At 38.7% G+C, this 144,179-nt stretch overlaps 1 protein-coding gene across 10 annotated transcripts; it reads left to right on the forward strand.

The window, feature by feature from the left end:
• Positions 1-22,082: 22,082 nt before the first annotated feature.
• SGMS2 (sphingomyelin synthase 2) lies at positions 22,083-117,758 on the forward strand. 10 transcript variants are annotated; one of them, XM_037830419.1, is made up of 8 exons: positions 22,631-23,000; positions 57,383-57,500; positions 94,135-94,393; positions 96,572-97,266; positions 100,736-100,853; positions 106,076-106,229; positions 111,688-111,854; positions 113,183-117,758. In XM_037830419.1, the coding sequence occupies exons 4-8, from the start codon at positions 96,812-96,814 to the stop codon at positions 113,384-113,386; spliced, it is 1,098 nt and encodes a 365-aa protein (XP_037686347.1). In that variant the 5' UTR covers positions 22,631-23,000; positions 57,383-57,500; positions 94,135-94,393; positions 96,572-96,811; the 3' UTR covers positions 113,387-117,758. The 10 variants fall into 10 exon arrangements, with proteins under 10 accessions (XP_037686345.1, XP_037686347.1, XP_037686342.1 ...); XM_037830414.1 differs by lacking the exon at positions 94,135-94,393 and adding an exon at positions 58,553-58,752 and having other exon boundaries at positions 57,383-57,496; XM_037830417.1 differs by lacking the exons at positions 22,631-23,000; positions 94,135-94,393 and adding an exon at positions 22,083-22,529 and having other exon boundaries at positions 57,383-57,496.
• Positions 117,759-144,179: the final 26,421 nt, after the last annotated feature.

Below are 144,179 nucleotides of genomic sequence, written 5' to 3' on the forward strand. Positions count from 1 at the left end.
ATGCACATGGCTTTTCCTAAATCCAGTTCCTATAACATATGTGGCTTCCCGAGAGTCCATCTCCTGCCATGCAAACTGTGTCTCCAGAATCAGGCTTCTATAGCACTTACAACTTCTCCACTGACTGTCTGTTACAGTGAACAGTGACCAGCAGCACTCAGGAGCCAGCAGCCTTCCCTGGCACCTTGGGAGATTTTGTACTGCAGTTCCTCCAGTAAGACAGCTCCCTATAAACAGCTATCCCTGGCATCCTGCAGGTCAGTCAGATTTCCAGCAAGTTCCAGAGGGCAGATTTCCAGGAAGTTCTGCCCACTTGGTATCACAGTGACTTTTCTGCCATTGACCATACTCTCTCCAACAAGGTTTGGATTCAACAACCCTCAGCCTGGGATTGGGAAGGGGGTTTTCCTTAGGTACGCTATCTTAGGCCTAGGAGTACTGGCTGCTCCTTATCTCTGCTGCTCCTATATTCTTTAGCATTCCCTTTGCTTCGTACTAGCCAATACTTTTTTATTCCAATCCCTGTTAGAACTAATTCTTTATATTAAACTGTCCTTGTTTAAATCATTGTGTGGTTTCTCTCTCTTGATTGGACTCAAACTAATACATGGTTCTCCCCCACAGATGGTTAGAGAAACATTGGTGTAGGCCATGGTAAGCATGGCAGAGATTTGATAATTTCCCCATTACCTATTCCTCTCCTATTCCACAGAATTGAATTTTATTCATAGCTGCCTAAAAGAAAAACGACCTTTCCCAGACTTTTTAAAAGATAGCTGCAATCATGGACTAAGTTATGGCCAATGGGATGTAAGAAGGAGTGTCCTCCAGCAGCTTCTAAGGACCTTCCTTAAGAGAGAATTGGTTATAATACATTGGCCTGCCCAAGTCAAGGTGGCAGAGTGACATGCTTCAGGGCTCCATCCCCCTACAGAAGCTTTCAAGAACCAGCAAGAATTGGTAGAAACATCTTTCTCAAAGTGCCAGGAAACAATTAAAAGATTGCAATATCAGGGCAAGAGCTGAATCAAGAGAAAGGCAACTTGAAAATGGTCAGATCTCTGGGCACCCTTGCTGGCCCCTCCCATATCCCTCACTGGCATGGCGCGAGCCAGCCTGCGGTCCCAGCCTGGTCCCTGATCCCAGTTCTGGAGGGAGCAGGGTGTTTCAGTTTGCTAATGCTGCCGTTATGCGAAATACCAGAAATGATTGGCTTTTATAAAGGGGGTTTATTTGATTACAAAGTTACTGTCTTAAGGCCATAAAGTGTCCAAGGTAAGGCATCAACAAAGGTTACCTTCACTGGAGGATGGCCGATGGCATCTGGAAAATCTCTGTTAGCTGGGAAGGCACGTAGCTGGCGTCTGCTTGCTCCCAGGTTGCATTTCAAAATGGCATTTTCCCAAAGTGTTGCTCTTGGGGCATTTTGTCCTCTCTTAGCTGCAGTTGCTCTGTGTCTGGGCCTGTGTGGCTCTTTTTAAGGTACTCCAGTGATCCAATAAAAACCCACCCTCAATGGGTGGGGCAATACCTCCATGGAAATAAACCAATGAAAGGTCTCGCCCACAGTTGATTGAGTCATCTCCATGGAAACACTGAACCAATAGGTTCCAACCTAATCAACACTAATACATCTGCCCCCAGAAGACTGCATCCAAGAATATGTCTTTTTCTAGGGGACATAATATATACAAACCAGCACATAGAGTAAGCCTCATGTGCATAGTGGCAGCATGTATGCTTGGCCCAATATGTCTGGTGATGGCCTGAAGGATGAAAACAGGACACTCACCAAAGGGCTGCCATTCCAGACTTACTCTGTGTGTCAAGGGCAGCTCACTAAGCTCTTCTATAGAACACTGTAGGAAAATAGTCAAATTGCAGCTGCCCCTGGCATGGTTTGCTGGCTGCGGGACATAGAGTGCAGTGCCTGGAACTGCAGGGAAATCTGTTTCCAAGGGAAGAGGGAACATTTGGATCTATGTAAATGGGGAAAAGCTGCTATAAACATTCATGTACAGGTTTCTGAATGAACATAAGGCTTCATTTCTGTGGGATAAATGCCCAGGCATACAATTGCTGAATCAACTGGAAGTTACATGTGTAGTTTTTAAACACACTGCCAAAATGTTTTCCAGCATTTCTGTACTGTTTCACATCCCCACCAACAAAGTATGCAGTTTCTCTCCCTCTTTGCTGGAATTTGGTGTTGTCACTACTTTTTACTTTAGCTATTCTGATAGGTGTAATGATAACTTGCTGTGGCTTTGATTTTCATTTCCCTTATGCCAAATGATGTTGAGCATCTTTTCATGTGCCTCTTTGGTGGAATGTCTCTTCATGCTTTTTTGCCCATTTTCTAATTAGATTTTTTATGCTGAGTTTTGAGAGTTGCTCATATATTCTAGATATCAGTTCTTTGCTGAATGTGTGGTTAGCAAATATTTTCTTCCAGCCTGTAGCTTGTTTTATTTTCCTATTAACAGGGTCCTTCATAGAATATAAGCTTTTAATAAGTCAAATTATAACTTTGTCCTTTGTGCCAGTTTGAATGTATTATGTCCCCCAGGAAAAGCCATATTCTTTGATACAATCCTGTGAGGCAGACATTTTAGTGCTGATTAGATTGGAATGCTTTGAGTGTTTCCATGGAGATGTGCCCCACCCAAGTGTAGGTGATAACTCTAATGAGATATTTCCATGGAGGCATGGCCCCACCCATTCAGGGTGGGCCTTGATCAGTGGAGCCATATAAATAAGCTGACAAACAGAAGAAACTCAGTGCAGCTGAGAGTGCATTTTGAAGAGGAGCCACAGCCAAGAGGGACTCTTTGAAGAATGCACAGGAGCTGCAGATGAGAGACAGTTTGAGGACAGCTGTTGAAAGCAGACTTTTGCTCCAGAGAAGCTAAGAGAGGAAAAACACTCCAAGAGCAACTAAGAGTGACATTTTTGAGGAACTGCAGTCTAGAGAGAAACATCTGGGAGAAAGCCATTTTGAAACCAGAACTTTGGAGCAGACGCCAGCCAAGTGCCTTCCCAGCTAACAGAGATTTTCCAGACACCATTGGTCATCCTCCAGTGAAGGTACCTGATTGCTGATGTGTTACCTTGGACACTTTATGGCCTTAAGACTGTAACTGTGTAACCAAATAAACCCCCTTTTATAAAAGCCAATCCATCTCTGGTGTTTTGCATTCCGGCAGCATTAGCAAACTAGAACATCATATCATGCATTGTGCTTTCAATATCAAGTCCAAGAATTTTTACCTAGCTCTAGATACTAAAAATGTTCTTCTATGTCATTTCTGAAAGTTGTATAGTTTTATATTTTACATTTATATCTGAGATTTCATGCATATATATGTATTTTCTAATTTCCCATGTGATTTCTCCGTTGACTTTGTTGTTTATGTTTTTAGTTTCTACTTATTTGCAAATTTTCCCATTTTCCTTCTGTTATTGATTTATAACTTCATTCTACTGTAGTAAGAGAAGACACTTTGTGTGATTTCAATATTTCATACTTATGGAGACTTTTTTTGTTAGGTATTCATTATATTTTCTATTGCTTTGATGAAATTTTCTACCTTTCATTTAAGTGTGTTTGTAATTGCTTGTTAAAGCAGTTGTGTGGTGGAAGCAACCCAAGTGTCCATCAATTGATGGATGAATAAACAAAAAAATGTGGTATTTACATGTGATAGACTACTATTCAGCCATAAATAGGAATGCAGTCCTGATACATGTGACAACATGGATGAACCTTGAAGACATCATGTTGAGTGAAATAAGCCAGACACAAAAGTACAGATCTTGTATGATCTCACTGATAAGAAATAATTTGTATAAGTCAACTCATAGAGTTAGAATCTAGAATGTTAGTTACCAGAGGCTGGGTAGAGAATGGGGAGTTAATGCTTAATTGGTACAAAATTTCTATTTAGGTTGCTTGCAAAGTTTTGGAAATGGGTGGTGGTGATGGTTGCACATAATTGTGAGTGTAATTAACAGCACTGCATTATATATGTGTATGTGGTTAAAATAGGAAATTCTAGGTTGTGGATATGTTGTTAGAATAAAAATTAAAAGATAAAACATAGGACTGTATAACACAGTAAACACTATTTTAAACCATGGACTTTAGTTAATAGTATAAGTATAGAAATGTTCCTACATGAATTATAACAAATGTAACACACTAATACAAAATGTTAATAGTAAGGTATTATAAGGGGAAAAATACACCTAATGTAAACTATGGAATATATAGTTAGTAGTTCAATTTTAATAATCTTTCATTTATTGTAACAATAGGGGATTAATGGAAATGCTGTAATATTTACATGATTTTTCTGTGAAATGACTTCTCTACTTACAAAAAATTAAATTAAAAAATCTGTTATGGGTGTGGTCTGCCCTGGGGCACAATTCCCTGCCATCTGTAGTCCTGTAAAACCTAGAGAACAAGTTATTTGCTTCCGATACACAATGGAGGGACAGGCATAGGATAACCATTCCCATTCCCATATGGAAAAATTGGAAGGAAAACAGGGGTCATGGAACCCAAACAGTTCCAAAACCTAGGAAGACATACTCTTTTTTTTTTTTTACTGCAATTTTATTGAGTTATAGTCACATATCATACAATCATCCAAAGTCTACAGTTATTCACTGTATCATCATGTAGTTGTGCGTTTATCACCACAATCAACTTTTGAACATTTTCATTACTACAAAAAAATAAAAATAAAAATAAAGAATAAAAATTAAAATAAAAGTAAAAAAGAACACCCAAAACATCCCATATCCCTCATTCTGCCCCTCCCCCATTATCATTTAATTTTTGCCCCCATTTCTACAGTCCATACACTGGATAAAGTGAGTGTGAGCCACAAGGTTTTCACAGTCACATGGGCACACCTATAAGCTATATAATTATACAATCATCTTCAAGAATCAAGGATACTGGATTGCAGTTCAACATTCTCAGGTTTTTCCTTCTAGCTATTCCAATACACTAAAAAACTAAAAAGAGATCTCTACATAATGCATAAGAATAACCTCCAGAATGATCTCACAACTCCATTTAAGCTCTCTCAGCCACTGAAACTTTATTTTGTTTAATTTCTCTTACCACTTTTGGTCAAGAAGACTTTCTCAATCCCATAGAGCTGGGTTCAGACTCTTCCCTGGGAGTCATGTCTCATGTAGGAGGAAGTGCAGTGAGTCCACCTGTCAAGTTGGCTTGGAGAGAGAGACCACATCTGAACAACAAAAGAGGTTCTCTGGTGGTGACTCTTAGGCACAATTATAAGTAGGCTTAGCCTCTCCTTTGTAGTAATGAACTTCATAAGGGCAAGCCCCAAGATCAAGGACTCAACTTTCTAAATTGGTAGTCCCCAATGCTTGCGAGAATATCAGGAATTCCCCAGGTGGGTAAGTTTAATATTTCCACATTTTTTCCCCAGTCCCTCAAGGGGGCTTTGCAAATACTTTTCTTATTTTCTTTTCTATGCTCTTCCCAAAGTACTCAGGGAAGGACGTGCTTTATTAGATTTCAATGTCTGAGAGACATTTATGGAATAACATTTTTGTCCTCTGGGACAATGGAGGGATTTTCCAAGTGTCTGCACATGCTCTCCCCAAACACTGGGGTGGAAGCTCCATCCTCTCCAAACATTGGGATGGTGGCCAGGCTCTCTGCAAGTGCCCGGGCACAGACACCATCCACTCAAGAGTGTTGAAGTGGAAGCCAGATTCTCCACAATCCCCGGGGCATGGGCTCCACACTCTCAGAGCACTGGAATGACAGCACTTTTCCTGAACAACAGGGTAGAAAGCTAGTCCTCTCTAAGGGCTGGGGCAGACTCATGCTTTCCATAATCGTGGGTCAGCCCACTCTCTTAGCCTGAGAAGATATCTCTGGTCCAGACCTCAGTATCTGTCGTTCTGCCTTTGAAGTAATTTTTCCTTTAATTTATCCCTCTCTATCCCTTTTAGTCCAGGCTGGTAGTGGTTTCATTCACACAAATTATGCAAAAACCTTGTCAGTTTTGTACGTAATACAAAGGGGTCCAAAACATCAGACCAAAGAAGGATCTTTCCATAGATCCTTCTTGGATAACTGCATTTCCAATCCTGACTTCCATGGAAATGGCTAACTGGTTCCATATTCAGTAAAACCCTCACTAGGAGCACTATTCTCTGGGGACTTGCTTTCCTGAATCTCAAAACTTTCCAATCAATTTCTGGTTTCTTAGTGCCCAGGAGTTCAGTTCTCAGCTTATTCCTTTCATCTCACATTTTACTAGAAACTGCAAGGAAAAGTCAGGCCACACTTTCCACATTTAGTTTGGAAATCTCCTCAGTTAAATATCCAAGCTGGTGACTTTCAAATTCTGTCTTCCATCTGACATCAGTACTCAATTTTGCCAAGTTCTCTGCCACTTTAAAACAATTGCCTTTCCTCCAGTTTGCAATGACACATTCATCTTTTCTGTCTCAGGCCTCATCAGAAGAACCTTTAGCATCTGTAATTCTACCAAAAGTCTCTTCAAAGCAAATTAGGTCTTTCCTATCCAGCACGTCACAATTCTTCTAGCCTCTACCCATTACCCAATTCCAAAGCTCTTTCCACATTTTTGGTATTTGTAATAGCAGAACCCCTCTCCTGTTCCCAAAATCTGGTTTAGTTTCCTAGGCTGCTCAAGCAAATACCATGAAATGGGCCAGCTTAAACAATGGAAATTTATTTTTCATGGCTTTGAGGCTGGGAAAATATTCAAATCAAGGTATCACCAACACAATGTTTTCTCCCCAATGACTGTGGAGTTCTGTGCTGGTTGCCGTGATCCTTGGTTCTTCTGTCACATGGCAAGGCACATGGCAGTGTCTCCAGGTCTCTCCCTTCTCTTTCCAGCTCCATTTCAGCTTCTTGCTCCCTGTGGCTTTTCCTTCTCTGTGTCTGAATTTCATTCTCTTACAAAAGACTTCCATAATAGGATTAAGTCCTGTCGTAGCCCATGAGGGTTTTGCCAGTCCAGAGGCTAAAGAAGACACTGGGCATTTTCTGATACATGAAACTTTATTCAGGGCTTACTTACAGGGGGTGTGGTGTAGAGATCATAAACGGCTCTCTCTTGCCGGGTGGGTGCAGCATTCAGCAGCCAGGCAAACTGCACAGTTAAAGAGGCTGACTGAGCCAGTTATAAGGGTTTGAGACAATGACATCCCTAAGGGTATAAGCATGGGAACAGGGTCTTGTGGCATGGTGGTGGGGGTGGTGGTGATCGGCTATGTTGTGCAGGAAGGAAAGGAGGATTATAGGGTGTGGGGTGTATCACAAGAGTGATAACATTTTAGGGAGTTCAGGAAGGAAGTAAACTATAGATTAACACTTGACACCAGGGGGTCTGGCTTCTATAGGTACAGAGCCCAATGACACATTCATGCTCTACTGGTTTACGAAGATGATAGATTAAACATTAGCTGCCCAGGTCACACAGACTGCTGTGTGCCAAGGTCCACAGACCTGTTTTGCTCAGGCCAGGAGCTCCTACAAGACCCTTCCTGATTGAGGCAGATCACAGCTTAACTTAAGTAACCTCATCAAATGGTCCTACTTAGAATGGGTTCACACCTACAGGAATGGGTTCAATTCAAGAACGTGTTTTTCTGGGGTACATACAGCTCCAAACCAACACAGTGTCCCCCAGTTTCCTTGGGCTCTGTTCACTTTTCTTTATTTTTTCTTCTTTCTGCTCCTCAGATGGGATCATTTCAATTGTCTTATCTTCAAATTCCTTGATTCTTTCTTCTGCCAGCTCCAATTCTTCTAGAGAGCTTTTTATTTCTTTTACTGTGGTCTTCGGCCCTCTTTTGTTCTTTTTCATAATTTCCATCTCTCTATTGATATTCATTTTGTGTTCACTTATTATTTTCCTGATTTCCTTTGGTGCTTTGTCTGTGTTTTCCTTGTGCTCTTTGAGCATATATAAGACCATTTTTTAAAAATCTTTGACTGTTATGTCCCCAGTCTGGTCCTCCTCATTGATGATTTCTGATGCTGTAAACTTCTCCTTTGCCTGAACCATCACTATTTCTTTGTATGTTTTTAATTCTTTTGTTAATACCTGGACATTTTGATATTTTAGTGTGTTATTGCTGGAAATTATACTCTGAGGCTTCTGTTCCTTAAGTTGTTATCCAGCTAGTGTTACGATAGCTTTTCTTGAATGCCTGGAACTAACAAAAAAAATGAAAGAAGGAAAAAAAGAAAACCTTTTCCAGTCTTTGCAGACTGACCTGTGCAAGGGCTCTCCTTCAGGGTAGATCCATACAATGAGTTTGGAAAATAGCTCCAGGCCAAAGTGTGAGGGCCTCCCTGATCCTTTCAGTGTATGCATCTTGTCTTGGGCACGCACAGTGTGGCGCTAGGTACTACCCTATTTACATGGACAGGAACTTTTCCTCATGGTCCCAGGCACTGCATTGTATGTCCTACAGCCAGCATTCCCTTGACCTGGACAGCACAACTTGCTGTAGGAGTACACAACCTTCTACATGCAGGGCAAGTTATGGTAAAGCAATCCCTCAGGCTACCACCAGACAGATTGGGCGAGACATAGATTTTCCCAGAATGTGCATGAGGGTTACTCTGCTTCTTCCAGAACGTAGACCAAGGACCTGCACTTGGAACATGGGCAGGTTTGGCACCAATCTAGTGAGGGACAGGGAGAGGGGCCAGCCTGGGTGCCACAATGTCCCACCATTTTTAAGAGGCCTTTTTCTTCATTTTGCTCTCATCCCATTACTGAAATCTTTTAAACTGCTTTCTGGAGCTTTTAGAAAGATGTTTCTCCCAGTTCTTGCAGGTTTTCCAAGCTTCTGTGAGGGTACAAAGCCCTGAAGCATCTTAGTTCTCCATTTTGTTTGGGGCAGACCACAGTACTCTCTTGAAAGCAAGAAAGTGAATTAACTAATTCACAATAAAACTTCAGTGTATGTATCTTAGTGGAAGTTGGATGCAGTCCCAGGGAAAAGGTGATCTCAGACTCAGAGAGCCAGAAGAATTTGCTGAAACTTTTGGATTTAGGGTCATGCAGATACCAGGAGGAAGTGTACATGAGAACTGCTTCAGCAGAGATCAATATCTGGTCTGAGAACCATGAATAGCAAGTCTTCCTCCTCTCTTCCCCTCTGCCTATCCCCTGTAAAACTTGTAACTTCTGTGTCGGTTTGGCTATATTATGTCCCCCAGAAAAAGCCATGTTCTTTGATGCAGTCTTGCAAGGGCAGATGTATTAGTGTTGATTAGGTTGGAAACTTTGGATTAGGTTGTTTCCATGGAGATGTGACCCACCCAACTGTGAGTGATACCTTTTGGTTAGGGTGTGACCTCTGATTGAATGTTCCATGGAGGTGTGGCCCCACCCATTCAGCATGGGCCTTGATTAGTTCACTAGAGCCCTATGAAAGCTCAGATAGAAGGAGCTCATAGCTAGCTGCAGCTGAGAGACACATTTTGAAGATGGCCCTTGAAAGCTGATGCTTTGGAGAACACCATTTTGAAATACAACCTGGGAGCAAGTAGATGCCAGCCACGTGCCTTCCCAGCTAACAGAGGTTTTCTGGATACCAATGGCCTTTCTCCAGTGAAGGTACCCTATTGTTGATGCCTTACCTTGGACACTTACTGGCCTTAAGACTGTAACTTTGCAAACAAATAAATCCCCTTTATAAAAGCCAATCCATTTCTGGTATTTTGCAAAACAACAGCATTAGCAAACCAGAACAACTTCACAAGCCTTCCAACACCCTAACATCAAACCTTTATCTGCCACTATTATAGCAAGCTTCACACCTTTACTACTTAGGCAAAAAAATTAAAAAAAAGATCCTGCGGCCAGAACAAGGTTAAATTATATCATCACTTGGAACTGTGCCCACTGCAAAATAACTTATAAATTCCTTTCTCTGACCACAACATCCTTAAATGTGACTTCAAGTTCATGGAACTTCAATCTTTACACCTTTTCCCAACTTCAGCTCTTCCTAGATTCAGGGCTCTCCAATCTAACCTGAATTCCATCCCTTAATCCCCGAACTAAATTTATTAAGTTTCTACTGTATGCTAATAAGTTCTAGACCAGTTGTTATCAAGAACTGGCTGAAAACTGGAAACACTCAGGGAGCTTTTAAAAATACTGTGCCTGGGATTCATCCAGATATTCCAATTTAATTGGTTCATGGTTCAGCCTGGGCATCAGAGTTTTTAAAGTTCTCCAGGTTATTCTAATCCACAGCCAAGGTTGTTGACCATTGTAGGTACTGGAGTTACAGCAATGAACAAGACAAATAAAGCAGAGCTATTTTCTAACAAGCTCAAATTATATCCCTCTTCTTATTTACTTAAAAGCTTTCTCAATTCTCTTGCCAGTTTGCCCTTCTACTATACTTGCTTTTCCAGGTCCTGGTCCTAGATGAAACCACCTAACCATTGTTGCTACTCAAGCATCCAGGTGTCCTGGCACGGCTAAGTTAAGGATACAAAACTACTGATTAGCTCCATTACAAATTTATGAGTCCCATTCTCAGTTTGACTCTCAACTTTGGCAAATGTTTACTGATCCCTTGCCAGTTTCCTTTCTTATTTCTGATAGCAGGTATTTCAAATCTTTATATCTTTCTTAAGCCCTCTATCAAGATCCCTCTTACACTCAGCTGATGACCTAAACTCTAATTTCAAAAAGAAAATAATGGTCATCGTAGCAAATTCCCTCAGTGCTCCTCCTTTCCATGTTAACATTATATACCATCTCTCTCCCTTGTGGCTCTAACATCTATGGCCAGATCCTTTCCTACTCTCCACAATTGTGTTCAAGTGTCTGTTCATCAAATCTGCCTAGAAACAGCCTATTACCTGTCTTTCCTTTCTTTCACTGACGTATATCTTTTTTTTTCCATTTTTTATTGCAATATATTCACATATCATACAATAATCCAAAGTGTACAATCAATTGTTCATGTCATCATATAGTTGTGCATTCATCACCACAATCAATGTTTGAACATTTTCATTGCTCCAAATAAAATTAAAATAAGAATAAAAATTAAAGTAAAAAAGAACACCCAAATATCCCATCCCACATACCCCTCCATTATCATTTGTCCCCATTTTTCTATTCATCTGCCCATACACTGAATAAAGGGAGTATGAGCCACAAGGTTTTCACAATCATATGGGCACACCATGTGAGCTATATAATTATACAATCTTCTTCAAGAATCAAGGCTACTGGGTTGCAGTTCAACAGTTTCAGGTATTTCCTTCTAACTACTCCAATACACTAAACACTTAAAAGGGATCTGTATATACCACATAAGAATAACCTCCAGAATGACCTCTTGACTCCATTTGAAATCTATCAGCCACTGAAACTTTATTTGTTTTATTTCTCTTCCTCCCTTTTGTCAATAAGGCTTTCTTAATCCCATGATGCTATGTCCAGACTCTTCCCTGGGAGTCATGTCCCATGTAGGGGGAAGAAAAGTGAGTTTACCTGCCGAGTTGGCTTCAGAAAGAGACCACATCTGAGCAACAAAAGAGGCTCTCTGGGAGTGACTCTTAGGCACAATTTTAAGTAGGCTTAGCCTCTTCCTTGTAGTAACAAGCTTCATAATGGCAAGCCCCAAGATTGAGGGCTCGGCCTTTTAAATTGGTAGTTCCTGATGCTTGTGAGAATATCAGGAATTCCCCAGGTGGGGAGGTTTTTATTTCCACATTTTCCCCCAGATAGACATATATCTTAAAAGAATTCTCTATACTTGAATCATCCACTGCTCCATTCATTCCTCCATAATTGCAATGTGACTTCCACCACTATTACTCTACTGTAGTGCTTCCCAAACTTTTCCATGTTATTACACCAGAGAAAACTATACTATTTATTTGGCATCTTGAGGATATCTTGAGGTCACTCTAGCCACTTCTGGGTACACCAGGAAGAGAATGGGCTTTTTCTTCAGCTTACCTGCAATCATTCGAGGCTCCCCAGCTTGTGTTTGCCCACCAGCTAGGAAGCTCTGCTCCACTAAATCTGCTTTGGCAAAGAATACCAGTAACCACATTGACAAATGCAATGTCTGCTTCTCTGTCCTCATCTGTTCTATAGCAGAAGATATTGATCATAAATATTTGTTATTTTAAAGACTATAATTTAGTCAAGATAACATGGAATTGGAGGCCAGGAAAATGCAAAGATAACAAGAGCAGCTTATTCTCTTTTCACTGTCTCCTTGATTACAGACCAGTTGTTTTAGATAACTTTCCCACCAGCAGAGTATGACTGGGAATCCATGATCACATTTTGTGGCCAGAGAAGGTCCTTTGCTATAGTCTTAATTGGCTATGCTACTGGAAAAGAGTGAAGCTCAAAAATCACTTTGTATATTAATTTACCAATAGAAATGATTTCACAAATTAATTCTAAGCAGTTAAAATTCTGAGCACAGATTATGTGTATAGTTATGCAAGCCATTCAGGGAGTTTTTACATTACCAATCTTCAGATGATTTTTGTTGTGTGTGATTTAAATTGGGATTGTCTAGGGCAAACATGGCTTCTTTTTCAACTGATTGACCTTTATCTTAAAGGTTTGATCTGCCAATAGAACATTTCTCCTCAAAATAAGAGGAGATGAAATGTTAACAACTTGATTATATTTAAGCTATACAGTAGTTGGTGTGGTGGGAGAGGGCTCGGACGAGCGATTAGCTAACTTAAATTCTGAGGTCATTGGTCTACTCAGTTTGTATTATCCCAATTCTCAACTTTGCTGGAATTGTTGCTCAGGAAATGTAAGAAAGAGCACATCTCACTAGGGGTGTGGTAGTTTGGAACTGCATATACCCCAGAAAAACATGTTCTTAAACTTAATACATTCTTGTGGTTGTGATCCCATTGTAAGTAGAAACTTCTGATGATGTTACTTCAGTTAAACTGTAGCCCAGCTCAATCAGGATGGGACTTAATCCTATTACTGGCACCCTTTGTAAGTGAAATAAAATTCAGACAGACAGAGAGAAAGCCACAGGAAGCAAGAAGCTGAAATTCAATGGGATCCAGAAGAGAAGGGAGTGGCTTCCATGTGCATTGCCATTTGACGGAGAGGTCCAGGACCAAGGATCACCAGCAGCCAGCCCCAGAACACCAGTCTTTTGGGAAGAAAGCATTGCTTTGATGACACCTTGATTTTGACTTTATCTTAGCCTCAAAACCATGAACTGATACATTTCTATTCTCTAAGCCAACCCATTGCATGATATTTGCTTGAGCAGCCAAGGAATGAAAACAAGGGGAAAGGATAGCATTCTTTCCTAGCATCAGGTACTGCTTTTTCAGTTCACACCAGGGACAAAATGTAAACCATGATGGCAAATTTGTGTCCTTCAAATTCAGTGCCTCAGAAACACTTTATCATAAACCCATTTATTATGGGCCCCCAAAATTCTATAAGGAGTTGTGCTGGTTATTCTTCATTGGCCCTTCCAGAGCCATTCTCCACCCTTCTTGGCCTTGTTCTGTCCTCTTGGAGACTAAGCCTCTACCAATTGCACCATCTTGGCTTCCTAGCCCTTCTGCTTCTGGTTAGGTTCAGTCAGCGGGAGGTACCAGCAGGAAATCTGAGGATATGAGGAGTGAGAGATCAGAATATTTGTCCTATCACGTTGCTGCTCTGAGTGGCTATGTTCCTCCATCTGAGGCCACGACTCCCACCTGGCAGTGCCTTTCCCACAGTTCCAGCTCTCACCTTGCTCTGGAAACATCTTTCCCTCCTCTTGCCCTGACAAGCAAGAGGCCTGCCCATTGAGTTCCCACTGTCCCTGGGTGCTTCACCCTATCTTTTTGTTTTTCACTTTTTTAAAAACCAGCTGTATTGAGATATAATTCACATACCATATGTGCCAGTTTGAATGTATTGTGTCCCCAAATGCCATTATCTTTGATGTAGTCTTGTGGGGCAGACGTTTTGGTGCTGATTAGATTTGCTTGGAATGTGCCCCACCCAGCTGTGGGTGATGACTCTAATTGGATAATTTCCATGGAGGCATGGCTCCACCCATTCAGGGTGGGACTTGATCAGTGGAGCCATATAAATGAACTGACTCAAAGAGAAGGAACACAGTGCAGCTGTGAGTGATGTTTTGAAGAGGAGCTACAGCCAAGAGAGACACTTGAAGAAAGCACAGGAGCTGCAGATGAGAGACATTTTGCAGATGGCCATTGAAAGCAGACTCTTGCTCCAGAGAAGCTGAGAGAGGACAAATATCCCAAGTGCAACTAAGAGTGACATTTTTGAGGAACTGCAGCCTAGAGAGGAACGTCCTGGGAGAAAGCCATTTTGAAACTAGAACACCATATATTCACTCCTTTCAAGTTTACAGCTTAGTGGGTTTTAGTGTGTTCAGACTTGTGCAACAATCACCACAGTCAATTTTAGAACACTTTCATCACACCCAAAAAGAAATCCTGTTCCTATTAGCAGTCACTTCCCATTTCCCCTAACCACCTCCCCAACCCTAGGCAACCGCTAATCTACTTTTAGTTTTTATAGATTTCCTATGCTGGACATTTCACACAAATGGAATCATACAATATACAGTCTTTTGTGATTGGCTTCTTTCACTTAAGTATAATGTTTCCAAAGTTCATCCATATCATAGCTTATATCAGTACTTCATTCCTTTTTTTTGGCATTTAAAAATATTTTAATTGTATGTTTTTTTATTAAACAGCTTTATTGAAACATAATTCACATACCATGCAATTCAACCATTTAAAGTGCATAATTTTGGTATATTCACAGATAAGTGCAGCCATCATCACAGCCAATTTTACAACATTTGTATCATCTCAAAAAAAAAAAAAAAAAAAAAAAGCCCTGTATCCTTTGGCTATCACCCCTTTGTATACTATTTCCTCTCCCCACCTCCTCTCCCAGTAGGAAGCAATCACTAATCTATTTTCTGTGTATAGATTTCCCTATACTGGACTTTCATATGAATTAAATGTTCACTATTTCTTGTCATATCTTTGTACTGGCTTCTTTCAACTATACCTTTTTAAACAGTCCCTTTATTAAACTCTTTCAAGTTAAACCTCTTGAATATGCCATTTTTTTCTATCAGACTACACGTGCATCCATAGGTATATGCCTATGGTTCAACATTTCAGTGGATATAATCACTATTATTCTATTTTTTTTCTTTTCTATTTATTTAGTTATCTACAATTTAAATTATCTAGCATATTTCAAAGGGTGATCTCCTTGAGATGGAGGGGCAGTGGGAAGCTAGAAACTAGCCTGTTAGCACCGTTAGACACAGTTAAAGAGGTCCTAACTAGATGGCTATGTCATCTAAGCATTGGCTTGAAAATCTCTGAAACAAATAATTAAGTTTTAATTTACTTCTGGGTGAAATATGATCACATTATGATAAATGATGTCATGCAATTCTCTTGTGCTTATCTTATTTTCCCAAATATCAAGAGCTCTTTGAAATCAGGGACATACACTATGCCTTTATCTCCCGTATGTAGCTCAAAACAATGCTTTGTACACTAGGTATCTGATAAATGTTTATGGGATAGATGAATTTAACATGGGTGAAGAGAAAAGTACAATTAATCAAATGTATTTATTGAGTGGCAACAGATTGCTAAGTGGAGAAACCTAGAACACATACTCTAAAAATAAGGTAAATTCTTCCCTTCAAATTTAATCAAAAGAAAAGTAAATGTAATGAATGAAACCAGACCAGAGGGAAAAGAAGGGTTAAAAGAAGGACCAGATTAATTTATGAGAACCAGCCTGAAAAAGGCAAGGATAGGAAAGAATTAAGAATATCTGGTTCGGATCACGGAGGAATATAATATGAAGAGATTAAATTGGAAACATTGAATTTTAAAGCACAAAAGGAAGTAAGAACTGCTTTACAAATAGTTATAGGCAATTACTTTCTTCTGAATCTTTAAATATTTGATAGTAGATTCTGAATGCAGACTAAGGAGTCATCAAAACTTAACTTCAGAGGGTGTTGTAAGAACGTAACAAATGGATTGTATATCATGGATGATTGTATGGTGTGTGAATGTATTTCAATAAAACTGAATTTAATAAAAAAAAGAATGTAACAAATGAATTAATGGCATATGAAAAGTACTCTGGATTCTTTTCAGTAACAACATTAATATAAATGCAAGGTGTTATTTCATGTTAAATATAGAGATTGTATGTATGACATATACTTTGATGACTACTGTCTGAAAATCCATACCTAAGATTAAGAGAGTTGAAGAAGCTGAGAAATCAAAGGTTTTAGTTTGTTATCACTCATCTTTGAAGTCTCTTTATATACGATAACATCCTAACCATATTTAAGCAGTAGGATGTGGTAAAGATAATTGAGATTATACTCATAATTGAGTATACTCATAATACTAATTATACTCTTATAATAATTATACTCATAATACTCATAATATCCTTGATTGGATAGTTTCATATAGAAAGCACAGTAGTGTACAATTATTACCTCCACTTAATTATAGAAAAGGGTTAGAAAAACAGGTAGACTTTGTACCTTTCTCAGTAGACATTTCAGTTTGAGCTAAGAGCTGAAAAGTCAGGTCTATAAAGTTAGCAACTCTGCCAACAACATCATCCTCCTTCACATTTTAAATTAGAAAAAAAATGTCTTTTAATTTGCAATTCACGTTCCACTCCCTTTTAAGAAAGACAAGTTGGAGTAAGGTGATATAATCCTATACAGTGCCCTAATAAACTGTGTGTAGGAGGGTGTATGTGTGCATTCTAACTGGACTAGAACCATGTAATTGCAAGCAGAGAGGGAGCCAGTGAAGTAAATGAGGGTCGCCTGTGAGGCTAGAGGCAGCCCAGATATTCCCCACTTCTCCATATTCTTGTTCTCCCTCAGGCTTTCATTTGCTAGTTTCCAAACCAGATAACTTCTTGAAGTGTATATTCAAGGATTTAAAAATTAGACAGTAAACAGCACCATTCAGTTTCAGAATTTCAGTACACTACAATTGCACACATATTGAAACATAGTCATCAGAGATAGGTCTGTTCTTAAGAAGAGTGAGAAGCATTATAAAATTTTCATTTAGGAGTTCTACCTACTCTGGTGGGAAAGGGATGCAATTATATATATATATATATATGTATGTGTATATATATATATATATATAAAACAGCTTTTTTATATTTAATATAACAAGTTTATTGAGCTATAACTCAAAAGCCATCCAATTTACCTGTTTAAAAGTGTACAGTTGAATGATTTCTAGTATATTCACAGACTAGTGCAACTATCATCATAATCAATTTTGGAACATGTTCATCACCCAAAAAGAAATGCTATACCCAATAGCACTCACTCATTTCCATCCAGTCCAAATTGTATTTTATAAATTTATTCCATTAGTGCTTTAGCACCCCTTATGATACTCCAGAAAACCAACTCACTTGGCCCACTGCTGAACCCAGCTCTGCCTCAGCCCACTCCAACAGGATTCTGTCCCACCATGCTACCCAATTCCTTCTGGCTAATGTCAACAAAGACCTCTGTGTCACCAAACCCAATGGACATTTTTCAGCCTTCATTGTCCTTGCTCTCTCAGAAGCATTTGACATAGATGGACACCCCATCTTTCTCAAAGAGTCTTTTTCTTAGTTTTCATGTGTTTTAGATTTCCTGGCTGTTGAAGAAAATATCATGCAATGGGTAGGGTTAAACAATAGCAATTTATTGGTTCATGGTTTTGAGGCTAGGAGAAGTCCAAATGAAGGCATCATCAAGGTGATGCTTTCTTCCCAAAGACTGGCATTCTGGAAATGGCTGCTGTTGATCCTTGGTTCTGGGCTTCTGTCACATGGTAATGCCCATGGCAGCCTCTCCTGGCCTCTCCCTTCTCTTCCAAGTTCTGATGATGTTCAGCTTCTGGCTGCTGCCTCTGGCTTTCTCTCTTTGTGTCTGAATTTCATTCTGCTTATGAAGGGTTCCAGTAACAGGATTAAAACCCATCCTGGTTGAGTTGAACCACACTTTAAATGAAGTAACCTCATCAGAAGGTCCTACTTAGAATGGGTTCACACCCACAGGAACAGATTACGTTTAAGAACATGTTTTTCTGGGGTACATAGTTCCAAACCACCACACCATGAACCATGTTCTCATGGTTTTCTTACTCCCTCTCTAGTGATATATTCTCAACCTCATCTGCAGTTATCAACTCCTTCATCTAACTATAATGTTGCACTCCCTCTTGGACTTCTCTTTTCATTCTATACTCTCTTTCCAGGCCATCTCATCTTTTCCTATGACTTCCATTATTATCCATATGCTCAGTATTCTCAAATTTCTAGTCCTTGCCTCTTTTCTGACTTCCATACCAACATATCTGATGTCTGAGCCATTAATACATCTCACATCTGAAACTCATCATGTTTAAAGCACAACTCAACATCTTCCTCCACAAATCTTCTCTTATCACAGCATTCCCTGTTGTGGTAAAGGGTACCACTACCCACCCAATGGCTGAAGAAAAAAAAAATGCAGATGTCACCTTTTGCTCCATCCCTACATCCAACGAATCTGTGCATTCTGTCCATCACACTTTGAATCTGTTCCACTTCCTCCATTCCCATCACCACTCTCCTAACTCCAATCACTGCCAATCTTCACTTGATCTGCCCCATCCTCAAGTCCAGAAGTAACAGAGACAATAATGTTAATAAAATGTGGCACATAGTAGCCTTTGCTTGCTTTTCTAATACCCAGAACACTTTTATGTAATATAGAACATTTGTATATGTAGTATACTAGATACCAATCATAAAGAAGATAGGCTAGTGGTTTTAATTAATAGAAAAATATTATACTAAACTGCTCCCAAATTAAGAATTAGACTACAAGATATCAAAGAGACTAAGTTCTATATCCACACATGCACACACACACACACATTTTTTGGCACACCATGGAGCCACTATTATGATTTTGAGGAAAGAGCACATGATATAGTGCTAAATAAAAAAAAATCAGATTAAGAATTATATGTATGGTATTGTTAAAATGATCTCTAATAGACACCTAAGGAAATCACATACTAAAATGTTAATCGTGTTTATATGTTTTCTCCATTTTCTGATTATTCTTTAATATGACTATATTACTTTATCACATTTTTAATAAACATTAAAATGAAAATGTTTCAAAAACCAAAAATGAAGGAATATTGCCAAATCAGAAGAGTTATATCAAGAAAGTGCAATTGAAGACATGGTGGTCAAAAGCATAAACTTCGGGGTGAGAAGAGTTTTTTATGTGCCTAACTATGCCCCTTACTTGAACATGATCTTAGGTAAACAACTTAAACAACTTAAAATCTCCTATCTGTAGTTTCCTCAGATACTGAGGACATTGAGAGGTTGATGGAAGTAGTAAATTAAATAATATAGCTACAACAATTTGCATAGTCCTTTGTATATACTATGTACTCAACAAGTGGTCAATATTTGCTCTTTGGATGGGCCTGGTACACAGAATATCTGAAAACCAAAATTCAGAGGTTGAGCTCTGCAGACTTAGTCTCTAAGTTGTTATTGTCTTTCCAACTAGACAGTAAGCTCCCTGGTAGTATCACAGTCTTCTAAGTTCAAGTATTGCTTTTGTTGTTTTTAATTACAAAAGTATTGAGACTCATTGGAATATAGTCCAAGAATACAATGATAGGGAGAAAACAGTCTCTCCCTCACACTTTGTTCCTATAACTCATTGCTAAGAGGTAATACATAACTTGGTTATGGATTTTGGGGAGAGTGGTATTTGTTTCACAAAAATGGTATTATTATATATACTTCTTTTAAAAAAAAATTGCTGCTTCTATTTTTCACTAAACCTGGGCATTTTTCTAAGTCAGAGCCTATGGATTTATTTTATTCTTTTTTTATTTGCCACATAGTATCCCATAACATCAAGTAACTTCATAATTGGTTTGTTTTTTAAGGTTGTTCATCTGTTCATTCATTTATTTTTTCACTCACTCAATAATTACATGACAGGCACTAAGCCATGTGGTCCAGCCACTATGCTGGATCTTGGATAAATTAAAGCAGCAATAAAAATCCTCATGCAAAATTAAAAAAAAAATAAACAGAAAACTTTTGCTAAGACTTTAGAAGGTGTACATGGTGATTCTTAGATAAACTACTGTGGCACATGGTGGGAACTCAATAAACAATTGTTGGTTGAGTGAATGACTTAGGTAAATTCAGAGCAGGAGTTATTATAAGAAGAGATAAGTACTGTAGATACATACTGTTTGCCTACATTAATCAGTATGTTTTATCAACCAAAAGAAATATCTGTAGAACATGATTTATAGAATGTACTGGTTTAGGAACAAATCTTTTGAAATGAACTTACCTGTCAGCCCTTTCTCTTAGCATCATTATTTTTGGAAGGTGATGAATCATGGACTTAGTAAACTTTGATACATTATAAGAAAAAAAGGTACAATCAAAAAGAAAGAAATCACCTCCTTCTGTGAGATGGGTAAGTTGCTATTTTTCAAAGCAGAAATTAAGACGAATAATTTGTTTTCTCATGTTGACAATTTACTTTAGAATGGGAAAACTTCATGCAATTCAGTCATACTTATACTATTATATTTACTTGGGGGATATTTAAGTGTTGTAATAAAGTGACCTAATTATTTATTTCACAATATTTAAAGAGGCACAATAGTAACCACAAATTCAAAACTACCCATTTAAAAGCCTCCTCTAAAGGCAGAGGCTTCCTTATGATAGAAGGACTTGCATCATGCAACAATGCAGAAAGGACTGCAGGCCATGTTTTGAGTCTTTTTTAATTTTATCCGTGTACATAGGCCAAAAAAGCCTGCATCATCATATTTTGAGTAGTGTAGAAAATTTTATATATACATACTGCCATAAGGTCCAAATATTTGGGTCATGAAGCAGGGAGTAGCCTGTGGCTACACATTTGAATCTAGTCCCTCTGTTTTACCAATGGACACCCCTGCTTCAGCATTAGATCTGCAGTTGTCCATAAAACCTGCTGGTTTGAATTTCCATTTGCTTTGACTGCATCCTAGCAAACCAATCCATTTGCTATTGCCGTCTGGGCAAAATGCCTGGGCTTTGTAAAACTGAAAACCAGCTACTTACTGAAAAGGAAAAAATAAACCCAACAAAAATAAATTTCAATTGTTGGCATTCTCCTCTGGGTTCTTATCTTTCTATAGCTTTAAATGAGTGTATTTTTCACAACAATGTTGTTGAGTCTTGGCTTAATTTCAGGAGCATTTTCATTTGAGGGAAGCTTCTGTATTGTGACAACATCCTACAGTTGTCTGTTCCGGCTGTCTTGTATGTTTTTTTAACAGCGTGTTTAATAAAAATTGTTTACCAACATTATATCCATACCAAGCACCTAAGAAATCCCTCTGATTATTTTGTTGATTAGTATGTAAGCACCCCTAAACCAGTGCAAATTCTAAGCATAATTACCTTGTCAGGAAGCAAAAATTAACATAGAACATTTTTTTGTCAATGAAATTCAATAAGTACTTGGCCAAATCTCCTCTGATTGGTCATCCTAGTTAGAATCTCTGAGGCCACCACCATCATTTACTTTGAAAAACTGCCGAGCAGGTGTATATGAATAGCAACTCCAACAAAATGTAGAGCTCTGACCAATTTTAAGACGGCAACACTCCTTCTAAAAACATTAACTACGGCCGCCTTGTGCCTCAAAGGCTGCGGAAAAGCGCAGTGTTCAGCTGAGCAGGGAACCACTCTTTCACTGTTTATTTTGGTTACGGTTTCTTTTCCTAAATGAGAAGCAAATCAATTAACAGGACAAATGACACAGTGGTAAGTCACCGAAGGGAAAGTATTATTAGCTTCATTAGCTTGGAGCTCCCTCCCAGCTCACACTTTTACAGTTGCCACCGAGCGGACTGATGACTAAGCCTGCCAGGCAACGGTGTCAGGTTTGGAACCCACTTCTTTGGCGAAGGCCCGGGCAACACCCTTTAAATAAACACCGGTGCCCCCAAACCCACTCATTTCAGTCAGGAAGCAGTTCCTGAATCAGGCGTGGTGCGGAGGTGGCGGAATCCCTTTCCGGCCCTACCCTTGAAACTTGCGGGGAGTGCACCCCAAGAACTTTCCCAGATTGATCAGTGTCGCCGCTCCGGGAGGTCCGCTGCGGGGCCTTTCCGCTCGGAGCCACTCCGTCCTGCCTGCCAAGCCCCTCCTTCCCTGCACCTTGAAAGGCTGGGAAAGGGGAGGGTCGGCTGGGGATTTCTTCTTAAGCAGTCGCACCGGTTTTTCTAGCTCCGCTCTGTGCCGGGAGAGCCACGGCAGAAGGAGAGGTCGCTGCCACCACTTCGGCGCCGTCACCCGGCCGGGGTGAGTCACTGTTTGGAAATGGAGTGGGCGGGCGAGAGTGTGAGAGAATGAATGATGTCAGAAGCGCGCGAGGCGCAGGCCGCGCGCGGCGGGCGGGGAAAGCGGGCTGCGGGGCCGCGGTAAACACCCAGCGCCGCGCCGCGGACCGAGCGGGGCGGGAAGACCCCGCCCTCGGCGCGCACGGAGCCGCCCTCGGCCGCCGCAAGCCCGGCGGGTGCAGCGGCGCCGCCGAGTGCGGCCTCGGGGGTGGCGGCCGCGGGAGGGACCCGGAGAGGTGCTTCGCCTCGCGGGGCCGCGGCGCGAGCGGGCGTAGACCACGAGCAAACTTTCTGGCGGCTGCGGCCCGAAGGTGCCGGCGGCTGGAGCTGGCCGCGGCGGCTGCGGCAGCGGGCTCCGTCGTCCCTCAGTAGATCCCCTGCCCGGGAGCAAGTGCCTTCAGCGGGGAGTGTCTGGAGCCACAGCTGAGAGCGGGTAAGGTGCTCCCGGAGAGGCTGGAGGAGGATGGGCTATGGAGCGGGGCGTGCTGAGAAGCGAGAGGAGGGGAAGAAGGTGGATTAAGAAACGGGGACGTGGCTCTAATGCTGCCTCCACCCCCCACCCCTAGGGCATCCTTCCTTGGATTTTGTTTGATAGAGGAGGGATGTGTGGCTTACTATCATTGCCCTGAGCATTCCACTCGTTTATTTGCAACCGTTTCGGGTAACTTGGTCCTGGTGTTGAAGGGATATGGGTTAACCTTAGCTTGTCCAAAGCCACTCAGGAGGTCAGGGCTGAAGTTCAGGTGGTGGAGGAGGGACTGTCGTTTTCTTTCTTGAGAGGCACTTATTGATGATGTGTGAACAGAAATAGCACAGTTTGGGGCTGCCCACCACGAAACCTTTCAACATTTGGCGCTCCAGAGCAGCTCCCCTTAAGGAACTTGGTTTTCTTAGCGCAAAAATGTGAGAATGAGTGGACCTCGGTCAGGATCCGCGGAATATGGATAATCGTTAATAACCTGCGGTTACATCTTGAAAGAACTCAAATACCATGTCCTGTAAACTTTTTTTAAGTTTGTTAATCTTAGCCATATTTCCGTTTCAAGTCTTGCATGCTCAAATGTGACCTTAAAATTCTTTTGATGTGTATACTAAATTTTGAAGAGATTCAACTGTTCAGTGTCTGTGGGTTGAGCGTGGATTTTGAATCTATACTTAACTTTTCAAATCCTTGGTTTTTCTCCTAGTTTCATCTATAATCTGTAGATCCTCAGACACATTATTTAAACACTGAACAAGTAAAATGGGGATTATCACTACTTCAGCAGGGCACAAAGGAGACCTCAACAAATTGTTGCAGTTTATATGTAAATAATCTTAAATTATCAACTGGTTTAGAAAATATTCAACTATATCAATAAATTTCCTACTTTTAAACCTGGCAGGCTGGGTTTAGCATGGAAAGTTCATATTCGGGATATCTTTTGCAAATTCTGTGCTAAGTGATATCTTCAGGAAGTTAAACATTTCAGGATGGATACCTGAAAGGTTTTTGTGTCCCACCTTGTTTGGGGACTGCTACAGGGAATTGGAACTTGCCATTTACTGTTTAAACATCATAACAGTGGTTGAAAGTGGAAAAACTGGTATTTGGAGGAAGGATGAAGTGTGGAAGCCTCTCTAACCTTACCTTTACCTTTTTTTTAAGAAGCAGTGTTAAATTCTCCTTGGTGTGCTAATATTCTTACTTCACAATAATCCTCTGGTTGAAGTGTTTTTTTACTAGTTAATGTTTAATTGGGGTTCTTTGGTTTCATTTTTAAGTAAAGCTGGATGACTTGTGAACCTGGAGGGAAAACACTTTAGACACCTTTGATTTGCTGCTCTCTTTTTCTCAGTTTCTATTCTCATGGAACCTCACAAAAGCCATGAGAAATATTTGGAAGGATCTTAAGCATTTTCTCAAGAGTTATTGAAAACGTTTGGTCCTACCATATCTATAACAACAGTTTTTAGGGTCAAAGTCATAGGAGATGTTTTTTTCCCCCACAGTGTGGTGTAGAGAGATCATGGACATCATATCAGAATCAGGAAGACCTGAGGCTAATTAGGCTCGGTAACTTATTAGCTGTGTTACTTGGGAAGCAAATTACTTAAATTCTATTGGATTTTTCTGGAACCTTAAATAGAATATTTTAAAGCACCTGGACCATAGTATAGAAGAAAAATAGTAATATCTTATGTCTATTAAAACAGATAATGGGATAAAATGAGAACTTTTTTTTTTTTAAGAAATGATACTTCAAGGTGAGATGTTTGTTCCTCTTTTTCCTTTTTATTTTTTAAGGAACAATTACTGAAAATTCTAAATGGTTTCAGACTTGATTAGCCTACTTATCTTTATCTAATTATCTTATGAGAGAATTTGAACCCTCTATCCCGAAATACTATCAGAAATTTGTTCATTCGTTTGGTGAACATTTAGTGAGCAACTGCTATATACCAGCCACTGTATTAGCTCCAGCAATGCTAAGATGAAGATGACAGTGGCACTATTCTTGAGGCTTAACAGTCTGGTAGAGGGAGACCCAAGACTTTGATTATGGTGAAGGAAAAAAAAAGGGGGGGTGGGTGCTGTGCAAGGAGCAAGAATCCCAGAAGTGAGCAAGGGGTGGGGAGTTGGAAGGAAACAAGAAGTGGTTAGGCTGCCAAAGGCTGCATCCCACTGATAATGGCTAAACATTCCAGAATAAACTTGTTTAATCAAAATCCGAAGGATCAATTTAGCTCAACCAAGATTTAGTTACTGTGATCACTAACTACTATGGTAGATTTTCTAAAAGAAATATTGTGTGTGAATATTCCAATTTATTTTCCCCCATATTATGAGTAGTGTGTTGCTTTAGAAATTTTTTAAAGTACAGGTAAAACCATCAGCCATAATCCCATGCAGAAAACCACTATTGTATCCCATTCTTTTTCACCCCATGCATGTATAATACAAAGAGCTGACATGTGTTAAGTTTACAATGTGCCATTTGCTCTATCCACGGAATCTATAGTAATTACTCCAACTTGTGAGGTAGGTACTGTTATTATCCACTTTTTACTGAGGAGGAAACTGATTTAGAGAAATTAAGTAACTTTCCTAAAATTGCGGAGCTAGAAAGTTACTCTTTACAAAACTATGTTCATTCGCTATTTACTACTTTGTAACTTACTTTTTTCACCCAGCTGTGTATATGATGGACATCTCCCCATGTCACTAAAATACTCATACAGCTTTTTTAGTTCTATCATATGGATGTATCTTGACTTAAGGAATTCCCTATTGCTAGACACTTTGTTTCCAGTTTTCACTATTTTAAACAACTCTGCATTAAATATCCTTTTAGCTATATCTGTGTTCACATCCATGATTATCTCAGTAATTTTACATTTTAAGTGAAATATAATGTTTAATTTAGCTGCCTTTCATTTTTTTTTTTACCATATTTCAGAATTAGAAAACTTTCTCCTTTCTCTTTAATTAAAAACCTAAGAGTTTTAATTTCTATGTACCTGTAGTGTTTGTCTAAGATTTCAGCAACTGTATCAACCTTTTGTGTGAGCTGCACAGTGTGTCAGTAGCTTCTTGTGCAGAGGTTTTATCAGATGAAATGAAACCTACAGGCTTTCTTAAATACTGTTTGTTTTTGTGTTATTGTTACTACTAGCCAAAAACATTAACTTCTTTCTTGGGGAGCTATAGCAGAATGGACAGTGCTAATTTTGCCTGGCAGCAATCTGAAATAAATTCTACTTCTACAGTTTGCTTCCTTAGTACCCAGTCAGATAAATAAGTTAAATATTTTCAAGTGTTGCATTTAGTAGAATTATCACCAGATTAAGAATAAACTTCATTGCTTTTAAAGAGGTCACCTGTTTTAAACCTTAAAAATTTGTTGTTTGATCTCATGAAAAGTTTGGTCTCTTGAAAAATACCATTTTTAGAAATAAGACATTGTGGGGTTCATTTAATGTAAATGCAAGAAATTTCCATTAGCTAATTTTTATTTTAATTATAAAACATCTCTTCATTTACACTTTCTTATGTCTTACTATAATATCACAACTTCTGTGCTACTCTGAGTCAATTTGAATTTCCATTTTCAATGCTTGTTAATTTATTCTTATGTTTTTTGATACAGGTATTGGAATGTGAGTGGTGGTAAATTCAGCCTCTTCATGTGCAGAAACCTAAATCAGTTCAATTAATTTCTATAATGACTTGTAACTCAAAATAGAATTTAAAGAAACAGCTGATAGAATTAAAGTGTAAATAGGATAATGAGTTATTTGCTAATTGGTTTTTCCTACTACCAAACTCTTATCATTTGATTTGATTACAATTTAATATACAATCTTACAGTTTTGTGTCTTAGGTTGATCGTGTTACTCAACTTTCAGATCAAACTTATGGAAAATCTTAGCATTTTTTTTTTAAAGTGGAAGCATTAGCTGAATTAGTGTTTTATATGTAGACTTGTTTTCTTTTAAAATACCCTTTTGTACAGTGAAAAAGAGAAGTAAAAGCCATGTACTAAAATCGCTAAAGAGGAGTGGATGAGAGGAGAAGAAAGGTAATAAATTCAAGGTCAGAGAGGCAGAAAAGGCTAAAAAAATCAGAGCAAGTGAAAGACTCTGGGAGAGCTCTTCAGGTAAGAGCCACTTGTCCGCCTGGTTGTGCCTGCACTGTGACTCATTTGTAATGACAAATTTTGACTGTGGAAAGGCAAAGAACCCAGATGTCAGGGCCAGCATCAGGCAAAATTGAGAAGAAGCTGAAATATTCGCCCAACACATCTCCATCTCCAAGTTTACCTGGCAATACTTGTTTATCTGAGTAAATACAAATTGTTATTTAATTGAAAACCCTATAACCAGCACCATATATTTATGGCAAATTGGAGGATGAGTGCCTATCACCAAGATTTAATCCCCTCCATTCATTAAAATGATTAGGAATGCAAAATACATGATCAGAATTAAGCTTTAACATATTTTCCACAAACTGAAGAGGTGGGAGGGATAGTCCTGGAGGTGGAGAAACAACTTCAGAAAGAAAGATGGAAATGTGCCATTGGTAAATTCTGTGTCCCTGGGAGGGTTGTCCCTAATGCCTTTATTCCGGAGACCTGCTGGTAACTGGCTCCTCTTGTTGGATCTGGGATTGAGATCCTGCTTGTGTGATCCTGGAGGGCCTGGCCTGGCTGGGGAAAGACGTGTGCAAGGGCCTCTCTGGTCTGCTCTGCTAATGAGAGTCATCCGGGAAAGCTGCCTTTTAACACCCATACACATGTCGCCTGGAAGGGTTAAGGATACTTTTCATTGAAACCTTACCTGAGAATTTAATTAGAAAGACTGACCTAACACCTAGAGAAAATGTGTAGGAATGAGCTTTTATTTGGAGGGAGGGAAGAGAGTTGAAGAAAGTATAAGTGGCTTTGGATTACCGGCCATGCAAGAGGGACAAAACTATTTGGAGTACCACAGAGGTATACCTTTAGAAGGTAGCCCAAAGGGAAGGGGGCCTTTCTAGGAAAAGGCCCACGTCAGTAGCTGAATGTGAGGCAAGCCTTTGAAACAGGGACCAAATGATTGAGTTGGTTCTCCAAGCTTCACCACTCACAGCAGCTGGAGTCTGTTTAGTTATATAGAGATGGTTAAATAATGGCAGATACTATGAGACAGGTACTAGTGACATTGAAATGGAATGATATCTTCATCTTCAGACAGTCCTGCTAAATAGAAATAATGTTATCTCCACTATGGAAGTGTGGAAACAGTTCCCAAAGGTGAATGTATCTAAGGCCATAGAGTTGGTGGGAAGTAGAGTGGGGATTTGAAATCAGGACCAGTTGATTCTAGTGCCCATGCACCTGCTGATGTCCTGCATCGCTTTCTTTAACCTCTACTAGCTTCTGAGATGTGTCAGATTTTTTGGGTATACTTTGATGCGGGATTGTATGTCTACCACCCATCGCATGGAATGTTTCTCAGTGCTGCCTTAAGGTCATGAAATGATTCGGCGGCAAACCCCAGGGGATTTAGTCAGGCTGGCCTGGATTTGAGTCCTAGCACCACCTGTCACCACTCAGCTTACTCGGATGCATCTCCATTTCTTGGCTGTAAAATGGGAAGGAAATAGCATATACTTGAGAAGGTTACCATTTAGATTACATGACTTTATGTTTGTAAAACATTGAGAGTAATGTCTGGCTCATAATAAACACACAGTGGCTCGGTTAACATTTTTCTTTTTCCATATAAATTGCCTCTCTAACTTCTGAAACAAAAGTTTCTATCCTGTTACCTCACACATCAAATCCTTATTTCTCATTTAAGGCAGTGTGTTTCTTTTGTGATAGGATATTCATTTGTCACATCTTGACTATGCCAGCAGGGGTCTGGATCCTATCCCCAGACCCCCACCCCCCACCTCATCTTTCTTCTGGGGTTAAAAGAAAATGATTGGAGATGGTTGTACACTGCTGTTGCATTCAAGAACTTTCATAAGAAGTATATCATATCAGCTGTGAAGGCTGAAAAGCTTTTGAAGCTGCAATGCCAATATGCCTGCACTCCCAGCAGACACTGGTGGCGTTGGTCTAGCACAATTGGTACTGTCCCTTACAGAGTTCAGCCTTCTGGGGAGTATTGTACCATGAACACCACTGTCCCAGAAAATGCTGGAGGACATTAAGACTCACAAACCCTACTGTCCCCACCAAGACTATGCGTCCTTCTTTAGGAGGCCCCGAGATGGTTTATTTAACATAATTGCTACTGTCTTCTGAGATTTGCATTTGTTCAGGGATTTGTTTAACCATCCAATTATTACTACCCCGTTAGTTCCTACCAAACTTTAATAGTAACAAAGGGCATTGTTATCAAAAAATTAATGCTATGTGCTACTTCTGGAAGAGTGTCATTGAATATATATATTTCTATGTAAATAAAACGTTTGTTTCTCTAATGAGTTAATGTTGAGAAGTGTGCTGCCTTGGACTATAGTGTGATTGGCAAGTTACAAACAACAAGAACATTTAAAATTTTATTTAACAAATATTTAAACATGCTCAATATTGTACCGGGATTTGTTCTAGGCACTTAGAAATATTATTCTTTTATTCCTCCTAAAACATGGGTTCAGTCACTTGCCCAAGGTCACATGTTAGTAAATGGCAGAATTAGGTTTTGAAAGCAGGCAGTCTGGCTGCAGAGTTTAACCATTGTACTGTTGATTGTGGAATCTAGCCTTTAGCTCAGTGTTGGTCCCTATTTGTGTCCTTGCACATGTAATTTTGTCAAAGGAAAACTTGCACTTGTGCAAACATCCTATCAGCTTCTTATGGTTTGCCATGTGGAGGATTACACTTAGGTCATATATTTTCAATACCAGTACTGAAAATGCGGTATTATTGGTACCACACTAATGCAAGATGTTAATAATAGGGAAAATTTGGGGGTGGGGGGGGCAAAGGGGAACACTATACTTGCTGCATGATTTTTCTGTAAACCTACAATTGCTTGAATAATAAATAAATAACCAGCCCACTCCAGGCAGAAGTCCACACTGACAGCCACAGGCCACCGCGACGGTTCATGGAGCACTGCGTGGCCACAGTGACTTGGGACCGGACTGCCTCCCCTTATCACAACATCGTGGACTTCTGTGGTTGTCTTGTGGATGGTCTCTCTGATGCCTCTTCTTCATTAAGAAGCCCCTAGCCCCTGGCAGATACTCTCCAGTTCACAGCAGATGTGTTTCCCTTTGCCAATGACTCCAGAAACACGGTTTTTATCCCTTGCTATCTGAAGGTCACTCCTGCTGACCAAGCCCCAGACCAACAAAACAAAGCCTGTTCCTTCATTAAGTCCTCCAACAGCTGGTCCCCAGTAGAAGGCACTGTTGGCATCTGGGAATGCTGCAGCAAGGGTAACTGTGGGACTCTAGGTTGTTCCAGGAGGCTGCCCTCCATTTCTGTAAGCCAGAGGCAGAAATCTGCTTCCCACAATCCCAGGCACGTGACAGAAGACGTCACCCAGGGTCCTGGGCAAGGCTGCTGACCACGGCCTGTGGGTGGACTTTTGATAAACCTCTGTGGCCTTGGGTTTAGGCTGGCTGTGCTGGTAGCCCTGACCTTGGCTGCTTGGTCCTGGGTCTGGCCGTGATGCGACATGCTACCCCCTGTGTTTGCTTCCCAATGAAAGAAGAAAGTAAAGGGGGAAAAAAAAGCTGCTGAGTGTGAACCAATATTATTATTAATTTTACTAACTATAGTCCACGGTTACATTAGGGTTAACTCTTTATGTTATACAGTTCTATGTATATTTTTATTATGGTAATGTATATACAGCCTAAAACTCTCCCCCACCCCACCCACCTTTTTTTGCAATTTTATTGAGATATACAATAACAAATGATCCAGAGTATCACACACAGTATCATCACTTAGTTGTGCATACATTAAAATTTCATTTTAACCCCTTTCAAGTATACATTCGAGGGGGTTAATTACGTTTACAGCATTATCATAACCAACACCCATGACAAACTTTTCCATCACCCTAAACAGAAACTCTACCAATTAAGCATCAAGTCCCATTCCCAACCCCTACCTACCCCTGCTTCTGGTCAGCCTTGATTTTGAGTCAGAATGCAGGAGCTGTATGTTTCCCCATTCCCTGACCAGTGCACTCAACTCAGCAAGAAAAGCAGTGTTTTTATGCCTGCTACTCTAACAGTATTTATTTTTTTAGCTTTAATTGTAAATTAAAATAGTTAAAGATCCTTATTTTAGGAGAGTAGCAAGTACAGTTGAGGTTTCTTTGACTGTTTTCCAGTTACTGTTGGAGACCACGTTAGGGGGAATAGCAGTCCCCTAAAGATATCTCCGTCCTAATCCCCAGGACCTGTGAATATGTTTTGTTACATGACAAAGAGAAATACAATTGCAGATGGCATTAAGGTAGCTCAGCAAATGAAGTAAAAATGTGGAGATGACCCTCAGTTATCCTGGAGGGCCCAGTGTAATCACAAGCGTCCTTATAAGTGGTAAAGGGAGGCAGAAGAGTCAGAACCTGCAAGTAGAAATCCACTGCTAGCTATGAAGCTGGAAAAAGTGAGAATGGATTCCATGCTACAGCCTCCAGAAAGGAACACAGCCCTGCTGAGGCCACCGTAATTTCAGCTCAGCGAGACCCATTTTGGACTTGTTACCTTGAGGACTGCAAGATAACAAATTTGTGTTGTTTTTAAGCCACTGGGATTGTGCTAGTTTGTTACAGCAACAAGGAGAACCTAATAACGAGAGTTACTAGTACCGTCTATGTTTTGATTTGTTCCTAATACCGGTTCTGGGAAAGATGTGGCCAATCTCATAATTTACTATTATGCACACATCAGGTTGTAGCAGGTGTTTACATTTTTAGGGCTATTTTATTTTACATGTAAATTAACCACTCTGGGAGAGTGAGAGTTAACTTTTGATGATTCTCTCTATATATTTTTATACCTAGCAAATGTTTAAAATGACAGTTAGTAGCAAGGTTTCAGCAAAAAAGAAATCTTACTGATTCTGGAGGAAGTAGAGCCACCGTGGACCTTTTTGGTCAGTTGCCTAACAGACGAAATGTGGCTCGATGCCCACGTCAAGGTCCCTTGTTAAACCTTTGGCATTTGTTTGGGGTAAGATGATAGTCCCAACGTGGTGGTGGTTATGGTGGGGAGATTATCACTTGACTTGGGACACAAATTCCTTTTGATTTCTCTTAATCTGTTACCCGTTCTGCCTGCCTAGCCATGTTACTATGAATCCTCTGAAAGCAAGAGCATGTCTATACCAGGGTTTCTTAAATTGTAATGTATTAAACAAATATACAGTGATTTCATTTATCAGATAAGGGGAACCTGCTCTGATTTACATTTGTAATATCCCTCCGGCTGCTGGACAGAGTGGAGTAGAAGAGGGCAAGAGTCAAAACTAGAAGATCAGTTAGGAAACTCTTGGCCTCTTTGTGAGAAGTGATGTGGTCTGGACTAGTCTGGTGGTCTTGGAAATGGAGGGCTGGATGGATTTGAAAGTTTGGGAGGTAGACTCAAGAAGACTTGTTGATAGGTTTGGATGTGTGATGTGAGTAGGAGAAATCAAGCATGACTCCTCATGATTTTTGAAGGGTGAGGGGGTTATTGGGAACAGAGTTCTGATTTGGCCATGGAGTAGTTTGAATTGCCTGGTAATCATCCTAATGGAAGTAGATGTCACATAGCTGGTTCTGATGGAGAGACCTGTGTTCAGGGTTGAGATCAGGGCCAGAGTTATGCCAGAAAAGAAGGGATATGTAATGTCAGGGGAATGGAAATCTAGAATCATCTAGGGAGATTTTGTAGGCAGAGAAGAGAAACTGGGGTCAGGCCCTGAAAAATAACAATGTTTATGGGTCAAATAGGAAATCGAGAGTAACCAATGAGGTAGGAGGACCAGAAGAGCGGTGTCCCGGATGCCAAAAGAATTGAGTGTTTAAAACAGGATAGAGTAATCCATTCTGTTTAAGTTCTTGTGGAGTTGAGCAAGATGAGGATACAGTGTTCACTGGGTTTAACAATGTGGAAGACACCGGTGATCTTGCTGAGCATTTTTAGAGGAGTGATATAACACACAAATGAATTAATCTCTAGTATCTCCCCCTGGAAACTTTCCTCACTCTCCCCATTCTCCACTCCACCTCCATTGGCTAGGTGCTCCCTAGCTTTCTGACACCTAAACTTTTCCCTGACATTGGACTACCATATTGTAATATGATTTTCTGTTGATACTGTATTCCTTCCTGACTCTCAGCTCCTTGAGAGTGGGATTTATACATTTTTCATATTTCTTAGCATCATGCAGACACTCAGTACACATCTGCCAAATTAATGCATTGAGTGTTCTGGAATACTGATATTTTGCTTGTGTTGCCTACCACTGTGTTCTGTCAGGCAGAGCAAGTAAAGAGCTTGGGTTTCCTGATTCCCAGTCTGCCACGCTCTTCCCACACCATCAGCCTTCTGTAGCCACTGCCTTGCTTGAACTAAAGATGCCCTTTGCCCAGCATTTGTCACCTTCTCCTTCTCCTTCCAGCCAGTTGCCAGCAGTTGATTCTGAAGGCTTGCTTGGCTTGAGTTTTCTCTTCTTGGAAGTTTCCCTTGTAACCCAGATCCTTTCAGGGAGACCATATGTGAAAACCTGTGAAATCACTTCTCACCTGTTTCAGAAACTTTCCCTCTTTCCTATCTCGAGTTTTGTAGACAGTCATCTGCAGTGACTGTATACAGTAAACTATTTCTGAAACTTGTATTTGCTTCATTGCACGCTTGAGGGTCTTAAAGCCCTGGAAAGTTTGGGCTTCACTGGCCAAGCAGCAACTAAATAGTAACTCGAAAGGGAACAGTTCTTTTTAGCAAGTTTTCCCTGTTTTGATAATTATTCTCCCACCAAGGCTGAGTGGAAATGATTTCTTTTTCTTCTACACTACTTCTATAACTTTGTTTTCCACTTAATTATCCTCCTGTTGCAACACTCCAGTTATACTAGTTGCTGTGGAGATATGAAGTGTATTGCTAATGGAGGATTATTCCTTTAGGTGGAAGGATAGAAGCAAGAAGAAAATATAAATCTAGTCTTTGTGCAAATGTTTCCTAAGAACAAATAACTAAAAGGTACCATAGACCATGGTACAGAAATGTGTATATGGGGTTTGCCTATATTTTAGAAGGGATTGGCTTCCTTAAAATATTAATTTTAGATTCTGGTCATATTAAAATAAATTCTTTATATTAAAGTTCATTCTTTAACTTATATCCTTTGTTTAATAGGATGTTGCTCCCAGGTGGATGTCATCTTTTAAAATACATTTCTTAAAACCTTTTTTTTTTAAAAATAACTTTTTTATTTCATGAAATCTTGCAGTTTTCCATGGACTTCATTATAGGGTAAGGTGATCATATGTCTGGTTTGCCAAGGACATTCTGGGTGTATTCCTATTATCCTGGTGTAATTCTTAATTAATAAGGTGCTTTCGTTCTCAAAACGGGCCTGATTTGAATGTTCAATTATATGGTAATTCTAATTATATGGCACACTTAATAGAAAACTGGGGGAATGAAGTATATATACATACACACACACAGACACACACACACACAATAATAGTGTACACACACACATATAGACACACAATTTTTTTTTCTTTTGCCTTTTCCATCTAAACTTATGGTATAGAATGTTGCCAAATACCTTGACGCTGCTGTAGAAAGATGCATCATTTTGTTGCTGTTGTAACCAAGTCGAAAGAATTTCATTTCTTAAGGACCCTGATTTCTTTTGTTATATTTTTACTGAGACTCATTTCCCTATAATAATAACTGACCTGGTTCCTCCTGCATGGGCAGGAGCTATTTTCAGCAGGCAATATTGTGAAACCTTAGCTGTTCTGATTTAAAATGGCTTTCCATATCTCTTAAGATTGCCTTTGCCTTCCCCGTTACGTGCACTCATCTCTTATTCACATTAGATTTTTTATCCCCTAGGAGGTGTGGAATGGGTTTATACCCCAAACTGTTCCATTGCCTCATCTCTATTAGCAGCTCCATTATCTATATGCACGATGGCACAACAGCCACGGGAATAGGAAAGGAAAAAGCTTTTAAAATCTTGGGGCACCTTTGGGGATTAAAAAAAGTGCTATTTTGATACCCAAGCTTGTATTTTAAAAATGTGCACATTCCTTCCCTGCACCATCCACTTAAATATCAAATTTATTATTGTAAAAATGCTGAATCATAATTAACATTTTAATAATTTGATTAAAGGTCCTTGGGAAAATTTCTGACGGCTGTGCTCTGGGGCCTAGTGAGCCTTGAAGTGGTTTTAGAAGACTTAATGGATTGCTGGTATTGAAGACTATCTCTTGGAGTTCATCTCCAGAAAAGAGTTCTGGTATTAGCATATCTTCGTTATGTTGGAGAAATCCAAGTTGGGGAAGGACTTGGCAAGAACTGAGTATTTGTGCCAGGCTGTGTGTATTCTTATAAACAAAACTGACATGGTCCCCTCCCCTCAGGAAGTGCACCACCTGGTGTGGAAGACTTCACTTAAAATGAGCAACAGCTATGTAATGACAAGTTGTGGAATTCTGAGTAAGAGGATCCTTTATGCAGAGAAAGAATAAAGAGAGATCTACTTTACATAGTGCTTAGGGAAGGACACCTTTCAGGAAGGAACATTTGAGAAGGTGCTGGCCATTTATGATTGTTTGTCCAAACAAAAAAGCCTGTGAAGTTGGTGGAATATCAAGTTGAGAATAAGATTAAGCAGTTTGTTGAAAGCAATTTAGCTAATTACTAGCAAATATGAGGTCATGTCTGGGTTCTTCTATCACTGTATGTCTCAAACTCTTTTATTTCTTTTTTCATTATTGCCGTCCCAAGAAGCTTTTGAGACCTACTATCTTCTCCTCTTTCCCCAAGAAGTGATTTTTTTTTTTTTTGCTGCAAGAGATTTTTTTATTAATGCAATTTTATTGAGTTTTATTGACACACCATACAGTCACCTAAAGTGTACAGTCAGTTGTTCACATTATCATCATACAATTGTGCATTCATGAGTACAATCACTTTTTTGAGCATTTTCATAAAACTGAGAAATAAAAATGAAAATAAGAATAAAAATAAAAATAAAACTACGAAAGAACACCCAAAACATCTCATACTTCCGGCCATCCCCATTATTCATTTACTTTATGTACTCATTTTTTCTACTCATCTGTGCGCACACTGGATAAATGGAGTGTGAGCCTCGATGTTTTCACAGACACACACTCATACCTTATAAGCTATATAGTTATATAGTCGTCTTCAATAATCAAGGCTACTGGATTGCAGGTCAATAGTTTTGGGTATTTCCTTCTAGCTATTCTAATTGTTCCAGTTTGTTATTGCTGCCCTTTTACAAAATACCAGAAATGGATTGGCTTTTATGAAGGTGGTTTATTTGGTTACAAAGTTACAGTCCTAAGGCCATAAAGTGTCCAAGGTAAGGCATCAGCAACAAGGTACCTTCACTGAAGAAATGCCAATGGCATCTTGAAAACCTCTGTTAGCTGGGAAGGCACGTGGCTGGCATCTGCTTGCTCCCAGGTTGTGTTTCAAAATGGTATTCTCCAAAGTGTTGCTCTTGGTGCATTTTGTCCTCTCTTAGCTCCAGCTGCTCTATGTCTGGGCCTGTGTTGCTCCTTTTAAAGTACTCCAGTGATCCAGTAAAGACCCACCCTGAATGGGTGGGGCAGTACCTCCATGGAAATAACCAATGAAAGGTCTAATACACTAAAACTAAAAAGAGATATCTGTGAAATGCATAATAATAACCTCCAGAATGACTTCTCAACTCCATTTGAAATCTTTCAGCCACTGAAACTATTTTATTTCATTTCTCTTCCCCTTTTTGGTCAAGAAGTCTTTCTCAATCCCACAATGCCAGGTCCGGGCTCATCACCAGGAGTCATGTCTCAAGTTGCCAGGGAAATTTACACCCCTAGGAGTCATGTTCCACATAGAGGGGAGGGCAGTGAGTTTACCTGCAGAGTTGGCTTAGAGAGAGAGGCCACATGTGAGCGACGAAAGAGGTTCTCTAGGGTGACTCTTAGGCACAATTATAAGTAGGCTTAGCCTCTCCTTTGCAATAAGTCTTCCTGAGGGCAAGCCCCAAGATTGAGGGCTCAGTCTACTACAATGGCAGTCCCCAATGTTTGCAAGAATATCAGGAATTCCCCAGGTGGGGAAGTTTAATATTTCCAATTTTCTCCCAGTCCCTCAAGGGGGGGTTGCAAATACATTTTTTATTCTCTGTCCAAATTACTCGGGATGTATCCCAGGTAGTGTTCCAGCTCCTCTTTCGGCCCTTGTTCTTGGTTCTTTCTCCCAGGTTGTTTCTCTCTAAGTTCTTGAGGGTCCTGTCTTAGCACATCCCAGGGAAAACTCGGGGCTTCATCTCTTAGCTAAACGTGCTTCTGTTTCCATCTCCAAGCATGTCTAAGCATCTGCGTCAGCAAGCATGTGGCTCTTTTTAAAGGACTCCAGTAAACTAATCAAGTTCCATGCTAAATGGGTGGTGCCACACTCCATGAAAATAATATAATCAAAATTATCACCTACGGTTGGGTGAATCACATCTCCATGGAAACAAGCTAATCCAAAAATCCCACAAGATTGGATTAAAACATGTCTTTTTGAGGGACATAATGTATCCAAACCAGCACAGGGAGCTTTACTTACAGTTCTTATGCTGTGATCTCAGCCGTTCCACCCCTTCCAGACTGGTGTACTATGTGTGTTCGGTCACAGATGTCCCCCCACAGTTGTTCCAGATTATTTACTAGTTGTTCCTGGCTATATGCTAGTTGTTTCAGAGGACTAACTAAATTCCACACCTCCCTATGCTGCCGTCTTGCCCCACTCCCTCCCCCCATGAAGTTTTAAATACCTTTTAAAAGAGCACAAACCAGTATAACAGCTAAGATTTTTTTCACCCCCCAAGAACTAATTTATTACCTGAAATTGTTGAACTGTAATGCAGTAGCCTTGATTCTTGATGATAACTGTATAAGTATACAGCTTTTATTGTGTGACCATGTGATTGTGGAAACCTTGGAACCAGGATCCAGTGTGTGGGAAGATCAGTAATACAATTAATGACATAAAAAACAACAACAACAACAATTTGTACCTCAGTTGAAGATGTATGCTCTGTCCATTAGTGTCTCTGGGGCTCATTTTGGGGCAGAGATGGACTTTTATTGGTGTTAAGTTATGTACCTTGAGGTTGGAAAGGGTGAAATAAAAATGTTGGAATTAAATTTGGAATTAGATTACTGGGAAGGCTGGGATTAATTAGTCTCCTTAATCCAATTTGGTGACATTTCCAGGATATACTTAGTAAAAACCAGATTTAGGAAGATAGTTTTATTCTATAGCCTGAAGATAGGGATGTGCATTGAGTTGCAATTTTAGGAAGATTAATTTGGCAGACTGGTTCAGTGCTTTTGTGGAACGTGGTGTTGAAGGTTATGACAAGGGTACTACCAATAGGGATAAAAAGGAAGAATATGACTAATACTGTATTTCAGAGGCAGTACGACATTTGTCTACCAGAATTGAGAACAAATTGAACTATAAGACTTGGGTTACTGGTAACTCTTTTAAAAGAGGGAAATTAAGGGGTGTGTGTGTTTTAGTTTCCAGGCAACTGTACAAATACCACACAACAGTTTGGCTTAACAACAGGAATTTATTAGTTCATGGTTCCAGAAGCTAGAAGGTTTGTTTCCTCCTGGGCTGGGTATCACTCTGACTGGCTGGCAATCCTTCAGGTTCCTTCGCTTTTTCATCACATGACGATGAGGTTCCATTGACTTCTGACTTTTGGCTCCTCCACTGTGCCTTTCTCTTCATAAAGCCTTCAGCAATAGGATTAAGGCTTACTCTCAGTCAACTGGACCACATATGACTAAAAAGTTCCTGTTTTCAGGGGATTTACAACCCCAGGAATGGATTAAGATTAAGACCATGTCTTTTTCTGGGATACATAATTCAAGCTACCACAGGGGTTACAATTGTTCTTTTATCACTGTGGTTCTTCTCAATGGTGAAGGTGCTAAGAGATTATAATATGTCTCAAGGACATGGCTTTATCAAGGATAATTCACATATTTTAGGTTGGGAGGATTGTAGAGATATATATATTCAAAATAGGTGAAGGAAGTTGTCTGGCTTTCTTTTTCTATATCTAATTCTGTGTGTGTATGTGTGTATGAGAGAAATTTAGACCAAGTTAGTTCTAAATATCTGGCAAACAGTCATGAACAGAAGTAAGGTGTACCAATCTTAATGGACTGTCTTTTGATATAATTTCCATTGTGCCTTAATGAATTGTGGAGGTAGGCTTAGTCTAACTTTCAGATACAACTCTGAATTTTGTAGTGATTGCTTGCTTGTATTGTTCCTTCATCAGACACCAGTCACAAGTAGATCTCAATTTGTTTTCAAGACTCTTTTATCCATCAGAATAATCTAAGCCTTCGTTTTGTTTTCCTTCTTGACAAGTAAATTGCATTTAGAAGGTGAACAAAGAGCAAGAAAATTATGAAGCTACAAAGAGGGGCGTAATTTACAAGACTTCTTTCCAAATGGTTTAGTAGACAAGACAAAATAAAGGTAATATGTGGTGTTAGTCCATACATTTCATTTGTTCTCTGCCCCATTTGCACAGACAGTTGAGAGCCTAACATGCTCTGCTACAATCAATAAAGCAAATGAGGCTAGACTTTTAAAATAGTGTCCTTGACCCTTGCATCTATTAAAATGTTATCTGTAAAACAATCTTAGAGTTGGACACATACTCACCCTTTTTAAATAGAAGTAATTAGCTGTTTTTGAATTCTGAGAATCCTTTGATTCCCTTCAACATGAAACTTAAGAAAATATTAATAAAAGGCTTTTTTGAATCATTTATTCTCAAAAACATAATATTTATTCATTTCAATGAAATTTGATTTTATTCTAAGGACATTTGGGATTGATTCTTTAAACATAACCAGAATTTGACAAGTATAGCTGTCGATGAGCTAGTTTTATTATTAAATATTTCTTTATAAACCACAGGAAGTGTTACTAATAGTTTCTTAATACTGTGTTTGGAAGCAGAAGTAGTGGAAGTAGTGTGGTGTCAGCTGTGAATTGTCATGGATGTTGTTGTCAAGAGAAATAAAGGAAGATTGTGTTGGCAAGGGGAAATTGGAGGTGGTGCTCTGAGGACCAGAGTCCTTAGGTTAGCTTCTATCCTAAGGGTGCTTCCAGGGGAAAAAGCTCAAAGACCTCACATCCATTGGTCCAGGACTGAAGAGTAAATTCACTGTGCAATGGAGTACTACTTTTTAGAAGGCATTCAGGGTGGTCAGCTGGATTCCATGTGCAATTCTCAATTGTAGCTGTAAAGTAACCCATTCAAAAAGGATGAGTATGTATCCAACCCTAAGACTGTTTTACAAATTAACATGTTATAGAAGCATAGAGGAAAGCCCAAGGTAAGAGCATGCAGCTGTCTTAGTAACTCGATTAGGTATCAGCGTCCCATTTTGTGACACAGCCCATTACAGCCCAGGAGCAGGACATCTGCTTTACATTCCTAGCCTTGGTCACCCCTTCCTCCCCCCACTGGATAGACCTTCATCATCCTAGGCCTCTGAGTGCTTTGCTTCATCTTCCTCTATCTTGCTCAAGATTCCATTGCAAAAACTTTTACTAGTTTGCCTCTCCTCGTTTTACTTCCTTCTTTCTTCTTCCCTTTTTCCAGTTTGCTCCTGGTGCTTTGTATCTTTCATTTGGGCGCCAAATAACTGTTTGGAGTCCCGAGAGCAAAATTAAGCCTGATCTCTTTGATTCCTACTTTGTTGTCTCTACACATCATCCTTCAATTCTTAAAAGAAGACCTTGCAAGACTTTGCTTGGGTAAGATAGGGGCTTAATCAAATGTATGTAAATATGCTAATATGTATTTGCTTTGAAATTGCTTGGAAGAATTGTTGGAGGTGGAGATCTAGGAAAGATCAAGGACACACTAGATAAATGAGGTAAATGCTATAAATAAGCTAAGATAATATAAATTCATTTTTTTAAAAATGTTTCTCACAAGAGAAACAAAGTACTGATAACTAGTGAGGGGGCTAGAAAGTAAACAACCTCTTAGAAATCTTAAGAGCAAGGATAACAGATTAGGAGAGAGAAAATAATAGCTAGAGGAAATGGATTATAGAATCTACAGACTTGAAAGGCTGGGGATCCAGAGCAGATTTCCTAAGGAAGAGATAGATAGCACAAGTGTACTGCTGGTTAAATTACTACTCAGGTATAGCTATTCGGTTCATTCCATTATCCTACTCAGGCATATATACTAAAGGATCCTTGGTTGTCTGATTAGCAGTAACAGGCACATGTATCCTGAGCCATGACTCTGCTTCTGGACAGACGTCCTCTCTTCCTTAGTAGAGACGAACACTATGTGGCAGCTGCCTGTCCTTATATATCTGTGCTTCTAATAGCCCCCCAAATTTGTCTTTCTCTTAATTCATATTTATCCATATCTAGTTTCCTTTGTACTTCTAGTTTTATTTTTATTTTCAAAGACAGCATTTCATTTGCGTAAGAGTAGTAATCATAGTAACTATGTACATTTTGCTCTAATTTTATAAACTATATAATTATACTATATTTAACCGGAGAGGCTGACCTCTTTGCTGCTTGGTGGTACATCACCACAAATGGCATTTTGCTAAAAAAAAAAAAATTAATAAATAACCTTTTAAAAGTTTCCAGGAGTGAGTATTTTTATTAGCTTATTCCTCACACAGTGACCTAAGTAAAAAAAAAAAAAAAAGAAGCAGCTTACTATTTTTATTCTTAGTACATAATGATATTAAACAGACTATGTGCTTGTCATAATAAACTTATTTTAGAGACTGTTAATGTGGTAGCTGATATTTGGAAGTTTGTCTTGGGAGTTTTAGTCTCATCTCTTTAACTTTTTAAAGTAACCTTAAAAATAAGCATAACCTATGTTTATTTTAGAAAATTTTAAACTTGGATAAACAAAAGTAAAATTTGTTATCTATAAACTATCACCTAGAGATAATCACAGTTAACATTTTGCATTATCTCTTGAGTCACATGTATGTTTTCATAAGTAACTTTAAAAATGTAGGATAAATAGTCATACACAGTATCATTGTTTTGTTCCTATCAATATATCATGAACCTTTTTTCTTGTTACACTCCACTATATTATTCCATTGAGTTGATTCACCACAATTAATTTCAGAATCCCCTGTTGAACACATGAGTAGTTTCCGATATTAAACTGTTATACTAACAGTGTCATGATTAACATCCTCAGGGCTAAATCTTTATTCACATTCTTAAAGATTAGAAGGTTTGTAAAATATAAGAAATACATTTTACCATAATCCTGTACAGCACCTTGATTTTATGTTTCTATTAATAGGTTGTAAAAGAGCCTATTTTAAAAAAAAAAGCCTATTTAGTATGTGAAAAAATGTCATCTCACATTCTGATTTGTGTTTCTTTGCTCACCAGTAAGGTTAAACACTCACAAATTTATGGGGATGTATCTTATAATTTCCCTGATCATATTCTTTGGTCTTTTTAAAATTGGTATGTTTGACTTTTCGTTAAGTTTTTATTTGGACACATGTCTGCTAAGTTCTTAATGTACTAAAAATATTAACCATTTGTCATAAGGCAAGGCTCCCCAATTTAAGGTATGCCTTGTATATTTTTTAAATATACATAAATTTTATATATATATTTCTTAAATATATGTAAATCTTTTTCTGAAAAAGAGTTCTCAGTTTCAAAATTTTTCTGTATGTTTTCTGCCCTTGGTTTCAGCCTTACTAAATTCTTCTGTGTAGCATGAATATGTAAGGTGTCTTACAGTTCTGCTTTTATTATTATTATTATTATTTTTATTATTAAACACTTAAATCTTTCATCATCTGGAATTTAATTTGGTGTGAGATCTGAAGTATCTAGCTTTATTTTTCCAAAAGTTAGCCAGTTGTCAGCATTCCTTAAATCTACTTGTGTGAAATAGCTGCTATTATTATTTGGTTTGGAGTACATTGTGCTTCTTGGATATGGATATCTATATCTTTAATGAGAGTTGGGAAATTTTTGGCCATATCTATTCCTTCTGCTCCTTTTCTCTTCTCCTTCTGGGACACCAATGATGCAAATATTCCTGAACTTCAAGTTGTCAATCAGTTCCCTGAGACCTTGCTCAATTTTTCCCATTCTTTTCTCTCTTCTTTTGTCTGGTCAAATTCAGATGCTCTGTCTTCTAGTTTGCTGATCCTTTCTTCTCCTCTTCAGATCTGCTGTTGTGTGCCTCTAGTGTATTTTTAATTTCATCTATTGTGTCTTTCATTCCCAAAAGGTCTGTTATTTTTCTTTGCATGCTTTCACATTCTTCTATATGCTCACGCATCATCTCTTTAGCCATTTCCTTGAATTGGTTTAGAAGATTTGTTTGAATATCTTTGATTAGTTGTTCCAAATTCTGTATCTCTTCTGACTTTTTGATTTGCCCTTTGACTGGGCCATATCTTCCTGAATCTTGGTATGGCTTGTAATTTTTTGCTGATGTCTGGGGATCAGATTATTTTCGCGAGTTTACTCTGAAGGTTGGAGTCTCCCTCTTGTCAAAGATTTTGCAGTTGGTTGGGTTGGTGTTAATGCTGTTCTTTGATGCTTGTTTCATTGGTATTACTCAACCAGGGGTGGGCCAAGGACCCACCAAAGGCACACACCAGTTCCATGGGGCCACGGAGACAGGACCAGGTACAGATGCCAAAAGTGGGTTTTTGCTTCTTGCCTGTTTTCTTGTAACCAGTCACCCTAGTGAACCTCAATGATTTTCAGTTGATTGCTGAACTTACTCATTTTATCCATAAATGCATCTTTCTTTTGAACATTGATGTATTTTCTTTCCCTTGTCTTATTTTGTTTGCACACTTTGAACTGTGCAGTGAGTAAATAGTGATGAGACATCGTCCCAGCTTTCTCTTTTGTACACAAATTCTGCAATTTTGTGCTTTGGCTTGAGATAGTTCAACATAATAAAAATTAAGTTATTGCATATCGCATACCTGACAAAAGCCTCATATTCAGAATCTATTTATCTGTCTATCCCCACTCAACAGAAAGAAAACAAACAGCATGTTGTTAAAATTTTTCAAAAGATTTTGATAAGCACATGAAAAATTCAACATCATTAGGCGTTAGAGAAATGCACATTAAAACTGCAATGAGATGACACTGCACATCTGTTAAAATGGCTAAAGTTAAAAAGACCCATGTTACCAAGTGCTGATGAGGATGGGGAGCAACTAGAACTCTCATATATTGATGGAGGGTATCCACAATATTACAGCCACTGTGGAAAACAGCTTGGCAGTTTCTTATGATGTTAAACACACATCTACCATGGGTCCCAATTCCTGGGTATTTATCCTAGAATAATGAATACTTACATTCACATAGAAATCTGTACATAGATGTTTATAGCAGCTCTATTCATAATCATCCAAAAACTGGAAACAGCTCAGTGTTCTTCAGTGGGTAAATGGATCAGCAAACTGGGTATATCCATAACAAACTCTTTATACATACAACTACTTTGATGCAGTTCGGAGTTTCTGTGCTAAGTGGAAGAAGCCAGTCTCGAGGCTAATATTAAATGATTCCTTATGACAGTCTCAGAAAAAACAAAACTAGTGATGGGGAAAAGGTCAATGGTTGCCAGGGTTTAGGAGTAGGGCAGTATGATTATAAAGGCTTAGCATGAGGACGGTTTTTCAGATGATGGAACTGTTCTGTATTCTGGTTGTGGTACGGCTACATGAATCTATACATTCATTCATAAAAATTCAATAGAACACATCAAAAAAGCCAATTTTACTGTATGATAATTTTTAAAATAAACACCAATTGATTATGGCATATTATTATTTTAGTAAATTCTGAAAATGATTTGATAGGGATTATTTAGGGGTAATACGTCAATTCATATCTAAGATTTCCCTTCTTTGTAGACTTTGTAGGATTTTTCCTTCAATTTTAAAGAATTAAGGTTTTTCTTTTTCTTTCTTTTTCTTTTTTTTTTTTTTTTTTTGCAAAGTTTTGAACACATTTCTTTAAATAATTAATCTTTACTGTGTGATACTATGTGACCTTCTTGCCTTTTCTTCTGATTTTTACTCCGAGTAGTTTAGGAGTTCAGATGTAGCAATAACAACTCTGTGTCCTAAAAGAAAGAACTAGATGAGCAATTATCTGGGCCGTGGAAGACCTAACAGAAAAACTGCATAAGGCAAAGGTTGCAAGACACAAGACTTTTAAATCTGTTGTTCAGCCTTCTCACTGGGCTCTTTTTTTTTTTTTTTTAATGATTCCTATTTCTGGATGTTTTGAATGCAATCTGTATTAGGCAGAGAGAGGTACAGAGTGGCTTTTTGAGCTATTTTAAATTTAAGAGTCTGTATTTAGAAAACACTATTTGAGTTCTTGTAATAAAGCTTTACTCTTAAAGCACCCATCTAAATTAGCAGGCCATTCCTCCTCCTCCCTTCCTCTTTCATACCTGTCATATGCTCATCTATGGACTCTGTCCTCAGAAAATATCAAGGTGTTAAACTTGTGGGTCACTGTTTTATAATATAGAAAATTCTTTCCTTTTTTCCTCCCTTTGTGGGATTACTTTAGTGACTTCCTTATTTTATCTGCATTTACATTTGACTCTTTAGGAACACAGCTGTCTTATAAAAGGGGAGCTAGTCCATGAACAAATATTTATGACCATCTACTCTGCCAGGCTTTGTGCCAGGAAGACAGCAGAAAACTTGACAGGCATGTTCCCTTCTCTTGTGGAGCTCACAGTCAGACAGAAAAGAGAAAATTAAATTTTTACAAATAATTGTGTAAATAATTACAAGTAACGAACTGTTATGAGTCATGTGGGAGCAAGTGAAGGACAGCTGAGTTCTATCTGGAAGAATCAGGAAAGGCTTCCCTAAGGAGGCATAGGAGTTCATTATAAAGGCTATCTCTTGCTCTTCCCCCTTGCAGAATGCTATATCTAGTGCCTATGGTCTGTGGGGAATTAATCTATTTCAGCTCTCTTTTGGAGGCTTTATCAAAACCTCAGAAGTATTAAAATGAAAATATCTTGCTATAGTTGATTAACCAAGTTGAAGATTAACACCATCTCATCTGAATAAAAATTCTTAAATAATTAGTTTAAGAACAACATAGTTTGCCTGATGGATACATCACTAGGACATCAACTCATTTACAAGACCTGTGGAATAACCTCAGAAGTTCATCAGCATCATGTCTTCTGTGTCAGCATGGGAATGTCAGAGGGAACACAGGCCCTTTTTCAGCTAAGGTTTGCTTTCTAATAGCTAGTCTTCTTAAACATTCATCTGTTTTCTAACTTAGAATAAAATGAACCTTAATCACAATAGCTTTTGTGATTTGGGAAAGTTCTAAGTCTAATTGTTAGGTAGGGCCTGGGCAGACTATGACAGATAGGAATATTCTTCCAAGTTGTTTAATCCCCTGAGATGATTATGGCTGTTCTTTTTCCAGATGATAGCTCTCAAGTCCATTAGACTTAAAAACAGATGCTTCTGGGGAAAGTCAGTTTTCAATGCATCAGGTTACTTAGTATTTTTATGTGTCTGTATTGTGGCCATCTTCTGATGTCAGAGAATTTGTTCCACAAATCTGGCACTTATCCTCAACTCTTATCACAAGCATGGCTGAAGGAAATGGAAATAAAGGCTGGGGACTGAATTTTTTTGGTAAGGTTGTGTCCCTGAAATAAGTCAGTCCATCAGAGCTGCGTATTTTGATTCATACTAAAGAAATTCTAGAGCTATGCTTTGGAATTTATTGAGGGACACAGTGAAAAGCTTAAACTTAGGGTAATCTCTCTGGTCAGCACAAATGCTTGTTGCCTCCTGTGTACAGACATGTCCCGGCCCGCAGGACGATCAACCGAGGCTCCAGCTCCTGCGAGGGAAGAATGGTATGGGACAAGAGACACGAAGAACGACAGCAAGACAGGTTTCTGATCAAGCTGCAAAACTTTATTGAAGAGGCAGGGTATATATACTCTAAGGTAGAGGGAGTGGCTAGTACGAACGGGTGGCGGCCTAGGATTGGTGGCTGCAAAGGCGGGTGGCGGTTTAGGATTGGCTGCTGCTGTGCTAGGGCGGATGGCAGATGTAAGGCTAGCACAGGATTGGTGGCTACTGTTGCTGGGGTAGAAGGCAGGGTAGTAAAGCTAGCACTCTAGGCGCGAATCTTAGGCGCGAACGGCTATCACTTCCGTTAGAAGGCTGAGGGCAACTTAAGCCGCTATTGCATCAGGCCCTAGCGGTCATGTTTGCATATCTCCGGCATCGCTGAGGGTGGATTTTATACATGCTACCTTAATCGTCCCCAACATCTCCTCCCTTTGTTTTTCAAAGGATGGAGGAAGAATGCTGATCCGAGCACTCTTTTGCATTAACCTGCTGGGGAAATAGAGGCCTCATTCCCCAAGTTGTTTGTGGCTCTGTTTTTCTGGGAGGGGAGTTTTTGGCAGAGCCAAACCCCTATGCAAAATGAGGCAATTTCTCAAGGGCTCGAAAATGGCCTTTAGTTGCTTTGGCCTTCCTTTGCAGTGCTTTGCCTCGCACCCAGCGGTACCAATCATAGCATATCGCTAGAAGCATACTTTCGAGTTATATGCTGCTCCCGTAGGAGGGGTTTCTTACCCGTAAGGGTGGGGTAGCAGTCAGATGATCCTGGATCCAAACCCTGGTCAGCGAGTGAAGCCGGTGATAATGCACTTGAATAGCTTGCTTAGGGCAGAGTCAAGTTGATCCTTAACTAGCTGTATTATTCTTTTATGGCCCAAGGACAACAAAAGATATTATTAAGGATTATGGTTATTAAGGGGCCTAATATAGGGAGGAGGTAAGGGAGGATTCCATTAAGCCCCCAGGAGATACCCCCTAGGGTTTCTCGCTCACGTTTGCGATTTTCAATTCCTTCCCTAAGTTTGGTCATGGAATCCTTAACTATGCCAGAATGGTCAGCGTAAAAGCAACATTCCTCACCTAGCGCAGCACAAAGCCCTCCTTGCTTAAGGAAAAGCAGATCTAAGCCTCTCCTGTTTTGGAGAACAACCTCCGATAGAGACGTAAGGGATTTTTCAAGATGGGTAATGGAGGTTTCAATGCGGGCTAAATCTTCGTCTATAGCAGCTCTTAGGTGGGAGAAGCCTTGGTTTTGGAGAACAATAGAGGCAATTCCGGTGCCTAGGCCAGTAATACCTAGAAGAGGAGCAATAGTAACAACCGTAACAAGTTCTCTTTTCTTTCTCAGCGTGGCTGGAGATTGCGCGACCAAGTGGTGATAAAGGTCTTCCTCTGTATGGAAGAGGACATGGGATAACACAGCCACTAAGAGGCACATTTCCCCTGTTTCAGTTAGGGCTTTTGCTGATACGCAAGGAGTAAGCCCTGTAGAAGAGCACAGCCATTTTGCCCCTGTTGGGGGGATATAGAATTTACCAGGCGATGGAAAGGACGACTGTACACAGACTGTTTTTAAGGAGGCAGAAATATTACCAATACAATGCCCAGAGTGAAGAACGAATTGCACAGTGAGACCGATTTTTCTTGCATTCCAAGGGCATTGGGAAGGATTGTCTTCATTAGAAGTATTAAATGTAACATTAAGAGCTATAGCATCATAATAAGGAGGCTTGGCAGAGAAGCACAGCCAACAACTACGAGTAAAATTAGGCTGGGAGGAGTTTAGAGAGAGAAAGGTGCTTGGAGTAGTGGCCAAAGCGGGCTAATCAAACGATATGAACGGGCTTGAGGACGACAATATTGGAATGTTAGTGAAAGGGGGGGGTAGTGGGGGTGAATTTTGGAAAGATTTGTACTGGGCGTGCTCGGGACAGGAAGGGTAGCTGGAGGCGCGAGCACTATATTGGTCCAATGGCAGAAGGTTTTTTGCTTGCACTGCTTCCTTTTTTATTACGATAAGAGTTCCTGGGTCGGTTGATGAAAATAAGTAGATTCTAAAGCCTCATGTCCGACCATTTAACCAAGAGTTATCAGTGGGGAGTTGTACGGTGAGATTTAGTTTTTCACAGTTTGAGTCACCAAATGTAGATAAGGTGGTGCATTTACCGAGTGTGCAGCCAAGGGGGGACCATTTTAAAGTTAGGTAGTGATCAGGGGCGGAAGGTTTCCAATTGGTAGCTAATGTTTCACACCCCCAGTATGCACAATAGTACTGGTTGGGAGTATTGCAATATTGTTTTCTGGGGTTGGAGGCCGGGCACATGTAATATTGGGCTTTGTTAAGGCATGGTGCGCCGTCTGAACATTTAATTAGATCACTGGCATAAACAAGGAAGGAGGGGCGTCCTGCTGTAATTTAGGTTTGCACAACTGTGGAATCTTCCCATCGTGCCAAGGTCCATTTCCAAGGCTGGTGGGGATTGGGATCAAAGATAGCGATACTTGGCTCACTAAGCATACTTTGCAAGAGAAAATGTAAGGTGGCAACTTTAAATAGCAGTAGGCTTAACAAAGCCATACTAATAGAGGCTGTTGGCTCTTCTTGTTAAGGGAGACAAGCTAGCAAAGTAATACACCCTACGACGCACAAATATGCTATAGCAAGCAGGAATCTTTCTAACGGATTCCAATCTTTTGGGGCAACGGTTGCTAATCCGGCTGCAAACAGCAAAGCCAGAAGACCAATTAATAAAAGCCAATAGTAATTCAAGTGGTAATTCATGTGATTAGTGATGGAATAAACCTGTAAGCAGGACTTCTTTCCACTTCCAGTTGTGTGCGGGCTGGTCGTCTCCGGATGGGTTATAGCAGGAGTTATTGATGCGCTGGTAGAGAGAAGAAAGATATTTTTCTCAGGGAGAGGCTTCTACTCTGGAAAGGTTATCATTAAGAGGAGGGGAGGGAAGTGTCTCAGGGGTTTGTTTTGGCAATGAGGAATTAATATGTTTTATCAGCCGTTCTGGAAGCCAACGAGGACCTTCCCTTTTTTGATCGTATATGCAAGCAGAGCCTCGTCTCCAAATAATCATGGGGTCAGGCCCATTCCATTCTGACGTTAAGGGGTCACGCCACATAACAGTGGCTTGTTGCGTTTGTGTTCTGGGATGCCAATGTCTGTCAGCTGCAGATTGTCCTTCATCATCCAGAGTTAGGAAGTTAAGAACAAAAAGAGCATGATGTAAAAGGTCTCGAGGTCGTTGTTTTGTGAGATTGAGAGTGCTTTCGGCCAGGCGGCACAGGGCATTTTTTAAGGTGTGATGTGCTCGTTCTACTATTCCTTGCCCTTGGGGGTTATATGGTATTCCCGTAGTATGCTTAATTTGTAATTGTTGACAGAAGGTTTGAAAATTTTTTCCAGTATATCCAGGCCCATTGTCTGTTTTAATGACTTTAGGTTGGCCTAAAATAGCGAAGCAATGTAGTAAATGAGAAATAACATGCTTCGAAGCTTCTCCTGTTTGCAAGCTAGCTTGAGAAATGGCCAGGTTGCTTACAATTATAGCATGTTGGAGGCTTTGCTTGTGCCGCGAAATTTTTGTGCTGCGCTGCAAAATTTTGAAGAGCGGCGCCAATAGCTATTCCAAGGGTTTGAGTGGGCCCGATGCCAGAACAGAGCTTTATATAATTATTAAGATTGGTATTACGAAAGGGACGGATTGCTGCTTGGCAGGCAGCGTTAGCATTCTCATAGGCCAGGTGCTTGATAAAATCACTTTCGTTTTCGCTAGCCCCAAATAAACGCTCAGCCATGTTTTGCAGGCGGCTAAGGAAATCGGTATATGGCTCATCAGGCCCCTGTCTTAATTTAGCGAGAGAGGCAGTGGCGGCGCCCTTTTGCGGAAGTTTTTTCCATGCTCTAAGCGCAGCCGTTTGTATTTGCGCTAAGAGACCTGGGGGGAATTGAGCCTGCTTATCATTTTGATGGTAGGGACTTTGACCTAAAAATTTATTTAAGGTCCAAGTTTTAGAAGTGGTCTTACGGGCATTACGGGCGGCATATTTTTTACAGTGCTCCTCATAATCGGATTTCCATAACAGGAAATCACCGCCAGACAAGGCAGCTCTGGCTAGCTGGAACCAATCGTTAGGAATAGTTCCTTTTCGCTAAGGCTTTCCAGCAGGGCAAGCGTGAAGGGGGCGGTAGCGCCATAATCACTCACTGCCTTTTTTAATTTCTCTAGATATTTTAGACTAAGTTTTTTATATTTAGCTGTTGAGGTGGAACTAGCTTCCTCCCGCTCTCCTTCGCTAGAGTCGGGGGAATCTGATTTATTACTCTCCTCGCTATCGCTACTAGAATCGCCATCTTGGGAGCCGGCGACACCATTTTGGGAGCCGGTGGCGCCATTTTGAGAATCTTGAGTCTGACTACACGTAACCGGAAAAGCATAGGCGCGGCGAGTACAATGGAGGCGTGATGAGCGGGCGTTTTCTGGAAGCGAAAGGGCTGCAATGCTTTGAGTTGCCGACCGGAGGTCGGCGAGCAGATCGGCGGCATGCTGCCGCTCCTGTTTAAAAGTTTCTCTAAAATTATCGGCGTGTAGCCGGAGATTTTCTGTGGCTTCTTCTAAAGCGCGAAACTGAGATAAGGGCGTGACTGGATAAGAATGAGAATATGGTTTGGGAAAATCGGGTGCATAAGGGGGTGGCCGAAACGGAGGAAGGGAGTTATTTTCTAAAGAGGGAGAAATTTTAACCTCCGGTTCCTCCAAAGAGGGAGAAATTTTAGCCTTTGGGTCGATTTCGTGCTGATCGGGTGGCAAACTGACTTGACTGGTTGGGGTATTTGGCCTATCCCTGTTAGAATTTTCATTTAAGGGATATTCAGGCATGTTAATAATTACTGAGCTGCACGCTGAAGCAGGGCGAGAGTGCTCTCTCAAAGCTTCCTCTCCTAATTTACAGAGGTTTTGAACGTCTGGAGCTGAAGAGTGGACTTTTAGAATTTCATTAATTAGGTTCCAATAAGAAAAGGCAGTAACCGGGACCTTTTCAGGACCAAAGGTTCGAAAATAATCTTTTCAACAATCTCCAACTCTTAGCCAGCACTGGTGGTCTATAGTACCTTCTCGAGGAACCAAGGGCAGGTTTTTAACAGGAAATTAAAAAAGCGCGTGAGGATCTTTTTTCTTTACTCATGTTCCTCGTGCCTTGAGTGATTGCTTACTTGACTAACATATAATTCGTGTTGGGAAATTCCTTGTCCCATGATTAGGGTGGGGGCTTACCTTTTGTTGCTTTCTTTTCTTCTTCTTCTTTCCTTTCGCCGGCACTGATCGACTGGTGAATGGATCTGTCTCGCGAGCGTGCTTCCCCGCGGCGATCCCGGGTGCGGTGAGTGTGAGAGCTCTCTCCTTGAGTGCGGCGTTCTGTCCCTCGCAAAGCTCGAGCCCCACGTTGGGCGCCAGTTGTCCCAGCCCGCGGGACGATCAACCGAGGCTCCAGCTCCTGTGAGGGAGGAATGGTATGGGACAAGAGACACGAAGAACGACAGCAAGACAGGTTTCTGATCAAGCTGCAAAACTTTATTGAAGAGGCAGGGTATATATACTCTAAGGGTAGAGGGAGTGGCTAGTACGAACGGGTGGCGGCCTAGGATTGGTGGCTGCAAAGGCGGGTGGCGGTTTAGGATTGGCTGCTGCTGTTGCTAGGGCGGATGGCAGATGTAAGGCTAGCACAGGATTGGTGGCTACTGTTGCTGGGGTAGAAGGCAGGTAGTAAAGCTAGCACTCTAGGCGTGAATCTTAGGCGCGAACGGCTATCACTTCCTTAGAAGGCTGAGGGCACCTTAAGCCGCTATTGCATCAGCCCCTAGCGGTCATGTGTTGCATATCTCCGGCATCGCTGAGGGTGGATTTTATACATGCTACCTTAATCGTCCCCAACACAGACAGTATCAAGAACATTTTAGAGTTAAATGTCAAGAAAAGCTTTTTTTCTCCTGAGAAAAATGCATGGTTTCCAAACAAATACAAAATATGAGACACACACTTTCTGCATTTGGAATATTGTTTTTCCTCTCTTTTTGCTGTAGTGCTAAGGACTTGAGAGTCAAATATGCAGCGCATTTTTAATCATTAGGTAAGACTTAACCAGCACAGTCTATTTCCTCTAGTCTTTTGTTTCTATTTTCGGTTTAGTCATTTAACAAATAATTATGATTACTGTTCTAGTTTGCTAATGCTGCCAGAATGCAAAACACCAGAGATGGATTGGCTTTTATAAAGGGGGTTTATTTAGTTACATAGTTACAGTCTAAGGCCATAAAGTGTCCAAGTAACACATCAACAATTGGATACCTTCACTGGAGGATGCCAGTGGCATCCAGAAACCTCTGTTAGCTGGGAAGGCACGTGGCCAGCGTCTGCTCTAAGTTCTGATTTCAAATGACTTTTCTCCCAGGATGTTCCTCTCTAGGCTTCAGCTCCTCAAAAATGTCACTCTTAGTTGCTCTTGGGGGTGTTTATCCTCTCTTAGCTTCTCTAGAGCAAGAGTCTGCTTTCAACGGCCATCTTTAAACTGTCTCTCATCTGCAGCTACTCTCTCAGCTTCTGTGCATTCTTCAAAGTGTCCCTCTTGGCAGTACTAGCTTGCTGCTTCTGTCTGATCTTATATAGGGCTCCAGTAATTTAATTCAGACCCACCCACCCTGAATGGGCGGGCCAACACCTCCATGGAAATTATCCAATCAGAGTCATCACCCACAGTTGGGTGGGGCACATCTCCATGGAAACACACAAAGAATTACAATCTAATTAACACTGATAGGTCTGCCCACACAAGATTACATCAAAGATAATGGAGTTTGGGGGGACATAAAACATTCAGACTGACACAGTTACCATATGCTGGGTGCTGTTTTAAGCTCTTTATATATATATTCACTTCTTCAATCCTCTTAAAGGCCCCAAAGACATAAGTACTATTGTTATCCCTATTTATAAATGAAGAAACTGAGGCACAGAGAAGTTAAGTATTTTGCCTGAAGTCGCACAGACAGTAAGTATGGAGTCAAGCTTTAGAATCCTTGTTCATAACCACCAGGCTTTGTTGCCTCTACAGTGATCGAAAGTATCTTTTGGCCTTTCTCCCATGCTCAGCAAACCCATCGCCAAAGAGAACCGGTCCTTGCTTCCTACCGCGTGCAGGTAGGTAGCCTACAGGGTAGCTCAGGGCTCCGCCGCCATTTATCTTTGCACAATGCCTTTCTCCATTTCCCCTACTCCCTGCACTTCCACTCAGTTGAACCACTTGTCTCTCCCTACATGACACTACATCAGGCTATGTACAAAAAGCTTTTGGAGTAGTGCACATGAATTTGCATTCCACCATCCACCCCGTTTTACTCATTCTCCCCTTTTGACGAGCACACATATTAAGGTGGCTAGATGAAATGTAACTGTTTAGCTATGTAATTGAATAAAAACCTAATAAGCTGGTGCTATCATTAATACCTTGTTATGAGCAACCATAATATCCACAGACTTAAGGTTAAGCATCAAGCATCTTTTGGTCTTAAGTTCAGGCCCAAGATAACTATCTGCTCTGCTTTAATTTGACTTGTCTGTCCATCTCTTCATTCCATGAGTGGAAGCATTAGCCAAAGATAGCCACTTTTTTTCATTATATTGCACTCACTAAATAAGGAATACAATGTTGCCCTATTTTATAAGCTACTTTAACCTACAGCTTCTTCCAATTTGGCACTCTCGGCCTGTTTCTACACATTACTGAGTGTAGGTACATGGAAAGCGTTGGTACTTCGAGATGTGCTTCCCTGAGAAATCTGTGTTAGCTCAGTTCTTTATCAGGTATTTATCTAAGGCTACTTAAATCTTGACTTAATGAATAGGTTACTAAATTAATCCTTGCTCTTGAACAGCTCTAATTGGCAGGCACAGAGATAAGCCCATGAGATCATTGATGGATGTTGACACTGCAGCCGCCGCCACTCCAGGCAAGGACATGCAGTTTGGGGATTGCTTTGAGGCCATATTTGCCACATGATCTCTTGGAACTGTGTATGACCCTTTTGATATGAATATACATTTATATCTTATAGTACTATCTCAGTGCTCTAGAAAGGCCTTAAATATTGGGAATCTCTGAAGGGTTTGAAGTAGCAGAGTAAATTTTAAAAAAGATCCATGTGGAAAAGGGGGAGGGTTGTTACTGTAATGCAGGTGAAACAGTATTGTGGCAGGAAGTAGAGTCCGAGTAGTGGGAATGGAGTCAAGAGAAAGGGTGCTAGCTGAAGTAAGGTTTCTAGTGAGATGAGAAAAAAGTCCTGGTGGGAGCAGGGGATTGCATCCCAAGGGGATTAGAATGTTCCACTGAGAGCAGTGTACAGTATCTAAAATGTAAAACCAAGCCATTTACCTCTTGTTATGGGCCTTACTAGAATGTAGCACTTTTGGCCAGTTGAAATTTATTTCATCTCTGCACAGCAATTCAGATACTTTTGTTTTTTTTTAAATAACAGCTTTATTGAGATATAATTTACAGACCACACAGGTCACCTTTTAAAAGTATAACACTCAGAGCTTTTTAGTATATTTATAGGGATGTGCAACCATCACTACTAATTTTAGAATATTTTCATCACCCCAAAAAAGAAACTCTATACCCATTAGTAGTCATTCCCTAGTCCCCTCTTCCCTCAGTCACTGGCTGCAGCTAGTCTACTTTATGTTTCTCTAGATTTGCCTATTCTGGACATTTTATAAATGGAATCATACAATATGTGGTCTTTTGTGACTGGCTTCTTTTACTTAGCACAATGCTATCAAAGTTCATCCATTTTCTAGCATACATCGGTACTCTGTTCCGTTTTCTTGCCAAATAATAATCCATTGTATGGATATACCATATTTTGTTCTTACATTTATTAGCTTGATGGGCATTTCAGGGTTTTCCCATTTTTTTTGGCTGTTATGAATAATGCTGCTGTGAATATTGGTACACGAGTTTTTATGTGCACATAGTGTTTTCATTTCTCTTGGGTATATTCCTAAGGGGTGATACATTTGTTGAATATCTTCCAAGAGTTGACTATTTTTGGTGAAAGTGGAATCTCCTTTTAAAATCAATTTGTGGTTGCAGATGGGTATATATCCTGTAATTGTTAAAGATCCACTTTAATGAAATTTGTTATGTGGTTAAAGTCATGTATATGTGCATGATTTGGTAGTCAATCTCAAGCTGAACTCTTAGGATATTCCTGCTGTAGTCCTATGAACTGTAGACCTCTCAACAATACGATATCACTTGACTTTTACCCACAAGCGAAATGTCAGCTACTTAAAAATCCATTAAAAGATCACAGCAGCTGTATATATTTTTAAAGTGAATCATCCATCATTTGTTTGAAGTTCACAGATTTTACACCACACATCAGCCTGAGTTTCTTTGATACTTTAAATTGGTCTATATGTACACAGTCCCTCTGCCTTATCTGCAGAGTCCTATCTGACTGGCTCCTACAACTTCCTCTTTACTCCTCTGCTCCTAGACCATAATACTTCAGCAAAGCTTACCTTTCCATTCCTTAAACCTGCCTTGCTCTTTCCTGCCTCAGGGCCTTTGAATCCACTGCTCTCTCTGGCTAGAGTTCTCTTCTCTCTTCTCTGGCTGACTTCCTCTTATTAAAGTCTCAACTTAAATATCATCCCTTCAGAGAGGCCGTCCCTGCCCATTTGCTCTACGTGTGCCATATCAGGTTTGCTCTGATTCTGACTTCTCTGAATGGCATTTATCACAGTCTGGCTTATTTACTTGTTAATTCCCATATTAGAATGTGGGCATCACGGAGGAAGGAAATCTGCCTGCCTACACTTCTCCATCTCCAACACCAGAACAGGATCTGGCAGGTGTTGAGTAAATATTTGGGGAGTGAATGGCAGAGCCCCTCTTCTTCTGATGTAACTGTACCTGTTAGATCCAGTGTTTTCCTGGTGATTCTTCCAAAACGGCAGAATCAGCTCTTCATTTCATCCCCATGCCCAGAAAACCAACAGCACAGAACACAGCATCATTCTTACTTTAACCTCAGGATTTCCCTTCTCTCCTTAGAGCTGTCATTCCTGTCCTTACACCACTCTGCTTACAAAGGATCTGCCAGGACACTTGGAGCAGTGACTGCTGGAAGGACCCATGTGGCATTCACTGTGCTACCGTCTGCAAACAGTAGGTTTGGTGCTTCCAGAACCTACATCTTAAGTATAATTTGCATCAGCTGAAGGTTGTCTGTCTACCAGTCATCATGCAATTCTCTGCTATCTTCCCTTTTTCACTTGAGACATTTCATAAATGTCATAATTCTCTGAGAAGTTTTATTTTATCATTGGAGGAGTCTTAGATTTCAAGCTGTTTCAAGTGTGAGGATGTTTCCTCACTCACTGGGTCATTGCCTTAATTGACAGCAAAGGAAACAGAAGGAACATCAAAGCTTCCCAACCTCTTTGGTTAGGAAAGAGAGTTTCAAGGGGGAACACTCAGTAATGGCCTTACCATGCTTTCAGAAAAGTGTCTAAGATTCATTTTTAAAAGTCTTTAAAGAGATATCAGTCAACCATACACCTGTTCAGCAAAATCACTGAAATTACTTCTGGCAAAGCTATTCTGACTTCATAGTTATTTAAACCCCAAGGTTAAAGAATTGTAGGACATATTCCCATCCCATGCCATTGAGCAAATGTAAGTTTTCACTTTTGTGATTGTTGTATGACTCAATTCACTGCTAGTTGAATTTGATTTTAAGAAAAATTTAATTCTTAAAAATAAAGACAGCAGTTGCATTTTAATAGAAAAATTTTCTTTCCTGTACAGCTGTGGGCACCCTGCTACTGGGGCTCATTTGAGTCTTAGGATAGCAATTCTTATTTCATCATTACTAATTAGTGTGGTGTGTGTCTAAAAAGACTTCAGTCCTAGGATGGACCCACGGCCATGTAGACTCCTGTTAATTAGATATCAATTTTTATGAGTATTTAAGATGCATGGTTCAATACCGCATTCTCTAGGCTTGTTTGTTTATCTTCTGTAAAATTCAAAATATTTCTAAGAATGTTGCTAGGATTAGAATGCCTCTATTGGCTTGATGCTAGGAATGACAACGATTTCCAAATATTTGGCACCACTTACATCTCTCACTTTGTCGGGTAGTATCTGTCCCTTTGGGACTGGATGAAGAAAATAATTCATTTATTCAACAAATACTTACTGAATGCATCTGTGTACCAGGTGCTGTTCTGGGTGTTGGGAATGCAGCAGTGAGCAAAGCAATATTCCTGCTTTCATGGAGCTTTTGAAAAGCTCCCAAATATCTTCTGCAAACAAATTTGAGAAAGCCGGAGCAGAGAGCTTGACTCACTGACAGGTGTTCTGGGGAAACTCCCTTGAAGATGGCAGACCAAGAGTTGGAACTTGATTTGGAAAGTCAGGTAAAGTAGTTTTATGACCAAATGCTCTAATCATTCCCCCAATTTACGTACATATGTTTTTTTAATGGCACCACTTTGCTGTAACTTGGGATTGGAAAATAATTACTTTTCAAATTTACCATATTTATTTATATTTTATTATTTATAATAAATATTTATAACTTATAAATGTTTATATTTTATATATTTATATATTTTCCCAGGTACACATTAAAAGCTACAAAGAAAGTAAAAAAAGTTATAGTGAAAAGTCTCCCTGCCACCCAACCTCCATATGCCCGGATTCTACCTTCACTGTCCCTTCCTAGCCACTGTTGTCATTTTCTGATTCATCCTTCCAGAGTTTCTTTGTGCATAAACAAACAAATATGAACATGAATTCTTATTTGTCTCCTATCCTAATGTATAAGATACATACTACACCTTCTCCTACAGTGTATGTTTTTCTCCTGACAGTATACCTAGGAGGGTTTAACAAATCAGTACTCTGGGAGCTTTCTCATTTTTTTTTTTTTTAAAGCGGTTACAGAGTAGTCCATTGTATGGATGTACCACAATTTAAATAGTGACCTATTGATGGACATTTGGGTGGTGGCCAATCATTTACTATTACAGAATGCCACATAAATAACTTTGTATATAGGTCATTTTACATGTATGCAATTATATCTCTATAAATTGGTAAAAATAAAATTGCTTCAATAAGGTTAATGTGTAATTTTGATAGATATCATCATATTGTTTCCCATAGGCATTTATTTTCTTTATATCCCTACCAGAAACTTGTCCTTGTCAGAGTACCTGTTGTCAAGGTCTGAATTTTTGAAAATCTGTCAAATTTTGCCAGTTTGAATGGTTTCTTGATAGTTTTATTTTAGGGATACCATATTCACAATTTTCAGTGGTATTTTAAAATTTCAGAATTAAAGGAGTGATGTTTTATTTACGCGGCATTAGGTTGAAGCCTTTTCGCATCAATTCCCTTGCTAGATCCTCACTAATTTTCCTGTGGGGAAGTTAGGATTGGGATTGGGTCCATTATTACGGGTGAATAAACTGAGTCAGCTCATAGCAGTTATGCAGACTTCACAATCAGGGTTATACAACCAGCTCAGAAAAAGAATCAGAACTAGAACTCAGCTTTTTTATTTTTACTGTTTGTATTATGGGAGGGTGATTTTTAACAAAAGCTACTTTAGATCTTTTATTATGTAATTTAAGACCATTTTTATCCATATTAAAAATGCTAAATTTTAAATACTGTAAAGATATAGGATGAAAGTGCTTTCCAGTCATACGATGTGTTTGGGTGACCTAGTGCTAAGGAGTAAAACATTTCTAGTTTGGTCCAATATTAGGTAATTGAAATAGGCCACTGTACAATAAAGTGTTAACATCGGAGCTGAGAATTCTATACTTAGAAAAGCCTGCTTGCAAGGTTGGCCCTTGGCAGACATCTGGGAACTTGGATTTCAGGAGTTTCATGGTAAGAATGGTGTTCTGTGCCTAAATTGTTTGTGCAGATAATATGGGTTATGCTGAACTCTACTTTCCGTTTGGGTGTCTAAAATTTTGGTGCATGCCAGGCAAAGGATACCTACATGTCCAACCCCAATAGAAACCCTGGGCATTGAGTCTCTAATGAGCCTCTTGCACTTGGTTTCCCCTGGACTTTGCCCTTGTGCCTTTTTACTTTGTTGATTTAGCTTTGTATCCTTTCACTGTAATAAATCACAGTCAGGAGAACAACTACATGCTGAGTCCTGGGATCCTCAAATCTGTGGGGCAGTCTTGGGGATGCCCAACACAGTCAGCTTTGCAAAGACTTTAATATTCTGTCTGTATTATTAGTGGAAACTGACTCAAATGTTTTTCACATGAAAGTAATTAAACTTTGGTATTATGTCTTGACAAGTAGACTTTGATCTGTTTTAAAATGTGTAATCCTTTACATTTCTGAACAGTGATTTAGGATTACATCTAACAGATGGAGGGTGCTGGGGAGTATTGAATGGTTTTACACTTTAGTGTTTGTATTAGTTAGGGTTCTCTAGGGAAACAGAGCCAACAAGAGATATCTGTAAATATAAGATTTTATGAAAGTGTCTCATGCAACAGTGGGGATGCATGAGTCCAAATTCCGTAGGGCAGGCAGCAAACTGGCACCTCCAATGAAGGTGTTCCATGAACTCCTCAGGAGACACTGTCTAGCAGAAGAAGTCAAGGTTCTCTCTCTCTCTCCCTTCAGCTGATTGGATTAAATCCAGCTGATTGCATTCTCTCATTGCGGAAGACTACCCTTCGTTGATGTAATCAGCCACAGCTGCAGTCAGTTGACTGATGATTTAATAAACCAGCCTTCTGGTTTATTAACCAGCCACAAATGTCCTTGCAGTAACAGTCCAGTGCTTGCTTGACCAGACACCTGGGCACCATCACCTGGCCAAGGTGACACATGAACCTAACCATCATAGTGTTGAAGCTACATGACTGGTTCTTTGGTCCTCTCAACATCTATATATAGATATATGGCCTTGAAACTTCTCACTTTAATTTTCTATAATTTGATTATTAGATATATAGATTTATTCAAATTCCTTTGGATTTTTATCTGAACAGAATTTTAGTTAGATGGTTTTTAAATTTTTAAAATATCAGGTAAAAAATTTGATCAAACTTTATATAGATTATATACTTAAAATCATATATAATTTATAATATATAAATATACAGATATATAAATATATCTGTTTAAACTGCTTTCCTTAAAGAAATTAGTTGACTTCTAAAGTAAGAGTTTTTATTTATGTGGTTTAAAAGTGTTGATTGTAGTCCAGAGCAGTGTTCTTGATGCTTGGGGTTGACTGATAGTATACTTGATAATAATACTGAATGACATTTGTCAGCCACTGTTGGTGCTTTCCATGTATTACTTCATTTAATTTTATAACAGTCTTATGAGGCAGGTACTATTAACTCCACTTGTAACAGAGAAAGGTTAAGTGACTTGCCCAAAGTTAATGGATTTGTTAGAAAAATGGTGGAAGCAGAATTTGAATTCAGGTTGTCTGTCTTCATAGGCCAAGCTCATAGCCACTGTGTTTTTCCTGGCTCACGTGGTAACGTCTCACTGATGCTATAGAAAATTCATTAAATGAAGGACCTTATAGATTTTCTTTGGCTGTAGGAATGATCTGATTATTTTATGCTGAGGATAAAGAGCGCCCATATCTGTGAGTTCTAAGTCTTATGAATCTGGGAAATTGGATTTCAGCAGTTCCGTGTTAAGAATGGTGTTCTCTGCCTAGATTATTTGCTCAACATTTCTGAGCATTTATGTGTGATAAATTCCTTGAAGTAGAATTGCCAGATATCAGGGAATGTACACTTTTAAGGCTTTTGATGCTCCTCAAATTTCTCCACATATGGGTAGTGGATTAGTTTCCTATTACTGATGTAACAAATTACCACACATTTGGTGGCTTAAAACAGCACATTTATTTTCTTGCAGTTCTGGAGGTAAAAAGTCAAACTGAGATGGCAGGGATGTATTCCTTCTGGAGGCTCTAGGGGAAAATCACTTTCCTTGCCTTTTCTAGTTGGAAGCTTCCTGCATTTCGTGGCTCATGGCCCATCCACTTATCTTCAAAGCTAGCAGCATAGCCTCTTCCAATCAATCAATCTCACTCTCTCTTTTTTTCTTTCTCACTCTAGTCATCACATTGCCTACTCTCCCTGTTCTCTCTGCCTCTCTCTTATACAGATCTTTATGATTATATTGGATCCACTTGAATAATCCAGGATGTTCTCCTCATCTCAAGGTCTTCAATTTAAATCTTCAAAGTCCCTTTTACCATGTAAGATAACATACTCATAGGCTCCTCGTGGAGGTCTTCAGAGGGGACGTTATTCAACCTTACCACAGGTGGTCTCCCACTATTCCGTGCTTGTCTTTCTGATACAACTCGGTTTTGTGAGTCTGAGCGAAAGGAGCCAGTTTTTCTCCAAAAGCCTAATCATTTGGGAAATGCCATACTTGTAAAGCTGGGGGATAAAACTAGAATCTTCACCTCACTGCTGTTACTACTAAAATAAGGTGTTGTTCTGGTTTTATTTGTTTTTTTTTTCTCCTCCTTGTTTTAAAACTTCATGGTGTGTGTTGTAAGAAAATATTTTGTAAGGGGATTTAGACTTTAAGAAATTTTTAGACATGGAAAGATTTCTTCCCTTTAAATATATGTCTTTCAAAAAGAAAAGTATTTTGGAGATAATAATGTTTTAAAGTGAAAATTTTTGCCGAGTAAACTTACATAGCTCTTTTATATCTGTCAAGAACAAAGAAAAATTTATATGTATTATACTTTTAATGGTACTTAAGGTACCAGTCATACTGGAACTCTAGTATTAAGATGAATATTATTGGATGAGAGAAGAAACCAGAAAAGTTTTTAAATTACTTCTGAATCTTTCAGTTCGTAAGCATTAAATAAATTTAGGATTTAGGACTTTCCCACTAAGATTAGAGGTCACATTTAGACTCACTCTTAATTCCTATTCACTTGGTTCTATGGCAAGCATGTCTGAAAAGAACTATTTAGGTATGTGTGTGACTTTTTATTTTGTAACCACTTTTCCTCCTTTGAATATTTAATGCATATTAATGAACTAAGACAAATGATGGAGCCATAAAATAATAGGGGATAAGCAATAACTATTGGAGAAATTATAGGAAATGCAAGCCCAGAGTGTTTCATTCTAGATTTTTGGTTTCTAGAGTGACCTAGGCATATGTGCTAATATAAATTTGAAGATAAAAGTTAGTAAGACAACAAAATAAATACCTTGGGCCAGTTGTACTGTCTCTGTTCATGAAGATGTTTGAGGGGGGAACCCTTTGATTCTGAAGCTAGTTATTGTGGCCACCAATTCTTTCTTGTTATCAAAAACAAAAACAAAAAACAGGTGCATGTGTAATATTTTTTCTGGCCTGGAATGTGATCCACTGAATGAGTCAGCTTCCTGGTCACTTGAAAAAATTCTCTTGACTACGAGGTCAGAATTAGTGACTCAGCTCTGTTTAAGGGTATGTTATATTAACTGTGAATTCATGAGAGAACTAATTCACATAGGGATGTCAAGTAACTTCCATGACAACAAAATTCCAATTCTGTTTTACAAACAAGGATCCTATGATAACATTCTGTCTTAAAATTTTTCTTTAGAGCTCAATGGGGAAAATAATGTAACCTAAATTTCAGCTGCCAGGGATTTGTTGGTTTATGCACAGTTTCGTGTGAATTTTTCCATTTTGAAAGGAATAACTGAAGGAGCCTCTACTCACAGTGAGATGGGAAAGAGCAGTGTCAAGGTTAAGCAGTAAACCACAGTCTAGTGATGGGAGGAGACTGTGCTGAATAAATATCTGCTCTACATCTGACGGTTTCTCTACCTGAGCCTGAGTTGCCTTCATCCTGCCAAACAACCAAGTTACCAGGCAACAGGAGTGATTTAGACACTATAAACACCTCACTGCAATGAAATGGCCATAGGTGATATTTCCAGGAAATGTCCCTCTTACAAGTCACTGGGGAGTGAGGTAAACATTCACACAGGCCCCGAGGCCATCAAATGACCCAGAGCTGGTGGCTGTGGGGTAGGAGGCACAGCAGGTAATGCTGGAAGTAAATCACCTCATGGGACAAACACAGGCTGCTGCCCACTTGGAGAAAGGGTGGGGGGGAGAAAGGTGGGCTCTCTCCCTAGAAGGACAGACTTTTGCCAAGTAAACTTACATACTCCTTTTATAACTGTCAGGAACAAAGTAATTCTTACCTATTATACTTTTAATGGTGCTTAAAGATATCAGAGAAGGAAATTCACTGCTCTTTGTTCATGGGTGAGGGCGGGTGGCCGGTGGGACACGTCCTTAATTGTAAAAGCAGCCCAAGATCTTGGAAAATCACAACATAGTAGAGCATCGTGCCTAAGGGCATGGACTGGGGGCTAGACTGCCTGGGTTCAATCCTACTCTGCCACTTGCTAGATTTCTAGGGTTCACTTCCTCATGCATCCAGTGGACACAGAGAGGAAGTCACTGGAAGCTGAAAACAATGAAACCCAAGAGAGAAGGATCAGCAGACACACAGAGGTGTCCCAGATACTGGCAGCCTTTGTTCAGAGAAGGTAACCTCCTGTTGATGCCTTAATTTGGACATTTTCATGGCCTTATAATTGTAACTTGTAAGCTAATAAATCCCTGTTGTTAAAAGCCAGTCCATTTCTGGTATATTGCATTTTGGCAGCTTTAGCAAACTGAAACATCACGGCTGAACAGCTTTCAAGGCAAATCTTCAATAGGATAATAGCATTTTTGGGAAGTTTAACAATTCAGGTACCTCCGTTTTTGTCACCACCAAAAGATTTTGTGACAGTAGCAAGAAACAACTTCTTTTTCTTTTCAATCCTGGGTTTAGCTGCCGAATACTTTCTCTTGTATGTGGCCTTTCTGGAATACATTGTGGATTGGGAATATCTGACAGTTCCTCTGCTTAGGATTCGGCTACAGAGAAGCTTCTCTTTCTGGGGCTTTTTGGCCTTGAGGCTACCCTTCTTAACCTTGCCACTGGCACAGCCTTCTTGGCATCAGGTTTCTTCTTCTTAGCAGCCAGCTTCTCAGCATTCTCACCCGCCATCTTGCAAGATGAGAAAGAATAATGAATTTTAAGTTATTTAGAAACCCTGGCCAGTTGTTCAACATAATTCTATGGCACCATTGTATTTAATAACTAAAAAGGTTTATCAGCAAAATAACAGCCCTAGTGAATTAAGGTTAACTTTTGGGTCCCTATACAAAGTAAGAAAAAATCATTTGCTAACTGCAAAATTCTCTTGACTTCCCTTTAAGCTACAATACTGAATTTAGCATTGCAGGTAGATTCTCTGTTCCATAGGCAGTCTTAAACCTTGAGTGACTTTCTATAAAAATGAGTAAATGCAGGATTACTAATCCCTTACCAGAGAGGTCTAGTCTTGTTTGATACTGTAAATTGTCTGCCTTTAAATATTAATGCTGGTGAAATAGACAGTTTCAGTCTAAATCAAATATGTAATTTCAGATTACTTGGGGTATTTTTGTTTCTTAATTTTAAATATTTCTGAAAAGGTCTTTTGTAAATACCAAATATCTTAAAAATTTTTATTCTAATTGGTATTACATTATTTCCTAATTTTGAATCTGCAACCATTTAATGGTCAATGAGTATAATAAACTCTGATTCTTTATTCTTTTGTCTTCTTTGGAATTGGCTTCTGAGCTCACCCAGTAACTTTCCATTGCTTCTGTCTAACTACCATTAAAGAGAAGAAATTTCTTGTTACTAATATTATTAATAATATTGTTATATAATATTGTTAATATTGTTTCATCAATCATAACAAAGATAATATACTAATGCAAAGTGTTAATAGAGAAAACTGCAGGTGTGAGGGAAGTAGATGGGAATTCTGTAATTTCTGCATAATTTTTCTGTAAACCCACAACTTCTCTAATTAGGGAAAAAAAAGTACTGAAGCTAGAAAGGAAGGCAGAAGCCAGAAGGCTCTTAGAAGCAATGCTAAGAAATCATAGATATTGTGCACCTCCTGGTAGAAGGACACACCATCATCTAGAAAGAAGTATGCAGGGAGCTGCGGGGGAACCAACACAAATCAACGGAAATTTGGGGGACAGAGGAACATGTTAAGCAACACCATGTTGATGCAGTCAGCAGAATCAGACTGTGGGGAAACTACAGGATAATGATCTGGTCTCTTAAAAATGCAAGAAACAAAAGAGATAGAAGCATTCCCAAGGGATTAAAAGATGGTTAAGAGCTATTGATGTTTGTGGACCTAATTTGGATTCCTATTCAGTGTGCTAAAAAATTTTAAGATAATTGAGAAAGGTGACCTGACTGGTTATTTATTATTAAGGAAGTGTGTTAATTTTGTTTAGATGTAACAGTGGCAGTAGGGCTGTTAAAAAAAAAAAAAAAAAAGGAACAGAACTTTTCTCTTAAGGTGTTATACTGAAATATTTAGAGATGAAATTTTTATGATCTCTCTGATTGCTTTAAAAATATCCAGGGTGGGGGATAGATGAAAAAGATTCCCCATGATTATTGTTATGGTTGGATGGGGATCACTATACTATTCTCTGCTTCTCTGTATGTTGGAAATTTTCTATAACATGTTCTAGTTTGCTAATGATGCTGGAATGCAAAACACCAGAGATAGATTGGCTTTTATAAAAGGGGGTTTATTTGGTTACACAGTTACAGTCTTAAGGCCATAAAGTGTCCAAGGTAACACATCAGCATTTGGGTACCTTCACTGGAGGATGGCCAATGGTGTCCGGAAAACCTCTGTTAGCTGGGAAGGCACATGGCCGGTTTCTGCTCCACATTCTGGTTTCAAAATGGCTTTCTCCCAGGACATTCCTCTCTAGGCTGCAGTTCATCAAAAATGTCACTCTTAGTTGCTCTTGGGGCATTTGTCCTCTCTTAGCATCTCTGGAGCAAAAGTCCGCTTTCAAAAGCTGTCTCCAAAATGTCTCTGTAAGCTGAAGCTCCACTCTCCACTCCTGCGCATTCTTCAAAGTGTCCCTCTTGGCTGTAGCAAGCTCACTCCTTCTGTCTGAGTTTATATAGTGCTCTAGTAAACTAATCAAGGCCCATGCTGAATTGGTGTGGCCACACCTCTATGGAAATTATCTCATCAGAGTTATCACCTACAGTTGGGTGGGTCACATCTCCATGGAAACACTCAAAGAATTCCCATCTAATCACAGAAACGTATGCCCCACAAGATTGCATCCTTAAAGATAATGGCGTTTGGGGAGACATAATAAATCCAAACCAGCACAACACACTTTTGTTTTTTAAGTCAAATTAAGGATGGACTTTAGGCCAATTTAGGATTTTAAAGAGGCCAGTAAAGCAGGAAATTAGTGGGCTGGGAACAAAACCAGAGAGGGAGGGAACACAGCACCAAATGTTCAACCAGTCTGTTTCTCACAATGATTGTGGAAATGTCTGTTTCCACTTGTACGAAAAGGTGCGTAACTGTTATATCTTAGTAAAATGTTCTCTATTTTATTTACTCTCTTTACACTTTCACTTTGTACTCTCTTTGCCTCACTTCCCTATTACAATCTCAGCTTTCTTTTTATTAATTACTTTATCTTTGTAGCCCTTTATTCTCAAACTTTTGTGAGTGACATTTGTTTTAGAAGTCCTTAAAAGCTACATATTTGGATTCTCTTTTAAATTAAGTCTGATGGTTTATATCTTTATAGTGGATTTAATTCATTTAAAATGTGTTATGACTATTAATATGATTGGACTTATTCCCTGTGTGACCTGAACTGAGCTAGAGATAATAGAGGCAAGTGGAAAGATTGGAGATTCAAATAGACAGGACTTGGGGTGATTGTTGGGAGAATAGTGGAGAGAGTTTGAAGCTGAGGATGGCACCTAAGATTTTATTTACCCTAAGTAACAGGGTGGATGGTGTTACAGTTTTACTGTGGTAAGAAACAGAGGAGAAAAGGTGAGTGTCTGGTGAGAGGAAACAGCAAGTGCAGTTTTGGATGTGAGTTGTAACTACTTTTTCTCTTCTCAAGACTATGAGCCCTTCAGCTGGAATATACTATTTTCCTTTAAAGAACACAATCCTTTTAGCCATTCTTAAGATGTGGCTTGAAAGTCTAAATACATGTTAATCATAATGCCATTTCAGGTCTTGACCTTTACATGCTTTGGGAATGGGCTTATGCTACAGTCTATTGTAAAAGAAAAAAAAAGTCACTTCCTGAGATATTACTTTGTTTTATAGGAGCAAAGAAGTAGGTTTCTTGGAATTTTAAAAACAGAGGTTTTGGATAGCATATATATGTTTTTGAAAACAATTTCAAGTGATTATTTATGGTCAAGTGCTTTTATTTATGTAGGGTCATCAATGAAAATTAAATTTATTGGAAATAAAGTTAAATATAGAATTACATCTTTTAGCTTCCTGATTGTAATTGAACATTGAGTTTATAGCATTTCCTGACTACCTCTTGGCATTATGTTCAGGTTTAGGAATAGTGCTGTTAATCATCCCATGTTTTTTCTAAACCTGCTTCACCCTGTAAAAATCAGTCCTAATCATAGTTTATTCCCAAGGGCAGACTAGTCCTAAGACAAATAGGGTAACTACTACACTGATTTTCTATTCTCTATTAATATGTGGAGCTTTGCATTTTTTTTAGAGCTCTTAAAATTATTTTGTTTTCAATTTTCATCTCTATGCCCTAAACTTTTAAAAATCCCTATGTTATATATAATATATAACCTGTCTATTTTTTTCCATTGTATGTTTATTTGACTTTTCATTTCACTTTTACCTCTGTCTGTTAATGGTTTTACTAAACTTTGGATGTTATTTTAGGCTCTTCTCTGATTTATAAAAGTTGTTTGTTTTATTGCACATTACTGTTTTAAGTGACTTAGTTGGAAATGGAAATAAAACCAGTTATCTAATCAAATATTCCTTGAGGATAGGAACCAGTCTTCTCTTCTGCTACCTTCCTTAGAATTCTACCCTCTTCTGGTTTGCTAATGCTGCCTATGCAAAATACCAGAAATGGAATGACTTTTATAAAGGGGGTTTGTTTAGTTACAAAGTTACAGTCTTAGGGCCATTAAGTGTCCAAGGTAAGGCATCGACAATAGGGTACCTTCACTGAAGGGTGGCCGTTGACATCTGGAAAACCTCCATTAGCTGGGAAGGCATGTGGCTGGCATCTGCTTTCTCCCAGGTTGTGTTTCAAAATGGCAATCTCCAAAATGTTGCTCTTGGGCATTTTGTACTCTCTTAGCTGCAGCTCCTCTTCAAAATGTCACTCTCAGTTCTGTGTGTGGGCCTTTGTGGCTCTTTTTAAAGTGATCCAATAATGACCCACCCTGAATGGGTGGGGCAACACCTCCATAGAAGTAATCCAATGAAAGGTCTCGCCCACAGTTGATTGAATCACATCTCCATGGAAACACTGAACCAGTAGGTTCCAACCTAATCAAAACTAATACATCTGCCGCCACGAGATTCCATCAAAGAACATGGAATTTTGGGAGATATAATACTTCCAAATCAGCACACACCCAGAACAGGAGGACAGAAATAATTCTCTTTTCTATGTTGGCTGTCCATTTATCTACCTTATTGTCCAGAATTTCACTTACAACTGTTGCTAGATATTTAACCAGCAAGTAGTGTCTATCTTGTTTGCTCATTGTTTCATTAAACTCAGGGTACATTTTTTAAAAGGTTTTGATACCTGTCATTTCTGTTCCACTTAAATGATAAGAGAATAAAGTCTCAGCATCAAAGGTCAAGTTGAATTCTGAATCCCTGTTAAATATCTAATAGCTTCAACCTTATTGTCCCCCACATTTTTTATTTTATTCTTCCTGTGTTTATAATATTGCACCTTTAACCTTTTCTTAAGCCTTCTGCGGGTTAAACATCTTAGAATATACCACTAGGTTGATCAATTAAATAAAAGTCCATTATGACCAATATAATTAGAATATACATTATATGCACACACATGTACACACATGCTATTTTGATCTATTAGAAATAGAAGAGGTCTATCAACATGCATTTTTTTTATGTACTTGAAATTGTATAAAACCCAGTATCTTTTTTAAAAACAGAAGAACATTCCCCCTGTTAACTCTCTTAGAGCTTTTATGATTAAAATAGCCATTCATATTTTCCTGATTTTAAGAATTATTAGTGTGGGAAGTTAGAAAATATAGTTCAGAACAAAGAAAAATAAAAATCTCACATAAATCCATCACCTAGTATTAATTTTTAGTCTATTTTCCTCCAGACCTTTTTTTATGCAAATGAATATAGATTTTTACGTTGCAGAAATCATATTGCAATTTCTTCTTGTTAAAATCTTCAGTGTAAGTTTTGATAAACTGTTTGAAATTATTTCTATATTTAGATATGTGGTAAATACTTTTATCACAGAAAATTTGGTGAAAATAGAAAAGTACCAAAGAAATTTAAAGTAACTGATTTTAAATTACCTCTGGTATCGTTTTGGTGTATATATTACTTTGGTCTTTCTTTAACACATATACTTAGTTTTGTTTTGTTTTGTTTTTTTTTTGAATGAAAATAGTGGTAGAGTGTGTTTTGAACAATAAGTTTATTCTTTCATGGTTGCTTTAGTAGACGTTTAGATTGTTTTAATGGTTCTCTCTTTAAATAACATCAAAGGTATTTTGGCATGTTTTCCCTGTATTTGAGATTTGTCTCAAAATATTCTGAGTAGTAGAGTCACTAGGTCAGTAAGTATAGCATTTTTAAAGCTCATCATGTTAAAATTGTTCCAAAAGAATTCTACCAATTTTTATTCTACCATCAATTCATTACAGTTTTATTTTCCTTTCAGATTATAGCTTAAATTATAATTTCATGTACTTTGTTTCAAGGTAGCTTCCAGTGTTCTTATCCATGAATCGCAAAAGGCCAGAAGCTTGTATGTTAATCTGTCAATGAGACACTCGGGAGAAAGTTCTTGATATTAGTAATTGGGAGGCATTTAGTCAAAAGCACTCTTGCCTAAGAGGAGGTGTATTTTAGGGGAAAGCAGATCCAAATAGAAAGCAAGGAAATAAATTCTGGCTGTGAGACCAGGCCACATCAATTTTATCCTCTTCTTCTATTTCCTTTCTTACATATTCTCTACTCACCACGTGAATATGACAACAAAAATTATTCTCTGTACCTCTTGTCACTTTCCATATTTTCTCAGTGGCATTTGGGTTAGATTCTTGAAATTACCCTCCCCCCACACAAAGTATATGAGATTGAAAAGCGGACTGATTGAACAAAGAAGGAAGAGAACCAAGCCCCAAGTGAAACCTTGATTTAAAAAATATTCAACATATATTTATATACAATTTATTTATTTCATAGTTTATCTTCTATATATATTTATTTATTTATTTACATGTAATAACTGGCATACCCTGCTACACAGAATGTCCTGATTTTTTTCACATGCTAAATTAATTTTAAATAGTGGTTATGTTTACTGTTGCTTCGGTAGGAATGTTTCAGTATAGCTAGTCCCCAGACTTTCAATATTAGGTTGCTATGTAACAGAGACCCCTCCCAATACCTACCACAATCTGGTATTGACAGCTCTCCTGGTTTTTACAACCTGGGAAGATCCCCACCCACCGTGCCTGTCTGCACTCCCCAAACTGTAAACTGTCCTTTTACTATAACACTTCCTATGTTTAGCTCACTAAGCCATTTAAGTGCAGCTCTGATGTCTTTTTTTTTTTGCTACATTTTTATATAATTTTTTTAATGAGAGAAGTTGTAGGTTTACAGAAAAATCATGTAAAAAATACAGTGTTCCTATATACTGCTCCCCCGCCCCACCTCCATTATTAACATTTTGCATTAGTGTGGTACCTTTTTACAATGGATGAAAGAATATTGTAATTGTACTATTAACTATCGTCCATAGTTTACATTAGGGTGTATTTTTTCCCCATATACTACCCTGTTATCAGCACCTTGCATTAGTGTGGTACATTTGTTATAATTCATGAAAGAACGTTTTATAGTTGTACGATTAACTATAGTCCATCGTTTACAACAGGGTTCATTGTGTTTTACAGTCCTATGCTTCATCTTTTAAATTTTATTCTAGTAATATGTATTTGACCTAAAATTCTCCTTTTAAACACATTCACGTATATAATTTAGGGCTGTTTCTAATGTCTTCATTTTCCCTGTTTTTCTTTCTCTTTTAAAGCTTCATTGCAAAAACTCTTACTCTTGCTCTGTGAACATTTTTCTTTTGCAAACTCATTTCTCTCTTTTTCTGATTATCTCTTAGAGAGATGGTTTGGGTATATGGGAACTACATTTCTTATGGTATGGTATTCCTAAAAGAAATACAAAATAACAGGAGCTGTGTATCCTGTTCTAGAATTTTGCTTACGGGAAGCAGGCAATTGGCCAGGGGTCACTACATAACTGGTAGTGTACAAATATATGCCACTAATTAGACCAACAGCCACCTATGCAGAGCCAGCCAGGGGATATTTGATGGTTTAGAAAACATTTGTTTATTAGAAACATTGCTTTGCAACTCCATGAACTGCACATTTGGTCACAAATGAGAAATAAAGATCTTAAATGAGCTGTCCTCCCTGCTTTGAGAGGGAGATGCTTCATTAGATTGGTCATTCTAGGGCTAGAAACAGGGCTTTAGCTCTAACGAACCTCATTTTCTCTAGTGGACAATCATTCTCACTATTCCTTCAGCTTAGTTACTTATATTTCCTAAAATAATATTTTAAGTTCTATGGTATAAAAATTCAAATGAATTTTAAAAATTTCAAATGAATTCAATGAACACAGACTTTCTGGTGGAAATGACTAAAACTTGTGACTCTTTTCTTCTTGAATTGATTGGCATAATTGAAAATTCAATAAATAAATATTTTATAGGTATATAAAAAGTCACTTGCATTCCTTAGCATTGCTAATGTTCAATTCAGGGTTTTAGTATCTTAAACAAAGTTATTCCCTTGCTGTCTCTTCACCATTGTGCCATTCTTTCAATGAAGTGTTGGGCTTGTCTTGGGGAATCTGGGTCCCTTTTCCTAGACCCAAATTTGGGAAACGTTGAGTCCTGATTATATTTGCAGAAACCGAACTCTGAAGCCTAGATTGCAAGCATTGGTCAAATAAGTGCTTTTGAGAGACAAATGATTTATTTAAATACAACATAGCATTTTAAATTCTGGGAGAAATTGGAGCCAAATGCAGTGACCTTAATGGCTTTTTAGAGGTGCTGCTTTTTATAGTTTCATACCTCTTGAAAGCAATGGCTTATTCGGCTGGTCATAAGAAAGCAACTCTAGAATTCTAACACAGCCCTGCTAGAAAATACACAGCCCTGCATTTTTTAATGGAAGCTGAAAATAACATATACCGTATATGAGTGGTCTACATTCTTTAATACTTCATTTGTGGAACAATTTTGTGGTTGGCCTAAGGACTGAGAAATATAGGATTTACAAATCTTTCTAGGCCTTCTCATGGTCTTTTCCCTTTCCTGTCTTTTCCTTTCCTTATAGTGAAAACCATCCCCTACTTTGAGGACCCTAGGGGAAGCAGTAGGATTTACAGCATTGAGAATTGTCTCGCTTTCATGCTCTTCACTTACCTTTGATCTCTACTAATATCTGCAAAAAACACATCTAAATCATAGCAAGCAGATGAAACTAACCTGCTGAAGGACTGTATTCTAAAACATTCCTTCCCTCTTAATTTTTTGTTGTTTACCAGGAAGTACTCCTCTTAGTCAGGCTGTATTAAGCTATCTCTTGAACTTGTTTTGTTGACATGGAGAACCCTAAGCACAAACCTAAACCAGTAACCCTTTGTATTTTAAAGAAATATCAAAATGTCTAAGTCTGGACTTCAGACCTCTACAAAGAAATTGTATTAAAAGTGAATCTAGGTATCATTTCTACAGCAGCACTGGAGATTGAGTAAACTTCCTGTTCTTAGGCATGTACCCTCTCTTTATAACCACGAAATGTACTAACCGCAAGCATCTGCTTAAATGTTTCTCCCGAAGTACTGTGCTTTTGCCTCCATACCAGAGTACGATTATTCAACTCCTTTCTTGCTAAAGGTAATTTCACTTAAATCTCAACACAGAGTGGTAACGGTCTCTTCCAATGCACTAGTAAAGGGCAGGCAAAGTTTTAATAAGTGATTTTTAATTACCTATTTCAGTGGCCAGTTTATATTCTATTATGCAAACTTTTTGAAATAGTGTAAAATATACATTCAGTTTGGTCACCATGTGGTAGAGCAAGAAATTGATGCGTGGATTTCTAAAATCTGAAGGGCATGCATTAGGACCTAAAAGTAGACAATTATGAAGGAACTATTCTTGTTTTCTTTCTTTTCTTTTCATTTCTTCTTGTTTTCCTGCAGTAAGATTCTACTCTTTCAAAACTAAGAAAAAAAATTTTTTTTGATCTTTACAAAAAGCATGCTGCTGACTTCTATTGTGATCTATTTATTCATTTAGAACGAAATCTCTATTACCACTTAGAAAGTTTCGTGTGGTTTTGTGAGTGTAAAGTTAGGCTGTTAGACCCAGCTTCTGCTTTTCTCTATTTCTTCAACTAGTCAGTGTTCTTAGAAGAAAATATAAACTCTAACAGCAGACCTTTTGAAGTATTAAATGGAATGTTTTCATATCGTTTTCAGAAACCTCTCTCTTCCATGGGGAATCTATGCAGGCTTCTAGTACAGCATAATAAGTATTAAAATCTAAGGGAATCAGTTTCTAGGTTTGTAATCTTTGGGGTATATAAGAAAAGCTAGGAATGTAGAAGCAGATAATTATCACTGTTGTTCAGTTAGACTGTTAGATTTTGTTTCTGATAAAGTACCCTGGGGTTTTTATACTACACAAGTGCTAGCTGCTTTTGTTTGACCATAAACCACAGAACAGGTAATGCCAGTTTGCGTGGAATGATTGTGGTGACCAAATACCTTGTACCGCTTTTTGTGAATAGATAGAAGTATAGTTTAGATTATTAAACATGCAAATGCCTATTTATATTTTGGTGACTCTTTTGCTCACCTGCTAAAGTACATAAGCATTTTAACACAAAGATAAGCCTTTAACTCAGCTTATTCTCTGAGAACATGGCTATATTCTGCCTCACTGACGTTAAGTTCAGAAAGGTGTGGGAAGTAGAAAATTTCAGCCTAGTTCTACTAAACACTAAAGACACCTGGATAAAGGGAGGGAAACCACCAGGGAAACCCCCCACCTCCTCTTTAGAGACTCCATCAGCTCCCGTAGATGTATCAAGGATGGAGGTGGGGAAAGAGGGTTTGGGGCAAGCTCCTCAAATGTGTCATGTGTCCTCCACCCCTAACTCTGAGAACTGCTGATTGGGAGCACATCCAAATGGAAATTTAAGGGTTTGTTTTAGATATTCCCTATACTTTGACCTTGACCTTGTTTAATTTTCTGCTCTTTCGGGCTCTGGGTAATTATGCATGCTGCATGTACGTATGTATTCACTTATCCTATCCAGTGCTCTATATTGTACTACTGTTTTTAAATTGTCTTCCCATGTGACTTCACATCCCTTTATGATTTCTCCCCTCCTACTGAACATTTTCCATCCTACAACCCCAGGGCTTTTGGTGCTCACTGGAATCAGATCTGAGCATAGGAATTCTCCAGCCACCAATACAAAGACTGACAGCTAGGAAACCCTATAGAAAAAAGCTAAGTTCTAAAACTGCCTATGGAATATTTTGAAAGTATTGTAGATACTTTATTGCATCAGACTTAGTCAAAGCAAAAACAGTCGCTGCAGGCCCAGCACTATTCCAATCCTCTGAATATGCTGCACTAAGAACACACATCCTTCCCTCTCGTGAAATAAATACTCACAGTCCCACAATTTACTGTTTTCAAATTTGCTAATATTTGCTCTGTGTAAATAAGTCTTCATTTCAACAAGTATTAAGTGGTCTATCTGACCAGTTAAAATGTCCAAGTTTTTACTGAGAAGACAGATCACTAACTCAAGGTCGTTTTTTTTTTTCCTTTTTAATCCAACTCTTAGTAAATTTTGATGAATTCTGTTTGAAAATTCATCCAGTTATTGATGCTTTATATTATTTAGTTTCAAGTTTATTTTTGGAGCATGGGTTACACAGTTTTGTTAAACAAGTTCATGGGCTAGTTCTTGATCTTGTCCAGAGAAAACTTAACATTGTGTTTTTCAGAATGTCTACTACAAAAGTACTCAGCTGCTAAGTACACTTCAAAGGAATAAATAAGCCTGAAATATAGTAGCAAAGTATGGGATATCCCTTGCTTTTCTAGTTCTTTAGAAACATTTTATCTTGATAAGATATATCTTTTTTTAACAGCTTAATTGAGGAATAGTTTACTGGTTTGAATCTGTTATGTCCCCAACAAAAGCCATATTCATTAATGCAATCTTATGGGGGCAGACTTATTAGTTTTTTGATTAGGGTGGGACTTTTTGATTATGTGAGCCACCCAACTGTAGGTGAGACCTTTTGATTAGATCATTTCTGTGGAGGTGTGCTCCTGCCTATTCAGGATAGGTCTTGATTAGTTTACTGGAATCCTTTAAGAGAGCTCATAGAGAGAAGGAGCTCAGAGAAGCTGAGAGAGACATTTTGGAGGGAAGCTAAGATATGTAACCCAGAGTTTGCCCCCAGGAGAAGCTACGAGCCAACGCAGACCCAGATGCTTGGAGACGCTGAGAGGTGCAGACAGAAGGATGTTTGCAGATGCTAAGCTAAGAAATGAAGCCCAGAGTTTGCCCCTGAGAAGCTATGAGAGGACCCCCAGTCGCTTAGAGAGAAACGCCTTGGGAGAACAAGCAAGGATGCACAGGAGTTGAGAGAGAGAAGCTAAAAGAGACAGAAGCCCAGAGACATTTTGGAGAAAGCCATTTTGAAACCAGAACCCAGGAGCAAAGGACCAGTAGATGCCAGCCACTTGCCTTCCCAGCTGACAGACGTGTTCCAGACACCACTGGCCTTTCTTCAGTGAAGATATCCTCTTATTGATGCCTTAGTTTGGACACTTTTATGGCCTTAGAACTGTAAATTTGTAACCTAATAAATCCCCTTTATAAAAGCCAATCCATTTCTGGTGTTTTGCATAATGGCAGCTTTAGCACACCGGAACACATACCATAGAATTCACTATTTTGAGGGTACAATTCAGTCATTTTTAGTAAATTCACAGAGTTGTGCCATCATCACCACTGATTTTTAAACATTTTCATCACCCCAAAAAGTAACCTTGAGTTTGTCCCTACCCAAAGACCTAGGCAAGTACTAATTATTTTCCATCTCTTGATCTCTCTGTAGAATAACTGGATACAGAACTAGTTATCCTACTACCTTAAATATGGTAATCAAGGTTCTTGGAAGTACCAGAAATCAAAACATCTGTCTCTCACCCAAGATTATCTTCCCTAAAGTTCAAAAGCTCAATTGTTGTAGCTGATTTTCAATTCTGCCTTGCTGTTAAAAAAAAAAAAAAAAAAAAAATCCATTCCATTCTCAGAATTAAGTGTCTCCAAGATAGGTTACAAGCCTGCATATTTCCCTAATTTACTATCTTATCTGTCATAGCTGTAGCTATGTATATGTATATGTAGCTAGCAACAGTATAAAAACTTGCAGTGGTCTGACAGGGCCTTATTTTGTTGGAAAAGTAGTTCACAAATACATGAAAATTTTGGGTAAGTAGAGGTAAGCACAGGATCCTCTTTTTTTTAATTTAATTTAATTTTATTTTGAAATAAATTCAAAGTTACAGGAATAGTTGCAAAAACAATACAAACTCCATACACAGAACTCCAGCATACCCTGACCCCCCTCCCCTGATACCCCAGTCTACCAACTTTAAAATGCTGTCACACCTGTATTTCTTTCCCTCCCTCCCTCCCTCCCTATCTATCATCCATTATCTATTGCTCTGTCTTCTGAACGTATGAGAGCTAGCTGTACCCATCCTTGAACAAACACTATAATTCACATATACAATTCCCATGAACAAGAACATTCTTTTATGCAATCCCATTAAGCACAGCTAAGAAGTACAAGAGATTCAACAATGATACAAAGCTTACATTCTGTATTTCCCTTTCCTTATGGCTCAACTGTGTCCCTTTGAGCCTCCTGTCCTCCATCCTCAGATCCCATCCAGGGTCATCCTTGGCATTCAATTGTCATCTATTTAGACTGTCCTTTTTCTTTTTTTTCCCTCAATTGTGGAAACATATATACAGCCTAAATCTTCCCATTATACCCCCTCCCTAGCCTTCCATTAGTGGAATTAATCACATTTAGAATGTTGTAATGCTATCTCTTTCCCACCATCCATTACTAAAATTTCCCTTCACCTCAAACAGCAACCCTACACTCATTTCTTAACTCTCCATTGCCCCTTCCCTCATTTCTCTTAACCCATACTCTACTTTTCATCTCTATGGTCATATTCTCTGATAATTTCTTTGTGTTTACTGTGGGGCTTAAAATTAAACTCTTAAATCCATAACAATCTTGTTTTTCTTTGATACCAACTTAACTTCAATAGGACACATAAACTATGCTCCTATACTCCTCCATTCCCCCACCTTTATATAGTTCTTGTCAAAACTTATGTATTTTACATTGAGTTCAAAACCACTGATTTGTCATTAGAGTTTGCATATTTTATATCATGTAGGAAGTAAATAGTGGAGTTACAATTCACAAATTATTGACTTCTATTTGTATTCCATTGTGGTCAGAGAATGTGGTTTGAATATATCCAATTTTTTTTTTTTTTTTAATTTATTGAGGCTTGTTTTATGTCCCAGCATATTAGTCCATTCTGGAGAAAGCTCCATGATCACTAGAGAAAAATGAGTGTCTTGGTAATTTGGCATGTAAGGTTCTATATATGTCTGTTAAAATTCTCTATATCTCTTTCTCCTTTCTTTGTTTCTCTGTCAGTAGGGCTCCCTTTAGTATCTGAAGTAGGGCAGGTCTTTTATTAGCAAAATCTCTCAGCATTTGTTTGTCTGTGAAAAATTTAAGCTCTCCCTCAAATTTAAAGGAGAGTTTTGCTGGATAAAGCATTCTTGGTTGGAAATTTGTCTCTCTCAGAATTTTAAATATGTCATGCCCCTGCCTTTTTGCCTCCATGGTGGCTGCTGAGGAGTCACAACTTAGTCTTATGTTGTTTCCTTTGTATGTGGTGAATTGCTTTTCTCTTGCTGCTTTCAGAACTTGCTCCTTCTCTTCAGTATCTGAGAGTCTGATCAGAATATGTCTCGGAGTGGGTTTATTTGGATTTATTCTATTTGGAGTTTGCTGGGCATTTATGCTTTGTGTATTTATATTGTGTAGAAGGTTTGGGAAGTTTTCCCCAACAATTTCTTTGAATACTCTTTCCAGACCTTTACTCTTCTCTTCCCCTTCTGGGACACCAATGAATCTTAAGTTTGGACGTTTTATTTTATCTATCATATTCCTGATATCCATTTTGATTTTTTCGATTTTTTTGTCCACTCTTTCTTTTGTTCTTTCATTTTCTGTTCTGTGGACTTCTAGGACACTGAGTCATTGTTCAGCTTCCTCTAATCTTGTATTATGAGTATCCTGAGTCTTTTTAATTTGGCCAACAGTGTCTTTTATTTCCATAAGATCTTCTATTTTTTTAATTTACTCTTGTAATGTCTTCTTTATGCTCTTCTAGGGTCTTCTTTATGTCCCTTTTATCCTGTTCCATGGTCTTCTTCATGTCCTTTATATCCTTTGCCATGTTTTCATTCCTTGATTGTAGTTCTTTGATTAATTGTGCCAAGTACTGTGTCTCTTCTGATATTTTGATTTGTGTCTTTGGGATTGCGTTATCCATATCTTCTGGTTTTATCATATGCATGAAGATTTTCTGTTGTTTTTGGCCTCTTGGCATTTGCTTTTCTTGATAAGGTTCTTTCAAATTTTAAAAAAAAAAAAAAAAAAAAAAAAAAAAAATACCAGTCTAATTTTTCAGAAATACAAGTTGGTGGCGTACACTTTCTCTAACCAGCAGTTGGCATCTGTGAGTCACCTATACCCCTCAAGTCAGTTCTCAACTTTGTTCTTGTAATGTGTGGGGAAATGATTCTTGTGGGGTTCAGTTGGTGAACTCAATTTGGGTGTGTTGCTGGAGCCATCCACCCTGAATGTGGGGCGTGTGTCCTGGTGGCTAGGGAGGCAGGGCAGCTTTAATATTCAAACCTCCAAGGTGTTCCTGGAGGTTCAAGGCTGTTGCAAGAGTCTAAGCCTTCATTTCAGTTCTGCCCCCGTTCCTCTCTGACTCTGACCCACAAACCACTGGCATTGATGTAGCGTCCCTGGGTTTTCTGTGTGGGCCCCCCTTCTCAGCTGTGATCTTCCAGGACCTCTGCTGAGGGAAGGCTATGCTACATCACAAGTGCGCGCCATCCTTCAAGGGAAGCCCCGGGCTGCCGGGCCATACAGGGGTGCTCTCAGCCTGATGCAAAGATGGCTGAACAGGGCATCTCCACCCTTCCCCTTTCCTCACAGTTCCTCCTTCCCAGGTTAGGGACAACTGGCGCTGCTCTAGGCTGCAGGCACGGCCCTGGGCAGGGGCGTCTCCAGCCCACCAGGGAATGGCTGCAAGCAGCGGGGTTTCTTTCTCCTTTTGGCTCTCCCCTCCACTCCCCTGGCCTTGAGGGAATCTGCAGCGGGCTATCCTCCACGCCAGACACCGAGAGGCCGGCTCAGAGTGCTTCTGCCGTGCTTCCACTGCGTGGTTTTCGCCGTTGCAAATGCAGCCACTCCTGGGTTTTTTCTTTTTTTTTTAAAAGAACCAGTGTGTCTCCAAATGCCAACCCCTGGCTTCCCCATACTGCAGCGTGGCTGTGGGTCTTTCAGCTGGCTTACTCACTTGTTTCAGAATGCAGGCTCCCGTTTTCACCAAGTGTACAGCCCCTGTGGTTCTAGCAGACCTTGTCCAGCTGGTGCATCGCTGAAACCGGTATTCTGGGTCACCTTCTGGTTTTTATCTAGTATTTTTCACGGAGGTGTTATTTTGCCCTGTCTCACCTAGCCACCATCTTAGGTTCTTTCCAAGGATCCTCTTTTAAGTTTTCAAGAACATATTAGTAAAAAATACTTAACAAATTTTGTGGATGCTTCTGAAATAGAGGCCCATGATTCACAAAGTGCCCCATATCTATGAACATATTAGTATCTCTGTGTTTTAGGTGGGAAGGTTTTTACAAGCAAGTTAAGCTCCAAGACTGATAAGCAGAAAAACAAAGATGTCTGGATCTCTGAAAAGACTTTGTGGGCTTGAGATTTAATAATACCTGAACTGGATCTTTTTAACTTAAAGTGATATATATATATACACACATACACACCTATATTATTAATTTGATAGAGTAGTTTATTAGTAACAGTAACTAGAGTTAACTGAGGAAGATGGGAAGATGGTAACAGGAAAATACTTAACAAGGTCCTTTTTTTTTTCCAAAGAAAGGTAAATTATTTTACTAATTTTTTTCTAAATTTATATTGACTTCTGCAAAATTTTTTTCACCTAAAAAATTGAGAACATTCCCATGTATTTATGTATCTCTTTTTTTAAAAAAAAAGTAATTCATAATTGATTTTTTCAATCATTTTCACTAACTTTCACTGACCTTTAACATGTAAACACCAGAAGTGGTGGGGTATGGATAAAGAATAGGGGCTTTCTGATGTCGGATTCCTCAGTTCACATCCTGGCTGTGCCACTCCAGCCTGTCTGATCTTGGCAGGTCACTTCACCTCAGCGTCTTTCCTTTAAAATCGGACTAGCAATATTTCTTAGGGTTGTTTTGCGGATTAAATTAGATAATGCACAAAGTATAGTAAGTAAGTCACATTTATTGAGAACTATTTTTGCTCCTGTTCTTTTTCTGCAGTTTGATTGTTTTAATGGCTTCATGGTGACAACTCAGTTTTCTTTTTTAAGGTCTGAAGAGGTTTTTGTGTCTGGTGAGTAACCTACCAGCTGTTTCCTTTATACAATAATATGTAGTGTTCCCATCTATGGAGATGGTATGGCTTTGTATTTTCTTTTATTCTTATCATTTTTTAAACTTTTTTTTGCAGTAACACAAAATTTCCCACTTTAATCACGTTCAAATGTAAAATTCAGCAGTAGTATTTAGATTCATAATATTGTTTTTATCTTCAACATCTTTTACCCCTCCTTTTTTCATCTCCTCAAACAGTACTCACTCACTCATTAAGCAAAATTCCCTCTTCCCTCACCTCCATGATAACCTATAAACCACCACCTGTCTCTGTGAAGTTTGTTTCTTCTAGGTTTTTCATATAAGCAAGATTATACAATATTTGTCCTTTTGTGTCTGACTTATTTCACTCAACATAATGTCTTCATTCCTTTATATTGCTGAATAATATTCATATTTTATCTATATGCCACATTTTGCGTATTCATTCACCCATTGATGGACACTTGGTTTGCTCCCACCTTGTGGCTATTTTGAATAATGCTCCCATAGATATTGTTGTACAACTATCTGTTTGAGTCTCTGCTTTCAGTTCTTTTGGGTATATACAAGAAGTAGGATTGCTGGGTCATATGGTATTTTAGTTTGTTAAACTGCTCAAAGCAGATACCATAAAATGGGTTGGCTTTTAACAAAGGGAACTTACTAGTTTACAGTTTTGAGGCTGTGAGAATGTCCAAATCAAGGCATCATCAGGGTTATGCTTTCCTCCCCAAATCAGCTGCCGGTAATCCTTGGCTCCTCTGCCACATGGCAAGGCACATAGCAGCATCTTCTGGTCTCCCTTCTCTTCTGGGTTTCGTTGCATTGCTTTCAGCTTCTTGATTCCGTGGTGTTTTCTCCCCCTGCCCCCTCTCCAGTTTATAAAGGACTCCAGTAAAAGGATTAAGACCCACCCTGGCCCAAGCCTTAACTGAAGTAACCTAATCAAAAGACCTTATTTACAATCAGTTTAAAGCTAATAGGAATGGATTAGCTTTAAGAACCTGCTTTCCGGGGGTACATATGGTTCCAAACCACCACATATGCCAATTCTGTTTTTAATTTTCTGAGGAACTGCAAACTGATTTTCACATTGACTACATCATTTTACAGTGCCACCAACAATGTATAAGGGTTCCTGTTTCTCCTCATCGTTGCCAACATTTATTATTTTCTGTTTTTAAATTATAGCCATCCTAGTGGATGTGAAATGGGATGTCATAATGGTTTTGATTTGCATTTCCTCGATGATCGCTGATGTTAAGCATCTCTCCATGTGCTTATTGGCCATTTGTATAACTTCTTTGGAGAAATGTCAATTCAAGTCCTTGTCTTATTTTATAATTAGGTTTTTTCTCTTTTATGTTGTTAAGTTTTAGAAGATTTAGGAAATCTCAATATTAAACCCTTACCAGATACATGGTACGCTCTTATTTTCTCCCATTCTGCAAGTTGTCTTTTCACTTTCTTGATAGTGCCCTTTGACGTACAAAAGTTTTTTTACTTTTTATGAAGTACATTTTATCTATTTTTTCTTTTGTTCATACTTTTGGTGTTGTATCTAAGAAATCATACCAAATCCAAAGTTATAAAGTTCCCTCCTCCCATGTTTTCTTCTAGGAGTTTTATAACTTTCTTCATGTAATTTCTGAACATTTCTTTATAATTATTAGCAGTTGTTCAGTTTCCTATGTTGCTCCAGCAAATACCAAGATATGGGTTAGCTTAAACAATGGGTATTTATTAGCTTACAGTTTTAAGGCCAGGAAAATGTCCACATCAAGGCATCATCAAGGCGTTGCTTTTTTTCCCAAAGACCAGCTGCCGGTGATCCTTAGCTCCTCTGCCATACGATGAGGCACGTGGTGCATCTCCTGGTCTCTCCCTTCTCTTCCAGCTTTCCTTGATTTCATCCTCTTTCTTCCATGGCTTTCTTGGGCCACACCTTAACTGAAGTAGCCTCATCAATAAGTCCTGCTTACAGTGGCTTCAGCCCCACAGTGATGAATTAGATTTAAGAACATGTTTTTCTGGGGTACATACAGCTTCGAACCACCACAGAGGTTAAGGGCATTTTTATGTTATTGTTGTAGTGGTCAAGTGGGTGATTATTTTTGTGAATTGGGCTTTCTAACTGGTTATTACTGGTTCTATAAAGAAATTATGTATGTTTAATTTGTAAACAAAACCTTAATCTTCTAGTTGAATCTTGGATTTTTGAGTTAGATAATTTTTTCCAAATACGCTTTACTGCTTTTCGATAATTACTTGACTGTTCTCTTTTTCTTTTCTTTTTTTTTTTTTTTTTTGGTTAGAACTTTTAAAACAATGTTAAATAATAATGGTGGAGGCGGGGCAAGATGGCAGACTGGTGAGCTGTATGTTTTAGTTACTCCTCCAGGAAAGTAGGTAGAAAGCCAGGAACTGCGTGGACTGGACACCACAGAGCAATCTGACTTTGGGCATCCTTCATACAACACTCATGAAAACGTGGAACTGCTGAGATCAGCGAAATCTGTAAGGTTTTGCGGCCAGGGGACCCACGCCCCTCCCTGCCAGGCTCAGTCCCGTGGGAGGAGGGGCTGTCAGTTCCGGGAAGGAGAAGGGAGAACTGCAGTGGCAGCCCTTATCAGAAACTCATTCTGCTGATCCAAACTCCAACCATAGATAGACGGAGACCAGACACCAGAGAATCTTGAGAGCAGCCAGCCCAGCAGAGAGGAGACAGGCATAGAAAAAAAACAACACGAAAAACTCCAAAATAAAAGCAGAGGATTTTTGGAGTTCTGGTGAACATAGAAAGGGGAAGGGCAGAGCTCAGGCCCCAGCCCAGGCCCTGAGGCGCATATGCAAATCCCGAAGAAAAGCTGATCTCTCTGCCCTGTGGACCTTTCCTTAATGGCCCTGGTTGCTTTGTCTCTTAGCATTTCAATAACCCATTAGATCTCTGAGGAGGGCCCTTTTTTTTTTTTTTTTTTTTTTAATCCTTTTTTCTTTTTCTAAAACAATTACTCTAAGAAGCCCAATACAGAAAGCTTCAAAGACTTTCAATTTGGGCAGGTCAAGTCAAGAGCAGAACTAGGAGAGCTCTGGGACAAAACGCAATAATCCAGTGGCTGAGAAAATTCACTAAACACCACAACTTCCCAAGAAAAGGGGGTTGTCCGCTCACAGCCATCATCCTGTGGACAGGAAACACTCCTGCCCATCGCCAGCCCCATAGGCCAGAACTGCCCCAGACAACCCAGTGTGACGGAAGTGCTTCAAATAACAGGCACACACCACAAAACTGGGCGTGGACATTAGCCTTCCCTGCAACCTCAGCTGATTGTCCCAGAGTTGGGAAGGTAGAGCAGTGTGAATTAACAAAGCCCCATTCAGCCATCATTTGAGCAGACTGGGAGCCTCCCTACACAGCCCAGCAGCCCACAACTGCCCTGGGGGGACGGCACTCACCTGTGACATAGCACAGTCATCCCTCAACAGAGGACCCGGGGTGCACGGCCTGGAAGAGGGGCCCACTTGCAAGTCTCAGGAGCCATACGCCAATACCAAAGACTTGTGGGTCAGTGGCAGAGACAAACTGTGGCAGGACTGAACTGAAGGATTAGACTATTGCAGCAGCTTTAAAACTCTAGGATCACCAGGGAGATTTGATTGTTAGAGCCACCCCCCTCTCCCTGACCGCCCAGAAACACGCCCCATATACAGGGCAGGCAACAACAACTACACACGCAAGCTTGGTACACCAATTGGACCCCACAAGACTCACTCCCCCACTCACCAAAAAGGCTAAGCAGGGGAGAACTGGCTTGTGGAGAACAGGTGGCTCATGGATGCCACCTGCTGGTTAGTTAGAGAAAGTGTACTCCACGAAGCTGTAGATCTGATAAATTAGAGATAAGGACTTCAATTGGTCTACAAATCCTAAAAGAACCCTATCAAGTTCAGCAAATGCCACGAGGCCAAAAACAACAGAAAATTATAAAGCATATGAAAAAACCAGACGATATGGATAACCCAAGCTCAAGCACCCAAATCAAAAGATCAGAAGAGACACAGCACCTAGAGCAGCTACTCAAAGAACTAAAGATGAACAATGAGACCATAGTACGGGAGACAAAGGAAATCAAGAAGACCCTAGAAGAGCATAAAAAAGACATTGCAAGACTAAATAAAAAAATGGATGATCTTATGGAAATTAAAGAAACTGTTGACCAAATTAAAAAGATTCTGGACACTCATAGTACAAGACTAGAGGAAGTTGAACAACGAATCAGTGACCTGGAAGATGACAGAATGGAAAATGAAAGCATAAAAGAAAGAATGGGGAAAAAAATTGAAAAAATCGAAATGGACCTGTTTTAGTTTGCTAATGCTGCGGAATGCAAAACACCAGAGATGGATTGGCTTTTATAAAAAGGGGGTTTATTTGGCTATACAGTTACAGTCTTAAGGCCACAAAGTGTCCAAGGTAACACATCAGTAATCGGGTACCTTCACTGGAGGATGGCCAATGGCGTCCGGAAAACCTCTGTTAGCTGGGAAGGCATGTGGCTGGCGTCTGCTCCAAAGTTCTGGTTTCAAAATGGCTTCTCCCAGGACATTCCTCTCTAGCAAGCTTGCTCCTCTTCAAATAACATCACTCATAGCTGCACTGCATTCAGTCTCTTTGAGTCAGCATGTTTTATATGGCTCCACTGATCAAGGCCCACCCTGAATGGGTGGGGCCACACCTCCATGGGAGTATCCCACCAAAGTCACCACCCACAGCTGGGTGGGGCACATTCCAAGCAAATCTAACCAGCACCAAAACGTCTGTCCCAGAAGACCACAAAGATAATGGCATTTGGGGGACACAATACATTCAAACCGGCACAGGACCACAGGGATATGATAGATAATATGAAACGTCCAAATATAAGACTCATTGGTGTCCCAGAAGGGGAAGAAAAGGGTAAAGGTCTAGGAAGAGTATTCAAAGAAATTGTTGGGGAAAACTTCCCAAATATTCTAAACAACATAAATACACAAATCGTAAATGCTCAGCGAACCCCAAATAGAATAAATCCAAATAAACCCACTCCGAGACATATACTGATCACACTGTCAAACACAGAAGAGAAGGAGCAAGTTCTGAAAGCAGCAAGAGAAAAGCAATTCACCACATACAAAGGAAACAGCATAAGACTAAGTAGTGACTACTCAGCAGCCACCATGGAGGTAAGAAGGCAGTGGCACGATATATTTAAAATTCTGAGTGAGAAAAATTTCCAGCCAAGAATACTTTATCCAGCAAAGCTCTCCTTCAAATTTGAGGGAGAGCTTAAATTTTTCACAGACAAACAAATGCTGATAGAATTTGCTAACAAGAGACCTGCCCTACTGGAGATACTCAAGGGAGCCCTACAGACAGAGAAACAAAGAAAGGACAGAGAGACTTGGAGAAAGGTTCAGTACTAAAGAGATTCGGTATGGGTACAATAAAGGATATTAATAGACAGAGGGGAAAAATATGACAAACATAAACCAAAGGATATGATGGCTGATTCAAGAAATGCCTTCACGGTTATAACGTTGCATGTAAATGGTTTAAACTCCCCAATTAAAAGATATAGATTCGCAGAATGGATCAAAAAAAATGAACCATTAATATGTTGCATACAAGAGACTCATCTTAGACACAGGGACGCAAAGAAACTGAAAGTGAAAGGATGGAAAAAAATATTTCATGCAAGCTACAGCCAAAAGAAAGCAGGTGTAGCAAGATTAATCTCAGATAAAATAGACATCAAATGCAGGGATGTTTTGAGAGACAAAGAAGGCCACTACATACTAATAAAAGGGGCAATTCAGCAAGAAGAAATAACAATCGTAAATGTCTATGCACCCAATCAAGGTGCCACAAAATACATGAGAGAAACACTGGCAAAACTAAAGGAAGCAATTGATGTTTCCACAATAATTGTGGGAGACTTCAACACATCACTCTCTCCTATAGATAGATCAACCAGACAGAAGACCAATAAGGAAATTGAAAACCTAAACAATCTGATAAATGAATTAGATTTAACAGACATATACAGGACATTACATCCCAAATCACCAGGATACACATACTTTTCTAGTGCTCATGGAACTTTCTCCAGAATAGATCATATGCTGGGACATAAAACAAGCCTCAATAAATTTAAAAAGATTGAAATTATTCAAAGCACATTCTCTGACCACAATGGAATACAATTAGAAGTCAATAACCATCAGAGACTTAGAAAATTCACAAATTCCTGAAGGTTAAACAACACACTCCTAAACAATCAGTGGGTTAAAGAAGAAATAGCAAGAGAAATTGCTAAATATATAGAGACGAATGAAAATGAGAACACAACATACCAAAACCTATGGGATGCAGCAAAAGCAGTGCTAAGGGGGAAATTTATAGCACTAAACGCATATATTAAAAAGGAAGAAAGAGCCAAAATCAAAGAATTAATGGATCAACTGAAGAAGCTAGAAAATGAACAGCAAACCAATCCTAAACCAAGTAGAAGAAAAGAAATAACAAGGATTAAAGCAGAAATAAATGACATAGAGAACAAAAAAACAATAGAGAGGATAAATATCACCAAAAGTTGGTTCTTTGAGAAGATCAACAAGATTGACAAGCCCCTAGCTAGACTGACAAAATCAAAAAGAGAGAAGACCCATATAAACAAAATAATGAATGAAAAAGGTGACATAACTGCAGATCCTGAAGAAATTAAAAAAATTATAAGAGGATACTATGAACAACTGTATGGCAACAAACTGGATAATGTAGAGGAAATGAACAATTTCCTGGAAACATATGAACAACCTAGACTGACCAGAGAAAAAATAGAAGACCTCAACCAACCCATCACAAGCAAAGAGATCCAATCAGTCATCAAAAAGCTTCCCACAAATAAATGCCCAGGGCCAGATGGCTTCACAGGGGAATTCTACCAAACTTTCCAGAAAGAACTGACACCAATCTTACTCAAACTCTTTCAAAACATTGAAGAAAATGGAACACTACCTAACTCATTTTATGAAGCTAACATCAATCTAATACCAAAACCAGGCAAAGATGCTAGAAAAAAGGAAAACTACCGGCCAATCTCCCTAATGAATATAGATGCAAAAATCCTCAACAAAATACTTGCAAATCGAATCCAAAGACACATTAAAAAAATCATACACCATGACCAAGTGGGGTTCATTCCAGGCATGCAAGGATGGTTCAACATCAGAAAAACAATCAATGTATTACAACACATTAAAAACTCGAAAGGGAAAAATCAATTGATCATCTCAATAGATGCTGAAAAAGCATTTGACAAAATCCAACATCCCTTTTTGATAAAAACACTTCAAAAGGTAGGAATTGAAGGAAACTTCCTCAACATGATAAAGAGCATATATGAAAAACCCACAGCCAGCATAGTACTCAATGGTGAGAGACTGAAAGCCTTCCCTCTAAGATCAGGAACAAGACAAGGATGCCCGCTGTCACCACTGTTAGTCAACATTGTGCTGGAAGTGCTAGCCAGGGCAATCCGGCAAGATAAAGAAATAAAAGGTGTCCAAATTGGAAAAGAAGAAGTAAAACTGTCATTGTTTGCAGATGATATGATCTTATATCTAGAAAACCCTGAGAAATCGACGATACAGCTACTAGAGCTAATAAACAAATTTAGCAAAGTAGCGGGATACAAGGTTAATGCACATAAGTCAGTAATGTTTCTATATGCTAGAAATGAACAAACTGAAGAGACACTCAAGAAAAAGATACCATTTTCAATAGCAACTAAAAAAATCAAGTACCTAGGAATCAACTTAACCAAAGATGTAAAAGACCTATACAAAGAAAACTACATAACTCTACTAAAAGAAATAGAAGGGGACCTTAAAAGATGGAAAAATATCCCATGTTCATGGATAGGAAGGCTAAATGTCATTAAGATGTCAATTCTACCCAAACTCATCTACAGATTCAATGCAATCCCAATCAAAATTCCAACAACCTACTTTGCAGACTTGGAAAAGCTAGTGATCAAATTTATTTGGAAAGGGAAGATGCCTCGAATTGCTAAAGACACTCTAAAAAAGAAAAACGAAGTGGGAGGACTTACACTCCCTGACTTTGAAGCTTATTATAAAGCCACAGTTGCCAAAACAGCATGGTACTGGCACAAAGATAGACATATAAATCAATGGAATCGAATTGAGAATTCGGAGATAGACCCTCAGATCTATGGCCGACTGATCTTTGATAAGGCCCCCAAAGTCACTGAACTGAGTCATAATGGTCTTTTCAACAAATGGGGCTGGGAGAGTTGGATATCCATATCCAAAAGAATGAAAGAGGACCCCTACCTCACCCCCTACACAAAAATTAACTCAAAATGGACCAAAGATCTCAATATAAAAGAAAGTACCATAAAACTCCTAGAAGATAATGTAGGAAAACATCTTCAAGACCTTGTATTAGGCGGCCACTTCCTAGACTTTACACCCAAAGCACAAGCAACAAAAGAGAAAATAGATAAATGGGAACTCCTCAAGCTTAGAAGTTTCTGCACCTCAAAGGAATTTCTCAGAAAGGTAAAGAGGCAGCCAACTCAATGGGAAAAAATTTTTGGACACCATGTATCTGACAAAAGACTGATATCTTGCATATACAAAGAAATCCTACAACTCAATGACAATAGTACAGACAGCCCAATTATAAAATGGGCAAAAGATATGAAAAGACAGTTCTCTGAAGAGGAAATACAAATGACCAAGAAACACATGAAAAAATGTTCAGCTTCACTAGCTATTAGAGAGATGCAAATTAAGACCACAATGAGATACCATCTAACACCGGTTAGAATGGCTGCCATGAAACAAACAGGAAACTACAAATGCTGGAGGGGATGTGGAGAAATTGGAACTCTTATTCATTGTTGGTGGGACTGTATAATGGTTCAGCCACTCTGGAAGTCAGTCTGGCAGTTCCTTAGAAAACTAGATATAGAGTTACCATTCGATCCAGCGATTGCACTTCTCGGTATATACCTGGAAGATCGGAAAGCAGTGACACGAACAGATATCTGCACGCCAATGTTCATAGCAGCATTATTCACAATTGCCAAGAGATGGAAACAACCCAAATGTCCTTCAACAGATGAGTGGATAAATAAAATGTGGTATATACACACGATGGAATACTACGCAGCAGTAAGAAGGAACGATGTCGTGAAACATATGACAACATGGATGAACCTTGAAGACATAATGCTGAGCGAAATAAGCCAGGCACAAAAACAGAAATATTATATGCTACCACTAATGTGAACTTTGAAAAATGTAAAACAAATGGTTTATAATGTAGAATGTAGGGGAACTAGCAATAGAAAGCAATTAAGGAAGGGGGAACAATAATCCAAGAAGAACAGATAAGCTATTTAACGTTCTGGGGATGCCCAGGAATGACTATGGTCTGTTAATTTCTGATGGATATAGTAGGAGCAAGTTCACAGAAATGTTGCTATATTAGGTAACTTTCTTGGGGTAAAGTAGGAACATGTTGGAAGTTAAGCAGTTATCTTAGGTTAGTTGCCTTTTTTTACTCCCTTGTTATAGTCTCTTTGAAATGTTCTTTTATTGTATGTTTGTTTTCTTTTTAACTTTTTTTTCATACAGTTGATTTAAAAAAGAAGGGAAAGTTAAAAAAAAAAAAAAAAAGAAAAACAAGTTAAAAAAAAAGATGTAGTGCCCCCTTGAGGAGCCTGTGGAGAATGCAGGGGTATTCGCCTACCCCACCTCCATGGTTGCTAACATGACCACAGACATAGGGGACTGGTGGTTTGATGGGTTGAGCCCTCTACCACAGGTTTTACCCTTGGGAAGACGGTTGCTGTAAAGGAGAGGCTAGGCCTCCCTATGGTTGTGCCTAAGAGCCTCCTCCCGAATGCCTCTTTGTTGCTCAGATGTGGCCCTGTCTCTCTGGCTAAGCCAACTTGAAAGGTGAAATCACTCCCCTCCCCCCTACGTGGGATCAGACACCCAGGGGAGTGAATCTCCCTGGCAACGTGGAATATGACTCCCGGGGAGGAATGTAGACCTGGCATTGTGGGACGGAGAACATCTTGAGCAAAAGGGGGATGTGAAAGGAAATGAAATAAGCTTAAGTGGCAGAGAAATTCCAAAAGGAGCCGAGAGGTCACTCTTGTGGGCACTCTTATGCACACTTTAGACAACCCTTTTTAGGTTCTAAAGAATTGGGGTAGCTGGTGGTGGATACCTGAAACTATCAAACTACAACCCAGAACCCATGAATCTCGAAGACAGTTGTATAAAAATGTAGCTTATGAGGGGTGACAATGGGATTGGGAAAGCCATAAGGACCACACTCCACTTTGTCTAGTTTATGGATGGATGAGTAGAAAAATAGGGGAAGGAAACAAACAGACAAAGGTACCCAGTGTTCTTTTCTACTTCAATTGCTCTTTTTCACTCTAATTATTATTCTTGTTATTTTTGTGTGTGTGCTAATGAAGGTGTCAGGGATTGATTTGGGTGATGAATGTACCACTATGTAATGGTACTGTAAACAATCGAAAGTACGATTTGTTTTGTATGACTGCGTGGTATGTGAATATATCTCAATAAAATGAAGATTAAAAAAAAAAAAAAAAAAAAAGAAACAAGCACATCCTCAAAGGGTGGGTGTAATGCTTTTAGTCACAAATAAATCATGCTTATCAAGATGGAAATGCTAAAATTCAGTAATTTATCACCTATGGCAATGATGACTTAAATGTATAAATAACATATTTAACTGTATAGAGACTAATGGTGTAACTAATATATGTCATGTTCCAGTACTGCCTATGGAAATGGATCTAAAAATAAATGAATTGTTTTATATCCATAAAAAAATAATAATAATAATAATGGTGATAGAGTAAGACAAAGAAGCACATAATGTCTGCTAAGTATGTGTCTCCTTATAATTTGACAAAAAGATTCTAAAGTTTGTTTAGATCTTTAGAAGTAAAAATGGGAAGTCAGTAGAAGACATGTACCACTAGCTATCAGAGCATGTATTACATAGCCAAGACTGGGATATTGGCATTGAAAGATCCTAGTTTATGTTCTTTTGTTCCTACCTTTAAACATTTCCTATCCCGCCCCCCCCACACACACACACACATCAAGTATATGTTGAATTTTATCAAATGTTTTTTTGCCTTCACTCAGGATGATTTTTTTTTTATTATCTCGTGATGCATTTTACTAAAATCCTTTCCTAATTTTAAATCTTCCTTGCATTTCTGAATAAAATCACGCAGTTCTAAAAAAAAAAAATGCTAACACAACTGTATCAATGTTATATGATATATGAATATATCTCAATAAAATTGAATTTTAAAAAATGCACTAAAATTTTAAGATTTTTGCCTTTGCTTTCTAAGGGGAAGTCTATAGAGATCTTTAGTTTTTTCAGTGTTATCTAGGTTAACTTCTAGTATTTTGCAGTGTAAGATGACTTAGAAAGCTTTTTATCTGTTTTATGCTGTGGCATAGCATTCTAAACAAATAAATTGCTCCTCATTGAGAGACGCTATTGTGGTTTTTGTCACTTTTCCAGATGCACTGAGGAAAGGATCACTATAAGAATCAGTATGTTGTCATCATCATCTCGATAACAAACATTGAGTCCCAAGATTGTTGAACACATGATGAATGTACTTTGTATATTTAATCTTCTTAATGAAATACCAGGAAAATATCAGTCCTGGCACTAATGACAGTAAATGGGGCTTGCACTCAAAGAATGCTTATATTCCCAGGTGCACAGACCTCTTCACCATTAATTATTTCAGTCATCTGTAAAGTCATCCCATGAGGTAGGTGCCTGAGTGCTTCACCTTACCAAAAAAAGAAAAAAGTAACTAATTGGATTTTTCTCTGTTCTACATTCTATGTTCTAGAACTGGGTAGCTACCTTATAAAGACCATCTGTATGATCACTAGTGAAACTGGATTTCAGTATCATAAGCTCCTTTCCCACATGAACACCAGGCTAGGAGCAGATGCGGACTAGTAAAGTTGGAGGGAATTTGGATGTTAATTTGGCAAAATGCTGTGTGTGGATTAGGCTAAAGGTGGTAAAAAGAGATAGGCAATGGGCTGAGTTAGTACTTTGGTACCTCCGCTAGAGCTAATACCCCATGGTGTTGAAGGTTTGTAGTTGTATCTCTTACGAAGGCATCTCTTCAAACATACTTGCTCTTTCCTCAACTTTGTGCTACTGATTTGCCAAACAGAGACCATCAGTCATGTTTTATGGAGAGGGGAACTGGTCCTTTCTCATCCTGCTGCTAATGTATTAGTATCTGCAGGCTTTTCAAAAGGAGAAGAGAAAGGTGAGATGTCAGAAATTCTCAAAACAGCTCCCAGGCACTCTCCCTCTGCTGGCTTTTCTCTTCCAAAGATCCTCCATTTCTTTCCAGGCCAACTTTCCTCATGTTTTCCCTTCTTGAGAACCTCTGTGGAACATTTTGCCAGGAGAGCAGAAACACGTTACAACTAAGCCTATGTTTTTATCTAAGTGATCGCCTCACCCCTTTCCTTTTAAAATGTGCCATTCAGTCTCCTCCAATAGTTTTGCTGTTTTAGTTCTGTGTTTCCAATTAGACTGTAAACTCTCTGGGTAAAGGTTCAATTCAGGTCTTTTTGTTCGGGTCTTTTTTTTTTTTTTTTTTTTGAAACACCTTTTTATTCCTTGCACATACCCCTCTGTGCTATGGCATTTAGATGCGCAATAAATACTTGTGTGGTTTTTCTGTTTGCTGCCCATAACTGTAAATAAATACTGCCTGTACGTATTGACTGTGCATTTTAACTTTTTTTCCTTTTTTTCCCCCATTAAATAAAGGCTTAGCTCTCACCACTTTGAGATTTTCCTCCTCATTTTTTTCCTGAAGTTATCCTTAAAGAGGGACTTTTTAAATGCAAAGGATTATGCTTAAATTGTACTGTGTACTCAGGGTGGGGACTAATTACAAGGATTGAAAACCTTCAGGTGGCTGGATTCTGCTAGATGACTAAAATACTACCTTCCTAAATTGAGAACAGCTGGGGCCTGTTGCTAGCAAGTATAAAAGAGCTGGTAGTGGCACTCTGTTGAACAGAAGCCTTTGCTCTTTGAAGCCTCTTGAGCATAAGCCGAAGGTACCGTTTCCTCATCAGTGCTGTGGTGAGTAAGCTCACCAAGCTGGCCCTCTGGATGCCAGTTTCTGTTATTTGGCAAAAATTAAGGTTACTGCATCAAAGCGTTTACTAATTTACCATGTCAATTGTAGTAAATTATTTTATCTTTCAAGTAACTAGTTCTACTTGTATCCAAACGAGTCAATAGCTAAGACTTATTCTAGCTATCTTATTATCATATTCTTATTTTGAAGACACTGCTTGCGTATAGTGTGCATCTCTGAAATAAAGATGTAAACTGTCATTTTAAATATCCTGGATGTGTAGTTTTTAACCTGAGTCTGTTCTTAAAAGTGGTCACTTAATAAGACTTCAGTTTTGTAATAAGAAAATTAAGAATTGGCAATTTTGACAAATACAGGGTATAACAATTCAGTACACACAAGCAGCTCATCACAGGTATATATTCTTTTCTTAAGGTTCATTGACAAGTTGAACAGTCTTCGGAAGGAATGATGTGAACTCTGGGCAAGTTCTAGCTTATTATGACTTCATGGCTAGCAACAAATAATGGTGTCTGATGAAACGTTTAAGATGTTGGGTCCTGAGTTTTATTCAAAGAAATTTAAAGGGAATTGATATAGTGTTCCTATTAATATTGCCATCAGACCAAAAAAGAAACAAGAATTCCAATATAAAACAATTCAGTTTTGTAAATAAATTTGATCTCAGAAGCTTTAACTACATTCTGACAATAATATTTATAAAGTGAATGGCTTTGGTATTTCTTTCCTTATTTTAATAATACTGTTTGGATGGTTGATGATCAGACAGTCACAGTTTCTGAACAGAGTTTTGTTTTGTTTTTACAGGTGTGAAAGGAACATCTTTTGGGAGAAGAGAATTGGCTTCCTTCCCGAAAGTGGCGAACGTTCAGCCTATAGCACATGGGAGAAACAACAATCAGATGACTACCTTCTTCGTTTTGTATTAGGAAACAGAATTGTTTGTAAGTGTCCATGGTGACCTTGGAAATAGAAGGAGTAAAAATTTTAACTTTCCACAGATAACAAGAGCTTTACCATCTCCTTTTGGATCTGAAGACTGAGACGATGGATATCATAGAGACAGCAAAACTTGAAGAACATATGGAAAACCAAACCAACGATCCAGCAAACACTTACACAAGACCTGCTGAACCTGTTGAAGAAGAAAACAAAAATGGCAATGGCAAACCTAAGAGCTTATCCAATGGACTGCGAAAGGGCACCAAAAAGTACCCAGACTATATCCAAATTGCTATGCCCACTGAATCAAGGAACAAATTTCCTTTGGAGTGGTGGAAAACTGGTATTGCCTTTGTGTATGCTCTCTTCAACCTTGTCTTGACAACCGTTATGATCACAGTAGTACACGAGAGGGTCCCTCCCAAGGAGCTCAGCCCTCCACTCCCAGACAAGTTTTTTGATTATATTGATCGGGTGAAATGGGCATTTTCTGTATCAGAAATAAATGGGATTATATTAGTTGTATTATGGATCACCCAGTGGCTGTTTCTGAGATACAAGTAAGTAGATCTAAATATGTTTTTGGGTTTGCTGTTAGTTTATAAGTGAGCGGATGTGTAATTGAAATTATCTTTCTCATATTTACCTAATAAAGTGAGTCTTACCCAGGCATTTGTTGAAAGGAAGCAATAGAAGGATTTGCCACATTGAATAAATTCGGTCAATAGTCAGGAAGTGTTTATTGAGCAACTTTGTATGAAAGTGGTTAGTGTATAGCAGTCCCATGCTGGGTGATTCATAGTTTATGAATTTAAGGGGCAGTTCCTGATTGCAAACAACTTAGTGCTACAGTATTTCTATGATAAATCAAGAGACTCAGAAAGGAATGACATGCACTTCATCATGCTTTTGTTATTTCAGGCCCTTGACAGGTGGAAAAAGGTACACAATAAGGTTTTTCTCCATTACTCAACAACGTGATGACTGTATTGGTCTTAGAGTCAGCAGGATGCTTTGAGGTTTACCTCTGTTCAGGAGTTTTCACATTTTACATTTCTTTTGCCTATTGGCAGTCCAGTCACAAGAGTTTGTTTAAGAAACTGAATTTAGAACTGGTTCTGTGTGGTCTGGGTTTTGAATTTCTAAAGTAAACTGGTGCCGTCAGTTTTCCCCCATAGTACCACAAAGGAACTCTTAGTTCACTAGTTTCAGACTCCCCATTTTGGACTAGCAGGAATCAGGAAGTAGTAAGCCAGGTACTTTTACCTTGAAGATGTTTAAAAATTGGACATACCTCTGAAGTGAATTCTGGTTGCTGATTCATAAAACAAAAATAAAATTTTAGTAATTTGATCAACTAAAATATAAGTATGCACAAAACTGCCTATAAACTGGGGCTTTTTAAAATGTGCTATATACTAACTTAGTCGCTACAATTAGAAACTTCAAGGTCAAATAGTCAAATAGAATTTTACTTTTGAAATTTTAGGAGAGAGAATTTATGCTGCTGTTTTTTCAATTGGTTGTTTCTTTGATATTAAAGAAATTCAATCTGTCTTTGCTAATGAGGTCCCCAAATGCAATTTTGCAGTTTTGAACTTATTTCACAAACTGAAATCATTCCTAAGCATTTTCCTTAATATATCTCTCAGTATATTTTAAAAGTGTATCTAAATAAAAGATATAGCTTTGACTTGTCTCACTTAGAAGAAAGTTTTGCTGCTATGGTTGTTTGTTATGCTAAAAACAAAGAATACATTTGTTGTATTTATACTAAAAGGAAAGAAAAGAGTGTTTTTCTTTTAACTGTCTGGAATTGACATTGAATATAAGAAAGTCAGGCTGGGCTACAGATGTTTGCTGAATCCTTTCATCTAGAGCAAGATCTTACTCATATGTATGTGAAAAGAGAAATTATCCAGGGCCTCGTAAGTAGCTGGCCTCCACCCTAAAGCACAGTCGTCACCTCAGTTTACTTGACTCTTTGTCTAAATGGTTGTTAACGCCTCTCTGTCACTACCTAAGCTTTTACCATGTCGAACTCTTGGTCACGTAGCTGGGCCACACATTTCGGTGATATCTGCTGTTTTAATAACAATTGATCCTCAAAAACTTGTGGAAGGAAAAATCAACACCAGTTTCCCTTTTTACTCTTAATTTACAATTGGATCTTATATTTTAGTCACTAGTGGAATAAGCTTTATAACCAGTTTTGCAAGCTCCAGCCAAATGAGAAATCCTACTTGGTCTCTTTTTTAAATACCTTTCAAAGATATGGAAAAAAGTCATTAACAGTCTTTTGACTAAATAAGGCTGCAGAGTGAATGCCTCACCTTGTAAGTTTTCTTTTCTGAGTACTGCTGAACTCAGAATGCTGGAATGAACAGAATTGACTCATAATATTCCCTGCTTATTATTTCACCTTGTCTAACAGCATGGAGCACAAATCCTGAGAGAACTCTTTTTGAATCTGGGGTTAAATCAAAGTAAATCAAAGGGTGAATCACTGTTCACTTAATTACAGGAATAGACTCAGCATTTCTTATTACCCATTACTTTTCAGTACTAGAAAAGGCAGAGTGAGAATAGCAAGGCTTTGAAAGAAATGCTTTAGGATAAATAGGTACTCTCATCTCCCAGTCTAGGTAGTGTTCCTGTATTTTGACCCTAGGAACTGTGTGGAATAGTCTTAAAAATGGCTTTGGAGACAGGCCACTAGAATATTTATGTGTACATAATTCTTTAAATTAGAAGCCCTGTTGGCTACCTAAATAAGACCTTGATCCTTGTTAGAACCACAGTCTTGGAAGAAACTTGAAATCTCCCTCATGTCCGAAACTGCAACTGTTTGTCCAGAAGTCTTTGATCAGAACCAGGTTTAAATGTTAGAGAGCTCTGGAAATGGGAGAGTTGGAATAATAGATTTTTTGTAGTAGGGAAATTAAAACCAGTAATCTTAGGGGCTTTATAGAATCCTGAAGACCTCAGTCATCTCTTAAATCCCCAGAACCCAGAGCTTATAGACCTACCCCCTAGATACGCCACAGAAAATGAGTTGCCATCTTCAGTTGGCAGTGAGGACACCCTGGAGCCCTGGGTGCCCATGAGGCACGATGCAAGTGGGCAGAGCCTTCCCTCTGGAGTGCAGTGTGCTCAGAGTCAACACCTGGGATCCACTGCCTCACAGCAAGGGCAAAGCGACAAAGGAAGAAGAGCAATGTCAGTCAAGACAAATATCTGCACCAAAAAAAATATAAGATGAAAAGGACTTTTGGCTTTGTTTTTGTTTTTTGCCCTGTTTTGGTCAAGACTGAATAAAATAAGAGTAGATGAGTCGGTTTACAGCTTCACTATTAAATGTCCTTCAGTGATACAAGGACAATTTCAACATCTTTAAAATTTAATTCTCTGAAAAATCAGTTTAGTCATAGAGAAAATCATTCATGCCCAACTTATCAAAATACTTGTGGATGATCCCCACATAAGCCTTACGTATATAACCTGGGTTAAATGAGTTGTCACATATCCCTGTGTGTCCAATTATGTAATATCGCCTTGGTTCATTAGTTAATTCTTCCATGACCATGGCTCGCTTATATCTTTGATATGTTCCCAAGAGAGGGTTTTATTAATGTCCTGAGCTGACTAAAAACAGAGAGAGGTTCATTGAATTCTCTGGCAATGAGTGACATTTTTAGGAGAGGTGATTATCTAGAACCCTAGGTCTATTTTTGCTTCTCCTCCTGCCATTTCCCACAAATTCATTCCTTTTGAGCCCCAGACCACCTGGCTTTTTGGCAGTTTGTGCATCTTCATTTGAAGTCTGCAGTGCAATCTCTCCCTGGAATTATAGGGATGGGCAGCTTACAAATAAGCCTTTAAACAGTGTGAAACTGTGGTTGGTTGGTTGGTTGGTTAATGCCATTCTGTATTAAATTATCCTTTATTCTGTTAAACATTGTTTTATATTGCATTAGGAACAAAAACAACCAGTAAACTTGTTTTTCCCCACCCCTATTTTTCCTTCAGGTCAATAGTGGGGCGCAGATTCTTTTTTATCATGGGAACTTTATACCTGTATCGCTGTATTACAATGTATGTTACCACTCTACCTGTGCCTGGAATGCATTTCCAATGTGCTCCAAAGGTAAGCACCTCTGAATTGCCATTTAGAGGAAATCAAGAAAACAGTCATTGAACACCTACTCTCTATCTTACATTTTTCTAGACACAAATGTGTTAACTGAAATCTAGCAAGTTTTCTATTTTTCTTTAGATTTGGGGGGAAGAAATTAAAAATGTATTCCTGAAGTGTAGATTATTGTGCATAAAAAATTTGTTTTCTGCTAACTGAAAATTACATTGGCTCTTTGAATTTTTCCTTTTTTAACTTCTTGTTTTCTTATTTGTTCAAGAATTCATTCTGCAAATATTAAGCTCCTGTTGTTTACCAGGCACAGAAGTAGCAGCAATCACCAAAACAAAGTCCCTCTTCTTCTAAAACTTGTATTCTTTTGGGGATGACAAACAATAAACAGACAGGTACATTCGTAACTGGTCAGGTAGCGTTGAGTTCGGTAATTGTCAGATGAACTATAAAACTGAGTAAAGGTGGAAGGGAGTTTGGGGGTAGTTACTATTTTATGTAGTGATCAGGGAAGCATTTAGTAAGAAAGCATTTAGGCAGGGACCAAGATGAGGGGTGAGCCATGTGGATGGCATGAGAGCCCCAGACTGAGAAAATAACTTAGTCCCAGCGGGTTCCAGGAAGAGCAGTGAGGCCATTGTGGCCGAGAAGTTGCAAGGGATGCTGTAGGTCAGAGATCCCAGAGGGCCTCGTGGCCCACTGTGAGAACTAGGGCCTTGGTGGTAAGCAGCAGAAATGGTGAGAAGTGGTTCTATTCTAGATTTTTTAAAAAAAAAAAAAAAAACACTTTGGCTTTTCATTAGGTTTTTTTTTCCTTTGGACTTTTAATTTTTAAGCAATTTCAAACTTACAGGAAAATTGCAAAGATAACACAAAAACTATATGGAGAACTCCAATATTCTGCATTTCCCCATCCCTATACCCAGATCCACCAATTTTAATATTTTGCCACATTTATCATATCATTCTACCTACCTGTCCATCCATCTATCATTGTCAATCCATCTATCAGTCTGTGTATTTTCTGAACATTTGGAAGTAAGTTGTATGCATCATGCTCCTTAAACAGAGAACACTTCCATGTGCGTTTCCTAAGAACGAGGATGTTCACGTATGTAACCACTTTAAATACAGTTATCAAGTTCAAAAATTCTAACATTGATATAAAGCTTACAATTATATTCCAGTTTTTTCATGTGTCTCAGTAATGTTCTTTTGACTCTTCTCTCCTCCCTTTTTAGATCCTGTCCAGCATCACATATTGCCTTTGTCATTGTCTCTTTTGTTGTTGTCTCTTTTGTTGTCTCTTTTGTTGTTTGGATACCACTAGATGTGCTGTAAGTTAGAAATGGGGTTTGAGAAAAAAAAAGTCAGGAATGACTCTGTGGTTCTCATCCTGAACAATTGGAAAGGTAGAGTGTCCTTTTGCTGAGTTATAATGTGAGGATATGTGCTGAAACTGTCTCAAGCAGGAGTTAACAGTTTCTCCAGTTAGAGTCAATTCTTAAGAGAGATGTAAATCACCTGAGACCCCTGTGTGCCCTGGTTTTTAAAATGGAAACTTACAAATTGTGTGCTTTCTGGACAAGGGAATGAAGCCTAACATCATAATTTACCGAACGCTAAGTAGATGCCCAACATGGAAGGAAAAATAGAGTTGCTCTAAAGAAGTCAACAATCTCTCTTGCCAAATATAGTTGTGGTTTGGAGAAGCTGTAATTTTGCAAAGCCATCAAAGCAGAAAGTATCTGTAGCTAAGACAGTGCACATATTGAATTTGAACATTGGCTGATTTTTATTGAAACTGAATTAAAGCCTGGGATGAGTTCAGAAGCATAATAAGCACTTCCAAGAGGTCATTGCAATGTATTAAATGGAGAAATGGCCACAGAAATGAAGGCGAGCCCATCCTAATAGTAGATGAGGTTTGCAGGGAAGAATTTCTATAATTACAGAAAGAAAGTCAATTGAAGATTGTCCTCTATGGAATGGCAGCAATTTTCAGAAGCCATATCAGTAAATGTACGGCTGGATAACCAAGCTACAGATACTCATACAGAAGCTGTTAACATCCTCACTAAACATCTCCCATGTTCCATTGTCAGGACCTCTTGCTGAAGCATAAGCAGGCTAAAAGAAACACAGATCAATCTTCTTTGACTAGAGGTGATGTGATGTAATATAACAGGAGTCACAGTTGTGTTCTAAATTTGTTTCAGCCACTGCCTTTGAGTGCTCCTTAGATTTTTGTGGTTTCAAGGCTATTACATTATCCACCTATCTCTGTTGTGTGTGGCTGACTTTCTAGAATGCCTTTCATGACTATGAGCAATGACAAAACTATGTATACTGAACCCACTCACTATAGGAGGGTGTCAGATCTAGTCACTGATACCTAATAAAATTTATTACCCACCAGATCTGATCACTACAAGGACAACCCCATTGATAGGTCCTTTTATGAAATCCTTGGCTTTCACAGTTTTCCAGTTACCTTCTCCTGGAACTAACGTATAGTTCACTTTAACTCCTTTGCTTACTATTTGCTTCAACTACTATCCCATGCATTAGTTTATAGTCACAAAATGTGTGTTCTTCAAACTGTGATAAGTTTTGACCCAGATACTAGAGCTCACATATAATGATGTAACTCTTCAAACCTATTTTGCCATGTACAAGAGCATTAGGCTGGGATAGCAATATACCCCTTCCTGAGAAAGCTTCCTGGGGCTGACTCTCCCTCCTACTCTGGCTATTAATGTCCAAAAGGCTTCTTTTCTTAATTGAAGGGGCAGCATGGATGGTTTCTGGTTTGGTAGCAGCCAAGTTGGCCTCTCCTGTACCTAATTTATTTTTGTGGGAAGTGGTGTCTAGAGATCATGATCTGAGGAGTCCTTAGAAGACTTGAGCTCCTGTTTGCCTTGCCTCTTTTGATTGATACTTCTCTTAGCTTTCTACATTTTCAATTCCATATCTAGTATTGGTATAGAAAAGTGTTTGCGAAGGAGAAAAATAATAGGAACTAGGGTCTTATGTGATATGTGATGGAGTGGGGTGGGGAAGACAGGGTTCCAGTGAACTAGAATAGAACTAGGAAAAAAAATAACCCATGAATCCTAGTCTTTATTACTCTCCCCGTGGCCCCCAGTTTTCTTTCTACCTTTTTTTTTCCATTCTTTCTTGATGTTCTGTTTAACATTCATACCAAGCATGATCTGACATCTCAGGATAGTAGTGACAGGATTGAGGAATTAAGAACTAAGAAAAGACAGAAAAAGCAAGGGGGGGAAATCCTTCCTCAGTTATATAAAGGCATATTGAATCAAATGCTACCAGCCATCTCTTCACACCAACACTGCTGAAAGAAGCAGGGAAGAGGAGAAAGTATGTAGCTTATTTTAGTTCCTAGTGTGCTGATATTTTTGAATCCGTCTAATCCCCAAGTAAAGGGACTGATGGCTTTCTTTCTACCCTTGAAAATGAGAATACAGAGTAAATTCATAACTTATGATGGATGGATAAGTAGAAAATAAATTATGGTTTGGAAATTAAGAATGATGTGTCCTTTTTAAACTGGGAACACAATGGTCAGGACAGAGAGAATGTACTTTTTTATTTTATCTCAGTGTTGACAGTTATTTGTACCAACTTTGTGAAAAGAAATTCCTGAAGGGTTGTGGCCAATCTGATAAAGCATGTGGCTTGATTCTATCCTCCCTATTAAGGCCACAGCACGTTACTTGGTTACTTTATGTTGTCTGTAATGCCCTTCTCCTGAGGTCCTCTTGTCTTCTGCAGCATAGATCCTTTATCCTCTTCTAGATTCTGTCTTCTCAAGGCAGGAACACGTATTACTTGGCTTCTTTTGGTTTAAGGACTGTTTACTCTCAGTTTCACTATCTGGGCTTGCCCTATACAAACTTTTGAAGGTAAAATTTCTTCAAAACCTCCAGTTTCTCACGCTTCCCATTAATGCCAGTTTGTGTTTTTTCTATGCAGAACCTTACCTTCAACTGTCAACCAACCATGATGTGTTTACCTTTTTACACAGGTTTCTTGAATACAGAAAGCTTTTAAGATCCATAATTTTTTTTTTTGGTGGAAAATTTTTAGGCACCCCAATAGATGTTTTAGACAAGGAATCCTGCCCCAATTCCTAATTATATTTGATTGGAGGTTTTCTACCTGCTTTGGGGGCTGACTTAATTTCTCCACTCCTTGTCCAAGTTTCACAATTTATAGTCTTTCTATATTTCTCTTCTCGTGTATTATAACAACCTTTGAGCATCATTCTTCTTTGCTTTTCAAAGTTTATTATGTAGATCTTGTTTGCTTTGTATTAGGCTAATCTGAAACCCTCCCTCTGGCCCCACATAATTTCAGTATTCCAGTTTTCTATGGCTACCTTTTTAATGAATTCAATATACTATCCTTTCCTGTATACTTAAGTTCTAATGGGATATAAACTTTGGACCATTGCCTCAAGCCCCAGCCCCAGCCATCATTATGTCCCTTGAGTTAACAATTCGTGTTATCACGGAGGCTCTAGGGCCTCTAGATCCTGTCCAAGGGTACTCTCTCCTGACCACTTGCCACAGCACATGAGTTACTTCTTTGGGGATATGATTTTTCCTGATCAAATCTTCTCATTTCTTGAAGTTGCCAGTCCATCCCTAATCCATTCTGTTCAAGCCTACTTAAATTATTTAATTTGTCGCAGCTCCTCTTTTTAGCTTTAAATGTTTTGATCAGACACAGCTATATGTACCCATTTAATACAAGGTACCAATATATGGCAGAATGTATGGCAGAATATTATTACTGTGGTATACAGCTGAATCAAATATTAACCATCCGAAACCCTGACTTCCCCCTGCAAAAAGGAAAGAAAGTGGCTTTGATCTGCTTTTTAGCTCATAGCTGTGGTGAAGTCATTGGTTATTAATATTTTTAAAAGCTTTGCCCAAGGACACAATACCACCAAAACATATTATTAGTAACACATTGAATAATTTAAAACTTGTCAATAAAATTTGCCAATACAATGAATAAAACCCAGTTTAAGAAGCTTCCCTCTCCTCCCCTTTGGATTCTTTCTGACCTTTTAGATGAAAAAACAAAAGAAGCACAACCTGGTGACCTTTCCAGTGTCACACAGACTGGGATGAGACATTATTTTATAAGCTTATAAATTTTCTTGCTAATCTTCTTGTGTCATTCAGCTCAATGGAGACTCTCAGGCAAAAGTACAGCGGATTCTGCGGTTGATTTCTGGAGGTGGATTGTCCATAACTGGATCACATATCTTGTGTGGAGACTTCCTCTTCAGCGGTCACACAGTTGTGTTGACACTCACTTATTTGTTCATCAAAGAATGTAAGTAATAGCTCATTCCCACTTAATCAACTGCTGTAGAGGGAGGGATCCTTAGGCCCTGAAGCTCCTGGGAGCCCTTATTCTGTTGATGTGGATAGCTATGGAAGGTATATGTGCATGTATGTCTTTATATATATATATGATAATATATGCACATAGCATCACTTCAGTTATTCACACATGATTTGAACCCCGAAGGCTTCAAACCTGACCCTGTCTTCTCTGTAGCTTTAGCATGCCTACAGCAGTCTTCCTCCTTGTTTAGTACTGCTTAGCATTTGAAAATCTATTTTAATATTTGAACTAAGGAGAAAATAATTAAGTTTATGGCAAAAAGAAGACATATTCTAATTCCAAATGTAAATGACATTTGAATTATTTGTATGACACTTCCATTCCATTATTCTACATAGTTCAGTTGTTTCCCCTTTTAAAAACTTATCCTTGTCCCACTGTATTCCAATTTTATCATTTTTCATCCACTTTCTACACTTTAATTGGCATCCTTCATGGAACATTTTGTTAATACTGGTCATTCTCTTAAGAGATTGTCTTTCTCATTCTAAACATAAAGGCCAAAATGAAATATCTTTCCATATTTGTATGCTTAATTCTCACTATATAAAATACTTACGTATCCTGGTGGTTTTTATGACAAGAGTCATATCCTTTTCATTACTAGCACATCTCATTTTTAAAGATTTATGAGGTTTTGTGTGTATTTAAACCCATCACCTCAAAATCCTTTGAAATAGTGATGCTTCTTCCTTCATTTTTACAGTTAACACCTGGTCAGTGTTAACCTTCATTCTTGAATATTATCTTTAATTCCAACATACCCCGTGCCAGTGTGTTTTTAAAGTTTATCTCCGTTCTCTTCACTTAGTGTATTGTAAAAGAGGTCGTTAGGTAGACACCAGCAGAAGGACATCCCATCCTTACCCTGCCCCCCAGCCCTCCTCCCTCTGCCCTCCTCCCTTGACCTTTCATTAAACCATACGGCATTAGCCTGATCTAATTGCACTGTGGGCATCAGTGTTATCTTCCAGTGATGCAGAAATGAGTTCTTGTCCCATAGATTGCCTGGGGATTTAGGCTTAAGGATAGTATGACAACGATTTGAGAGTGTTTTTAGTAATGAAGTAAGGTTGTTGAATATTATGAGAATTTTATAACTTCTGTGTTGTTCCCTGTGTCTTACTTGACTTTAAAGACTGGAGTCTTCTGCCCTTCCCCTTGTTTGTACCCCCTCACTATATGAGGTGTGGGGAGCAGAGGCGACAGGAACCTGCACCCTTAAATTTCACACACTGCATTTCTAATACCTAGTTATTGGTTCCAGGGGAGGCAAAAGTGGGGGAAGAGTGATTGTGTTTTTTATGGTTCTGACTTACTCCAGCTTTTGCCAAGGAAAGTTCCTTCTTACAGAAAATCAATCATTTTCCACTCCAGGGACGATCTTCCCTCCCATCTAAGAATTATGAAAAGCTTATGGTTGGGAAATGTACATGGAAGTATTATGTGTTCCAGGAGCATGATGTATACAGCTGGATTGATTGATGGATAGATAGAATGATACAGCAAATGTGGCAAAATGTTTAAATTGGTGGAGGAGGGTATCAGAGGGATGGGTATATTGCAGTTTTCTGTATGGATTTGTACTATTTTTGCAGCCATCCTGTAATATTGAAATTATTACAAAAAAAAAATTTAAGAAAAAAATCTTATCGAAGAGGGTAGGGGGAAGAGTTGCGTGTTAGAGGGAAGCCACTGTGGGTTGAAAATCATAAAGCAATGACAAGAAAATACCCCATGAAACTGAGAGTCAGGCCAAATAACAGTAACGCTAACAATAGCAAGCAAACCCAAGTTCGGTATTAACTTACTCTGTGCCAGGCACTTTCTATCCCAGTTTTTCTGATGAGGAAACTAAAGCGTAGAGAAAAGTGAGTGATTTGGCCAAGGCCCACATCTAGTAATTGGAAGATCCTGGTATTCAAACTCATGCAGACTGACCCCAGAAGTTGTGCTCTTAATTTTTTGACCATATTTAGAATTTCAGGAAACCCAAGCTGTCTGATCTTATAGAATTGCCAAGGGTTAGTCTACTTACCTATAAACAAGGTATATTGCTCGTTTTTCTTCTTTCTTTTACCTCAGAGCAGCAGTGTGGCAAATTGTGATTATTTTTACACTTTAATGAAAGCCACAGAGCAGGTAGAGACATTTTCATCCTAAGACATAATTTTGGCTTGAAGTTTTTTAAATATTGTAGGTTTGCATTTAGCATAGAAAGAATCATTCTGCTTGTTATAATTTTTGGTGAGAAATAAAATGGCAAATCACTAGTGAACTTAACATGAACTCAATGTTATCCTCACTCTGTACTTAAACAGGGTGTTCCATGTTTATCCTTGTTTCCTATTCAATTAGGAAAAACAACCAACTTCTGAAATACACCATGTTCCAAGTAAGCAGTGGTTCTGGTGGTTTCTTTGAAAGTTCTACTTCTAGAATTAGATGCATCATTTATCTGTTTTTTGCTTTTCTGCCTTTTAATTAGTTTGAACTCTTTCCTTATGTGCTCCATTGTAATGAATGGCTTTAAATTTAGTTGTGGTGAGAGCAGATGAAAATGTGGGAGCAGGACCATTTGAGGGTTAAGGAAGAGAGGGCTTTATCTAATTGGGCAAATATTATAATTGGGACCAAGTTTCCTCATAAAATTAGCCTGGAAAAAGCAGCCTTGCCATTAGTATCAAATGTTCTGCTAGTTAAGAACACTTGTTTTTTTTTTTCTTAAACCTTGCCACCATACAAAGTCCATAGTTCAATGATAGCTGGGGCTAGAGTCCCACGTAGTCCATGAAACTCATTAATTGTCATCGCCTTTTAGCCCGGTAGAATTCTTGTGGGTAGAATGAGAGAGAAGAGAGGAATACCATTTTGTCATCTGCATTTCAAAATGGTTTATATTACATCTTTTCTTTCAGTCTGCCAGTGTTTTCAATTAATGAGCAGTATTCCCACTGTGGTAGCATAATAAGTAGTACATTTTTAGGGGAGAGTGGTGCCAGGGTTTCCAACCACCCCTAAAACCTAATTTTCAGCTCCACAGGTAGGAAAATGATCTTTCAGGCCACCTCCTTACTGGTTACCTACTTCAGCTTTGCTGCTTGTGTATAACCAAATACAAAATAGTTCTGGTTTGCCCACAGACTTTGAGCTTCTAAAGTAAATACCAGATGACCTAAAAGCACGGGAAGCAGGGCTGGTGTGAGACTTTAGGGAGGGGAAGGGTCTGTGGTGCTGGAAAAAGCATCTTTGTCCTGAAGGGGGAAGCTGTAGCCAGGCAGAAATGTGGTACCAGTGTTTCTAGTTCATCTGGTGTGTGTGTGTGTGTGTTTTTCCCCAGAGAAGTCAGAAATACAGATTTTTGTGAAATCCCCAGGTTTCTATATTGTTGGTTCAAACTTTTATCACTGAGCCAAACCTAACAGATATGGGGCTGGATTTGGCCCCCTGGCTGCAAGATCCAGGTCTCTTCTCTCAGCGTTAAAATTCTAGGATTCTGTGAGTTATCTGCCAAAATTTAGTAGCAGGGTGAAGCAGTTGAGGAAGTAATGAGGAACACATTCAGAATCAGAAAGTCAGATTTCCAAATGCAAATTCAGGTTTATTTTCTTATTATTCCAACTTGGGACCAAAATAGCAACAACTATTTTACCCAGAAAAAAAGTGAGTTTTTTATTTCAATGATACCTCATTTGGTCTTTCATCTAAATTTCTGGAAATGGATGCTTTCCCTATTCAACCATTCTTCTACACCTGAAAGTAAATATCACTATGATTGTAAACATAGTTAAATATGAAATAAATTTTAGTTTATCGGATTATTAACTCTTATTATGAAGTAATAAATCTTCAAAATTGAGAGAAAAAAAAAGAACAAACGAAACTAACTTCTTAGAGGTGAGCTCTGGTTCAAATTATACCTGTCATTAATGCTTGTGAGAGAAGGTGTGGGGTGTCAGGCCATGTTTATCTTGGTGAGTGTGCTTTATAGCTGCTCAGTGTAATGACCTTCTTAGTATGTTTATCGGGAAGACTAAAATCCGTCAGCAAATGATCAGGAATCCTAAGGTGTACACAGGGAGTGCTTTATAGTTGCTATTGGAAGTAGCTGTATAAAATTGTTGAGAATCGAAACAATGCTAGCTACACATGCCATCCTTTTCTTTTCCTGGAGAAATCAAAGTCAATTTTTATATGACCTAAAATTCTTGTTTTCTCCCTCTCTCTTCTTCTCTCTCTCTTTCATAGACATAAACTACCTTTTCTTTTGCGCTCCTACAGTTTTTCTTTCCAGTTGGGTTCTTTACATGAGGCAATATAAGCCAATCTCTGCCAACCCATATGAAAACATGTTGTTTTCTTCCTTATTGAAGAGCTCATTAGCAGTGGGTGAGACCTGGAGTATTCAGTGCTACCACCCTCCCCAATGAATGACCATTTACCTGCCACCAGTGATCCCCCTTCCCACCTAACAAATCCTGGGTGGGTCATAGTGGCTCGTTTTTTTTTTAGTTCTTGCTCATGAAACAACTTTTTAATATTTGTACAGTTAATCACAGTCATTGTCCACCACAGGATTCACTGTGTTATACATTCCCGAGTTAGAACCTCCAGCTTTCCGTCTGGTGACATACATGACTCTAAACTTCCCCTTTCCACCACATTCACATACAATTCAGTACTGCTAATTACTCTCACAATAACATGCTACTGTCACCTCTATCTATTTCCAAATGTTTACGTTCAACCTAGTTAAACATTCTGTACATATTAAGCAACCACTCCCCATTTGTTAGCCTCATTCTATATCTTGATAACCTGTATTTTATATTTTATGTCTATGAGTTTATATATTGTAATTAGTTCATATCATTGAGATCATATAACATTTGTCTTTTTTGTCTGACTTATTGCACTTAACATAAATGTCCTCAAGGTTCATCCATGTTGTCACATGCTTCAGGACTTCATTCCATCTTACTACTGAATAATATTCCATCATATTCCATTCACATTTTGTTTATCCATTTATCCGTTGATGGGCACTTGGTTTGTTTTCATCTTGTGGCTATGGTGAATAATGCCACTATGAATATCAGTGTGCAAATGTCTGTTCACATCCCTGTTTTTGGATCTTCTGGGTATATAGAGTAGCAGGATTGCCAGGTCGTAAGACAGCTCTACACTTAGTTTACTGCCAAACCATCCTCCACAGTGGCTGTACCATTTTACATTACATAGTGGCTCATGTTTTATTATCAGTGTTCTCCTTCCAGTGATTTCTTTACCCTAGATCAGTCTACTTAAGGTCTTGAGAAGAGACTGCAATTAGTAGATTCATCTCCAGGAATCTCATTACCTCTGTAATTTTTTTACTGTCCAGATTCTCCTCGTCACTTCTGGTGGTATCATTTAATCTGCTGGCTGCTGAGTGCTGCTGGGATCATCTGCATCCTGGTGGCCCATGAACACTACACTGTTGACGTGATCATTGCCTATTATATCACAACACGTCTGTTTTGGTGGTACCATTCAATGGCCAACGAGAAGGTGAGGGCAGTGAAGATCCTTTTCTTTAAATGCGAGGGGCCCCTTTTCAGACAGTGAGGTTTTAGCTGTTAATGTGAATAACTGCTGTTTGCCACCCAAATGTGTGGTTTGGTACAGTTCACTTAAAACTGATGTCCATTATTGCTTCTTAAAGCAAACAAAAATAAAGAACTTCACAAATATAAATAATATTTAAACGTAAAATTATAGAGCACTGTAGGTGACCAATCCAACTAATTGGTACTAGATTTGAAGAAGGACAAATACAAAATTAAAATGTAGGTACCTTCTCTGCAGAAGCATTGTTGTGCAGATGGATAAGACAAGCTTCCTGCCCTTAACGAACTTAACATTCATTGTGAGGAAAATCAGTAGCTGTTTTTCCAAAAAAAGAAAACAACAAAATAAGTGGCTTATGAATTACAGGATTGGTGACGTCTTTTGGTGATATTGTGTTCTCTGGCTTCCCTTCTTAGCATTCCCTAGTTGTTTCTGCTTCTTCCTATTCACGGAGCCCCTTTTCTTTCTTGCCCCATTCATTCTTAAAGAGCTAGCCCAGACAGCCACCTCCTCTGGGAAGCCTTCCCTAACTCTTGCTCTCCTCCTCTAGCCTAGGGGTAGAATTATCCTTTCCTCTCCTTGTGTTTTCTTAGCCTTGGTGTGTGCCCTTGATATAATAGTCTGTGTACCATGACTTATCTTGAATAGCCTTGCTATTATTGTCTGGCACATACAATGTTTGCAGAGTGTGTGAGTAGTTGAAATAAGTCATTTCCAAAAGATATAAACCCAGATCTTGTGTTTGCAATATTATCGTTGTTGGTGATATTTACCAATAAATGCCCTTTCTGTGGATTACTTTTTTTCTTTCTGTAGCTCCAGTCTAGTTCCATCTTCCTTCTTATACTCCCACCTAGATGCTTCCTGGTATCACTAAACCAAAATTTTCATCTTTCCTCTTAAATATGTTCAACCTTCTGGGCTCTCCTTTCACTCTTCTGTCTTCCTTGGCCTGTAGATCTGCCCATGCACAGATTCTGAAAACTATTCCTCCTGGATAACTTTCACATCAATTCCTGAGTCTCCATTCTCATTGCAATTGCAGGCAAAAGAAATTTCATGAGACACAAAGAGGAAAAAGCACTAAGTATGGTGGGGGCACCAGAGTGGCAGCCTCTAGGGGGAAGGTACGAAAATGGTTGCTGCCAGATGATCCTATTCTGCTGCTTTCTCTGTTAGGTTACTGTGAATGGCAGTTTAATAAGAAAAAATTTAAGATACAGATCATGAATAATATTCTAATTTTATTTTTCTCCTACCTTTTACAGAACTTGAAGGTCTCTTCACAGACTAATTTCTTGTCTCGAGCATGGTGGTTCCCTATCTTTTATTTTTTTGAGAAAAATGTACAAGGCTCGATTCCTTGCTGCTTCTCCTGGCCACTATCCTGGCCTCCTGGCTGCTTCAAATCGTCATGCAAAAAGTATTCACGGGTACAGAAGATTGGTGAAGATAATGAGAAATCTACCTGAGGAGCAAAACAAAAAGGCATCAGCTCTTACACCAAAAGAGTTAACGCTATAACCAAAGGTATAGTTTTGTTTTTTATTTTAGAAGAACTGACTGGTAAATGAAGAAGTGGACCAAATTTTATGTAAATGATTAGAAAGATGACTGAAGTATTACCCTTTGACTGGTTTTTATTCATCCTGAGAAAGATACATTCTCCTGCAGCTCTTCATTCATTGGTAACAGGCCCCCCCAACTGGGATTTTTACTAATGAGCTTGTTAAAGAGGTGCCAAAGAACCTATTCCCCCTTCCTTATCCTTTCCCACTAAAGCCCTCTACTTCAGAATGTTGAATTTTTTCCTCTCAAGATCAGGAGAATTGGTTAATGTTTTAAATAAAATATCTGGATGTATACAGCTACTGTGTAAATAGAATAACCTAATGTTGAGAGTGGTTGTCAGCATTAGGCTTATTGGTGCAAGAGGGGAGGTCCATGGGCTGTGAGTCAACTCAGGTGAACTCTGTTTCCACCCTGTTGTGTGCAAGGTCAGGGGCAGGTCTGGGAATGTGTACGCTGCTACCGCCCAATGCACTGTGTGTCACTTTTACTTTCTTTTTCACTAACTTTATTTTTTTAAATGTGATCTAAATAAATATGGAAGTATTTGGCACACCCACCGATTTTACATGTGTGTAAATACTTCACTTTGAAATTGCTATGGCAGACAGGAAACTGGCCTGTGTCAGCTAATGGGTGATCCTCATGTACACACTTGTAAATTTGACCCAGTGCCCGAGTGCAGTCAGCTGCATGAGCTCAGGCTGAAAACAGGCGTGTGAACTGATGCTTGTGCCACTTATTGAACAAGCCTGCATTTCCCTCCCAGGCCAGGTCCTGCTGTGAGATCTGCGTGAGGGCTCCTAATTGTACACGAAATACATTTGGTCACGATTCACTGAAAATGATGTTTTCATAGTTGCATAGTGCTATGAAAAACCAAGATGGAGGCCAAAAGCTTAATAGGTCCAGTTTCATAAGCTGATCCTAAAGACATACCACAATAGAATAATATTACTTTTACCCTGTGAAAATTATAACATGGTGCTGCACTATAATCTACTATAGGAATCAGTGTGTCAGACAGTTACAGCTACACAGTAAAGGGGGATAATTGTTTCTAAATTTCTTTGAGGTGATGCAGAAAAAAAAAAGGAATTTTTTTAAATCTCATCAAATTATATATTGTAATGCTATTGAATCTTTTGGATAATTCTTTGCTTAATTCCTTAACTACTTGAAGTTTTAGGGGTTCAAAATCATCAGCAATAGAGCACGAGGATGGGGGATTAGTGAGAGAGGAAGGAGGCATTTACATTTATTTAAAAGTGAAATTTTCTCACCTTTTGGAATGAAAACTACCCCTAAATTTATCATTATTAGCAAAACTAGCCAGCCTTGATTAGGAACACAAAATTGGTCTTTAAATTGGTTGGGAAAAGCACAATACAAATCTGTTTGGAAGAGTCATCATCTCTTGGTGCTAAAATTCTGAGTGTGTTCTTAGTATGGCTCTTTCTCTGTGTAATAGAAGAATCACTAAAGGAATAGGTAATTGCATTCAAAGGCAGGAAAAAAAGGCTCTCCAGTTACTTAAAACAAGAAATGAAACTAACCATCCTTGGCAGGCATTGAAATGCAAGGATTTTTCTGGTATTTGTTATTAATAATAAATAATAAATAAAATAAGTTATTAAATAAATCAGTTTATCTGTAGTCTAGCTGATGTGTCTAGCCATAATTCTACATAATAACATTGATTGGTTGACACTTGTAATAGAATGAAAACACTGAGTGAAAAACCCTGTTGTCTGATTATGTGGAAAAGCATCTGACACAGAAGCCTGGGTTTTGCTCTCCTACCATTGGGATATTTTTCTGGAGCCTCTGCTTCAAATAAAACAATCAGATATACCCTAGAGCCTTACTCACCTGTGTCTGGGATCACCCACCTTTTTTTCAATTAAATAAGGAAAACTATTTAAGCTTTGTAAGTCATTCCTTATTGACTATTGGCAAGCCTTGAAACAATAAACATTGCATTTGAGTCAAGTAATCCAGGTTTTAAAAATAACACCATCACCTCTTTAAAGAACTTTACAAACATCTGTGACCCCACATGTAGACATTGCTGCTTCCGTGTTCTTTGCATGTATAGCTCTCTAAATATATGCTGAGGATGCATATCATTTAAAAACCATGCAGAGGGTGTGGAATCAAAGTTTCACATTGGGAAATTAAGAGAAATAGTGAAACACATTTACATTTAAGAGAACAAACTTGAGATTTAACCCAACATGCCATTTTGGAATACAAAACATAGACACTTACAATCTCGCCTTTGAAACAGAGTGAATTTTTGGAGCTTCTTTAAGTTCTTTGCCAGTTAAGATACAAGATCTTATCCATTTGCCTTGCTTTTGTAAATCAGTACTCCTGTTTGAAGCTTTTCCTTTAATTTAGTCCTTCTGTGAAACATCTATAACATACAATACCTATAAATTATGATGCATTTTTATGAAAATGTATTCCTCTCAGATTCTATTGTTTTGAGCCTCTCCGCTAGCTCTGAAAATAAAGCACTACTTCCCTATTTCTACCTGAAGTAATTGTGAATTTGTTCTTTAATTTACTGGCATCTGGGGAAACAAGTTTTGCTGTGGAGGAAGGCTGTTTTGGGGAATGAGCCTCTAGAATGCTTTATGGATGATGTTGCACAGGGTTCTTTGCTGTATACCAGTGCCCCCTTGCGGAAATATGTTACATGGGTTTTAGTAAATAGGTACATGGGCTTGGACCACAAACTTGCCACTTTTTAAAGCATATTCACCAGTTTTTAAAAGACTTTTTTTTCCATTATCTTTGCCAATAATCTGAAAGTATCATGTGAAAGGAGTTATTTTAAAGTCATTTTAAACTTTCCCAAAGGGAAAACGTGTTCAGATTTATAGGGAGTTGCATTTGTAATCTTTTATCCATTTGATCAAAGAAAAATTGCAGACCATTATTACCTCTCACAATCACAATCATTAATGTCTCCCTTTATAACTACCTACAGCTCTGTTGACTTTGAATCACCAAATTGTCTGTCTTCTATGTTTTTTTTCCTTCTTGCCAAACTCATACAGTTTCTTTAATTGAGAGTTCACATCTGTTCCTTGAATATTTCACCCACTTTTTTTTTATTGTTTTGTTTGTGTCATTGTTTTTTGTTTTGCACTGTTTGATTAAAAAATTAAAGATGGTGTTAACACACTCATCTCTGTAGTGTAAAGAAGTGTGAGAAAGAATTTCTCAATAAATGAGTTTACATGTTTAAATCAAGCATATTGTAAGTAATATGTCTTGTATTGAAGGCTTTTTCTATTTGTGTGTATTAAAAATTTGTTATTTTTTTTAAATGTCATGTGGCAATAATTTAAGTTCTTTGATTCAGTTACTAAAAATATTCTTCTATTAAGAAGTGCTCTTGACTTCAATACCCAAAACACTGAAGGTCATGTATGTCAAAGATACCCAAAGATAAGTTTTTATGCAACTATACACCTTGTAAGTTCTGAATTATTTTATTCTAACTATGCTGTTCTCTAAATGAATCATGAATGAGAGTTGTTCTTTATTGTGTAATTATTTAGAACTGCCCTTTAGGGGAAAAAGAAGAAATTATGAACATAAGCTAATCTGGTTGCCAAGTTTTAATTCATTATTTAGTTTACCTCCTATGCAATGATTAATGCTGCAAAATTTATGGCTGTGTTACTGTATATTCACAAAAGAAATATTACAAGGTTGGAGAGGTAGCAATTGCATTCTTTTGGAAATTTACTGTACTGTTTCAATGTGTTAAGTGCCTTGTTGTAAAGTAAAATTTCAAGTCTAGAATTCATTATTTTCCTGACATATATTTTTCATTATGATATATATTGTATGCTATTGTAATAGATTTATTAAATGCTTAAATTTTAATCAAGTATATAAATTTCAGAAGCTCTTTTCTCCCACCCGCCAGTACCTTAATCATTGATCTATCATATGTGGTTTGAATTCTTGTTCTTTTTTAAAAAGAGGAAATTATCTTTGTTTAGAAATACATTTTTCCATGCTTGTGCTTTTGTGTTTGTAAACTTACTTCAAGAGGAATTTAGGTATGTTAACTGTAGTTTATACTTCTAAAATGCCAGTGTTTTACATTTACATTTTAAGTGCCTAATTGTTAAATCTAATTTATGTTTATATTCTAAAAAGGATGTATACTTCTTTCTAATCTCTTTGGTTTTGCTTTTTAAAAATGCAAGATCTTATACTTTGTATTTACTCAATAAACCAGTGACATCAACAGACCTTTCAAAAGAGTATTACTGTTTTTTTCTGTTTAAATAATGTGGTTTTAAAATAAGAGTTCTTAAATTTATTTAGTTTTACACTAAACGACAGGAGGGTTATTTTGTTCAAGCCCAATTTTTAAATTAAGCTGATAACCTTTAATTAATGGGTTTAAGGTAGAAAATAATTCACAACAATATAACTTCATACACGGGGAAGAAATAACTCAGTTACATATATCATGATTCTGATTCTCATTGTTCACAAGGGGACAAAAACATTAATTCTTCAAGGAAAGCAGAATTGTTTCTGGCATCCATTTCTGAGTGAAATGTCATCCTTACACCTTCAGGGACAGGATGATGCCCTCAGTTGGACTTCACTAGTAATTGTAACAGGAGGTTTCATTAGGTTATTGGACTCCGTGATGAAACGTGAGGACATGACCCAAAAGGCATATTTAGTAAATGCAATTCAGTGGGGTTGGGTGAATGGTGCAGGATAAGATAATAAGGTTCAAATATTAAGTTATTGGATATAGTTTAATGTCAAAGAAAAAACCTGGACAATATAAAACAGGTCAGGATGACTTTATTCAAAGCTGTATGCAGTAGAGGAGAGAGACTAGAAAGCTTTACAGTGATAGAGGGAGAGTTTAGAAGGCTTTCAAAATAGGGGAGAGAGAGGGCTCAAATCTCCTGAAGTAGAGGGGTCCTGTAAGGGGAGGTCAAGCAGTGGGGTGTGTCCATTACATAACATTACCTCCCTTCCTTATTGTCAAGGCCAAGTGGAATGTGTTCCATCTGGATTCTGTAAGGACTGAGGTGAGGGATGGCAGGGACGTAGAGTCAAAGAAAGCCTGTCCAAAGTTTAGTCACTCTAAGGAGAAATTAAGAACATCCTGGGCAGTTACAAGTGGGTGGGGGATTTCTTGACTTATGCTGTTTTCCAGGTTCACAGGGTTCACTTCAGGTAAGAGTCAGCATGGTCACCAGATCTTACCCTTGGATTATCTGGAAATTATAAAGTACAGATCTCAATAGTCTTTCCACCACTTCCACAAAAGCCTGGGAGGAAAACTTTATCACAGTGATGTTCCCATCCTCTTATCCGAAACATTACCATGCTGATCTTGCTGACCGCAGCCTCAAAGACTGCCCTTATCTAGAATGCACTGCACAAGGAACTAATGTGAACTTTTATTGACAGTACAAGGGAATAATGAAAGCTTTTATTAAAGGGGTAATTCATTGGGGGTACATCTCTAGGCATTTTTGAAAGTCCTAATGACTGAAGTTTATATATAGATAGGTAGATGATAGATATAGATATATATGTAGTTACCCTCTTTCTTAAGATAATTCCAATAAGGAACCAATAGGCGACTTTACAATCACAGTTAAAAGGATATTTTGAAACGGATTCATTATAGGCATGTTTCTTAAGTTTAAAAAAAAAAACACCTTAATACAAAAATAGGAATGGTTGAGTAGGAAAAATGGTTATCATCCATGCTTGATTTGACACCTCTATCTCACAGTTTGATGCTGTTGATTTTAGTATTGGGGTGCGGTGGCAACCTCTCTTGCCACCAGGATTAGGCATGCAAAGAGTTGATAAAAAGTTTTAGCTAGTCTCACTAGAAGGTGAATACACATTCACTTACTTCAACCCTGCCTTATCTCCACCATATTTGAGGAAGGAAAAGCATCATCTATATACCATGGACTCAGCTTCAACTTTGTAAGGCCTTATGGTTGTACATCATTACAGTTTTGAACTGCAAACAGCCTTCAGTCCCTCCACATGACTATGCCATGCTGTTCAGAAGTGACCAGAGTTTTGAAAATATTCAGCTTCTCTGATATTTTGAATCTCCTGCTGAGGGATGGATAGATAGAAAAGAAACTTTGAATTCATTCACCAACCGTTTGAATGCCACTGTGTGCCATGCACTATTGCTGCCAATAAATAAAATTCTTGCCATTAAGGTGTGAAGATACAATAAAACTTACCCGTAACTCCTAAGTCAGACATAAAAAAAATCAACAGCATGAAAGATGATGTCTTGGGTTTATAATGTTAAGAAAGGCCTTTACAGCTAATCAGCTGGGTGTCCTAGGGAACTGGGAGCTATTTATTCTTCTGGATGCATCATCATGGAATTTCACTGTTCTTCTATATTTGATATTTTAGCAGAATTGCAAATTCGACATCAGATTTTATTTAATCTAAATGTTGGGAGAGGAAATCCTTCATGAGCCCTGGGAAACCATCCCAGCACATTTTTGCTAGGTGCAAGAACACTCTTACCCAGGCCATTTCTCAGGGTTGTGTTTGAATTGAGGAACCTTGAGGGATGAGGTAACACACCACCTCTTTTGCTTTGCTAAAGCTGACGAAATGTGATAAACCAGAAATGGGCTGGCTTTTACAATGGGGAATTATTAGCTTACAAGTTTACAGTTCTTAGGCCATAAAAATGTCCAACTCAAGGCATTAACAGGTGATGCTTTCTCCCTGAAGACCAGCTACCAGCAAGCTTGGGCTCATCTGTCAAATAGCAAGGCACATGGTAACATCTGCTAGCCCTTCACTTCCAGGATTCATTCATCTCAGCTTCTGGCTTCAGTGGCTTCCTCTCTCAGCTTCTGGGGCTTATTTCTTTCTTTTATCCTCTTATAAAGGACTGCAGTAAGAGGATTAAAACCCACTTGGAATGATGTAGGTTACATCTCAATTGAAATAACCTAATTGTTCTAGTTTGCTAATGCTGCCTGAATGCAAAACACCAGAGATGGATTGGCTTTTATAAAATGGGGTTTATTTGGTTACACAGTTATAGTCTTAAGGCCATAAAGTGTCCAAAGTAACACATCAGCAATCGAGTACCTTCACTGGAGGATGGCCAATGATGTCCAGAAAACCTCTGTTAGCTGGGAAGGCACATGGCTGGCATCTGCTCCAAAGTTCTGGTTTCAAAATGGCTTTCTCCCAGGATGTTTCTCTCTAGGCTGCAGTTCCTCAAAAATGTCACTCTTAGTTGCACTTGGGGTATTTGTCTTCTCTTAGCTTCTCTGGAGCAAGAGTCTTCTTTCAACGGCTGTCTTCAAACTGTCTCTCATCTGCAGCTCCTGTGCTTTCTTCAAAGTGTCCCTCTTGGCTATAGCTCCTCTTCAAAAGGTCACTCACAGCTGCACTGAGTTCCTTCTGCCCATCAGCTCCTTTATATGGCTCCACTGATCAAGGCCCACCCTGAATGGGTGGGGCCACACCTCCATGGAAATTATCTCATCAGAGTTATCACCTACCGTTGGGTGGGGCACATCTCCATGGAAACACTCAAAGAATCCCAATCTAATCAAAACTGATACATCTGCCTACACAAGATTACATCAAAGATAATGGCGTTTGGGGGGACATAATACATTCAAACTGGCACACTAATCAAAAAGGTCCCACCTGCAATAGATCTATACCTGCAGGAATGGATTAAAAGAACATGATCTTTTTGGGGGTACATACAGTTTCAAACCATCACACCACCCCAAATAAAGAAAAGGCTTGTTTCTACTTACCATAAAAGAAATACTCCAGCTCAGTATTCCTTGGTTGAAATGCAAACACACTGCATGTGTAGCATCCATCTGAGCCCCTTTGTGTCACTCCAGTGGGACTTAGGGGACAAAGTGAGCCAAAGCAACCAGGCTGACACTCTGGCTACTGTTGTACCATGGGTAATGAAGTCCTTTGTCTCTGATTCAAGAGTGTTGTGTATTCTCCCAGTGTCCATTAGATAGTAATAGGTGAATTTGTTGGATTGTAAGCAGTGTGGACACCTAAAAAATCTTGACATTTAACATTTCATTTTCTCCTAATAAAATACTTAAGAATATCAAAAGCATAATACAGAATAACACACTAATATAAGTTAGAATAATAATGGATTATGCACCAATATGACTATATAATGCACATTTAATTCACATATTGATATCGCTCAAGTGAGTTCTTGCCCAATGTGCACAAAACAAATTCAGTGACGCCAGGACTTGGAGAAAAGAAAGAGTTTATTTGCAAAGGCTAACCCAGCAGAGACAGGAGAAAAACCCTCAGATCTGTCTCCCAGAGCTAGAGAGGTAAGGGATTTTTAAAGCTTGATTTCGGGTAGGGGTCTGCTACATTGCATATTCATCTAGGGCATATCTGATACTGATAGATTCCTTATTTTAAGGAGTGGGTTGTGAAATTGCTGGAACTTAAAGTGGTTGGACCTCTCACTTTTTTAAGGTTTGGAGTTTCTCCTTGTTGTTCTGCTCAATTTGATTCTGCTCACGGGGTGTTTTATGTTCTAGAATCACTTTAAGTTCAGGTTTCTTTTTGTCCATGTTTTAATGGTCAGGACTAGTTTAATGAGTTTTTTGAGGGAAGAAGAAAATAAGAACTTGACTTGTAGGGAGGCAAGTCCCACAATAATAGACATAAGGAGGTGGGTTTGCTAAAGATGGGAAGTGGAAGCTTAAACAAGTTAGTAAGGGAGAGCTACTTTAAGAAAGAGTAAGTAGCGGTTTCATTCCCCCCTTTTGTTATTATATACCTCAGTCCTCAGGGATAAGAGGCAAAGACCACTTTAGGCTACTTCCTGCTGATTAGGAGTGTTGATTGGGTTGATCAGGATTTAAGGAATGAAATAGCTTAGCATGATATTGAAGATATTCTTGAGCTCCAGCTAGGGGAGTAACTTCTCTGGTATAAGGGTCATTTTGCATATCTTCTACAATAGATTGGTATGTTGGGTTATGATGTTCTGGATAACTCCTAGAATTTAGTTGAGACTAAATTCTCAACTAAATATACAGTTTGAATATATTGTGTCCCCCAAACGCCATTATCTTTGATATAATCTTGGTGGGCAGACATTATCAGTGTTGATTTGATTGTAATTCTTTGAGTGTTTCTTTGGAATGCTCCCCACCCAACTGTGGGTGATGACTCTGATTGGGTAATTACCATGGAGGTGTTGGCCGCCCATTGGGTGGGTCTGAATTAAATTACTGGTGCACTATATAAGATCAGACAGAAGGAGCGAGCTTGCTACAGTGCAGCTGAGAGAGACATTTTGAAGAGGAGCTACAGACAACAGGAACACTTAGAAGAAAGCACAGGAGCTGCAGATGAGAGACATTTTGGAGAAGGCCATTGAAAGCAGACTCTTGCTCTGGAGAAGCTGAGAGAGGACAAATATCCCAAGTGCAACTGAGAGTGACATTTTTGAGGAACTGCAGCCTAGAGAGGAACATCCTGGGAGAAAGCCACTATGAACCCAGAACTTTGGAGCAGACACCAGCCATGTGCCTTCCCAGCTAACAGAGGTTTTCCAGACACCATTTGCCATCCTCCAGTGAAGATACCCTTTGTTGGTGGGCATTTTATGGCCTTAAGACTGTAACTTTGTAACCAAATAAACCCCCTTTTATAAAAGCCAATCCATTTCTGGTGTTTTGCATTCTGGCAGCATTAGCGAACTAGAACACCAGCTAAGTAGATTTTTCATTAAATTTAATGTAGGTGGAGATATATCCATAGCTTTAATCTGATTTTTCATATCAGTCAAAAGAATTGTAATATTGGCAGATTCAGCAGGTATATAGGCACAACATTCAGCTTTTATTATAGCAAAAGTTCATACTGGGGAAGCAGTGAGAATATTGAAGTTCATACTGTTTTAAAGGACAGCTTTATGCATAAGGGTAACTTCAGTATTTAGCAAAGATATACTATGAAGACTATCATTTAGACTATCATTAGGACTTACTCAGTGAATTTATTAAGGGCTTCAGTTCTTACTATAACATACTATATGCCAAGTAAGGGAACAAATATTGCAGCAAGGTGATCATAGCAGTGAAATATTGATCATACCCATTGTGCTTTTAAGAGGGGTAAGTTTGCAGCAGAGGATAAAATAGTATGAATAATTCCTTGAGTCTATTCATAGACCTCCAAAATGATAACCAGTTCCTTGGAGGTAATCAGGGCCATAGATTAGTAAGTACCACATATCCACTGAGTTCCATTTGGAGCTATCCAGTAAATACCAAGTCTTCTAGACCAATCGGTCCCAAACTAATCACTTTCTTTTAGTAAGATGGTCTGATGGAATTATTCAGGTGGTAACCAACCCATTTTTCTAGTTAAGGATGGGTTATTTCATTTAGAATGGTTCCCTTCTTCCCAACATGAAGGAGCTTTTGATGTTAATGTCCATATCCAGGGTTTAGCCGTATCAGCCGTCTCAAAGTTGCGTATGTCCCTCTTTTTTCTCTGATAATGAAATCAGCGAGCTTAAATAATTGGTCTGCTCACCTTGTGGCTACTCACTTCGTTGCTTCATAACAGAAATTAAATTTATGGCCTGGAACAGTTACATTTATAGGCCATTTACTGGGGTCAGCGTTTGTTACATCATTTGTGTTAAGTGATGGTGTTTTTGCTCTTTAAATAAGGCTTGTAAAGTGGTCCAATCAGTTCCTTGGAGGGGCAAAGCCCACCAAAGTAAACCACAAACCCAACAGTTTGACCAGTTTAAAGAGGATGCAAAAGAGTATACTCATTGGAGAAAAACATTACTATCTTGAGCTTGTTTATAATTAAGGTATTGGAAGAGTATTTTAAGAAGTAATAGAGAAAGTAAAGATTTTGCCAGATTTAGTCAAATGGAGTGGTTAACGTGTCCTGAATATATGGAAAATATTTCTAGCAGTATGATAATAAACATGAATTTTGTTAATATTAAAAGGATTAATTATCCAGGTGAGTAGAAAGAAGGGTACATAAGGTCAAGTATAGCAGTTAATATTGTCTAGAACTTATCTGAAGGTTTTATTTTGAAAACAAGTTCAAGATCAGCAACAGGTTCCCAAGGATAGTCAGGAAACAAAAGTTCTCAGTGGATGAAACGTGGAGTCTTATCTCCTTCTTCAAAAATGAGGAGCTTCACTCTTGAGTGACAGATTCATGGTTTGATGCCCCGTAACTTGACAGAATAGGGAAGGACAAGTAAAACTAAGTAAGGCCCTTCCCACTGAGTTTTCAGTTGGCTGTCTGGATGTTGTATTTTCCAATTCTTAAGCAATACCCAATCTCCTGGATTTATAAAATGTCAGGGGGCATCAGTAGGAAAAAGAAATCAGAAGCCTATTGATGTATTGGAGAACGAGGTTCCTAGGAATTTTATATATTTTATAGCCTCTAGTTCAGTAATTATGTGTTTATTCTCTACATTTTGATTGTTCTTTTTAAGGAAATGTCTCCCATATACCATTGCTTATGGACTTAATCCTAATCTACTTCTGGGGGCAACTCTTATCCTAAACGTGTCAACTAGTAAAGCTTTATCCCATGTTAAGTTTATTTCTTGAACACATTTTGGCTAAGATTCATTTTAAAGTATGAGTCATCTTTTCAGTTTTTCCTGTAGACTGCTGTCTCCAGGAATTTTGTAGTTTCCAGGGAATTTCTAAGTATCTAGATAATTCCTGAGTAAGTTTTTCAATAAAGGCACTCCCATTATCACTTTGTGTAGAGAGTAAGGCACTCCAAACCTAGGAATAATTTCCTTCAATAATGCTTTAGTTATTTCAGATGATTTTTCTGTTCTGCAAGGAAAAGCTTCAACCCATCTTAAAATGTGTCTACAAATACAAATAAGTATTTGTAATTCCCTTGAGCTTTCAGCATTAACAGCGAAGTCTATTTGTCAATATTCTCCAGAGCCCAATCCCTGGTATTGTACTCCCTGGTTGGGGTAGGAAGTGCTACTTTAGGGTTAACTTTGGCAAATGTCAAACATTCCTGGTTCACTCTTTGTATAGTTCTTTTCATCTTTGGACCTGTGGTATATTTTCATAGCCACTGGTACATGGAATCCTGTCATAATGAGTACTTTGGATCAAGTGAGTAATAACTTCTTTCATTATTTTCTCTAGTATAAGTAGAATTCCAGCTTCACTCTCAAGCCATTGAGGAGTCCAGGAATTATATCCCCATTCTTTGGCTTTAATAAGTCTCTAGGGGAATATTCTGGTCACTTGAAAGGATTTAAATTAATAGCTGTAGAGGAAGTAGGAATACATGCTGCTAGAAAGACAGGTGGCCTAGATTTGGCAGCCTTTTTTAGCTGTATAATCTGCAAAATTAGTTGCGGAGACTATAAAACTGTCCCCTTTTTGGTGTCCCGGGCAGTGAAGGACTGCGGCTTCTTGTGATAGCATCATTGTATCTAAGTGCTAGTAGAACTTTTATTAACACCTTTAACTGCTCCACCTCCACCTTGTAACCCAGGGGCCAACGGATCAGGAAAGGAGGAGCTCCCCTGCCTCCTCTTCCCCCTCCTCTGTATCCCTGTTTATTAGGGGTAAAAGAACCAGAAATAGAAATGATCTCCCCCTCCCACACACACCAGTGTACCCAGTTGACCAGGGCTGCTCTCTAAAACCAACAGCAGAGCCGCCAGCTAAACTTCTATCCATCTGGCAAGTGCCTATAGGAGTAGACAAACAGGGAAGCCCAAGAGGATTTGTATATGTGCATACCCCATTCCCCACTGGATTTATATAATGGGAAAATAATACCCCATTCTTTAGAGAAGGCCCAAAGAAAACAAAAAGCTCAGTTCAACCTATAACCCAAATTGGACTAATATTCAAGTATACCAGAAAAGAATGAAAAAGTAGCGTTCAAAGTAGTGAGTTTTATATTTCTGTGTTTCTGGGGGAGTTTTGTGTATGTCTAACTTTCTGTATGTGTCTGTTTGTGCAATGTATATTTTTCTACCTCCCAATGGTAATACCAAATTGGCAAGCAAAACTTCTTAAAAGAGCTCCATTTGAATTGCTTACAGATAAATAAATTAGCACTCCTGGAGTTCCAAAAAGAAAGAGAAAAACCCTCTAGGCACCAGGGTTCGAAGCCTTAGTACCTGTAATCACTGTAAACAAACCTGGACTTTAGAAAGAAACTGCCCCTTAGGATTTCCTGAAGGCAAATTTCCCAAAGGGCTGCTAGAGGGAAATGGCAAAGACTCTTCCAATTGTCCAGGTCACGGCTTTAGGTGAAATAGATCTAATAATTGGAAACAATTACAAGAAGGACATAGGAACTCTTATCAACACTAAGGCCACCTTAGGGTCTTAAATCCCACCATCTTCATTTAAAACTTTTAAAACCAGGCCTCATTCTTTCTGTCTCACAAATCCCTGCCCCAGGGCCTCTTAAACCTTGGCCAAAAATGAACAGATAAAGCAGCTATAGGGGAAAGCTTGGGTGCAGAAAGTTAGGGGAGGTGTGGGCTTGGTTTAGAATTCTTTCGACTAGGCCTGGAGATTAGAGTTGGCAGGCACAGAGGAAATGTGGAATAGGCCATGTTTGTTCTGAGAGAATTCCCCAAGTAAAAATTTTTTCCAGTAATACACTTGCAATGATAACTGCAATAAGCAGATAAATATTAAAATATAAATAGCCTTGTGATAGGAGTAATTGAATAAGATCTAATTGCCAAATTTCAGTAAGTAAGAGAACATGTCCTTGAGAGCTATGGAAAAGTTTCCCCAAATTTATGCTTGGGACAAATTAAACAATTGTACATTTTCTGGAGTTAGGTGCTTTTGAGGTTGTTTTATAATTTTAAGATACTATGAAAACAAAGAGAATTTTTGCCTCCAATAGAAAAAGGAGCATTATATCTATTAGATCTTTAAGATGAAAAAATGTAAGTTTGTGTTTAATGAAATTAAATTATTAGTTTGACAAACTATTTCTAAAATGTGCTTTGTAGGAGGTTTAAAGACAGTATCAAAGATCTTTTTGGTAACTTAAGGTATGCTTGTATGTAAAGTATAGTGGATATGATTTGTTAAAGACAAGGGTATAGTTTTGTTTTCAAGAATGTGTAGGACAAAGCCTGGGTGAATATGGACAGCTGTGGAAGTTTGTGGAGGTAGATTTTGTTTGTCATAATCAATGTTGACTAAAATTTGATAAGCTTGTCTTAAGGGAGTGTAGTTTTGTAGATGGCTTATTTTAATGTGTAAGGCAAGACCTAAATGGATATGGAAAATTGTAGAAAGATTGTGAAAGTGAATTCTGTCTTTTGTAGTCAATGCTGAACAAAAATTTGATAGGCTTGCTTCTAATATTTTGTAAGAGCTTTTTGCGTCAAACTGTGTATTCATACAAAACTGGAATTTAGTTTTCTCTCTCTGAAAATGATGCAGATTGTTGGTCTGCTCTTAATGAAAGGTTATAAAAAGATTTTTTTAACCATCTGAGTATTCTGTCTAGAAGACAAGATTCTATGTCATATCAGAATAATAGCCTTGTTAATGTTTATGTTGATCTTACATCCTTTATTTTAGAAAACTTTTTGTTGTCACTTTGGTTAAATAAGGAACCAAATATTTTTTCACAGTAGCCCATTTTCCTGTTTAGCGTATGTTTAAACCTGACGTTTGACATTTTGCCCTCCCAAAATCGAACCCAAATGATGTCTTTTATTTCAAACTGTTGCAAAGGATTTGTTCTTTTAATTTGTAAAAGTGAAGTGTTTGGGAGGCATTGCAGTAATTGAAAGTGATTATCTGTCTTTCTTTTAGCTGAATTTATTGGGTGAAATGCTATTCATATATTCAGAAGTGTATAAAATTCCTAAAGACTTGACAATGTTCTCACTGTCCATATTATATCCTGACACTGATACAGATCATGGAAACAATCAAATATACTTGTCAGTTACACTACCTTGCTCTAATGCTTCTTTAAAAGCATATGTGGTCAACAAAAACGGACTTTAAAAGAGAAGCAAGCAAGTATGTAAATTATGTTCTACCTATTAACATAATCCTGGTAAATGTGTAAAGGTGAGACAGGAAAAAACTTCAGCTATGGTTTATGGTTGGTGACCCCAATATAAATAAATAGTCAAATGTTCTCATTTCTGGAAATAGCTTCCTTTAGAAAAGGCTTATAAGAAAATTACGGCCTAGATTGTAAGCTCTTACAGCAGTTAAGTATATTCCTGATCTCTAACTGTTATTTCTAATTTCTGAGATGCTTTCCTTTTTGTATCTATCCTGGTAGCTCCGTGGAACTCTGGTTATCTGTGTGATACCTAAGACTCAGACGAGTTCTCTAGCTCTAGAAGTAGAAGCAGCATTACCCCATATAGCAACTGTTAAAGAAGTTGAAAAAAGATTAGACTTCAATTAGGGGCATAAAAGAGGCTAATCCGCTTAGGACTAAAGTAAATCAGAATACAGTGTAAAAGATGATATTATCTGTATTTTAAAACTTTAATTTCTGCGTGAATTAACAAATAATTATGATTACTGAATCATTATATGGATGTTTTTCTTTCCATATTGTAAAATAGAAGTTAATACCTGAAATCACTGAAACTCAACTATCCTCAGCCCTGTTTATACTTTTGTAATGGTTGTTATAGCCTAGGCTCAGCCCTGTTTACAGTTACTATTGTAATGTTTATTGTTCCAGTTTGCTAAAGCTGCTGGAATGCAATAAATTATTAGTTTGACAAACTATTTTTAAAATATGCTTTGTAGAAGGTTTAAAGACAGTATCAAAGCTTTTACAAAGGGGGTTTATTAGTTCACAAATTTACAACTGTAAGGCCATGAAAATGTTCCAGTTAAGGCATCAACAGGACAATACCTTCTCTGAAGAAAGGCTGATGGCGTCTGGGTTCCTCTGCCACATGGGAAGTCACAAGGCCTGGAGTCTGCTGGTCCTCTCCAGGTTTAACTTCTGGTTTCTGTGGCTTTCTCCAAAATGTCTCTGGAATTCTGTCTTAGCTTCTGCCAGGGTCAAACTCGGGATTACGTATCTTAGCTTCTCTCAGCTCTCTCTCTGTGACCTGTCTTAAAGAACTCCAGTAAAGGATTAAGACCCACTTTCAATGGGCTGGGTCACATCTCCATGGGAACAACCTAATCAAAAGTTCCCACCCATAATAGGTTTGACCCCCCAAGACTGGATTTAAAGAACATGGATTTTCTGGGGTACATATTGGATTCAAACCACAGTTTTCCTAGCCTAGTCTCAACCTTGTGTATACTTACTATTATAATGATAGCAACTCTATTCCCCCCACCTTGTCTGAATCCATAAAAACCCTGAACTCCTTAGACTTGGGGAGACAGACTTTTGGGCCAATAGGCCATCTGATTTCCTGCTTCATGTGTAGCATTAAACTCTTTCTCTCTTTGAAACCCTGGTGCCATAGGTGGGCTGTTGTTTGTATCGGACGGAGAACCCTGCATTTGTTCAGTATCAATACTAGATGAATATCCTGCACTATTTAATTGATGGCCCTTAGATCTTGTACAAATCGATATTCCTTTTTAATACCTGGTTTTAAGACTGATAGGATGGGGGTGTTATATTGAGATTCGAATGGATGGATTAAGCGACATTGAAGAAAAGAGTCAATTAATGGGCTTAAGCCTTCCCAGGCTTTCTTCTTTAAGGGATATTGTTTAAGATCAGGGATGTTCGCATTAGGTTAGACTTTCACCTGAATTAGTCCTGCAGTCCTGGCTCTTCCTGGTACTCCATCAGCCCATGCCTCTGGCCTTACTTTGCAAGGATGTCTTCAGATATTTCAGATAAGACTCCCTTTAGGAGCCGTAGGGCAGCTTGAAGGGCACAATCCTGGTCCAAGGGAACTTCTATGTTCAGGGTGTCTGCTGAAAAGGTTACTTGTGCATTTAGTTTGGTTAACGGTTCTCGTCCAACAAAATGCATAGGGTGTTCATGCATATATAGAAATCTATGCTTTAAATGTGTATTTCCTAGTTGTCATTCAAGGTGTTGTAAGAATGGCTTATTATTAGTGGCTCAGATACCCCAATCTCTGAGACAGTTTGGGGGGAAAGTTCTTTGTTTCTGATTTACGATGGAACAAGTGGCTCCAGTGTCTATTAAAAAGTCTATTAACTTTTTCCCACTAGTATAGATATCCAGGGCTCCTGGTGGGAAACAGTGATGTGACTGTTAAAGTTGGAAGGTACCCCTGGGCCCTGTCATTCCTGGACACTCTTGTCCCCCGCAAGTTGAAGCATCCAGTAAGTGGTTTTGCGAGGTACCTGGGTCTTCCCTCCTTAAGGGTGACTTGGCATTCCCGCCTCAGTGGCCTTCTTTCTTATAGTAGGTGCACTGTTGTGGCCCTAAGATATGGATGAACTTTGGATTGGTCATTGCAGGCCCTGGGGTTCTTACCCTTTGTCGATCTTCTCCTTTGGTTCGCCATTCTCATCTCAATCTGGACAAGCCTTGACTGATGGCTGCTGCCAGTAAGGCGGCCTGATGTTTCATCGGATTTTCCTGGAGTTGGTCTTGGTTATTAAAGACCTTAAAGGCAATCTCAACTAACTGTGACATAGGCATTCCCAATCTGCTTTCTAATTTTTGTAATTTCTTCCTTGTTGGGAGCACTTTGGCTAACAAAGGTCATATTAATTAGCCTTATGTTATCTGGATGTTCAGGATCCAGGACGGTATACTGTTTGTATGCTTTGAATATTCACTCAAGAAAACAGAGGGGTTTTCCTTGGGTCCTTGTTGGACCCCTTGTACCCTTTTAGGCTTTTAGGTTTTGGGGCCCCTTTCTGCATCACTATAATTATACACCCTTTGTAATGATCTAGTTTGACTCAGTCTCCTTCTTCATTTGGGTTTCAATGGGGCTCCCTTGAAAAGATAGCTAAAACTCCTTGAACTTGAATTGAGCTGTAAGGTTGTAAATTACAGAGCCCTATCAGCTTCTTGTCTAGCTTTTTTGAGAACCATCTTACATTCCTCTGGGCTGAGAAGAACATTTAGTAATGCCTGAATGTCTGCCCAGGTTGGATTGTGAGTAGCAAAAATAGAAGCAAAGAGATCCTCCATTTGGAGGAGGGGGGTGGTGTCTTCTTGGTAGGAAGACATATTATTTTCCAAATGAACAAGTCAGAAGCAGAGAAGGGAGAATGTACATATACAAATCCTCTTGGGTTGCCTTGGTCATCAATCCCAGTTGGAACTTGCCTTAATGGGAATTGCCCTGCCTGGGATTGGGTAGGCCCCAGGCCACATTCTGTGTCCTGATGGGAATGGGGTGGGAAGACCATCCCTTCCTGGCTAGGAGATGAAGGGCTCAATGAGGACCTACTCTGAGATGAGAAGGCAATCTCCTCCTCTTGTTCTCCAGCATAAGGAGGTGGAGGAGAAGAGGGAAATTCTAAGTGTAATAGTGAAAGGTGTTCCTCTGGATTGGAATCACGCAACACTTGTTTAATATGGGATTGAGAATCTCTTAACAGTTAGATCATAAGAGTTATTATCTTTCTGGCTCATAATATATTCTTTTGTATATTCTTATTATGGCATAAATAAATAAAACATTGAACAGATGGTATCTCATCCATTTTTCCTCTCTTTTACAAAACAATCTAATTATAGAAATGGACCATCCTTGGGCCATTTTTCTCTATATTCTTATTTATATTGGGGCCAGGCATTAGTACAGAGAAATACCATTATTTCTTTTTCATAGGTTCATATCCCAACATTGACCAATTATCAAGAATACATTTTAGGGGGCTGCAGCCATTATTGGTGGCACTGTTCACATGTCCCATGATTGTGATTTCCCTTTTCAGTGCCTAAACAAAAGGTCTTATATAAAAACTAAAGACTGAATTCTAAGAAAACTGAACAGGAAACCAAACCCATGTGAGTACTTACGTGATTAACACTTGTAAGCCTTGTGGTCTGCACCTGATAAACAGGAAGGGCTTGATTAAGGTGGGCCTTGAACCCATCATCTTAATCAACAGTTCCTATTCTAGTCTACATCCAGAAAGCAAATTAGTAACAGACTTTGGCAAAAGAATAGGCATGGCATATAAAGTTACTCACTCAGAAGACATCTGTTCCCATACTTTCTCCTCTCCAAACTGCACCATAAGGCTGACAACACTGGTGGAAACAAGAATGAGTCCCGGTCATCAAACGTCTAGACTGATTGGTCTAGGTGGCCGCACAGGGTCGACAGCTGGAAATCCTTGTCCTGCAGGGGTCATGGAGCCTCAGGGAGGGGTCTTTGAAATGGTCCCATCTGTGTTGTCAAATTGATATCGCTCAAGTGAGTTCTTGCCCAATGTGCACAAAAGCAAATTCAGCGACACCAGGGTTTAGAGAAAAGAAAGAGTTTATTTGCAAAGGCTATCCCAGCAGAGATAGGAGGAAAACCCTCAGATCTGTCTCCCAGAGCTGAAGAAGTGAGGGATTTTTAAAGCTTGATTTCGGGTAGGGGTCTACCGCATTGCATATACATCTAGGACATTCTGATATTGATTGGTTCCTTATTCTGAGGAGTGGGTTGTGACATTGCCAGAACTCAAAGTGGTTGGACCTCTCACTCCTTTTTAAGGTCTGATGTTTCTCCTTCCAGTTGTTCTGCTCACTTTGATTCTGTTCATGGGATGTTTTATGTTCTGGGGTCACTTTAAGGATTCTCCTTTTTATGCATGCTTCAATGTTCAGGACTAGTTTTAACCAGTTCTGTGAGGGGAGAAGAAAACAGGAATTTGCCTTGCGGGGAGGCAAGTCCCTCATTAATAGACATAGGAGGTTGTTCTGGTTTGCTAATGCTGTCGGGATGCAAAACACCAGAGATGGATTGGCTTTTATAAAGGGGGTTTATTTGGTTCCAAAGTTACAGTCTTAAGGCCATCAAGTGTCCAAGGTAAGTCATCAAAAATCGGGTACCTTCACTGGAGGATGGCCAATGATGTCCGGAAAACCTCTGTTAGCTGGGAAGGCACGTGGCTGGCATCTGCTCCAAAGTTCTGGTTTCAAAATGGCTTTCTCCCAGGATGTTCCTCTCTAGGCTGCAGTTCCTCAAAAATGTCACTCTCAGTTGCTCTTAGGGTATTTGTCCTCTCTTAGCTTCTCCAGAACAAGAGTCTGCTTCCAACGGCCATCTTCAAACTGTCTCTCATCTGCAGCTACTCTCTCAGCTTCCATGGGTTCTTCAAAGTGTCCCTCTTGGCTGTAGCCAGCTGACTCCTTCTGTTTGAGCTTACATAGTGCTCTGGTAAACTAATCAAGGTCCACGCTGAATGAGCAGGGCCACACCTCCACGGAAATTATCCAGTCAGAGTCATCACCCACAGTTGGATTGGGCACATCTCCATGGAAACAACCTAATCCAAACATTCCAACTTAATCAACACTAATATGTCTGCCCCAACAAGACTGCATCAAAGAACATGGCTTTTTCTGGGGCACATAATATATATAAACCAGTGCAGAGGTGGGTTTGCTAAAAGGGGAAGTGGAAACTTTAACAAATTAGTAAAAGTGGGCAAGTTTGAGAAAGAGTTAGTAGAGGCGTCAACGTGGCATGTGTAAAGAAGCATAGCATTTTACAGTTTTTGTGTTTGACATACATTCTTTTATCTTCACAACCACTCTGTGAGGTAAACAATGAAGGCAATGGTGGTGACCCCATTTAATAAGATGAAAGGATTCAAAAACATTAGTGCTAAAACTTAAGTTTGCTTTCTTCTAACTGTAATTTGCTGGCCCCCTGTCAGAATTACTGTGGTCATCATCATGAACAAGATTTGTTTTTTCTGTTGTTGTTGTTCAGAGTTCATGGATTTTATTCCCTTATCAGTCAATGAATATGTTAAGAGGGACACTGGTCCTGGGAACAAATTCCTTGTCAAATGCTGATTTTTCTCATAGTTGTAATTTATTACATTTCAAAGGCAAGAAAACTCAACGCTTCTAGTGCAAAGTGACCCCCGACAGCAAAAGAATCTCAGCCTCAGTCACCACATGGAATTCTCTGTGTCCAAATTTCTTTTTCTTATAAGCACACAAGTAATATTGTATTAAGGTCTCACCCTACTCCTGTGTGAACTCATTTTAACTTGCCTAATTCCATCTGTTAATGACAGATGTTAAGGACAAATCTGTTATTTCCCAATAAGATCATGTTCTGAGGTGCTTAGATGTAGAACTTCAACATATCTTTTTAGGGAATGCAATTTAATCCCATAACAATCACTAAATTTGACCCTCAGAGATTATTCCCTGGGGGAATATCAGTAGAAGGAGGTGTGCAATAACCTGCTTTCAAAGGACAGCAAAGCTCTGAGCAAATGGATAAAAATCTGTCCACATCAATGTGTGTGCTTATTCCTGGCCAGGTCTTGGGGCATACTTTCAAGCATTTATCTCTTTCTTTCTAAGTTACTTAAACTATTAATTTATTGGAGTAAATAGAAAGGAAAGCAGTGTATTTTGAGAAGCTACCATGTCCTAGCCACTGCCACAGGGTTTAAGTTTGTTTAATGCTTACAACACTCCTGCCAGGTATGTCTCATTGTGCTTCTGTTACACAATTCAGGGGACTCAGACTCAGAACTAAATAAACAGCAATTAGCACAAAGCTGGTCAGCACAGAGAATCCAACCCCAGGGATCCCAAAAGAACATAATTTTTCCACTATACCATTGTGGTAGAAGAGTCACTCCATGTGAAAAGGTATGAAAAGAAGTGCCTCTGTAAGAAATTCTTTGACAGGTGTGATGGTTAGGTTCATGTGTCAACTTGGCCAGGGGATGGTGTCCTGGTGTCTGGTCAAGCAAGCATTGGCCTAACCATTACTGCAAGGACATTTGTGGCTGGTTAATAAACCAGAAAGCTGGTTTATTAAATCATCAGTCAATTGGCTGCAGCTGTGACTGATTACATCAACAAAGGGCGTGTCTTCCACAATGAGAGAATGCAATCAGCTGGATTTAATCCAATCAGTTGAAGGCTTTTAAGTGAGACAGATAGAGGACCTTCACTTCTTCTTCAGCTGACCAGTGAAGCATTTCCTGAGGAGTTCACTGAAGTTGCCAGTTTGCTGCCTGAGGAGTTCATCAAACATCTTCATTGGAGTTGCCAGTCTGCTGCCTGCCCTACAGAATTTGGACTCATGCATACCCACAGTTGCATGAGACACTTTTATAAATCTTATATTTGTAGATATCACTTGTTGATTCAGTTTCCCTAGAGGACACTAATTAATGCAATAGGTTTGGTTCTGTTGAAACCAAGGTTGGGGCACCCTTAAGACTGAAGCTGTAAGATAACGTGACCCACATTTAGCAGAATTCTTATCTCCACATTAACTTTAGTCCTTTCATCTGCAAATATGTTCTTTTCCTCTTTACACTCTCATACCCTGTAACTGATGTGTAGTGAACAAGTCAAAAACCTCATTGACCCATCTTTCCTCTCCTTTCCACACCTGCCTGTGGCCAACAGCTAAGGAGCTTGCAGCTGCAAGAATGAAACCCCCACCTAAGTCCCCTTGCATGTGGGCTGTTGCTGGAGGAGATGGTACTTCTGAACATATTTCATATTACAACAGGCCAAAGTCATAAGATCTTTGGATCCCATGGCTCTTTCTAATCTGTGAGCCCCGCCTATGCAAGGCACTTTCCCATGCTCCCAAGGTTCCCTCTGCCCCAGTCAGGCTTCTCTCAGCTCTGCCCTCTGTACTGTAGGGCTCACTCCTACCTAATGGTAGACTTTTCCACCCCAAGTATCACCCCCTCCCACAAGAGGCAGCGTAAAATGGTGGCACTGTGTTACCTGGGTTTTTATCACAGTTCCTGGTCTATTCTTGGTTCCAGTACCAGCTGTAATGTGAAAAACCTTGCCTAACTTCTCTGTGCCCCAGTTTCCTTATCTGTAAAATGGAAATAATAATAATAGTCCAAGTATCATACAGTTGTTGAGAGGACTAAAGTTTTTTAAATCCACAAAAAACAAAAAACCAGTGACTGAGAATGATGTTGCTACAAGACACATGTTCAATAAGTGTTAGCTATAGCCAATCAATAAATATGTTAGGTAGCAGCCCTCAAATTATTCATGTATATGGGGCTCTTCCCTGTCCTGAAAGTTCAGCCTAAGTCTCAGATCCCGAAAAATCTCCCTTCTGTCTCCTCTGAATTCCTCCCTAGAACATACATACAAACAAATTACCAAAATGCATGACATACAACAACTGCTTTCTTTTAAGTTTTTTTACTATATTCTTTTCCATATCAAATCAAAGTTCCTTGAGAGAAGGGGTTGTTTCAGTATCCATTTCAGTGACACAGTTCTGAGTACATACAAGGTATTTGTTAAATAGTTGTTGGATGAATGAAAAAAAAAGTGTGCTTGTATATTTGAATTAGTAACAATATTAATATTGTTATTAATATCAGCAAAAAGCAGATTTCCCATCATGCCCTCAAATTATTTTCTATTAAAATAATCGAGACATTTACCAAACCATCAGGTATTTATAAAACTTGAAAATGTTTCATAGCCATCATATTGTATATGTTTTGTAACATTTTAGCCCAAAATATGGATTGAAAAATAAAGGAGGGCTGAAGTGGAAAATCTAAACACTTTAGACTCAGGTTCCTATTTCACTTACCTCCCAGCCATACAAACTTGGGCAAATTACTTTGCCTTTCTGAACCGTCATGTCTCCTGTGTACAAGGGGAATGATGAAACTTGCCTCCCAGTGTTAGGGTGAGGATTAGAGAGAATGGATAGTAAAACACCTGACAGAATGACTGAATTTTTTAATTAAATATAATAAACTCTAATCAGGAAATAAGTTATAGAATATTTTTGACTTTAATTTTATTAGAAGGAAAGAATTTTTAAATGAAACATTTTCTACTTAATGTAACACTTAAATATTCGTCATGTTGGACAAGCTTTTGTTTCTCAATTGAGAACAATATCAGGTGCTTAAGCGTATGATTCCTAAAGGTCCGTTCTGCCTGCCTTCCACACATTTTCCATAGAAGCATCAATAGTTTTGTTGTATCTCTCCAGAAATTCCAAAAGTGAGTGATGAATTGTTAGTGTGGAAATATTTTTCTAGTTAAAAAGAGAGCAGTGCATTCGACAGACTAATCAGTGGTGCTCCCGGGCCCTGGTCCTGCTGCCCTGGATCATGGAATTGAGAGTGACCATTTTATCCCAGCCATGAGTAGCTACAGCTGGTCTATCAAGTGAGGCATGCATGTCTGATCCAGTGCTGTAATACCAACAAGGTTACAATATTCCAGCAGTAAGTAATCTAGTGAAATGATTTTTGAATGTTCTGCTTATATTTCGGGGGGAACATTAGAATTTGGGCAGTCCCTCAAGGGGTTTTGAGATTTTAAAATATCAAAGAGGATTAGACTCAAAAGCAGAAAAGGGTGTTAAAGGCTGTTTTGCTGTGCCAGAGCCTTCCCAAGAGAAGCCTTGGGAACTCTGCTGCTGATGCTATTTGCAGTGAAATTGCCCAAAGCACCAGAGAATCTATCAAAATGAATCTCCCATACTCCTAGGAGAATAACTTAAAATAGGAACCTATTTTGCCACTTGTGTTTTCCAGGCAGGTTTACTAGAATAAGCCAACGGCTTGTTTCAATACAATCTAAGATGCATTGCCCCTTCTTTTGAGGTCATGCTACCTGGGTGATTTTTACCTTTTTGTTAAGATATTGATTTTTTTTTTTTTTTTTTTTTTTGAGATGATAAAGGCCACGGACCTTCCCACAACCTTGGAAAAGTTCATGCATGCACAGAGAATGTACATGCAATTGCTGAGTAGCCTAAGAACTCCTGAAGCTCATTCATGACCCTCCAGAGTGGCAATTATATTTTCTTTTTATTTTAAAATGCCTTCAGAATGGAGTAAAAGAGAAAAAAAAAAATGGCTATAATTAACTGTGACCACACAAAATCATTAAAACCGTTTCATTTTGTAATAATTGCTTCAGGTAATAGTTCTTTTTTAAAAAAAGTAAGGCTGAAAGTAAATAAACTAAATATAAGCTATAATCTTATTCTCTCAGGATATGGTTTGGTGTATTATGCTACCTTCTCTTCCTTGATTGCAAATTTAATTCTAGGCTCTTTGGCTCTATAAAAACATTGCTTTATGTTTACAAGTGTGAGTCTTCAGTTTAATGCTCCAGGTAAATTCTAGAGATTTATTTATAAGCATTTTTGAGTCTTTCTTAAGTACCTCTTAAGAAAGAGATAAATACATCATCAGCATTTATGAGGCATATACTATACCTAGACAACAAAGAGTGTATTAAAACATTGTCCCTGTTTAGAGCAACTTATGGTTCCCTCAAGGGGATAGGACAGTTACTGGAAAATTTGCAAATACCAGGGACATGTACCTAGTGCAAGCAAGTATTAGAGACAGTAAATAGAATATATGAAAGGAGAAAGGAGACCAAGACTGACAAAGGCCATTAGGGAAGGCTTCTAGGAAAAGGAAAAACTTGAAATAAACAACGAAAATTGATTGAATAAACAGCCAAGTGCATACCACGTCAGTAGAGAATGTGGCAAAGACTCAGAGGCCAGAGCTCTGTGGCTTACTCAAGGGTCATTGTATAATCCAGATTAATTCAGAGGCTAATTGGTGATGGGCTTGAAAAGGTGGACAGGATCAGCAAAAGGAGGCTCTATGTATGTCGAGCTGAGGATTTAAATGTCCCTCTGTGAGCAAAGTGGAACCGTGGGGGTTTCTGAACAGCCAAGAATCCCATGGAAAACGCTTGGTGATGTAAAAACAAAAATGAACAAACTAAAAAGATGATTTAAGAAAGAGAATCTAGAGGAATCTTTTTTAATAGTTTAGACCTCACATGATGAGGGGCTAGAACAAAGTAATAGCAATGGATATGGAAAGGAAGAGGCAAATTCAAGAGACACTACAAAGAATAAATATTCTAACAGGACTCAATGCCTGAAGGATCAATATAGAAGGAAATATGAAGGAATCAAAAATGATTGAAAGGCTTGGGTAATGGCAGGAACTGCAGCCCTGAAAGGAAGTGGGTTTGTTTGACATGTCATCCTTGAGGTTATGTTAGGGGATGCTGCAAATTCCAAGAGTCCCCAAGATGACCCTCACTTCTGACACCAACTACAAGTTTGGAAATTTCCCAAGATCATCCTCAGGTTCAATAACTCATTAGAAAGACTCACAGAACTCAGAAGTGCCATTTTATTCATTGTTATGTTTTATTACAGCAAAAATATACAGATTAAAATCAGCAAGGGAAGAAGCACATAGGGCAAAGTCTGGGAAAATTCCAAGATGGAGCTCCCAGTATTTCTCTTCCAGTGGAGTTGTGTAGATAGCACTTAATTTCTTCCAGCAAGAATGTGTGACACTATGCACAAAGTATTACCAACCAGGGAAGCTTACCTGAGCTTTGGTCTGGGGAGTTTTTATTGTGGTTCTATCAAGTAAACATGGTTGGCTGCCGTATGTCTGATTTGAGTCTCCAGCCCATCCATATGTCACATTGATACTGCATACTTCCCCCTCCCCCATAAATCACATTGGTGGCATAGAATATCTGGTGAGACCCAAGGTCCCCAGGTGTTGGGAAATGAATCATGTCCCCCCACAAAAGTCATGTTCAAGTCCCAACCCCTGGTCCTTTGGGTGTGAACGTATTTTCCAATAGGACCTTTGAAGATATTAGTTGAGGTGTGTCCAAACTGAATGAGGGTGGGCCTTAATCCAATATGACTGAAGTCCTTAGAGACAAAGGAAATTGGGCACGAATGAGAAAGTCAGGTAGAGATGAAGCTGGAAGTCAACAGAATCCCAAGAAAGACAACATCACCATTTGCATTGTCATGTGACAGAAAAGCCAAGAACCAAAGGATCGCCGACAGCCAGCCCCAGAGCACAAGTCTTTGGGGAGAAAACATCACCTAGCTGACACTTTGATTTGAACTTCTCCTAGCTGCAAACCATAAGTCAATAAATTCCCATTTGTTTAAGCCAACCCATTGTTTGATATTTGTTTTAGCAGCCAGGGAACTGAAACACCAGATAAACAAAGACAGTACATTCAGGTAGTACAGTTCAAGGGTTTGGGGATTACCTCCCAGGAACTGAGAGCAAAGGTCAAAAATCTCTTTGAGCAAGGTTAATTTGGAGATGTCCAGCAGATGCTTGCACATTGGAAAGGCATGGCAGGAATTAAAAGCCAAGTTACTGAGCTGGAGATAATGGATTTGGAGTCATTCATGTAAAGCTAGTGATATCTTAAATCTTATCTAAAAGAAAATCACTTTCAACTTTCAAAGAGCTCAATAAGAATAGTAACTGATCCAACCAATCTTAAAGACCTCAAAAAGTAAACCAATCAGTTTGGGGGAAGATAAAGGAAATTAAAAAAGCGTGGAGGCAGGACCAAGCATGGTGAGTTTGGCAAAGGGTTTCTCCACCTCATCACTACTGATATTTGGAATCAGATAATTCTTTGGTGTGGGGGACTGTCCTATGCATTGTAGAATGCTTAGCAGCATCCCTGGCCTCTACTACTAGAGCTGGTAGCATTGCAGTCCCCCAGATGTGACAACCAAAAATGTGTCCAGACATTATCAAATGTCCCCTGGGGATGTAAGCTAGTTGGAAACCACTAGTTTAAGAAATATTCACAGAAAGTTTACCGTGAGGTATTTGGGATTTGCTTGACCCCTTACATGATACAAAGATAGTTGGGGAGAAATGACCAACATATAAAATAATTAGCAAATGATAAAAGAGCATATATTATAACAAAGTGATACAGTTTTGTGATCAGGCTACAAAAATTACAATAATTCTGAGGTGGGAAGGTAAAAGTGGGTACCACAAGAAAGTAGGAGTTGAATCAGGGTGAAGATGCTATGCTTATCTCAAACAGAATCCAAATTTCCTTTTCTCTTCCATACTCACACTTTTTCTGACATGCTCTTTATTTCTATAAAATTGTGGTGACTGTCTTCTTCGAATTTCCTTTCCTTCAATCTCTAAACATCTCCATAGCTTCATCTGTTTTCCTTTCCTATAGCAAAGAAATATGTCTCTTTTCTAACTTTGCCCTTGATTCCATGATCCTGAGTCACAGAATCTTGTCCTCCCACTAAAATATCCTCTTTCTTGAAGTTTTAATCTTTCCCTCACCAATAACTTTGTCACCACGATTTAAAAACATGGTCACAATTTCCATTCTTTAAAAAAGAAAAGTTATCCCTTACTAATCTCATAATCTACTGTACTCTCCTTCTCTTCCTTGCCAAACCTCTCAAAAGAGTAATCTGAACTACCTACCTCTAATTTCTCTACTCACCCTGTCCCATGACTTCATTGAAACCACATCTTTCAGTAGTCACCAAGGACTTTTTAACTGCCAAATCCGGACACCTGAGAGCAGCATCCATCTTATCATCTACAGCTTGCCTGCCCCATCCGCTCAGTCCATAGTCCCATTGCTTAACCTGAATGCGCTCTACACTTCCACATCTTCCTGCCTGTGCTCGTGCTGTTTGCTTATTCTGGAATGTCTTTTGCCTCTTCCACTAGTCAGAATTACACTCAACTTTGAAGCACTTGTTATTGCTCATCTTGTGTGCAACTTCAGAAAACAAGCAAACAAGAGTCCTGTCATCAACTACTGATGTCTGTCATGGGCAGTGGTGGCATATATGCCACATATTTGCTCTTCCTGTTCTAAGATAAGAGTGAATTGGATCCCATGGGATCCCAGTGGTATAGCTGCTCATAACTTAAGGAATGATGCAGAAACAGCCTAGAATTCCAGGACCACACCTTAGGAGAATGAGAAAGTAACAGATACTTGGGAAGTTGTGTCTTTCAAGGGCAATAAATCCAATCTCAGTTTACCTCTTTCATCCATGTCCTTGTTATTGTAACTGTCCATTGCCCCTTGGCAAATACTAATTGAAGTTCCTACATGCTCTACACTGAGAGTTTTAAAAACAAGCAAAACACTTTTTGAGCACCTACCATGTGCCAAGTACTGTAGAAGGTGCAGGTGATATGTGCCACTGCTCTGAAGTTGCTCATAGCCTGGTGAGCAGACAAATATGTAAACATACACAGTGTGCTGTGTGCAGTGAGAGCAGATGAGTTCTGCTGGTGGGGGCGGGGTGAGGAATGAGGGTCTTAGCTCCCAGGGGGGCTCCATGGAGGACATCATGTCTTACAGAACCAGGCACTCAGTTGTAAAAACCTCACCAATTCCTGAGAAGGTAAACCCAAATGAACTGTTTTCTATATGCAACAGGGAAGGCTGGTCAGATACATCAGCAACAGGGATGTGAATGACTAAGGAAATATTTCAGGGTGGCAAAGTGGAAAGCTTATGGATATTGGAGGCCAACAGAGCTGAATATATGTCGATTTCCCTGCCTACCCACCAGTGCGTACCAGGCAAGTTATTGAAGGTATCTGAGCCTCAGTTGCCTTACAGGGTTGGTGTGAGGACTAAATGTGTTAATGTGTATAAAGCCAAAAGTGATTATTATAAAATCTCCTCAATAGATTTTTCAAGAAACAGAATAGAAAACAGGCACAGGGATTGATAAAACCCAGTGGGAGAAAAGGAGTGTAAATTGGTACCATATATCAAACTTCTTGTGTGTTTGGACCAATAATTCCAAAAAAAAAATATGTATTTCAGAACCATTTGTACTAGAAAGAAACTGGAAATAACCTAACTGTTGATCAACAGAGGATTTGGTTACTAAGTTGTGACATACCCATTATCGGTCTCTTAATGGTCTCCCTGCTTTTATCTTTTCCCCTGTAAAGCAGCCAAGGTGGCCCTGTTAAAACACACACCATAGATGAGGCAATAGTTAGGCAGTCCCATTAGTATTCCTGAATGGGAATCTGGCAATTCATGAGGGAAAAAAATGGTGAAACAGCTAATTAAATATACCAATACCCTTAAAAAAATAAGTAATTAAAATGGTACATTAGGAGATATGGTAGGAAAAGCCATTAGGAGGGTAACATATAATTGAGCAGTCCCCAAAATTTTCAGTCTCAGGATCCTTCTATACTACTAAAAATTATTAAAGGGCTAAAAAGGCTTTTGTTTAGATAAGTTATATTTATCAGTATTTATCATGTTAGAAATTAAAACTGAGAATTAAAAAATATATATGTATTTATAAATTCATTTAAAAATAAAATAAACCCATTACATGTTAATATCAATAACAAACCCTTATGAAAAACAAATGTATTTTCCAAAAAAAAAAAAAATTAGTAAAAGATAAAACTTTGTTTTATATTCTTGAAATCTCTTTAATGTTTGGCTTAATGAAAGACAGCTGGATTATCAATTAAAAAAAAAAGAAAAAACACAAGCCAGATCATGGTGTTGGGTTTCTAAACCCTCCAATGGTTCACCATCTCACTCAGAGTAAAGGCCAAAGTCCCTACAATGTCCTACAAGGATACCTCTTTGATTTTG

Source organism: Choloepus didactylus, chromosome 3, assembly GCF_015220235.1.
Source record: "Choloepus didactylus isolate mChoDid1 chromosome 3, mChoDid1.pri, whole genome shotgun sequence".
Classification (NCBI taxonomy): domain Eukaryota; kingdom Metazoa; phylum Chordata; class Mammalia; order Pilosa; family Megalonychidae; genus Choloepus; species Choloepus didactylus.

Excerpts from the sequence above, each read along its gene's own strand:
- SGMS2 (XM_037830417.1), top strand. The coding sequence starts at position 96,812 with ATGGATATCATAGAGACAGCAAAACTTGAAGAACATATGGAAAACCAA. Across the intron at positions 106,230-111,687 it reads TTATTTGTTCATCAAAGAAT|ATTCTCCTCGTCACTTCTGG; the intron begins GTAAGTAATAGC and ends TTTACTGTCCAG. Across the intron at positions 111,855-113,182 it reads ATTCAATGGCCAACGAGAAG|AACTTGAAGGTCTCTTCACA; the intron begins GTGAGGGCAGTG and ends TACCTTTTACAG.